This window comes from Gopherus flavomarginatus, chromosome 11, assembly GCF_025201925.1.
Source record: "Gopherus flavomarginatus isolate rGopFla2 chromosome 11, rGopFla2.mat.asm, whole genome shotgun sequence".
NCBI lineage: Eukaryota > Metazoa > Chordata > Testudines > Testudinidae > Gopherus > Gopherus flavomarginatus.
Window position 1 is genome coordinate 51693073 of NC_066627.1, and position 104975 is coordinate 51798047.

At 46.8% G+C, this 104975-nt stretch overlaps 2 protein-coding genes across 4 annotated transcripts; one reads left to right on the plus strand and one right to left on the minus strand.

Moving 5' to 3' along the window:
* Positions 1-29692: 29692 nt before the first annotated feature.
* RPRD1B (regulation of nuclear pre-mRNA domain containing 1B) lies at positions 29693-72343 on the minus strand. Of its 2 annotated transcripts, XM_050917735.1 has the most exons (8): positions 71927-72343; positions 68063-68192; positions 66059-66192; positions 52114-52226; positions 51200-51274; positions 48174-48300; positions 44918-45093; positions 29693-29890 (listed from the first exon to the last, which is right to left on the minus strand). In XM_050917735.1, the coding sequence occupies exons 1-8, from the start codon at positions 72075-72077 to the stop codon at positions 29741-29743; spliced, it is 1056 nt and encodes a 351-aa protein (XP_050773692.1). In that variant the 5' UTR covers positions 72078-72343; the 3' UTR covers positions 29693-29740. The 2 variants fall into 2 exon arrangements, with proteins under 2 accessions (XP_050773692.1, XP_050773693.1); XM_050917736.1 differs by lacking the exon at positions 51200-51274 and having other exon boundaries at positions 71927-72339.
* Positions 72344-72487: 144 nt separating this feature from the next.
* TTI1 (TELO2 interacting protein 1) lies at positions 72488-93321 on the plus strand. 2 transcript variants are annotated; one of them, XM_050917699.1, is made up of 8 exons: positions 72490-72585; positions 75417-77761; positions 79321-79524; positions 80398-80546; positions 81028-81168; positions 82740-82944; positions 83729-83816; positions 90918-93321. In XM_050917699.1, the coding sequence occupies exons 2-8, from the start codon at positions 75457-75459 to the stop codon at positions 91180-91182; spliced, it is 3357 nt and encodes a 1118-aa protein (XP_050773656.1). In that variant the 5' UTR covers positions 72490-72585; positions 75417-75456; the 3' UTR covers positions 91183-93321. The 2 variants fall into 2 exon arrangements, 1 of the variants encoding a protein (XP_050773656.1); XR_007768475.1 differs by lacking the exon at positions 82740-82944 and having other exon boundaries at positions 72488-72585; positions 90918-91014.
* The last annotated feature ends 11654 nt before the right edge of the window (positions 93322-104975 follow it).

Genomic DNA, 104975 nt, shown 5'->3' on the forward strand with positions numbered 1-104975 from the left:
CTGGGAGCAGGGGTGTTTTTCCACTAAATTAATATGAAATTGTGTTTTCTGTCCTTCCTAGGTGAATTGAGGCCCCCAGTAAAATGCTGGGTCAGTGGATTTTTTTTCTACGTCAATTCATCCAGGAATCCAAACGAGTCACTCTCTGATTCCCCTCTAAATAGCTCTCTCCGTTTCTGTAGCCACAAAGCCAATACATTCAATGGCAAAAGACTACACTGACAGATACTTACAGTGGCTTGGTAGTCGGTCATCCCCTTTCAGAATGCTGAATTGAGCAAATCTCAAACTTTGGAAAACTGGGAAGTGTAGAGATAAGGTTGCCCATGCAACCTTAACTCTGCCTTCCTTCAGCTATGCCCCACCACGTCCCAGTAACACACATACTGTTATTCTGCCCACCCCACAGGTGCTGAAATATACAAGCTCCTCACCTCCTTCTACACCACATTCAGCCCTCCCCAGGATTCCATCAAACATTATTAAAGGACAAGGGGTGGGGGGATGGGAAGGTTGCTCACACCAGTTTCCCTCTCTTCCTCGGGAGCTGGCAGCAGCCAATGAGGATTGCTGGTGTACACGCCAGGTGCAGCCAGGGGGTTAGATGTGCCAACACTAAACAGCGGAGGCAAGAGCTGGGCCTGCTTGGTAGAAGTGTCTGTCAGAGGAGGAGACGTGTGGGTTAGTTTGTGGCACGTGACAGGGCTGTGACTGTGATATGAGGAAATCCACGTTTTGCAATGTGTGAAGGCAAAGGGCAGAGCAGCAAATGTATCTTCTGGCTCCAGCATGCATCATGTCAGTGCCGAATTGTGTATGTTCAACACAGAGCAGGGCACAGGGGTTGTCAGTCGTGAGCTGAGTGAGGAGAGCAAGCCGAGCGTTTATTATCTGCATGCACTCCCGGTACAGCGAGCGTGGGCGGTGTCAGGCGGAGCGGAACTGGACGGTGATGGCAGTAGTTGGTCTGCGTGGTGGAGGTGTGTCTGCAGATCTGTGGAGCCCTTAGTGGGTGTGACAGAGCTGTGGGGAGATCTTTGCTTTGCAGCCTGTCATGTGTGAGGAAAGGGAAGAGGTGCCCGTGTCCCTTCAGGGGCAGCATTTCTGTGCAGAATTGCCCACGGCAGGGCAGCAGCAGGGCACAGGGCTTTTATGGCAAAGGCTCCTGGCAGCAGTGAGCTGGAAGGGAAGAGGATCCTAATGCTTTACTGACGGTGAAAGGAAAATGGAGGTTGAGCTGGCAGCCTGGGGTAACAGTACATCCGCGTCTGAGCTGCGAGGTGCTGCCCCCACACTAGCTGTGCTCTAGCTGGCTCGCTAGAAACATGCCACACACCCGCCCGGGCCCCGGGTGTGTAACTGGAGGCTATGCCAAGCCACTGCCCCTGCTCCCTCAGCTACACAGGGATGCAGCCTCCCCTCAGGAATAGCCGCGTGGGACCCCACGAGCCAAGCGTGAGCATCTCTGAGCAAGCAACACCCAAAGCCCGTCACAATCCCCTTCCCCACCGCAAGCCCACGCAGCCCTGCCCGGAGCAGCTACGCTGACGGGGCCTTGCAAAGGCTTCTGCAGCAGTCGGGCTAGATAGAAAACACCTGGTCCCCTACCTGGTGGTGTCTTCTGTGGGGACAGGACCAGCCCACTCGACGCTGGTGGTGGGAACTAGGCCCGTTCCTTCCTCTGGACTCTTCTCTCCTCCCAGCCCTGCCTGAGGAAGTTACTCAAAATGGCTTCCTCTGCTGAGCCCATGATGGGGGCGGCTCAGCCAGTCAGGGATCTTGTGCAAACGCCCTGGTGCCAGAACCCAGGTAGCCCAGCTCCAGCTCAGGAAAGCACCACACAAAGCTGGGGCCACCCACAAAGTGGCCAAAGGCAGCAGCTGCTGAGTGGCAGGATCGCCCACAGCGTCAGGTGCTCCCCTTGCCCCAGGGAGACTGGGGTTCAATGCCCTGTTCTGCCAGCCACCAGGCGTGTCCCTGGACAACTTGTCTGGTCTCTCCATGCAAGGGGGATACTGGGGCTGCCCTGCCTCAGGGCCTGTTGGGAGGCTAAATACACTAATTGTGAGGTGCTGGGATATTACACGAGTGCCTCCCTCAGAGATCTTCTGATGCAGTCTCAGGGGAAATGTATTTTCATGGCAGCGCTAAAGAAATAAGTTCTGACTGTTGTTAATGTTTCTGTATTTCACACCCCACTTCTACACCTTGATGCTACACTAAGAAACTGGCAACCTGTAATTCTCACCCGTGCTGCTGCTCCAGGGGTAGCAATGGAGGAAGCTGTAACGTAGGCAGGACTCAGGCATTTTTGACTCTAGGTCGGCTCTAGGTAGGGTGAGACAACACAGTGAGGAAACCACCAGAGTCCTGTCCGTGCTACAGCCTCTGCCACTGCTGCACAGAGGGAACTGCACCAGTCCCAGGTAACAGGCCAGACAGCCTCGTATAGATGCAGCCCTATATGCACTTTATAGCCCAGATGTTCATACCCAGAGATGGCCTGAGCACAGCACTGAGAACTAGGACCAGGATTCTAAGGCCAGGCATGAGATGAACCCAGCTGGTCTTTGAAAAGTAGCCCTTGTACATGTGAATTGCAGTAACTCCTAAGTGTTTGTGATGATTTGGGAATTCTGTGTCTGTATGCCCTACAAATTCTGTTTGATACTGGGGACTCTCTGCATGTATCTTTGTCAGGCTGCAAACTCCATCCTGATTGTAGGGCTGGTCAGTGCCTTCCTGCTGGCTGTTTACCTGCATCTTGGTAGCACAGGCTAACATTGGAAGGTCATTAAACTTTGATGATCATCCATTTAAATGGAGCACCCTTGGACAAAGAGATGGCTATTGTCCAGGGCAAACCAGCTTTTCAAAGCTGAACTCCAGAGGGGCAATAACTGATGAAAAGGTCACCTGGTGAGGGACTTTGATCACCTGACCAAGGGGGCTGGAGCTTGTAAAAGAGGGTCTCTCATCAGCCATTTGAGAGATTCCATGTCCTGGAAGAGAGTCCTTATCCTGGCCTCCTTGGAGGACTCTGCCTAAGCCCACAGAATGCTCCAAAGTGATGAGGACACGGATGCAGAGACACGCATGTAGGGTTTTATCATTTTGCCTGTACCTGTGTATTTCTCACACTGCCTTAATAAAGGGCAGTTCTGGTTAGAAACCCCTCCAATGCCCATGTCTCTTTCCCTTTCACTCGCCCGTGTCCCTGAAGAGAACTGTAAACCTAGCGTCCCCGCCCCTTGGGAGCGCTGGGAAAGGGTGTGCTTGACCTACGGGAGGCTGCGGGGTCAGCACTGGTTCCAGTGACCTAGGGCAGCTGTGCCACCGGGGGCTATTTCTGTGACATGGTAACAGACAAAACTCATGCCCAGGCAGTTTGCCATAGAGGCCAAGGGGAGAAACAGGGCTGCAGCCTTCTGGGACCCAGCCTGTTGGGACCTGAACCCAGCAGCCTGGGGGTGGCCAGAAGGGCTGCGTGAGAGCGTTCATTTAGGTTTGGAGAGGAAGTACTGTCTAGTGGTTCACGCACAGGCATGAGGGGTACATTCCCAAATGCTTGGAAGAAGAAAACAGTAGCTAAGCCTCAAGGAAACACAATGAATGAACTTTGCTTTATTAGGCTCCAACAACAACAACGGATTTCTGGCGTCCAGGGGAAACAGGGTGAAACTCTCCAGCAGGTGCAGGCCCTGGCACCCACGCAGGAGTGTTCTCCTCGTTCCGTGCTCCACAGCTGGGTCTAGTCTTCTCTCAAGCAATAGGACTTTGCCCCTTCCTCTTTCTAGACCACAGAAGAGTCTATGGGGAATTTCTTTGCTCTCATTTAGGGCAAACATGCATGTTATGTTACAAAAATTAAATTTGCTTGTAAGTGGGGTCAGGCTCGTGCGGATTGTTAGCCAGGTGCGTGACAGCTCCCTAGCTGAAGCTCCCCATTACAGTTCAAAGTCGCTCCCCATGGGGAAGGACAATGCACAATGGCAGGATGCAATTGAGAACAGGCAAAGCACAGACCCCAAACATGGAGTCAAGCTCCCAGGTGGGTGTGACGAACTGGGAATGTTCTTAATGTTTGCTCTGAATACTGTGTTGGTGCCTCAGTGTCCCCATGGCAGTTCTTAAGTATCTGGCAGAGCAAAGGGCCAGTGCACCTAATTGCCTGGCACTCTGTCTCCTAGCAACTGATGGCCTGGGCCCCTCCTCTGCAAAGGTGCCAGCTGAAGGTGTTGGAGACAAAGGGATCAGGTGACCTCCTGGCCCGGGAAAGGGGCTGAGCAGAGAGGAGGGGCTGGGAGGGGTTGTTAGTCTGGAGCTGGCTGGGGTCAAGGGTGGAGGGCAGACCTGGGGGTCTGGCTCACTGCCCCCCAGAGTGGACCCAGCCGAGGGTTCCGGTTCGCTGTATCTACAAGCTCTGTTTTAGACCCTGTTCCTGTCATCGAATAAACCTCTGTTTTACTGGCTGGCTGAGAGTCACGTCTGACTGCAAAGTGGGGGTGCAGAACCCGGTGGCTTCCCCAGGACCCCGCTGGGGTGGACTCGCTGTGGGAAGCGCACGGAGGGGCAGAGGATGCTAAATGCTCCAAGGAGAGACCCAGGAGGTGAAGCTGTGTGAGCTTCTTGCCCTGAACAAGTCTGCTCCAAGGGAGAGGAGGCTCCCCAAAGTCCTGCCTGGCTTGGTGGGGAGCAGTTCCAGAGCATCGCCCGGTGACTCCGTGACAACTGGTGGCAGCGGCGGGACGTACTGCACCCCGTGAATGGCGCTGCTTGCAGTAAGTGACTGGGGAGCAGTAAAACAAAAGAGGGATAATGAGGACCAGGCGTGCTGAAGGCTCAGAGAGGGACGGTTTCAGGGGGCAGTTAACCTCTGGGAGTGTGTGACCAGCGAGAAGGACTGTTGGAGTAACGGGGTCCCCCTGAGGATTGCAGCGAGCGGTCTCAGGGGCGGAGGAGCTTGCCGCTTGACCCTGGGAGAGAGAAGGATTTTGCAGTAGTAGGGTTCCCCTGGGGATTGCAGGAGCAGACCCAGGGGCAGAGGAGTCTGCAGCTCGACCCTGGCAAAGAGGTGGTGATCACGAGAAGGGCTGGCACACCAGGGGTTCTTCCTGGAAACCATGGGGGAGCCAAGAGCACACAGGCCTGTGAGTCCAGAGCCACTTGGGAATGGTGAAGTGATGGCCTATCACCATCTCCTTGAGAAGGACATTGTGATCCTGTGCACAAAGAGAGGGTTACGCATGGGGAAATTCACCAAGGCACAGTTAATCGTGCAGTTGAAGGAGAAGCACCGCTCTGAGGAGCAGATTCCTGGCCCAGATGGGGCTACAAGAGGATCTGAGAGCAGCTGGAGCATCAGCCAGGCATCCCCGAGAGTCTGGTCCCCAATCAGACGAGGGTCTTCACGATTGGGTTCCCCATCAGAAGATTGGAGACGGATGGGATGGGAGCAGAGCCCGAGAGAGCGAGAGGACCGTGAGAGAAAGCAAGAGCCCGAGGAACAGCTGCATGAGAAGCAGCAGCAGCGTGGACTGGTGATGGTGGAGCAGAGAGACATAGGGGGCTGCCCAGAGGTCAGTGGGGAAACACGCCTGCAGGGGCGAGATCCTGGGACAGAGAGAACTGTGGTGGTGCAGCCCCAGATGCTGAGGGACTGTGGGACCTGGGTGAAGTTCCCTGGGGTGAGGCCCCTCGCCCTGCCTATGGCCCAGATCCCTGTGCAGACCCAGGAGGGGTCAGGCTGGCTGGTGGTTGGGGTTCTCCAGGACATCGGCTGGGAGGCCGTGTTGGGGGGTGACTGTCTCCCCTTGGGACAGGATCCAGGCCCCGCTCCTGTAACGGCCGAGGGTTTGAATTCAAATCCAGGGAACCAATTGGCTAGGATGGAAATGGGCAGTGAAAATGCAAACGACCCGGCTGGCAGGGGGGAGGGGCTGCTGGGCTCAGGATACCTGCCTACCTGTAACCAGCCCCCTGGGGCTGAGTGGGAGGGAGAGATGCTCCCCGCCCCCCTGCACACCAGAGACGGGGCTCACGCTGGCTCTGATGCTGTGACCAGACCAGAGAGCTCGCTGCCTGTCCCCACTGGGACAGCAAGGGCAGTGCTGAGCACGGAGGGAGCTGAGACCCCAGCCGAGTGCAGGGACACCCAGGCAGGGCAGGTCAGCTGCCAAACAGGTTTGCCTGGTCCAGACGTGCTGCTGGGAAGTGATTACACAGCAGGGAGGGAGCTACCAGGGACAGGGCTCAGGGAGGCTGTGACCCCTGGCCCAGCCAGCGAGAGGGAGCAGGTCCCACTCCCTGCCCCAGCAGCTGGATCCCAGACCGAGCTGCAGAAGGATCCCTCCTTGGAGAAGCTGAGGGAACTTGCTGGCCACAGCGCTGCAAACCCCCTTGGGGAAGGCTGCAGGGACAGAGTCCTGCAGGAGAAGGGATTCCTGTACCGGGAATGGGCTCCCCAAGGGGAAGTAGAACTGAGGGGAATCGGGAGGCAGCAGGTGGTGCCCCAGGAATCCACAGGGTTCTTCCCGTTCGAGCTGCTGGATGGGAGGAGTGAGGGGACCCCTGTACCTGAAGAGGGAGGATTGGGTGGAAAAGGGGGAAGACCCCCAGGGGGATCTCTTCCCTGAGGTGGGAGACAATCTCCCCATCAGGTGTTCCCCATTCAGAGTCACTGGGAAAGCAGCCCAGAACCTGGAGAGAGAGGTCAAGGACCTACTGGCTTTAGATGGGATCCAGCCGTTTTATAGCCCATGGGCCTCACCCGTGGGGCTGATCCCCAAGGGAGACAGGATGATCTGGTTTTATGGGGGCTATCAAAAGCTTAAAGCCATCACAGTGTCTGGTGCCGACCCCATGCCTAGGCCTGGGGAGATTCTAGAGAAGCAGAGGGCGATGGAGAACTTGGCCCTGGCAGACACTGATAACATGTGCACCTTTAGCCAGACCTGGGAGGAACAGGTGTCCCAGGTGAATAGGGGGCTGGGCTGCCTCAAGAAGGTGGGACTGACGTTAAAAGCTGGAAAGTGCAAGGGGGGACGGCAGAGGTGTTGTGTCTGGGCCACAAAGTGGGAAGCGGCTGCCCAAGCCCCGAGCTGGCAAAGGCCAAGATGGGGGCTCTTAACCAAAAGAGCCTGAATCACAGACCGGAGGGCTGGGGAAAGACCCAATCCCAGCTTGAACCCCAGGGGTATTGGGGTGGCAAAGGGTGTGGGCTGCATAAACCTTCCCACCTGCGGCGTGCAAGTGCCATCAAGCACACCCGACCTAAGGGAGGGCGTGAGACTGGACTGTCCTGGTGTAACTCACACCGAAGAATGGGAGAGATGCTGGGGCATCCATGGGAACCTTGGTGGGTTCGAACTTCCCCAGGTCACTGGCTGGAGTGACCTCGCTCAGTTCGGTCTTGAAGGGGGGAGAGATGTGACGAACTGGGAATGCAGCAAAGAATCCTGTGGCACCTTATAGACTAACAGACGTTTTGGAGCATGAGCTTTCGTGGGTGAATACCCACTTCCTCAGATGCATGTAATGGAAATATCCAGGGGCAGGTATATATGTGTGTGCTGGCAAGCAAGCTAGAGATAACGAGGTCAGTTCAATCAGGGAGGACGAGGCCCTGTTCTAGCAGTTGAGGTGTGAAAACCAAGAGAGGAGAAACTGGTTCTGTAATTGGCAAGCCATTCACAGTCTTTGTTCAATCCTGAGCTGATGGTGTCAAATTTGCAGATGAACTGAAGCTCAGCAGTTTCTCTTTGAAGTCTGGTCCTGAAGTTCTTTTGGGAATGTTCTTAATGTTTGCTCTGAATACTGTGTTGGTGCCTCAGTGTCCCCATGGCAGTTCTTAAGTATCTGGCAGAGCAAAGGGCCAGTGCACCTAAATGCCTGACACTCTGTCTCCTAGCAACTGATGGCCTGGGCCCCTCCTCTGCAAAGGTGCCAGCTGAAGGTGTTGGAGACAAAGGGATCAGGTGACCTCCTGGCCTGGGAAAGGGGCTGAGCAGAGAGGAGGGGCTGGGAGGGGTTGTTAGTCTGGAGCTGGCTGGGGTCAAGGGTGGAGGGCAGACCTGGGGGTCTGGCTCACTGCCCCCCAGAATGGACCCAGCCGAGGGTTCCGGTTCGCTGTATCTACAAGCTCTGTTTTAGACCCTGTTCCTGTCATCGAATAAACCTCTGTTTTACTGGCTGGCTGAGAGTCACGTCTGACTGCAAAGTGGGGGTGCAGAACCCGGTGGCTTCCCCAGGACCCCGCTGGGGTGGACTCGCTGTGGGAAGCGCACGGAGGGGCAGAGGATGCTAAATGCTCCAAGGAGAGACCCAGGAGGTGAAGCTGTGTGAGCTTCTTGCCCTGAACAAGTCTGCTCCAAGGGAGAGGAGGCTCCCCAAAGTCCTGATTGGCTTGGTGGGGAGCAGTTCTAGAGCATCGCCCGGTGACTCCGTGACAGTGGGGAATTGCACATTGGTAGTTCACGCATGTGAGTCTGGAGCCCATGTACAGCCTCCTCCAAGGAAAGCACCAGGCCAAATCCTGCTCTTCGGCACAGGAGTCTCCACTGATTTAATTCAGGGCAGTTCCCAAGTGCCCCTCACCCAGGACCCAGCTGCTCTGGATGTGTCTGTATCAGCCACCAGCCTGGAATGAAATGCCAACTTACCCAATGCCTTTGCAGAGAGCGTGAAGGGGAGCAGCGCAGCCCAGGGAGAGGACATAAAACAGGGCCATGCAGACGCTGCAGTCATCTCTGGGTCAGTTATGAAGTTCCAGAGGGCCCTAGACTTAGTGTTGTTTCATCCATCCCTTCACACCCATCACCTCCAACCCAGACTCTCCTGCTCCTAAATCTTCCAGCCTGGCCTCTGGAACCCAAGGGCCCCTGAATTCCACCGTGTCAGTTCCTGGCAGTCAAGGATGTTTGTGCCATGAGCAAACATTCCTCCGACTGCTGAGAAAAATCTGAGAGAGTAGGGGAGGGAATATCTTTTATTAGACCAACTTCTCTTGGTGAGAGAGACCAGCTTGCAGAGGTCCAGGTCAGAAGTCAGAGAGAACCACAGACTCTGGCTCTATGCTCAGGCTTTCTGCAGATCCAGCAATGAGGGGAGAGGACTGGCTGAGACACCCTGGTGGCAGTTTCAGTTGTGCCATCCAACGCTGCTCTGAGCAGAGCCAGATGCATGGTGGTGAAATGCCAGCACTGGGTGGGGTTGTAGCTTTCTTCCCGTTGCAACCCTAGGGCGGAACTGCTGCTAGAGTAAAGCTGGTTTGATCTCAATGTCCTCAGTGTAGACAGGGCTTCTGTCCCATGAGGCAATGCCTTCGCCTTCCCTGGCAGCTGATCCTGCCCCCTCGCTACAGAGCTCTGCTCTAGCACTTGCTTTGGGGCAGGTCTCTGGCCTGTGGCATGCAGGAAGTCAGACTAGAGGATCACAGTGGGCCCTTCTGTCCTCACAATCCATGAATTTGTCAAGAGGAGTATATAAGGACAGCCAGACTGGGTCAGACCAAAGGTCCATCTAGCCCAGTGGGTCTCACACTTTTGTACTAGTGACCCCTTTCACAGAGTGAGCCTCTGAGTTTCGACACCCCTTATAAATTAAAAACCCTTAATATATTTAACACCATGATAAATGCTGGAGGAAAAGCGGGGTTTGGGGCAGGGCTGACAGCTCACATACCCCCCTGTAATAACCTCATGACCCCAAGGGGGGTCACGACCTCTGGTTTGAGAGCCCCTGATCTAGCCAGGTGCACCAGAGGGAATGAACAGAACAGGGAATCACCAAGTGATCCAGTCCATCGCCCATTCCCAGCTTCTGGTGAACAGAGGCAGGGGATAGTTCAGAGCACGGGGTCCTATAAAACTCAGGAGGATGTTTAGTCTGAGCTGCATGTTGATCACTGCTGCTCTAGGGGTCTCTGGCCCTGGTCTAGGGTAAAACCAACATACTCTTCTAGTTCACCCTCCCTGGCAGTGTCTCAGTCCAGCTCTGTTTCGACATCAGCGGTTCTAAGAATGACGATAGGTACATATGCCAATGATCCCAATAGACACATCGAGTATACTGAAAAAAAATAATTAAATTTTCTCCAAAGTTATATACCTGTGCTGAGAGCTGGCAGAAAGTTTTCATCAAAACGCTGTTCTGCTGGAAAATGCTGTTCCGATTAAAATGAAACTGGTCATGAAGATGTAGAGCCTAACAATTTCTGGTTTGGAAAAAAACTTTGAAATTTAGTTTCAAAATAAAATGTGTCAATTTATTTTATTTTAATTTATATTTTTGGGGTTTTTTTACATTATTTCATAACATGTTAGCAGTACTACATTATGACATGGCCTGTCAAGTCATGTCATGTCATATTATGACAACTAAATAATAATTGAAATATCTACTTATTTTATTTTTAACATCATTAAAGGCAGCTGCTGCTCAGTACAGATTGAAACAGTTTTCCTGCTGAAAATGTCTCCTGTGTGTGTTGTAGTGAAACAGTTTGACACTGACACTTTCAACAACAATATAAGAGAAGTGCTCTGAGTACTAACTAGAGGAGCAGCTGTTTCTAATCTACTTCTGTGATCCTGGAATCATTTTGCTAGGATATTAAATACAGCTGCTCTTCTAATTAGCATACTGAAAGATTATCATTTTCATGTTAAATGTGTCAGTGTCAAACTATTTCTTTACAACACAAAGAGGAGTAACCTGCATCTAAAAACAGTACTGATTGAAACATCTCAAGTGACAGCTGCCCTTAATGTTTGTCAAAAATAACATTAAAATAAAACAGTCACTGAAATAGTCCAGTGAGTCGTCATGACACAGCTATGCAGTGCTACTACTGACATGTTATGCAGTAACGTAAAATACAGACATGAAAACCAGACATTTCACAACCAAAACTTCATTTTGAAACAAAACTTCAAAACATTTTCTACAACAAATTTTTCTATATGAATTTTTTTCCAGAATTTTAAGACAATTGTTTTCACTTGGATTTGGAATGAAAACAAATTTTGAAAGTGTCAAAATGTCCCTGTGAAATGAGAATTCTGAGTTTTGAGCCACTCTCCCCATAACCCAGAAGGAAGCGTTTCTACACTTTAATAGCAGAGGAGTTTCTGAACAGCACAACCAACGGCAGCACATATACCCCCAAATCATTTCCCTACTGTATTTTAGAGAAGACGACACTGCAAAGAGCAGAGCAGGAGTTCTCCATGCCAGCACAGACAGAATGGTGTAAAAACTTGCTGACTTTGTTGGCTTGGCTCAAGATGTTAAGGTTTCCTAGAATCCTCAGGGAACAGGGCAAATCCTAATCGCCACCAGCCTAGAAAATAAACATCAATACAAAGCGCCGTGGGAAGATTAGCCTTTCATGCAGAGCTTTGGTCTTATTCTGGTTCCAAGAAAACATCTTTTTAAAGAAACCGAATCCAGCTAAAGGGACTGAAGGAGGAGTGAGAGATGGAATTAAAGACCCAAATGTACACGAGGAAGAGCCAGAGTGTGGTGCAATCCCCATTAGTGTGCTCCAGCAAATCAGTCACATGAAGGCCTTTGAAACAGCTCTGAGAGCTCCCCAGCCAGCCAATTACACAGAAGGTCTGTAACAGTCACGACTCTGTCCTGCACTTCACAAGCATCTGCACAGTAATTGCCAGTGACCTAGGACCCATCAAACCTTCAGCCAAGGAACCAAGAGCATTTCCAATGACTCATGCCACTGGCTCCAAGGCCTTAGCCCCCTACAGGAATCATTACTTACCCTCAGGAGCCATCCAGCCGCCTGGGAATGGAGCAGTTACCAAGGCAGGGGTTTCACTTTAGGGACACAGCTTGAGATTAGGAATCTCTGACTATTTCTGACAATCCAGAGGGCTGGTCAACAGTGACACTTAGCACCAGCTACTGAGACCCAAAAGAAGGCCAAAGAGGAAATGGCCTAGTTCACAAATCAAAGAGAAACAGTAAAGAAACCTGAGGGTCTGTTCTCCCTTCCTGGCTGCTCTGTTTGTTTGATGGATTTGAGGCTGAGCCTTTCATTAAACCAGGGAGCTCTGCCAGGCACTGAGGGGTAGCTGTGACCATCCACTGTTTGCAGGGCAAGCCAGGTGTATGCACAGGGCACCAAAACCAGGAGAGCAAGTGTAGGCATACGGAATCTTCCATCCTCCACTGGCATGACTGAACCTAGGCAAGTGACACTAGTGTAATTCCCAATGCCGCTCTGGCTACAAGGGCAGGTGATGTCCAGCCAGCAGCGCAGGGCCCTGATTGCATATTCCTTGCAGAAAAGCACTGGCTGATATGTCCAAGAGCCAGGACAGGGTGAGCACATCTCACCTCTCAGTACGAGACCCGAGTCCAGTTTCTCACTCCCCCTTGCAGGAGGCACCTGAACATATTTGCCTCCTTCAGTACCACAAGCCTTTGGCTACAAGCTGAGGCAGAAGGTGGCTCCAAAGCTCAGCTGCTGTTGTTTGCGTCAGGCTACAGCTGTGTCGCTTCCAGCCCTCAAACCCCAGGACCGGACTTGGAGGGGAGAGGAGAAGAAATACCACAGAGGGACAGAGTCATTCCCGGAGTGAAAAATCAGAGTAACATCACCTTCAATCACAGGGGGAAACCATGCGGGACTTGAAGCGTGAAGCTTTTTGCAAAGCCAGGAGGTTGGGCAGACTAAGATGAAGTAGAGAAGGTGAATGGGAGGGGGAGTTCTGAGCATGCATTTCTCACCTAAACCCTGCGACAAACTATCTGTCAGGCCTTTGAGGTCATTGACCAACAGGGTTGGTCGTGAAGGCCTCATTTATCACAGCTCTGCACGCTGCAGTTGAGCTCATTCAAGGACACAGGGAGAGAGCAGCAATGGGCCAGCACCTGGAGCCTGCTGCCCAGTTCGAGTACTGGAATTAGGAGCCAGGAGCAGCAGGGGAAAAGCCAATAAATATTGAAAACATTTGTATTTTATTAAAATACCAGCCCCCTACTGCCTGGCTGGGAGTCTAGGCTCTGCTGGGCGTTTGGAATCCAGTTCTGACTGTGTTTAACGTGAGGAAGGCGCCTCTCTGATGTGAGAACGGCACCTTCTTGCTCAGAAGATTCACTTTCCAGGCACATTCCAAGTCTCATGTTTGACACTGAAGTCAGCAGATAAGAGTTTACTACTCTTGTGAGAATTGCTTATGAAGGTCCAATTCTAGGGCCAGTTACATACGTTCAAATCCACTGAAGGCAACTGGATTGCACGGGTATTGTTAAAGACATAAATCACAACAGTGCGGTTGTCCAGAAACCATAATGAAACTTTTGTAAGTAGCAATGATGCACAAGGAAAGAGCCCAGCTTGACTCTCAGATCCCAGGCTGAGTTTGCCAGCAGTTCAGAATATATACTTGTATTACAAGGAAAAAAGGTATTTGATTTTTTAAAAAATGACTGACACAAAAGCAGCATAGACCTTCACAATGCCATTTGTGCAGTCATGTTTCAAAGGAGAATCATGCTTTAAAAAGCAGAGCAGAAACATGAGCAATTTTTGAGGATTAACCCTTATCCCTCTCTTTGATGGCCAAGGCTCATTTTAGGCACACGCTCTCAATCTGGGTGTGCATCTAAGATAAGCCTTGGCCATCAAATAGAGGGATAAGGTTAATTCTCAAAAATTACATCTCCTCTTCCCAGGCACATTCTGTTCTTCCAGTCCAAGGAGTTGCCTGCCTCCATCCTCCCCTCTCCTTCACTCCTGGAAATCACTGAGTTTCAGCACAGCTGAACTGATGAGTGCGTTATAGCAGCTGGAGGGCAAAGTAGGCTTTCACCATCTTCTGAAATATCACGCATGGGCCAGTGACAGATAGCTGAAGGACAGCTGGTCACATTTGCAATGACAAATGTTATGACCCTAGTTACAGACGACTTCCCAGGCAGCTGCACAGCACATTTGTATCACATACCACAAGGACAATGTTGGACATGGCTAACGTGCCTTTCCCTGCAGCACGTAGGCATGTCCCTCACTAGTGCTACTTCTCAGAACATTGTGTCTCATGGAGAAGCTCAGCTGTTTAGGAGACATCGCTTCAGCGGCACAAAACAACAGGGGGCTGAGCTGTCTGATAGTGTCAGCACTGCAAGGAGAGAGTTACTCTATCTGTGAACAGTCGTGAGGCCTTGGGGCGGGGGGGAGGAGTTCTGTGTCTTAAAACATCAGGACAGACAAACGAGAGAACTGGTTCAGCACACACAAGATCATTAGAAGGCCCAGCTGGCATGGAGTGACGTCCTCTGGCTACTCAGCCATTGCACCCCCTTAAGGGACCGGATCACAGGAGTGAGATAGGGCAGGGAGGAAACTGACTAAACCAGCTGGGTCAGGAGTGGTTTCCAGCTGGGATGGAGTTATGAAGCGAGACACAAATTCCAGTTTTGCCCATTTTTGCGCATTTCCATTGTGCGTTCATGTGGAGGGAGGATAATGAACTCTCCCGAGAACAATTCAGATTTGCTTTGTGCAATGAATACACAACAACCAAGACCAATTAGATCTTCCAAAATACTCTCAACATGACACAGCAGCTTTCACTGCTCCCCAAGTGACCATTTGATCCTCTCCTGAAAACTGCCAGGCTCACGTCTTCTACAATTGGTCACGTAAGCACAGACTGGCTGCGGGGCAGGAAAGTTTGGAGTTTGACAGATTTAATAGCAGCTGTAGGACGTGGTGGAAATGGGAAAATTGGATTTATTTTTTCAAAACAAATTCCCACCCTTCAGAGCTCTGAAGAGTCCCTCTTTGCGTTACCCAGCAGCTCAGCCGGAGAGCCAAGAGCAGAACTGGACACCAGAAACTGACAGGAACTCATCTTAATTCAGTCTTTTAAGAGGAGTAAAGAACTCCTGGCAAGAGCCCGGGGGGAATTCTCCAGCTGCAGGCTGGTTGTATAGTGCAGAACAGCAGCATGGGGTATTAGCACATGGGTGCTCTTATTTAAATTTCCCCCTCCCTGGGCACTACTTGCTAGTATGAGCTATTTAAATGCTGATAGAGGAGGAAACGGTGAGTGTAATGACAAAAGGAAAACTAGGAGCCTAAGTTTAACAGATAAATTGAGTGCTGCTTGGGATTTTAGTTCTATTCGCATATAGGGATCTGACTACAGAAAAAAAACTCCATAAAGCGTTCAGATCTCCCCACACTCCCCTAGCCCTAAATCTGTTATTTTCATAGAAGCCTACAAGTCAGTGATGGAAAAGACCTATTGCTATGAGGCTCTTATGCCACCCCTCTGGGACCAACGGCAGTGTGAGACTAGGCTGCAGGGGGCAGGCGTTCAGCATGCAGTTTGGATTTGCTGAAGTGACATGTCAAATCTTCCATATCCGCAAGGACATGTTCTCTAATAGACCTAGGAACACCCTGGCATCACGTATCAGTGTTGCCAAGTCTGTCTGCTCCATCCAGGGCCTGGCCTAAAGAACCTTACAGAGCACAGTATGGCTGTTGGTTTGAAAAGGCAGGAGGCACTTGGGCTCCTGGAAAAGGGGAAAGTACTATCACTCATTTGCATGGAAATGGTTTAGTCAGTCTCTTCCCTGACCTATCTCACTCCTGTGATCTGGTTCCTTACGGAGGCACAATGGCTGGGTAGCCAGAGGATGTCAGTTCCTCTTTCTCACTAGTAATGTTGAGGGATAAATCCCAGGGTGTGACATGCTCTGTCCTTCCTAGCAAAGGCAATGTGTTCTGGGGCACATTCCTGAGTTTCTTGCAGTATCAAAGGGGTCCTAGTTCTCTGTATAATTCAGCAGAAGTGCCCTTGAACAGAACTGGGTTTTAATGCTTCCCTCAGACGTGTGTTTATCATCCACACTGCCACTGGCAGCTCTGAAATCTGGTCCTGCCCCAGCTCAGTGCATGTACCCTGACACTCCGAGAACTTTGGCTGCTCCACAGTCATCTGGTTTACGTCTCTGAAGGCCGGAAAACAGCTATTCCTTGCCCAAGTCAATCTGTCTGCCTGTTTGTTCCTGATTACTAAGGGATAAATTAAAAGGCTCCCTGGGCAGCCAGCGAAAGCCAAACAGTAATGAGCTTGTGGGGGAGGGGAGAGGCTCATCCAACACACTTTAAGACACATTGCCTCAGACCAGTTGTACTTGTTTTGGGCTAAGCCTGGGGGTACTGGGGGGCACACAGGCATGATGGAGTTACTGCACCGTGAGCGGAGAGCGGCGCTTGGCCGGTGCACAGGCGGAGCTCACGTACATCTGAGGGCCAAGGAGTTGTCTGTTCCACTCTACTGTAAGGGGGGGAAGGTACCCAGTTCCAGCCGGCCATGTACCCACATCACCCGAACCACTAGCACTGCTAGGAGCAGAGGCAGCTGGCTCTGGAGAGAGACCAAAGACCACGGAATGAGTCAGGCCTGCACAAGGCAAACTCTGCCTGCGGGTTTAAAGACACGTTTTAAATGAATCCTCAGCTACTTCGACAAAGATGCTTTGCCTAGTGCAGAAACCTAGGCCATGTCAGACAGGCAACACTGCCTGTGCTAGCCCTACAGAGAGGCACATGAGTGACACGCACCAGTATCTGTACCCCAACTTCTCAGCACCCCATTGTCATGCTACAGAGAAAAACAGAGGTTTCCGTTGGAGGTAGGAGATGGTCAAGTCTTGGGGAGAACTGATGGTAATACCTGAAACTTGATAGTTTCTGCTGAGTTCAGCTTTAAGGGGTTCAGGGATTTTTTGGGTTAAGTTACATTAAAATGGAGGATACCCCCCCCACCCCCAACAGGTTCTCTGCCCCCCTGCAAGTGATCTAACACACCACTGGAGATTTGACTAAGATTGTTAACCCAGGATGTACCCTGTTCCCACTGTAAAAGCAGCAAAGAATCCTGTGGCACCTTATAGACTAACAGACGTTTTGGAGCATGAGCTTTCGTGGGTGAATACCCACTTCCTCAGATGCATGTAATGGAAATATCCAGGGGCAGGTATATATATGTGAGCTAGCAAGCAAGCTAGAGATAACGAGGTCAGTTCAATCAGGGAGGATGAGGCCCTGTTCTAGCAGTTGAGGTGTGAAAACCAAGAGAGGAGAAACTGGTTCTGTAATTGGCAAGCCATTCACAGTCTTTGTTCAATCCTGAGCTGATGGTGTCAAATTTGCAGATGAACTGAAGCTCAGCAGTTTCTCTTTGAAGTCTGGTCCTGAAGTTTTTTTGCTGCAGGATGGCCACCTTAAGGTCTGCTATAGTGTGGCCAGGGAGGTAGAAGTGCTCTCCTACAGGTTTTTGTATATTGCCATTCCTAATGTCTGATTGTGTTCCCACTGGAGAGGACAAAACCTGTCACCTGCCTGGGAGCACAACTCAGGCCCTCGTCGGGGGAGATGCAGCACTTATTAAAGGGTGGGGATCCTGCTGGATAGTTCTGCCTTCATCCCCATCCTTGCCCTGAGGTGAGCCTTGGGCAGCAGGGAGCGTTCAGCTGGAGCCGTGCTGTTCTGGGCCCCACAGGAGCTTAAACCCTGGTCACTGTTCAGCAGGACACTTTAAGGCAAGAGCTTGGTCCCCTGTGCTTTGCTGTGCAGATTTCTCAGTCTCAGCCAAATGATATCCATCTTTAATCTCTCAGTCTCGTTCATTCGCATCAGAGCAAAGGGCTTAGACGTCCTAGAAAAAGGGGAGGGAAATGCAGACCCTATTTCAGCCAGCGTTCAATACAGCTCCCAACTCTCCCCAGCTAATCCTCTGCAGCCGATGAAGTGGGCTGCAGCCCACGAGAGCTTATGCTCAAATAAATGTGTTAGTCTCTAAGGTGCCACAAGGGCTTATGTTCTTTTTGTGGACACAGACTAACACGGCTGTTACTCTGAATACCATAGTTGTAAACTCTCTTTAAAACAGGTAGAGGGGCATTAATATATCAGCAGTACCGGCCCAGTAATACAGATCTGCTTCCTGTAAGGCAGGGGCAGGCAAGCGATGGCACGGGTGCCAAAGACGGCACACAAGCTGATTTTCAGTGTCACTCACAGTGCCCAGGTCCTGGACACAGGTCCCGGGGGGGGGGGGGGGGCCTCTGCATTTTAATTTAATTTTAAATGAAGCTTCTTAAACATTTTAAAAACCCTATTTACTTTACATACAACAATAGTTTAGTTATCTATTATAGACTTATAGAAAGAGACCTAAAAAGGTTAAAATGTATTACTGGCACGCGACACCTTAAATTAGAGTGAATAAATGAAGACTCGGCACAGCACTTCCGAAAGGTTGCCGACTTCTGCTGTAACGCCTCACCCTGCAACAAAAATTAGCCACCTAAACAGCCCTTTTTCAGTCTCCTCTCGGTGTATGTAACATTACTGCTCAAGGCTGTTGCCAGGACCACCAAAGGCTGGCAAGAGGAGCAGTTTTCTTCCTTGCAGGAAAGCTAAACGGTGCCACATTCCAATTTGTGCTGATATCTCATTTGCCCGCTCAGGGGTCTAGCTGGCTTCTCGCTTTCCAGCACTGCACAGGACAGAGCAAATAGAGATGGTTCCCCCAGGCCTCAGGGCAATTCAACCCAGGGCTTTGGTTCTGTCCATCATGGAGGTAGGGACCAGCTCAGAAGTTCTGAGCCAGATACTAATTTCTGGGGGTTTAGTTTGGGCTCATCCCTGAACATAAGCAGACAGTTCACATTTACCCAAAGGAATATTTGTTCTATAGACAGGTTCAGGGTGCTCCAAACCTCAGCCTCTAAAAGACACATGCAAGTGGCCACCCTGATTCTCTCCTCCTCAGGCTGTGAGCTCCTCTCAGGGTATGTCTACATCTACAATTTTGCAGCGCTGGTTGTTACAGCTGTATTAGTACAGCTGTATAGGGCCAGCGCTGCAGAGTGGCCACACTTGCAGCAACCAGCGCTGCAAGTGGTGTTAGATGTGGCCACACTGCAGCGCTGTTGGGCGGCTTCAAGCGGGGTTCGGGGAACGCGAGAGCAAACTGCAGAGAAGGAGACCTACTTGCACGGGGGTTCGGGGAACGCGAGAGCAAACCGGGGAAGGAGACCTGCTTGCACGGGGGTTTGGGGAATGCGAGAGCAAACCGCAGGGAAGGAGACCTGCTTCCCCGCGGTTTGCTCTCGCGTTCCCCGAACCCCCCTGCAAACCGCAGGGAAGGAGACCTGCTTGCTCGGGGGTTCGGGGAACGCGAGAGCAAACCGGGGAAGGAGACCTGCTTGATTACCAGAGAGGCTTCCTCAGGTATGCTGCGATACCTGCTTATTCCACGGAGGTCAAGAAAAGCGCTGGTAAGTGTCTACACTTGATTACCAGCGCTGGATCACCAGTGCTGGATCCTCTACACCCGAGACAAAACGGGAGTACGGCCAGCGCTGCAAACAGGGAGGTGCAGCGCTGGTGATGCCCTGCAGATGTGTACACCTCCTAAGTTGCAGCGCTGTAACCCCCTCACCAGCGCTGCAACTTTGTGATGTAGACAAGCCCTCAGCTGAGCAGAGATCAATTTGCCTTTCAAACTGCTGTGCTTTGCTGAATGTGGATTGTTCTCACATGTGCTAATACCACCCTCAAAACAGCAGGATTAAACACACAATGAAGTGCAACATACACTTGGCTGGAGGGGAGGGCAGGGGGCAGCCATCACCCTGGGCCTGCTTGCTGGGACACCTGCTGCTGCACTGGGGATATGATGGAAGGCATAGTTCCAATCCTGGCATTTTAGCTGCTGTGTAGCAGACATTTAACTTTTAGCTTCTTCACTGCTTCTCAGGCTGGCCTGGGGTTCTCCAGGTTATTATGCAAACCATGGCTGGGATGGACAACCGCCTCAGGGAGTGTTTCTGCAGATCTGAAGGGCTGGCCTTGGGAATCCAAGGGGCAGTTTAGTATCAGGCTACCAACCAGCCCGTTAGAGGGAAGGTGTCGTCCCTCATGCCTAGGGTGACCAGATGTCCTGATTATATGGGGACAGTCCTGATTTTTGGGTCTTTTCCTTATATAGGGTCCTACTATTCCCCCACCCGGATTTTTCACACTTGCTGTGTGGTCACCCTACTCATGCCTGCTCCTTTGGAAGTGTTCTGGCACCGCTGCAGCAGCTAGCCTAGGAAAGCCATGCCTGGGGTCTGCTGTGGCTCTCCAAAGGCGTAGGACAGAGGGACTTGAAGCCATGGAATAAGGAACAGATTGTGGCTCTTTGAAAGGAGCAGGAAGAGGAGGGAGGTGCTAGTGCCCATGACATGAACCCAGTTCCCAGGCTGGGCAAAGAGGAGACGAGACAGAGACAGGCTTCCTCCACTGGAGCCTGGAAGCTGGGGAGCTCACCAAAAGATTCCTGCTGCTGGCCACCCTGATTCTCTTTCTGGAGGAATGAAGGAAGAAGAGTGGGACCATCAAGATCTCCTCCAGGACTGCCTGGTGAGGCCAGAGACTGCACTGTGCAAACACAAATACGGACATTACACAAGAGCCACGGAGAGAGAGGTCATGAAGAGGTCAACTGCTCAACACTCTCCTTTATCAGAAACATTCTTCAGAGCAGGAAACAATGCACAACCGCACTTCAGAGAGCATGCGTGTCACACAGCTCTGCTGAGTAGGGCTCAATGCCTGGTTTAAAAATAACTGGTTCAATGCCCAGTCCTGATAAAATAAACATTAGCCCAGCTATTTCTGAAGGTCAGTCACATCTGCCTTAAAAACACACTTGGCAGCAGTGCTGCTTTAACAGAAAATGCACTTCTTAGGAAACGGGTTGCTGAATTCCTGGCTCAAAGCTGGGTTTTAGTTCTTGTTAGGTCAGGTTTCCCACTCCCTGACACTACCACTATTGCCTCATGGCTCCTATCATTTCCAGCAGTTGATGTTAAACAATGCAAAGCACGTCACTCAACCCTGGGGCACAATGACCCTCTCGCTTTAGCACTCTCCCGAAGGCTGCTGGTTTCAGGAGTGAGATAGCAGGTAGAAGAGTATCACAGGACAGCAGAGGTGTTCACTCAGAAGCTGGAGGAGGGCAGCCAAAGTCTGGCTACATCTCTAGGTCACAGAATACTCTGGTACAGCTGCTGGGCTGTGATGATAGGGGAAGTCAGTAATTCGTGACATCCATGTACATGGAAAACACATCTTGGCAACTGAGGTGTCAGACACTGGTACCCAGGGAATGGCTATCTGCTCATTCTAGCCTTAAGGACCTCGATTTGCCTTGATCAAGAGAGCAGAGACTGGCAGTTATACAAACACAATGCTTTGCATCTCTGTAGGATTTTTCCCTTCCACCCTCTCCACGACCCTGGCAAACATCAGCCTTCCACCATGTGGCCAAGGCAGGAAAGTATTTTATACTGATCAAACAAAGGAGGAAACCAAGGCATGGACATGTAGCATAACCAACAGCAGAGCAAGGAACAGAACCGAGGAGTCCTGATAAGTCATTGCTTTCCTAATCCCCCATCCCACCTTCTTCCATGAAAACAGTATTCCACAGGAAGCATGGTCAGCTTGCAGTCTGGCCATGAGAGTCACTTTGGGAGAACAGGATTTCCATGCCCATCAGAAAGGATCTCTTCATACAGTGCCAGGAAGGAGAAAACGGTGAACAGGATTTTGGTGCTGGCTTTAATCTGATAGTGGGTGCAGCATGTAACAGACGAGCATTGTTTCTGGGCCTTGCACCGTATTTGCCATGGCTAGACTCATGTGCATACGACAATTAGGACACACACACACACACACTTTTTATATATATAAAAATCTCCACCAGACCCATGAAAGCAGGTGCCTTGCTTACTGCCATTTCTCATTTTCAAATCGTATCACACATCTGTCTGCTAGATCCCTACAAACAAAAAAGGTCTGTTTCCAAGTAATTTCCACATGGGCTCTTCTTTCTGCTGCCAGCATTGAGTTGAAACCAGTATAATGGAATTGACCATAAAACACTCAAGTTTCTAGATACTCATTAAATCCCTGGAGTAGGTGAGAATGCTGGGAAAAGACATTTACTTACAACTAGATTCTTAAAGGCTGATGGTGTAGTTGTACCCACAAAACATGTCCCCCCAAATCTGGCATTTACTTGTGCAGTGGGTATTTGTGTGCCTGAGTCAGCTATTTACCCCCGAGCAGACATCATTTTATGCATGCAAATACAGACCAGAAACAGCATATGCCCAAATCGTGTAGGTATGTTTTAATGCTAGTCGTCTTCTTGGTGTTTTAAGAATGTACAAACCCACACAGAGCTTGCTCCTCTCTTCCTTTCATCTTATCTGTTCGGTCTACACAAGAGAACTGGGAGATGCGATGGTGATGGTATCTGGGCACCAAACAAGACCAGCCCACGGTGCAGTATAGAGAAGAGAATGGAGATAATGGACAGGAAGTACTCAAGGGGTTACGAGAAAGACAAGCGAGCAGAACAAGGCGTAGCAGTCACCCAGCAGTTTCTACAAACTTGGATACAGAGACAAAGTGCCCACAGGCCTTGGAAAATCTTTGTACCCTGGAAGTTACTATTTTAGCACTTGTTTGTAGTTTGTTGTGGCCATGTTGGTCCCAGGATATTAAAGACAAAATGGGTGAGGCCATAGCTCTTAGTGCTTGTTGGAGCTCGACAGGGTCTCTTTCACCAACAGAAGTTGGCCCAATAGGAGATATTCCCTCCTCTACCTCATCTACGTTAGCACTGGTGAACTGATATTTTCACTGCTTTGAAGTTAGACTTTGTAAGCCCCAACCAAACCGTTCATTCCTTACAATGCTTGTTATTTTATTGAAGTAGCACCTAGGAGCCATGTTCATGGACCCTTGTGGTAGGTGCTGTACTAACAAAACAAAAAGATGGTCCCTGCCCTCAACTGCTTACAGTCAAAGTAGAACATAAGAGTACAGATGGATACAGACAGATAGGGAAGCACAAGGAAACAGTACGATGGTCTCAGCTCACCAGCCGTCTCATTGTCAAAATTGTGTCAGCATCATAGCTCAGGACATTTTGAGGTGGGGATCTCAAAGATGATGATTTGACTTTGGCTCTCTGCTTTCTCCAAAATGAAAGAGAAATGCACTTAATTGCAGGTGGCACAGCTGGCCAGTGTTGTTTGCAGCTCCTTAATGCCAGGGACCTTCATAAAAATCCTGAGTAGCCACAACAATGCAAACAGATGGAAGCCAACCGGGAGTTTCTTAACAACTGCTGCTACTAGTGTAGATAATCACAAGGAAACAGAAGACCCATATGAAGCCATTGATTCTTCTGAGGTAGACACCCCTCCAGCACCACTGGCAACAGTGATGCATCAAATGGCTGCTTATGCAGGTTCCATTGAAGCAAGTCCCTCTGCAGCTGAACTTAGCTACTAGACACAGGAGTGAGATGCAAGGAGAATACAGTATAAGGTTCCACATCAATGCACATTGTACCCCAAAAATCCATGGACAAAAAACCCAAATGCCTCAAACCATCTTTAACTTTATTCCAGAGGTCTGGATAATCATCATCTGCCACCACCATTAATAGCAGGTGTCCCATAGTCCTATTGAAACAGCTGCTTCACAGAAGCATCTGATAGAGTTGTGTGGCTCAGCTGTTAAGACAAAGGGAACACAAACAATGAGACCCAGGTCATATTCCCAGCTCTGCCCTGCACTTGTTGGGAAAGCTTGGCCTGTCTCTCGGCTTCCCATCTGCAAAATGAAAGTATTTAATTCCATAATTACACATGGTATTTTACAGATAATAAGTACTATCCCCTCTATGAAATCCCTGGAGAATTTCCTATGAAAATCACTGTTCACATTTTGCACTTACATAATAACTACACCTGAAAGAACTCAAACCTGTTGTAAGGAGAGGCTTATGGTATTCTAATAGTACTTATTAAATTAGCTTCTTAAATGCTGTGGTGTTAAACCCAGCACTGAAAATGTGGCTAAATATAAGTCCCTCATGATTTCATTAAAAGGCAGAGAGTTTTATAGTAAAGGTTAGTAGAAGCAATTGACATGTATGGCAGGGAAAACTGCAAGGAAGGCTGGACAAAACACCACACACTGGGTCTGGTGCCACTTCCCTTTATGCAATCGCTTTAGGTCATCCACAAGGGAGCCAGCTCTGATTTTAAACATTATAACAGGACTTTCTCTCTTCTAAAGAAAAAATAAATTGAATGATGAATCTCTGATTAAATGAATTCTGCAGTCTTGGAGATCACAGCACCCCTCCTAAAAAGTCAGTTTATCAAATTATAAATCCTCCAACCATTGCACTATTTTGAAGGAGATACTTACGGAGCTTGTGGGGCACAGTTTGTCTTATTTAATATTTAGTTCGTCATACAAGAAGGGAAAATGTGTTCTCTGAAAACTGACTTGGTAAAGTTAGATCCACCACTATTTCTGGAGGTACCTAAATATGCAGTTCTACTCCACAAATGTGCCTAAAGATATCACTGTGGAGCTCCATGCTTAGTGCATCTCTATGATTTCCACATCAAATTTGCTCTATTTAAGAAATAAAAAGGTTTTTCTAAGCATCTCATTTCTGAAAGTCTAGTTGTATTTTTTTGGGTTTCCCATCAAAAGGAGAAAGATCAGGCAGACAAAATTCTGCCTATTGAGGTAGACAAATACTGAAAACAAGTTGTTAATGTTATTTGAAAAATATCACAACACACATTGGATCAATTAGATGAATAGTATTCAGGCAACTCCAGCTGTCAGTTACACTAGCGCTAGGAATATCTGGTGGGGTTTAAATGGTACACAAATTGGCCTGGAATTTAGTAAACAGTTCTGTTACTACCCAGACCAGACCTCCCCAGCCACGCTGCTGTAGGGCTGGCAGAGAAAGCACTAGTAACTTATACTTGTCACTAAAATAAGCAAATGTGACTGAATACACAGATTGAAGATGACAGTTTTACAAAGTCATTTTTCAGAGAATTGTACTTTCATTAAACCTCCCTGTTTATCCTTCCATGGCAGTGGCAATAGGCTACACAAAAACAACAAGGAGTCCTCAAAAGAAGTGGGTTTTAGCCCACGAAAGCTTATGCCCAAATAAATCCGTTAGTCTTTAAGGTGGCACCAGACTCCTTGTTGTTTTTGTGGATACAAACTTACACAGGTACCCCTGATAATAGCCTACACAGTTCCTCGTGGAGCTGCAGCAATACTGGCACACAAATTGGGGAAATACATTTCAGCTCCCATACAGAAGAGAGGTCATATATTTGTCAAAACTGATCAAACATATTTAGGCTTTTAAGGTGGATTAAAAACACAAGAAAGATTTTAGGACTACACAAAAGTCTTAACTATCTCCTTTCAAAAATCACTCGAGATGTCTGGGATACTGGGGCTATGTTTTTAAAAAGGTTACAACATGTATTTTTTCCCCCAGCTTGAAAGGAGATTGGGTCCTAAGATCTGAAGTCTTATTCTTGACTTCAAAACCAGATGGAGGCTCCTACTCTACAATGCTGCACTGCCAAGGTTTGCTATTGGCAGGAATAGCGATGACAGTAGTTGGTGATCATTTTAACATGCTAAATAGCAAGGCTTTCATTCAACTGTACAAAATAGAATTGGTTTGATCCTCAAAATAATAGCAAGATTTTAGAGCTTGTGTGGCAGCAGCCTAGTGCACTTATAAATGTATCTGGCTCTTGCAGAAAAATCAGATTTAATGGAGCATCTTAAGCAGATGATTGCAAGATGCAAGCTGAACTGTACATACCATGCTACAATGAAGGAGTAGAGAATAGACATATGGAGGACCTGCTCATAGGACACAAGGACACCATATATTGACTGCTGGACAGTAGACTGGGTAAAGTACTTAGGTTATGCATTTCTCCTAGCATTAGAATACTTTTTAAACATATTAATGCTCTCACGTAGCACAAGGGACAAAACACAAAGCCTCCAGAGTCTACTTCCTCTAACTCCTCTGTGGAAGCTAAAAGTTGTTTTAATTTTATTGACACCATGATCACATGGTATCTGAGTACTTCACAAAAGTACATAAATCCTTGAGCTGTCAACACCCAAGTTTCTTTTTCCCCTCCACCGTTTCAGAGAAGGCGTGAAATAGTGGTATTAGCCTTTTAACTAGCATTATCTGATGGTTATGTTTTTGGTGAAGGGTACACAGTGTGCTGAAGTAGAGAACAGTATGAAAGAAGTTGTGAACAAGGCCAAGTCCTTTTTGGAGAACTGTAAGATGAAAATCACTAGAGGCGTGTCTGGCAGATGGCACCTACCTGCAATCTGTGCCTTTGAAAAATCTTCCTTCTAGTTCCTAGGATCACCAGAAGATGAAGAATTTTCAAGTGAGCAGGAAAATGAAACAGGTCTCCTCTTATTCACAGGAAGGATGTCCACCTTGAATGCCTTTCATGGTAAAGGAAGTAGCATTGAACTTTAAATATGCCACAGACTACAGGACTTCAAGTTGGTATAAAATCTGAGAGGCAGGAGAATATTTATGGCTACTCTCCAACCTCTAAGCCTTATCTGCAATGTAGATGCACCCCTTGCTAATTAAATTTGTCTGAAGGCATGCTTAAACTCAGGAGTCACTTAGGCTGAAGAACTTTGCCATAAGCATCTCTCACACACTCTGGTCAACATTATGCAAGAACTAATATCACAACTTCTCTGTTTTCTCTTTCATACCACTCTCTCTAAAGCGCCTCAACTACCCAGTATCACAAACTCTTATAACCACAGTTCTTGATATAGCATTCTAATTACAGTGTAGTTAGTTAGACATTTCCCGGTGCAACTGGGATTACTTGTTGATTGAATACGTCTCCCAAACCTTCTGCCCCCTCTAAGCAGGAGTTAGTCCATTGGAGTAGAGGGTCTTTGGCATGGTGATGATTTAAGACAATCATACAAAAGTGTAGCCTGTAAGCAGTGAAAGGGCGACTGTCAATTTGCCAAGTTCAAATGATACCTCACAGCTGCAGAACTCCTCAAAGTGGGAATTCTCTAGTAGCCACTGCACATGGATCTCACTGCTTTAAACAAAGCAAAGCCTGGGGTGTGCCAGTGCAAAATGCAAGCTCTGAATAAAATAAACCCAGTACCATTCAAGAACACCCTCTTTATTCAAAAATAGATATCTGAGACATTTCAGAATATACTGCTGCCAAAATGGCAGCCTATACTTCTAAATGAATTCCTAGATCAATTCATACACAGATTTAAGCTTTTTTTTGTTTTGTTTTGTTTTTTTAAAGAAACACTTTGGGGAAACTGTTTGATGAAGTTGCACCCAGTTCACCAGGCATCCTTTGCCCTTCCCCCTCCCCCCGTCGATAAAAACCACAAGACCATTTAAATTAAGCAAAATAAAGTAAAACACACACATTTTTTGAAAAAATCAAAGCATTTCAATTTAAAAAACAAACATACAACTTTCTCACAGAAAATCCGCCCAAAATAGCAGTTTGAGATGCCAACACTCATTTGTCTACATAATTTCTATGACAGTTTTGCTTCATTTTTGTCCTGTAATGGTTATGCAGTCAAATTACAGGTCAAGAATAGTTACTGTTTAAATAAAATACAGCCTGGGGTTAACTAAACTGAGCTGGGGCACAATAGAAATGCATCTTGTGGTTTGTGTTTAAGAGTTTGGGATTTTCTTTTGTTTTTTTTTGGCAAAAGCAGAGAGTGTAGAACACTTTATGGTCCAAACATTTAGCTATAGGGCTCTCCAATCACATCAATTCATGGAAGAATGTAGTTCTGCCCCCAGGAATTCTCCTCTACAACAAGAGGAAAAACAGATTCCACAGATGGGCAGTAAGGAGGCAAGAATAAAAGGGCCAAAATGAAGTGCAGGAACTTTTCACAAACTAAATGACCAGAAATGCTAGTTTATTGGGTTTCACTGAATGCTGAATTAGCCATTATATTCCCTGTAAAATAAGTTAATGAGCACACAGAACAAGCTTCATATTCCTACAGGTTTCCTCTCACGTCGTTGAAAAGCCCAGCTTAACACCACAATGAGGCACGAACAAAGCACATCACTCTGCCTTCCTGATTTCAGCCTCTGTAATACAGAACCTATATTATCCAATCAAGTGTTTCCAGCAGCTTGTGAAGTCTTAGGCCTGGTCTACATGGGCACTTTACAGCACTGCAACGCTCTCACTCAGGGGTGTGAAAAAACAATCCCAAGCACTGCAAGTTTCAGCGCTTTAAAGTGGAAGTGTAGACAGTGCCCCAGTGCTGGGAGTTACTCCACTTGTGGAGTGGGGTTTTTATAGCGCTTGGACAGACAGTGCACCAGCACTGGTGCCACGACTACACAGCCAGCTTAAAGCATTGCCGCACTGCTAGTGAAGACGTGCCCTTAGCAAGAAGTGTTTACATTAAAACTAAAATTGCCAGATTGGAATGGTTTGCAATGAGCAGGCAGGCCTGCTTGCTAAAACTAACACACAAAAATTTAAACCTAACTACATCCATGGTAGTTATACCATTAGCTAGCATGATCATAGAACTAGAATTAGTATTTAAATTCGTTTTTCGATTTTTACTGGGAAAAATCAACTCAATGTGTGATACGAAATTACATACATCCTCCCAATATATACATGCACATGTATATTGATGTATGGCATACATATACATACAGGTCTGTATATGTTGATACATTGTATAAATAAAATATTTATACCACATTTAACTTCAGTCCATCAAATAAAATTCACTTATTTAACCTAAGGAGACAAAATTCATAGAACAAAATTTTCAATATAGCCATTCTCAAGGTCACAAAGCAAGTTACAGTACCTATCTGAGATATCACTAGCTTTATTCCACCACTCCAACCTCTTGGCTAGTTAAATGCCTGTAGCATTTACATTTATATAATACAGAGGGAAAATGTGGTATAAATATAATACAAGGAAGCTGGAATAAAATTCACTTCTACTCATGTCTAGTAACCAGTTCTGCATTGCTCAGCAGAGCGTAAGTTACGAAGTTATCCCTAATTCACAACAACAAGCTGTTCATTTCTATTGCCCATAGCGCGAGTCTCAAGGTATATACATATGCACCATACCAGATAGGAACCACCTTGAGGTCATACCTACAACAGTAACAGCAACTATAGATTTAACAAAAGGTTAACTGTACCGTTGCTCTGTGGACATGTAACCCTGATCCCAGTATGGTACAGTACACACATGCATACGCCCCCATAAAGAATGCTAGCCACTCTACTGCTTATAGATTTGAACTAACACAGACAAAACAGATTCAGAAATAATCAGACACTTTCAGAGAGAAAAAACACAACATTTCTTTGAAAAAAACTTTCAAGGTATATGTACATGATTCTTATGACTTCTGTGGGAGAAACAAGTGCTAAGAGCAAACAGAAACTAATCTGAGTAGAGAAAAGGTGAGGAAAAAAAGTTTCTTTTCAAAATATATATGGACTCTATACCCACTCCCTTCAGAACATGGACATACATACTCTCCATCTTCCCCTCAACGTGAGACACTGTACACAGAGAGCACACATGTGCAGCTGGTAGGTTGAAAGTAGGGTCTGTATGTTCGTTCCTATGGTAGATCATTGGAAGACTGGATTTCCAGTCAATACGAGAGTTTTCTTACACTTCTGCTGGTACCAAGGGGAAGTAGTAAATGTGGGCACCATTAGTTCTAGTCAGTTGAAAACAGATCACCAGCAGATGGCAAAGGTGCCAGGCCTCCTGTTACATTGGGCAGCAGCGACAGATCTGGAAGGCTCTGGATGTGAGATTTCAACTCCTTGCGGACCTGGGTTACCCGAGCAAGCTTCTGTTTATACTCCTGAGGGGAAGACACAAGAGAATAAGATTAGAAACAGATTTTTACACGTGATCAGTGCGTACTGTGAGAGTTTTCTAGGATCGGTTTCCTGGAGAAGACTGATTGCTAACTCTGAGAACAATAATTAGAGAGTGTTGTTGTAACCATGGTCAGTCCTAGAATATTAGGAAGACAAGGTTGGTGAGGTAATCACTAGATGTATGGGTTATTAATAAAAATCTAACTGATTAACCCCCTTTTTGTCCTATGACTGCAGAGGTGTTAACAGGCCACTCTACCTTGAACGGTCCCTTAGAATACGTGCTAGCTACTTATGCTAAACAATCTATTCCACCTTGTATTTAGCTGTGATGCTCAGAGTACTTTTCCCAGACCCAAAGAGCTGTGTGTGGCTCAAAAGCTGGTCTCTCTCACCAACAGAAATTGGTCCAATAACGGATATTACCTCACCCACCTGGTCTCAACAACAATTACAGACAGACAGAATCAAAGCTCCCCATCACCTGGGTCCACGTTCACAGCACGTGACTGACAGGAATGCCACAAGCTTTAGCATTCCAGAGCCTGTAATTCTCCTCCTCCTGTTGAGGTGGGGTAGAGTCCCCTAGTGCCTCTGTCAATTATGTCACAGCGTTAGAGCTAAAGGCCAGAAGAGACCATTATATCTTCTAGTCTGACCTCCTGCGTTATCAGAGGCCATCCCCACCACACAGCACTCTAAACTCAACCACCGAAATGAGACCCACAGGAGACTAGGCTATTACGTGTCACAGGCAGAGAACGGGAGAAACGGAGGCGCATCAGTGCTCGAGGTCCCTGCAATGGCAGGGAAATTATTTCTCACTAGCAACTAGTAGGGCTCATCAGTTGCTATAGATGTCACTACAGGGGACACTTTCTTCAGACGTCATATAAAAAGGTCAAACTGAGAATCTGGATTTCCCTTCAGATTGTTATCCTTTCCCCACGTTCAGTCAAACACAGATAGACCCGGTTTTCTGGCTTACACGAGGCTCAAGGCCTTATGAACATTTTCTACATTTGCCTTCTATACTGACACAAGAGTTCCTGCTCCATCTAGCCTCGTATGTGTGTTTGCCATCTTTCTGCGAGATAGATGCAGCACAGGCATTTGGCCACACGTGGAGTCCCATCACGGAGTCACAGACCCCCTAGGCCTGTGGCTGTTATTACTGGTAAGAGGGGTAATAAGCTCCCAAATAGAAATTATGGCTCTGAAATTTTACCATCTCCTGCATGATGATTTTTATGTTGAAGTCTGGTCCAGTTACCTTTTTAACATGCTGTAGTATGATGGTAGGTTTACAGAAAGCATGTCCCTCCTCAGGTACAACTGAAGGGATTGAAATTATTGACAACTAGTTAATTTGCTGAAGGTCAATAGTGTGTCCTTCTAGAGAAAAAGGAGATCAACCCCTACAAAGCATATATGTATGAGAGAGGCAAGCCCGTCACTTCCCAGTGCACAGTACTACAATAGTCTTTACTCCACGGACATTTGAAGAATGACATTATGAACAATCTATGTAGATACTCCCTTATGGAACTATAAAAAGTAGCCAAGGATAAAGAGAAATCATTACTATTAGCCAGTCAATTTGTGTTATTAGCACTTATCCATAACATATTAGACAACCGATTATTAACCGTAACAGCTGTAGCATTATATTGGCGCATTACCAGTGACTCAGAATTATGCACCACAATCACTAAATGTGAATAAAAATCAGAGGGTCAGAGACTGAAACCACCAACTTAGTCTCTGCTAACTTCAGAAATGTGCAACAGCAACAGAAGAAAGGCAGTATGTAGAAGGAAGAGATACTGCAGAAAGAATTTCTTCCAAGAGCTAGGCAGCCAGGACTGTTCATTCAAAAGTCCAGTAAGTGAATATTTGAGAGTTCCGGGAAGTCATCCCTGAATTCCACAGCCTGAAGATGACCTGAAATAAGGCTGATTCTTCATTGCAGGAAGCCGGGAGGGGAGAAAGGGGATTGATCAGAAGCCCAAAAGCCCAGGAAACCAACTATCATCATGCATCACATTATCCTGTCTAGTAATGACTTTTAGAGAGACTGTCAAAAGCAGACTAACATTCACACCCAAATACAAGTCAACTATCCAATTCAAAAGCTCAGTTAAGATTTAACACATTAACTCTGTAACACGATTCCCATCAGAGCACTTTGCCTACATACAATAGGCTAATAGCATTAAGATGTAATAGTCCAGTATAATAAACCAACCATTACATTGAGCTCCATCCCCATATAATGTCGTAATTTTAAACTGTATTCAAGTGTCTCTCTACCCAATTGCTTATCCTGTATTTTTCAAGTCATCTCTGAAATGTGATATAATTCTATGAGAAACAATGTGACAGTTAAAAAAACCTCAGAGTGCTGAACAGGTTTCCATATAGTCAATTGCAATACTAATTTACTTCTGATTTCTTGTTTAATTAGTAGCAAGAGAAGAACAGTTTACTATGGAATCCTCTCTCTGAAGAGCAAAGAAAAACTGGGCATTTAATAGTGAATCAGCCTTCTGAAGAGTTTACAACTTTAATTTGAATCCAATTCCCTATTTAGTCCTTACAATGATGGAAATTCTCCCCATCTTCCCCAAATCTCAAAGCAAAGCAAAATATTCCCCACATGATCATGAATGATGAGTTTACATTCCTATCGGTTTATTGCTTTGTACTGGAATAGTGAGAACAGAACTGATTGCAATAATGCAAAATATCTCTATACTTGAAGAGGGTGTATGAATGTCTACTGTAAATTTCCAGTAGACACACAAATATGGATTTCCTTTAGCATCCTATTTCATATCTATGCGGATTCACCAGGCTAAGGCAGTAACAGATCATTGCATCATAAACATGTACACACAGGATAATAGATTGGAAGGATGGAATTCAAATGAGGCTCTAGTGGCTTCATAAACTGTTAGTGTGCTGCTTAAGAAGCTACGGAACGGCAGAGGCTCAGGAGGAAATGCACTCTTCAATTTACGGGGGGGCGGAGGGGTTGGTGGGAGGCAAAGGACAGAAAGTAGAGAAACTGGGGAGGAGGGAGGGCAAAAAAAGTGGACAATGTGGGGAAGAGCCTTCATATGGGGAAAATGAGGCAAGAGAGCTGGGGGACGGACGGACACTGAATGCATAACAGTAGAAGAGTAAAATGCGAACATGGTATGAAGTTAAAGGCATGAAAAAAAAAAAACGAACAAGAGATGGGACCAAAAGTTGAAAGAGAGGCAATAAAAGCTCTCCAAGGATAGACTTATCAATATATTCATGGTTCTAGATGATATTGCATTTCTCTGGTAGAATATGGGAACCAACACAGGAGAAAGGGAGAATGTAGGGCAACCAAAGCAGTTCTCCTCCCTTCTCTCCCTTATGTCTCAGCAATTACAATCCCAAAAGAAATGCCAAGGCTTACTGCAGGTTTACTCCTGGGGGAATCCTGTGCCAAAATATTAAAAATTCTGCACATGATATTTTAAAATTATGCAAATTATGTCAAAAACAACACTATATAATCATGCCAGTTTCAATTATTTTGGTAATTTATTTCAAAATACCTGTCAGCAAGTATGTCTGTAATAATACAGACAAACAAAAATTCCCCCAGGAGTAGAGTATATGACAACCCAGTTCCTGTTTCTATGCCCAAGGCCCTGCTGGTGGGTCAGACACTCACACCTGCTAGCCCCCAGAGATGCTAGCTCTGCTTGAGCTAGTACGCTACAAACAGCAGAGTGAACGTTGCAGCAAGGGCACCGGCTCTGGCTAGCCACCCAAGTTCAGACAGAGAGAGTTGCACAGGCTTGCACTGCAACACCCACACTGCTATTTTTAGCACACTGCCTTGAGAAGAGGTAGCATGAGTCCGTTTACCCAGGATGGGAGGCACACTCCCAGCTGCAGTGTAAACATACCCTTAATGTCTACCCTTAAGCACAATACCGCTCTACCCCGATAGAACGCTGTCCTCGGGAGCCAAAAAATATCTTACCACATTATAGGTGAAACTATGTTATTTTGAACTTGCTTTGATCCACCGGAGTGCACAGCCCTGCCCCCCTGGAGCGCTGCTTTGCCGTGTTATATCCAAATTCGTGTTATATTGGGTCACATTATATCGGGGTAGAGGTGAATTAAAGTTAAGATCTCCTGTCCTTTTAAGGTTCTCTGTGGCCAGCTTCAGAAGCCTACACTCCCTGCTTCAGTTGGTGACTGGAGTGCTCAGTCCTACTTCAAACAGGACATCACTTAGCAGAACGTCACCCCATGTCACATTAGGCGTGAACTGCGGGGCACACTGTGTATTGACAGACCTCTGAACCCGGTCCTTGGCAATACGAGGTCATTGACAAGCCTTAAAAATAAAATCTGAGAAGGGCAACTAAAATGATTAGCGGTTTGGAACGGGTCCCATATGAGGAGAGACTAAAGAGACCAGGACTTTTTAGCTTGGAAAAGAGGAGACTAAGGAGGGATATGACAGAGGTATATAAAATTATAAGTGATGTGGAGAAAGCAGATAAGGAAAAGTTATTTACTTATTCCCATAAGAACTAGGGGTCACCAAATGAAATTAATGGGCAGTAGGTTTAAAACAAATAAAAGGAAGTTCTTCTTCACACAGCACACAGTCAACTTGTGGAACTCCTTGCCTAAGGAGGTTGTGAAGGCTAGGACTATAACAACGTTCAAAAGAGAACTGGATAAATTCATTGAGGTTAAGTCCATTAATGGCTACAAGCCAGGATGGGTAAGGAATGGTGTCCCTAGCCTGTTTGTCAGGGGGTGGAAATGGATGGCAGAAGAGAGATCACTTGATCATTACCTGTTAGGTTCACTTCCTCTGGGGCACCTGGCATTGGACACTCTTGGTAGACAGGATACTGGGCTGGATGGACCTTTGGTCTGACCCAGTCTGGCCGTTCTTATGTTTGTACGAAATGTGCCTAAAAGAAACTGCTGCTTTCTGTGGTCCTGGTCTGCACTCTGTGCATACAGCTGACTGCCATGGTGCATAGGAGGGGTTCATTAAGACTGACAGCATTTGGCTGTTATTTGCCTTTTATGGTCAGAGCAATGAGAACTGACTCAATATTTGCTGTAGCTAGGCTGTGAGGATGATGTTGGAAAACACTGGCACTGTGCATTGTGAGTGCCCTTCCTAATCTATGTTCACTTTCAGAATAAAAGTTAGAATTCTAACTCCTCTGTGGCAAAACAACTCCAGAATCAAAAACTTAACACCATTAAGCAGTGTGATCTGACAGGAAAACACTCTTACCACTAAACTGACAAGACAGGAAACCCAGAGTGAAAGCGATTCCTGAGCTTAACTCATTCTGTTGTGCTATAGCATAGGAAATTGCAAACTTTTTCATAGCTGGACCTCATTTTAGTATAGAGATTACACTGGCAACTTCTGACCCAATTTATAGTTATATAAGACCCCTGTATGCAATTACAACAGTTGCTTAGCTGTTATCACTAAAGAAAGATCTTGAAGTCATTGTGGATAGTTCCCTGAAAACATCCATTCAATGTGCAGCAGCAGTCAAAAAAGCGAACAGAATGTTGGGAATCATTAAGAAAGGGATAGATCATAAGAGAGAAAATATCATTGCCTCTATATAAATCCATGGTATACCCACATTTTGAACACTGCATGCAGATGTGGTTGCCCCATCTCGAAAAAGAGATATTGGACTTGGAAAAGGTTCAGAAAAGGGCAAAATTATTAGTGGTATGGAACAGCTGTCATATGAGGAGACATTAATAAGACCGGGAATTTTCAGCTTGGAAAAGAAAGAGGACTAAGGGGGGGGATGTAGAGGTCTATAAACTCATGACTAAAGTTTTTACTCCTTCTCATAACACAAGAACTAGGGGTCACCAAATGAAATAGGCAGCAGATTTAAAAACACACAAAAAGGAAGTATATCTTCACACAACACACAGTCAACCTCTGGAAATCTTTGCCAGAGGACGTTGTGAAGGCCAAGACGATAACGGGGTTCAAAAGAGAATTAGATACATTCATGGAGGATAGGTCCATCAATGGCTATTAGCCGGGATGGACAGGGATGGTGCCCCATGCCTCTGTTTGCCAGAAGCTGGGAATGGATCACATGATGATTTCCTGTTCTGTTTATTCCCTCTGGGGCACCTGGCATTGGCCACTGTCAGAAGACAGGATACTGGGCTAGATAGATCTTTGGTCTGATCCAGAATGGCCGTTCTTATGCTTACACTACAAAGTGTGTTTATTTTAGCTTTAACATAATTTAGTAGGTGAATTGGAGGAGCTAAATCTCCCTCGATACTCATTTCAAGCACCTCTGTTGTAGCAGGTCATACGTACAAACATCCTTTGCTTGACATTGTTGATTAAAGGATATATCTTCCATCATTATGCATAATATAAGGTGGAAAGTTTCAGCATTAAGAAGAGATCTGCAGGTTTAAATGGCACTAACCCTTCAGTTTGTGTTGAATGCCTGAAATAAGAGGGATAATTAAAAAAAAAGTTCTAACATTCCCCCTCTCACCACCAATTTGTTTAGCTCCTCTGAAGTCACACCAGACAGTCCAGAATTCAGTGTTCTACAACATCATTGCTCCCACTAACCCACACCAGGATTAATTCTGTCTCTTAAAATAAACCTCTGAAAGACCCTTTTTAAGTTGTCCTGTTGTGCATAACTTAACTCGGCTTTCATGTTCAGGAAATCAGAATAGTGGGTAATTCTTATCTACACTATGTGTGCTACAGTGCAAAAATGAACTGAAGACAGTTGCAGTCTGAGCTGTGAATATCATCTATTTTGTTAGTTAAATCAGATCCTTGGGAATTAACATTAAAAATGACATTTTTATTACTGTATAAAGGAAGGCAGAAGGCTTCACTCAGAATTTTTAGAACATGCACCATTGGCTTAAGAGTAATTATTTGAAAACCGCTAAAGTTGTATAAATAGCCTAATATTCAGAGTTTAAATAGCTTGGCATAAGCTTGCTATGTTTCCATTTTAACAGGTTGATTAAAATTATATAAATATGCATCAGGGATACCGAAAATGTGCAGTATTTACAAAGCAGTCCAATCAATCAATCATTCCTTGGCTATTCTAGCTTGCCACTCAAGTCTGTGTTTAACAAGCTTTTAGAAAGTGGACTCAATAAAATATAAGAGTCACAATGTGACAGTCGTAGAGACACGGTTCCTATAGAAAAAAGCCAATGTGAAGTTTTGTCGAAAAACAGTTACTGCAACTGATCAATAGCTATTTAAATAGCATATGTTTGTTAGATAAACCCTCCCTTAATGCTTCTACAGCTTTTCAAAAAGACAAAATACTTTGAAGTATATGACCATAAGATTTTCCACTAGCAGCCTGTTATTCATTATTAATAGGTACAGCTACTAGATGGGTAACTAGCTGGACTCAACATTTTTAGCATAGACTCTTATTACTATTTGTATTACAAAGAACACCTCCAAGAGCTTAATCCTGGCTATTCTGTGCTCAACATCAACCTCTTTCAGGATAACTTCACTGCCACTTAACCAGCTGAGGATCATCCCTTTGGATACAGCATTCTTTCCCCTTTGAAATCCAGTCATTTAACTATTCCCTGCTTTTAAAACAGCTGAAGATTTTCCAATTTTGGAGTGTTTGGTATTATCACTGCCTTCCCTTTCCTCTGCCCACAATCTCACCTACCCCCACATCCTTTCAGTTGTCCTGTCTGTAGTTTTTAAAGTTGTATTTACTCCCATTCTGCACAGCATCCCTATTGTTTTATAAACAAGTCATTTCCCCTACACATTTGATCAAGAGTGAGCATATCAGCATGCCAAATAAAACTATGAACAGTTAAACAAAGGAGGGGGAAGAGTTCCCCACATCAGTTATAACACCCAGCTTGCTATACAGCAGACTGCGAGAGAGCCTGGCTGCATACAAAAGAGACAAGTTAACCTAATAAGGAAACATCTCAACTCCGATGATTAAAAAAAAAAGTTACTTGGTCCCAATAAAGGAGGCCCACACACATGTACAAATCAAGCAGGAAAAGAAGAAACTAAATATTTAGTGTGCATAATTTATATTTAATTTTCATCCAAACTCAGCTGAGAAGTAGGTGAGAAGTTAGATACACTTAGGGCCTGATCCAGAGACCAGAGTAACTTGAAAGACTCCCATTAACTTCAGGGGGCTTTGAACCAAGCACTAAAAGTTTTCTCCCTTGAAAAGCAGCTCCTCTGGATTTGCTACAAACAAAGAAGTTTAGATGTGACCTTCCCCACCTCGGGGCCCTACTTCTGACCTCAAGGCTCCAAAAATCACATGGAGCAGAGGGGGCATGCAGACCCAGTATAAAGTAGTAAGGAACAGTGCACTCTCAGATAACTTGGTGTCAGACCTCACCCACAATGTAACATTTGAATAGATAGGTTATTTTGAGGATTTCTTTAAAAAGGCCATGCAATTTCCTCCCTGCGGAAAGGTACATAATATAGCAGAGAGGGAACCAGCTTCCATCTATCAGATTCTGTGCTCTTCAGTGCAAAATAGGAGAATTCATCTTAATTTTTATATATATATAAATAAAATACTAAAAACAAAACACCCCTGCCCCCAAAATACATGAAGCAAAGCTGTGTCTCAAGTGAGTTCTCTCACTTCCCACTGTTTTCTGAACAGAACAAGCATCTCTGAATAGATATTCTCTTCAGTCTAACCTGGAGAGAGCAGACAGAACCAAGGAATCAATTTCCCTCTCTCATTTCACAGCAAGATAGCAACAAACTTGACTTTGCAGACAAGTTTCTCTCAAAGAAACAACACATCATTCAGAACCCGAAGGGTAATCATAGCTCCTTTCAGAGCTAAAGCTTACATTTGGTAGATCAGGTTTGCTGGCAGATTGTATTTCCTTATTTAAAGAGTGGGAGAGGGAAAACACAAAAAACCAGCTTCTTTCCCTCCAGCACCAGTCACTTCAATTTACTAAGCATGTTGCTGCTGCTTTGGCAGCATTTCATGCTCCACAAACTACTCCTCTTGCTCACCTTTTGCTAGGGCGCCAGGTTATGAAGCTGTCCAGTATAGCACACGGCACCATTTACAGCCCTGACCGTATTGTTCCTACACCCGGGGGCATTCTCTGCTCCATGCAGAGACAGATACCAATGCCATATGGCATCTAAGCCCACACAGTACTATTGGCCCAGAAAGTTATTCAATTTGACTTACAGCAGAAATGGGGCACGGTGTTATGTGCACAGTTCCCCTCCGCATGCTAATCACACCTTCTCCAGAGCATAAAGTTCACAACACAAGCACACTTCCAGTCATACATTCACCTTTGTTCAAATATTTTATTGATTTTCATCGCTAGGTGGAAGTGTAGCAATGAATGCATCTCTTTGAAAAATACAGCAACATTACATGGAAATAATTTCATGATCTCTAGATAATTTGGGTTTTTTTAATATCACTATTTCACATAACATTTATATTGCAGGAGTGCCTAGAAGTGCCAATCAGGCCAGGGTCCCATTGTGCTGAACACTGTATAAGCAGCACATAGTCATGGCTCACGTGTGCTCTATGGCACAACAGACAAATTCTGCTTCAAACATTACTTTGTTGTATTCCCCACCACCCCCAATAGCTCTCAGTTGGAAATACTCCTTGATACACAGTCAATGATTGATTTCTTCACTGCATTCTCCAGACAGTCCAGTTCTATGGCAGCAATTACTAGATTATCTCGGGGGTCCAGCTCAGAGACTTCTTACTTCACTCAATGCGTGCCAGAGATGGAGAAAACTTGTCTGCTTCAGTGGTCCCCTAGGACTCAACCAGTGCTCTATTCACTAGGCAGCCTAGCTATCTGTGCCTATATGCTTCTTGGATGCAAACAGGACTCCATTTCTTCTCTACAAAATGGTGAGGAGAGCATGAACTGTAACCCAAATAATTCCCCATTGTGGAGAAAGCGGCAACTATAGGCAAGTTCATGCAGGGCATGAGTAGCTTGGGAAAATGACAAATTTCATGGCCACACAATCACGGAGTCCATGGAACATTAAGTGAGATGACGGGGGCAGTTCACACCTCTGAACTATTCTTTGAGGCTCTTGGCAGACTCAGACAGTCATTGGTTTACATTCAGGTCACATCGTCAAAAGTTTTTGCAACTATAAAGTCACAAAACTTTTAATTGAAAGCGGAGATAATGGATCTCAATGTTCAGCAACAGGTGAATTCTACAGAAAATTTCTTGATTGCAGAATCATGGAATATACAGGGGCCTGGATATAATAAGCAACATACCCTATCCCAAAGAGCATACCAAAAAAAAAAAAAAAAGCAAAATCATATGGAGAGGACAAATGAGGAGGAAAGAAAAGAGGGAACAGTGCATAGTATCAACTTTATAAACCAAAGCTACAGCCATGAACACAATTTCACCCTCCTCCAGGTTAGGCTGACTCTTCTGCAAGCAGAGTCATTTTGCTGTTTTGTTCCACCTAACCCTGACCTACTGCAGATATTACATACACTTTAGGGATCCATCCTTCCATAGAATCAGAGATATTCTGATAGTACTTTCACTTATGTGGCTCAATCTATTCAGCTACCTTCACTTCACAAACATCTGGCAACTTGAACATGGAGGCCGTCTCCTTCATTGAATATCTTCCCTATAGTCCCCAGTTTCCAGTTTTATACAGTATAACTGGTTTGCTGTTCTTTTTTCTTAGATAGCTATTGTCATTTATTTCAACAGGCATAGTGTGCACTTGGCTTCACAGTAGCTAGCCTGTTACCCTAATGTTCAGACACAAAATTTAACTTTGCAGGTTCTGGCACAGTTTTTATTCTCAATATGCTTTTATTTGATTAGCATTTCAGTGGGATCTTAGGTGATCAAAAAAATGTCAGTACCTAAGATAAGGAACTTAGATTTGAGTCATCTATTCATCAGCAACAGGGAGCCACCGTAGAATTTCACCCTGTAATTCCTGCATCAAGACCACAAGTTCCGGCTGAGCTAGAGCATCTCTTTTAAGAAAGGAATCCAAAACTCCAGGTGATGGCGAACCCAACCCATCCCTTGATAAAGTGTTCCAATGTAACCCTCAAATATTTGAGCTTAATTTCCAGTCCTCATTTGTACAGTTTCAGCTTCTAGCCAATGGATCTCGTTAAACCTCTCCTAAATTAAAGAGTCTTCTACTATCAGAAATCTTCTCCCCATGTACATATAGACTGATCAAGTCACCTTTTATTCTTTGGTAAACTACACAGATTTAAGAAGTGGGTGAGGTAATAGCTTTTACTGGAGCAACTTCTGTTGGCAGGTTTTTCAGAGCATGAATCTTCTGTAGCTCTATGAACCATTTCCAATTTTTCAACAGTCTTTTGGAAGCATTGACAACGGAACTGGACACAGTGTTCTATTAATGGTCTCAACAATGCTGAAGACAGAAATAATACCATCTCCCTACTCCTATTTACACCCCCAAGGACCTCACTAACACTCTTCACTGAAGCATTGCACTGGGAGCTACTCTAACTGGATATCCAACCATGGCCAATTCCTTTTCAGAATCACTGTTTAAGACACAGTTCCACAGCATGTGGGGCCTACATTCTTTTCCCCTAGATGTCTGACCCTGATGTCTTTTCTCTCAGACTGAACACCCAGTACTATCTTCCCCCTCAAACCATCAGTTCGTGGGTTTCTTAGTAGTATAGCAGCCTTTGAATTCACTCACACAAATCTTTGCCACTGCTCACTCATGAATTGTAGTCCCCTTGTCCAACCTCATCTTTTCTAATATATACCTCTACCTCCATATAATGCTGTCCTCGGGAGGCAAAAAATCTTACCATGTTATAGGTGAAACCGCATTATATTGAACTTGCTTTGATCTGCCAAAGTGCGCAGCCCTGCCTGCCTGGAGCACTGCTTTACCGCGTTATATTCGAATTCATGTTATATTGGGGTAGAGGTGTATCATGTCTTGAAAGGATTTTATGTGACTGAGGACAGTAAGAGCTTTTGGCACCCTGGACTTATTTCAAAATCTCTTGAGTAATAGCCTACTTTGAGTAAATACTCCCATTCAGTGTAAATGACGACATTTGTTTGTAGAATTTGCCATAGCTGATGAAAGGCAGTAGTATTGGACTACTTAAATTAAATAAGAACTCCAGTGTTTAGACAGCAAAAGTTCCCTTCCTAGACACAGGGCTTAGCTATTTTTATTACTATTTCAAAAAAAGTTACTTGTGCGTGCAACCCCAGTACCCTGACCATCCACAATGATTTACAATTTTTGATCAGACGGATATTGACACTTATCATGACTCGACAGAATAAAATCCTGGTTCATATTACCAACAAGGAGCCTACTTTCTCTCCTCTCAGTCACTTTCAACAGAAAAGCTAATGAAGTAAACAGTCCACCCTGAAACAGAATTTTGCTTTTAAACACATCTCAGCTGAAAGCAAGGTTTGATTTTGTAAACACATACAGCTTGCAATTCAAGATGTTTGGAAAAAGGTCATGATGGAGCACAACATGTCATCAAGAAGTATTAGGAACAGGGTTTTTTAATTTAAATCTGAGTATTTACATGTTGCTAGTTCTTTACTTTCTTATTTTATAGACCTAAATTGATAGAGTGGATGTTTTGTACTTGTTTCTTTAGCATCCTGTTAGAATTTCAAATTTTTCTATTAAGAGATTACACACTTGAAACACCCATCTACACTGAATGAGATAAACCCAGAGTCTCATTAACATTGAGTTTCTGGTGTTCTCACAGTAACAAACACAAAACTGATAAGCAAATAGCCTGGGCTACACATTTGCAACCAACAAAATTCTCCGATATATTAAACTTCCACAAGTCAGGAAAGCTGAAATGCTTGTCGACTATACTCCAAAGGGTTTGCAGTACAACCTCAACATGACTTGTGCTTCTATGTCACTTTGCTTAATTTAAGACTCCTAGGTTTAAGTTTTGGCCTGACGGTATACTGCGAGTATGCTGGACGTCTAATTTTTCATTGTTAATAAGGCAACTGTGTTCTGAACTGAAAGATTTCATGCCATTAAGAGACATTTTTAATAGAATACAGGTTTAGTCCTTAATGTGTCAAACTCTTTTGCACTTGCTCAAGTCAAGCATATGATGTCAACGGGATTATTTGTGCGATTTAAATTACGTATCTGCTTAACTGTTTGAAGATCAGTGCCTGAATTTTCATTATTTTGGCCTATAGCAGTTTGCTAACTTTCACGAGACCTTACCAGAAGTGTCATTTCAAAACAAAAACAAACCCACAGCATTTATAACGTAGTTTATTATAAACTTTGATCTAAAGTTGATATAGCACAAGTTTCCAAATTAGTTTTACGATACCTCAAGCTGATTCAAATCGAAGATTTTTAAAATGCATGCTGAAGCATTCTGCTTTTTATTGTAGGTGCCATTAAAGCAGTTAAGAGATGTATGAGGGGCTCACAATCCCCTTCCTGCAGAAGTGAACTGGCATTTTATCATGGACTTCAGTGAAAGATGAATCTAACCCAAGGTTTCTATTGGCATTTTCAGTAAATAAAGTAACCGATGCCAGAACGCAGTTTTTATGGCTTCTTTTGTACTCATGAGAGCTAAAGTGCTTTATAATGAACCAACTATGGGAAAACCACAATAAACTCAACTCTCAAATCACCTTCTGGAGATCAAATAAATTTGCTAGATGGGATAGTTAAAGCCTAGCAACCTTTAGATTTTTGAACGCAACAGTCTTAAATCTTCTGGCTGATTTTAACTCTGGATCAATAATGTACAGTATGTACTCAAGTTACTATGTACAGACATAGGATGAAAACCTATGGCCAAAACGGAGTACAAGTTAAATAGTACTGCCTAACGTTCCAGGAGAGAAGACAAGTTGTGATGGAAAGAGGGCACACGAAGGGTTGAACTGCTCTACAATCCAGTCTCTTTCTAGAAGACTATGTCCTCTGTAACTCTCGGCCCACCCAACAGCAGCTGCTGCTAAAAAGCATCTGACAGTGTAGAGGAAGCCCATAATGTGTCGCCCAGGGGCAGTTCAACAGATGGCAGAGTGACATACAACCAGTATCATTAAACTGCCATACTAGTCCCACAACAGTGCTTAAAACACTTCCTCAGTAAAAGAGGAATATTGCAGATAAATGACTGTCTGCTGTTCCCCATGTACTCACTCTAGGGCTTCTGGTCATTACTGAGTTCCAGTCAGAACAGTTTTATTGTACAGCAGTTTCTTGCCCTCCAAGTTCAAGCTGGCTATGGCATGAAGTCTGAGTTGTCATCTTTCTACATCACCTGTTTCTTCTTATACGCACTACACGTAAAGGCAGTTAAGAGCACCACCATTTTTTGGTTAAGCAGGGATGGCAATACTAAAAAACGCATTTGACAAGTGATCTCAGCAAACAGGACCTTCAAGCCAGACAAGCAGCAACCAACTATACACAAAATATACAAAAAGCATCAGATACTTGCAGGAAGGAGTAATGTTGGATTTCTTTTTGGGAAAGTGTTTTCATTCAAAAGCAAACCCTGAAATGAACCAGGACTGAACATCAAAAATGTTGGATGATAAAACAATCTTTCTTGAAAAATAGATTTAAGTTCTAGAGCTTCTTTCTCCATCTACTGTTGTGCTGGACATCTGAGTTCAGCAGTTCACAGTTTTTAATTTATTTATTTACAGGAAAAAAAATTCCTCAGGCCTGTTTTCTTCCAACAGCAAAGTGCTCCAGGGAGCACTAAATTGCTACATTACCTCACATCATTCTCATTTAAAAAGAAAAAATGTTTCAGTTTGAAGGCAAGTATGTGTGTTTGGTAGGAGGATAAGGTTTCAGCATTGTTCTGAGCAGTACTCACTTCTAACTTTTTCTCTTTCTCTGTCAATACATCCTTCTGGTTCTGGGTATACTCAATCAGCATGCGTGCCAGCTGGCGTCGGTCTTCCAACTCTGCTGCCAGCCGCCCATTATACTCTGCTAGTAACAAACATGCTTCATCCACCGTTTTCGAAAGACGTTCTGCTGCCTCTTTGTCTACATGCAAAGGTGGTAAAAAATGTACATGGACTCAGTTAAAAACCTTTTATGCTTTGAGAAAAGGCTCTGATTCAACAACCACATGCACAATAACATTTTATTCACAAGAGTTATCCAGGGTTTATAAGAAAATGAGTTGTAATCAAGAGATTTAAGGGGCACTCAAAAATTGCTAGGACTCTAAATCTGAAAACGGAAGAAGATTTTAAAACAGAACCAGCTGGTCACATTTTTAGTCTTGCAGTTCTAACAGTGAGGTCTGATCTACACTTAAAAACTAGCTCAACCTAGCTACGTCACTCAGGGCTGCGAAATAATTCATACCCTGAATGCCATAGTTAGGTTGATCTAACCCCTAGTGTAGATGCTGCTATGTTGAGAAGATTTTTTTTTTCTGTCAACTACACTACCGCCTCCTGCAGAGGAGGATTAACTACACTAATGGGAAAAACCCCTTCCGTTGCTGAAGGAAGAGTCTACACTACAGAGCCATAGTGGTACAGCTGCAGCGCCAGAGCTGTGCCACTGTTGCCATTGTGCTAACACTCCCTCAGAAGTTGTTTTTGTGGATCTTGTAAGAGCTGTTAATTATACCAGAATATTAGCTTACGTTAACAGAATGTCTTCTGTCACATCATGGGACCCTAGCATTTATGCAAGATATGCACTGTATGATGGATCTTATGCCTATGAATATTTATCAACCCTCAGAACAGAAGCTTGCACACAAATACACACTTGTCCTCACAGCTGGACATGAGCAGCACACACTACGAAGAGTTGAATACGTGGTAGTCCTTATAGAATTCTAAAACTAAAAGTTAGGAATGCTTGCAAAAACAGAATTGATTTTGCCTCATTTGCATGTGCTCCCAGGTTCTTAAGCAAACATTTTTCAAACATGGATGCATAAATTTACATGCACCCAAATATAATTGGTCAGCACATCTAAGCACCCACTTCCTATTGCAGTCAAAGGGAACTGCAGGTACTCAGCTCTGACGGATGGGGGAAGAGAGAGAAATCAGGCCACTTAATATACATAAATGTGTTTAATGCTTAACTTTCAGCACCTGAATCTGAAAATTCTGGCTCTAGTTTCTTTTCAAAACTACAAAATGAAGACGTCAAAAGTTGGTTGAGGGAAGGACAGTGAATACAGGCTCTCCAAGTATAAAAATCCTTGTAAATACATTTTGGTTTTATAGACTTAAGGTCAGAAGGGACCATTATGGTCATAAAGTCTGACTTCCTGCACAATGCAGGCCACAGAATCTCACCCTCCCACTCCTGTAACAAACCCCTAACCTATGCGAGTTATTGAAGTCCTCAAATTGTGCTTTAAATACGTCAACATGCAGAGAATCCTCTAGTGACCCATGCCCCACGCTGCAGAGGAAGGCGAAAAACCTCCAGGGCCTCTGCTAATCTGCCCCGGAGGAAAATTCCTTTTTGATGCCAAATGTGGCGATCAGTTAAACCCTGAGCATGTGGGCAAGACTCATCAGCCAGACACCAAGTAAAAAATTCTCTGTAGTAACTCAGATCCCACCCCATCTAACATCCTATCACAGACCGTTGGGCATATTTACCTGCTAATAATCAAAGATGAATTAATTGCCAAAAATTAGGCTATTCCATCATATCATCCCCTCCATAAACTTATCAAGCTTAGTCTTGAAGCCAGATATGTCTTTTGCCCCCACTACTCCCCTTAGAAGGCTGTTCCAGAACTTCACTCCTCTAACGGTTAGAAACCTTCGTCTAATTTCAAGTCTAAACTTCCTAGTGTCTAGTTTATATCCATTTGTTCTTGTGTCCACATTGGTACTAAGCTTAAATAAATTCCTCTCCCTCCCTGATATTTATCCCTTTGATATATTTATAAAGAGCAATCATATCCTCCCTCAGCCTTCGTTTGGTTAGGCTACACAAGCCAAGCTCTTTCAGTCTCCTTTCATAAGACAGGTTTTTCCATTCCTCGGATCATCGCAGTAGCCCTTCTCTGTACCTGTTCCAGTTTGAATTCATCCTTCTTAAACATGGGAGACCAGAACTGCACACAGTATTCCAGATGAGGTCTCACCAGTGCCTTGTACAATGGTACTAACACTTCCTTATCTCTACTGGAAATACCTTGCCTGATGCATCCTAAAACCGCATTAGCTTTTTTCACAGCCATATCACATTGGCGGCTCATAGTCATCCTGTGAACAACCAATACTCTGAGTTCCTTCTCCTCCTATGTTACTTCCAACTGATGTGTCCCCAATATTAATCCCTAAATGCATGACCTTGCACTTTTCACTATTAAATTTCATCCTATTACTCCAGTTTACAAGGTCATCCAGATCTTCCTATACGATATCCTGGTCCTTCTCTGCATTAGCAATACCTCCCAGCTTTGTGTCATCTGCAAATTTTTATTAGCACATTCCCATTTTTTGTGTTAAGGTCAGTAATAAAAAGATTAAATAAGATTGGTCCCAAAACCGATCCCTGAGGAACTCCACTAGTAATCTCCCTCCAGCCTGACAGTTCACCTTTCAGTATGACCCATTGTAGTCTCCCCTTTAACCAGTTCCTTATCCACCTTTCAGTTTTCATATTGATCCCCATCTTTTCCAATTTAGCTAATAATTCCCCATGTGGAACCATATCAAATGCCTTACTGAAATCGAGATAATTAGATCCACTGCATTTCCTTTGTCTAAAAAATCTGTTACCTTCTCAAAGAAGGGGATCAGGTTGGTTTGGCACGATCTACCTTTAGTAAAACCATGTTGTATTCTGTCCCAGTCACCATTGACCTCGAACTTCTTAACTACTTTCTTCTTCAAATTTTTTTCCATGACCTTGCATACTGCAAATCATTTGGTTTTGGCCCAAGAAATGAAGGAGAGATGTAAATCTTACCTCCAACCACATGCCAGAAGATTTTTACCTGCTAACTGTTAGGGAGCTATACAGCTGGCATGCATAAAGGGCATGAGGTGCGTGCATCCATCCTACTCATTATAGTTACTTGAATGAAAAGGAGTATAGAGGGATTTGACTGTCATCTTCCAGCTTCTTACCTGTAATTTTCTCCAGCAGTGACACATCTTGAACTTCCTGTGGCAGCGAGGCAATTTTCTGCCGCACTGTGGCATCTCCTGATGCTGCATTTTCCAGGTCCTGCAGGGCTTTGATCAAGTCCTCAGTCTGCAGGATGGAAAGACAAAAACCGACAGTTTTCAAATGGAGTAGCAGGTAACTGCAGCATGGCCAAGTTCTAAACAGGCCTGCTGCTAAGCCATTTTCTCTAGCTATTGTCATTGCACCACAGGCTGAGATCACTTACCTTTTCAAGTGCTTTTCAGTGTCCTACTTTCTCCTTACACTCAGTACTGCAGCAAGTACCTGTACATAGCACCCACTAAATTCTAAACTAGCCAAAAACCTGGACTTTTGCATAAGTACAATACACTTATCTTAGCAGGGACATTGCAGTGGCCATTCATCCCAATTAAGAAAAGGGGACATTTAAAAATACGGCTGAAAAGATGAAGGAAAAACACTATACAGATTAGAGAAATAAAAGTATGCTTCACATTTCACTTTTGCATTTGGTTTATCTCAATATTTTGCCTTTGGAGGATTGTTTGTATTTTGCCTTGACCAAGAGGCAAGTTTACATGCAAATTTATTTAACTGCATACATGCACCTTGGGATAATGTGTAGGGGGCACATTTTGTAAATCCAAAAGAACAAACAAACGAGACTTTCTGAATAACATCTAGTAAAGCTGGGAGGTGTGGCAGATACGCTGGAGGGTAGAGATAGGATACAAAGGCACCTAGACACATTAGAGGACTGGGCCAAAAGAAACCTGATGAGGTTCAACAAGGACAAGTGCAAAGTCCTGCACTTGGGAAGGAAGAATCCCATGCACTGCTACAGACTAGGGACCGAGTGGCTAGGCAGCAGTTCTGCAGAAAAAGACCTAGGGGTTACAGTGGACGAGAAGCTGGATATAAGTCAACAGCATGCCCTGCTGCCAAGAAGGCTAATAGCATTTTGGGATGTATAAGTAGGAGGATTGCCAGCAGATCAAGGAACATGATCATTCCCCTCTATTCGGCATTGGTGAGGCCTCATCTGGAGCAGTGTGTCCAGTTTTGGGCCCCCCACGACAAGAACGATATGGAAAAATTGGAGAGTCCAGCGGAGGGCAACAAAAATGATTAGGGTGCTGGGGCACATGACTTACCAGGAGAAGCTGAGGGAACTGGGATTATTTAGTCTGCAGAAGAGAAGAATGAGGGGGGATTTGATAGCTGCTTTCAACTACCTGAAAGGGGGTTCCAAAGAGGATGGATCTAGACTGTTCTCAGTGGTAGCAGATGACAGAACAAGGAGCAATGGTCTCAAGTTGCAGTGGGGGAGGTTTAGGCTGAATATTAAGAAACACTTTCACTAGGAGGGTGGTGAAGCACTGGAATGGGATCCCTAGGGAGGTGGTGGAATCTCCTTCCTTAGAGGCTTTTCAACGGCTGGCTTGACAAAGCCCTGGCTGGGATGATTTAGTTGGGGATTGGTCCTGCTTTGAGCAGGAGGTTGGACTAGAGGACCTTCCGTGGTTCCTTCCAACCCTGATATTTTATGATTCTAAGCACCGCATACTACTTGGCCCCAGCTAAAAATCATCCTTTTTAAAGCAGACTTTAAAGCCATTGCCATTTCTTCACTAGCTCAACTGATTCTTTGGGAATATAACTGCAATATAATTGCTTGATATTGTACTCCATTAATCCCATTCTGCCAGTTTTATTTAGTTCTTTGCAATAAAAGTGCGAGACTGGGCAACAAAATGGCAGATTAAATTCAATGTTGATAAATGCAAAGTAATGCACATTGGCAAACATTATCCCAACTATACATATAAGATGATGGGGTCTAAATTAGCTGTTACCACTCAAAAGAAAGATCTTGGAGTCACTGTGGATAGTGCTCTGAAAACATCCACTCAGTGTGCAGCGGCAGTCAAAAAAAGCGAACAGAATGTTGGGAATCATTAAGAAAGGGATAGATAATAGGACAGAAAATATATTGCCTCTATATAAATCCATGGTACACCCACATCTTGAATGCTGCGTCCAGATGCAATCGCCCCATCTCAAAAAAGAGATATTGGACTTGGAAAAGTTTCAGGAAAGGGCAACAAAAATGATTAGGGATATGGAACAGCTTCTGTATGAAGAGAGATTAATAAGCCTGGGACTTTTCAGCTTAGAAAAAGAGAGGACATGGGGGATCTGCTAGAGATCTATAAAATCATGACTGGTGTGGAGAAAATAAATAAGGAAGTGTTATTTACTCCTCCTAACACAAGAGCTAGGGGTCACCAAATGAAATTAATAGACAGCAGGTTTAAAAAAAACAAACAAACAAAAAGAAGTATTTATTTACACAACACACAGTTAACCTGTGGAACTCTTTGCCAGAGGATGTTGTGAAGGCCAAGATGATAACAGGGTTCAAAAGAGAATTAAGTAAATTCGTGGGGGATAGGTCCATCAATGGCTATTAGCAAGGATGGCAGGGATTGTGTCCCTAGCCTCTGTTTGCCAGAAGCTAGGAATGGGCAACAGGGGATGGATCACTTGCTGATTACCTGTTCTCTTCATTCCCTCTGGGGCACTGCCATTGGCCGCGGTCGGCAGACAGGCTCCCGGGCTAGATCAACCTTTGGTCTGACCCAGAATGGCCATTCTGATGTTAACAATCAGCAAATGGAATGGCCATTGAGAAAGATCCACCAATGCAACTGAACACACCCACATTGCTTTTACTAACCTAGTCAAAAGGAGAATCTGGGTGACGGGAGAATAGGCGCTCAAAGAAAGGGAGAAGGGGAGAGACACACATTAAGCAGGAAAACTACAAACATTCAGCTTTATTTTGTTTTTAAAAGCATTCAAGGATTTCATGATTTTGCTGGCATTAGCTAGGCTAATTTTGTAGTGCTGATTTTTATCCTCCAGTTTCAATCATTAATTTTTTAGGTACACATTCAAAACTGTCATTACAAAAATACACAAATTTCTTAAGAACACACACCTTTTCAATGTTTATGCTGGCTTGAAGAACCAAAGGATGTTCACTGTCTGCTTGACATACATACTTCCTTGTAAGCTACATAATGATTTCCAATAAGTGACAAATTAAATGTGTGTTAAAACAAGCCAAAAGCTGTAATCTAGCTGCAGTAAAAGCTCTCATTTCCTCGGCTCATGTAATCTTATAGTATTTACACCATACATCTGGCAGACTGTTTAACTCTTTACCTTCCTTCAAATAGCCATAGATTTAACATAAGGCCAATTGTAGCCTTAAGGAGGAGAGTTTTGATTATACTGTCTATTTCATTTCTGTTATCTCCAGGTCATTAACACTACACTCCTGCCAGCCCCAAACTAAGGTTGAAATCTTCTCAACAGATTTTAGTTTCCAACTCTAAACAAATCCATTTAATGCTGATCTTTTGTGGCTACAGGGTATACAAAACTTGCTGTTGGTTTCTTTGTCAGGCTGTATTCTACTTGAAACCCAAATGAAATTTCCTGAGTCAATGTTCGTGTACTGGATTTGAGAGTTCATAAGTCGATATATATCAGTCTTTTTATATACCTTTTGTTTTTGTTTTGTTTCAAAAGAAAAAACAGAAGACACTGGCAGTAATGCAGGGGCCTTGGTTCAGCCTAGATTAAATCAGACCACCAAGGTTTTTATTGTTAAGGATAACATTTGGAACAGCATTCACACCAGAATGCATCTATGATCCCTTCCTCTTGCCTATCACAAAACAGACAACCCAGTGGTTTAATAAAACTGTTCTTACATGTTGGCTTCCAAGAGTAAATTGTATTTTTCCATTAATTACATTTTACTTGTTAATGGCTCCACCTTGTGGCTGTATCTTTATAAGAGGTCGCCTTTTACAATTTCTCAGATCCTCAGCCCTCCAAACATACCAGTAATGGCCCAGTGCTGGGGTCCTGGGGCGAGTAGCTCCCAGGGTAATCCTCATCTTCTTCCTCTTGTATCTGCTGAAATGTCCGCTTCAAGGACTTTTTCTCCTCTGTAACTGTAGACACACACAGTCTCAATACAAGCCATTCAAGCCTGATGTCATATGTGCATTCTTCAACAGAATCTTAACTATCTACATTTTCAAAAAGTTGTACCAGATGCTCTCATGATCTCTACAGAGGGTCAATCTACAATTTAATTTCCTTTACAGAAGGCTAATTTATGTATCACTTTCAGAATGATCAGCAGCATAACAGCAAAAGAACCATCATTTACAGTAACCAGAGTTCTTGAGATCGTAGTGAGATCTGTGAACAAAAGCAGACAACACACAAGCAGGGAATATTCTGGACAGCAGTGTCCCTTGGGGCTGTGCATTCACCTGTACGCTCTTATGCCCCCTATCAAGGACAAAGCATCCCAACCACCCCTTAATTTTGTCACTAATACAAAATATCCAGGCAAGCGAAGCAGGTCACAGGGTCTGTGTGGACAAAGGCATCTCCGAGAATTCCAGTTACTGAAGGTTAAGTAACCTCTTTCTTTCTTGGAGCATTTGTCTACGCAGATCCCGCTGTAGATCAGTGACTAGCAGTTAGCACTTCTACTGCCCACCTTGAGGGGTATCTAAATAATGACAGCAGGACAGCCCTTCCAAACTGCAAATCTGAGCTAGAAGCTGTCACAATGGAGCAGTAATAGATAAACATAGGTAGGAACTCCACATAGTTGCCCTACAAGTCTCCAATAGGCGGGTCACCTAAAACAAGCTACTGATGCTGACTGAGCCTAGCAGAGTGTGCCCTAACTCGAGAAGGAAGGAGTAATTTATTTAATGGAGTAGGAAATCTTACTGCAGTCTGTAACCCATTTAGAGATCTTTAAGAGAAACAGCCTGCCCTTGAGACTTATCACAAAAGCACAAAGAGCCTGGATGCTTTATGAAATGGCTTTGTACTGGAAAGATAAAGAGAACAGCCCTAAGAATGTCTAGTTTATGGAGTTTAGCCTCAGCAGAAGAATCATGTGGTTTAGGGAAAATGTGTAAATTGGTTTATATGAAAATCCAAAACCACTTTCCAAAAATGTTGGATATGGCCTGAGTCTAACTGTCTTTATGAAAAGGAACTAATGGAGGACTTGATACCAAAGTCTGAAATTTCACTCGCCCGCTGAGCCAAATTGATGCCATTTTAACTGAGAGAGGCTATAGCAAATATTACAACCTGGGTTCAAAGGGCAGGTACATCAAAGACAGGAGCACCACATTCAAGTCCCAGACAGGTAACTATGCCTCACTGATGGAAATGTATGAATTGGCCCCTCTTAAAACAGAAAAAACAAAACAAACAAACAAAACAAACACACCAATCCAGACACCGGGGCGGGGGGGGGGGGGGGGGGGGGAGAAGGGGATGGAATAACCCTTAACAGATCAAGGGCTATATTAGCCAGATGAACTCTATTAGAACTAGGCAATCATGTGTTTCAACACAATTAGTCCAAGACAGATGGAATAGAAGATTCCAAGGCTGAAGAGGTCTCTGAATGGGACTGCAGTGAGACATGTTTCCACTTAAGACTCATAGACTCAGACTCCAGGACTGGAAGGGACCTCGAGAGGTCATCGAGTCCAGTCCCCTGCCCTCATGGCAGGACCAAATATTGTCTAGACCATCCCTAATAGACATTTATCTAACCTACTCTTAAATATCTCCAGAGATGGAGATTCCACAACTTCCCTAGGCAATCTATTCCAGTGTTTAACTACCCTGACAGTTAGGAACTTTTTCCTAATGTCCAACCTAAATCTCCCTTGCTGCAGTTTAAGCCCATTGCTTCTTGTTCTATCATTGGAGGCTAAGGTGAACAAGTTTTCTCCCTCCTCCTGATGACACCCTTTTAGATACCTGAAAACTGCTATCATGTCCCCTCTCAGTCTTCTCTTTTCCAAACTAAACAAACCCAACTCCTTCAGCCTTCCTTCATAGGTCATGTTCTCAAGACCTTTAACCATTCTTGTTGCTCTTCTCTGGACCCTCTCCAATTTCTCCACATCTTTCTTGAAATGTGGTGCCCAGAACTGGACACAATACTCCAGCTGAGGCCTGACCAGCGCAGAGTAAAGCGGAAGAATGACTTCTCGTGTCTTGTTTACAACACACCTGTTAATGCATCCCAGAATCACGTTTGCTTTTTTTGCAACAGTATCACACTGTTGACTCATATTAAGCTTGTGGTCCACTATGACCCCTAGATCTCTTTCTGCCATACTCCTTCCTAGACAGTCTCTTCCCATTCTGTATGTGTGAAACTGATTCCTCCTTCCTAAGTGGAGCACTTTGCATTTATCTTTATTGAACTTCATCCTGTTTACCTCAGACCATTTCTCCAATTTGTCCAGATCATTTTGAATTTTGACCCTGTCCTCCAAAGCAGTTGCAATCCCTCCCAGTTTGGTATCGTCCGCAAACTTAATAAGCGTACTTTCTATGCCAACATCTAAATCGTTGATGAAGATATTGAACAGAACCGGTCCCAAAACAGACCCCTGCGGAACCCCACTTGTTATACCTTTCCAGCAGGATTGGGAGCCATTAACAACTACTCTCTGAGTCCGGTTATCCAGCCAATTATGCACCCACCTTACAGTAGCCCCATCTAAATTGTACTTTCCTAGTTTATCTATAAGAATATCATGCGAGACCGTATCAAATGCCTTACTAAAGTCTAGGTATATCACATCCACCGCTTCTCCCTTATCCACAAGGCTCGTTATCCTATCAAAGAACGCTATCAGATTAGTTTGACACTATTTGTTCTTTACAAATCCATGCTGGCTATTCCCTATCACCTTACCACCTTCCAAGTGTTTGCAGATGATTTCTTTAATTACCTGCTCCATTATCTTCCCTGGCACAGAAGTTAAACTAACTGGTCTGTAGTTTCCTGGGTTGTTTTTATTTCCCTTTTTATAGATGGGCACTATATTTGCCCCCTTCCAGTCTTCTGGAATCTCCCCCGTCTCCCATGATTTCCCAAAGATAATAGCTAGAGGCTCAGATACCTCTTCTATTAACTCCTTGAGTATTCTAGGATGCATTTCATCAGGACCTGGTGACTTGCAGGCATCTAACTTTTCTAAGTGATTTTTTACTTGCTCTTTTTTTATTTTATCTTCTAAAGCTACCCTCTTCCCATAAGCATTCACTATATTAGACATTCCTTCAGACTTCTCAGTGAAGACCGAAACAAAGAAGTCATTAAGCATCTCTGCCATTTCCAAGTCTCCCGTTACTGTTTCCCCCTCCTTACTGAGCAGTGGGCCTTAACTTGCCATGTCCTTTTAATAGAAGCCTTTCTGCTATGGATCAAAACCTCCCATACAGCTGCTAAGCAGCTTCTGTCCACAGAAATTTGGCCAGGTAGTCTGTCAAATGCATGGGTGCAGCATCAGGCCTTGGTTCTGATAAACAACATGGAGGAGTTTTGGGAAGTTGAAGAGGTGGCCTGATTGACAGATGTATCAGGTCAGAATACTAGAACTGACATGTCCTTCTGAGGACTGACAATTAGCAGAATGGGAAGAAGACATAAGCAAGTTATTTTCCCACTGAACCAGAAATACATCTAATGAGACATAAGACCAGCGTCTATGGCAGAAGAACATCGGACATTTCGTGTTCACCTTGGTTGCAAACAGGTCTATTGAGCAACTCCCCCACCTTAGAAATATTTTGTCTAGAACAGAGTCTTAACTCCCATTTATGAGTGAAGGAACTCTTCTGCTTAGCTGATCTTCCACAGGGCTACTGGGTTAATCTAACGCAGAATGCACCAATCCCACACAGATGTGTTGCTTCTTGACATAAGGGGGATAATCTCCCTCTCTCCCTTGTCTGTTTAGATAGTTCATAGCCAGGATACAATCCATCTGGATTTGAGCAGCAGTACCTTGAAGGAGAAGCAGGAACACCTTGCAAACCAGCTGACAGCCATGAGCTCTTTTATGTATAATTGAGACTCTGTACAGGACCACGTGCCCTGCATCTGGAGAGAGAGTGTCCAAATGTGCACTCCAGCCTTGACTGGATGCATTTTTCAGAGTCTTTGAAGGAGACAGTGAATGAAACAGAGTACCCAGATGGACGTTCTGAGGGTCTGTCCACCAAAGTAGGTATGACAGTATTACAGAGGAACTTTGGCTGGTGGATAAACATCCTTAACCAACCCCAAAGGAGACCAGAGACAGCCATGATAGTCACATAAGTATAAACTACCATATAACCCAGATCGTCAGTGTGATTCCTGGATGAGACCGAATGCATGATCTAGGCAATTCTTTATGGACAAATATTTGAAGGTAAGCTCCTGCAAAGTGGAAGTGGAGCACAGCTCCTATAAATTCTATGGATGAGCAGGGGTGAGAGGAGATGTGTCTCAACCGACCCTGAGGCCCAGTCTGGAAGACAACTGTAGAACTGTGAGAACACCCTTGCTGTTCTGCTGCAATGAGCGGACTCAAATCAGCCAATTGTCAAGATAGAAATATATATGGAGGACTTCTCCCCCCAACTGCACTGCTCCCACAGCCAAGCATTTGGTAAATACCCTTAGAGCTGCTGAAGGGCTGAACAGTAGGACTCTGGACTGGTAGTGGAGTCCACTGACCATGAAACATATTTTTGGTGAGCAGGATAGATTTACGCACAGAAGTGGATATCCTGCTAGTAGAGGTGCAAACCAATACATGGGCTATCAGGAAAAATAAATAAATAAAAAATAAAAAAATTAAGAAAGGGTGATCATCTGAAACTTGATGTGAGATGAATCCGCTGAGACACCTGTGATCTAAAACGGGACACCATCCATCCTTCTCTTTTCTTTGAGGTGAGGAAGTAGTGGGAATAGAACTCCCTGCTGCAGAACTCTGGAAGCACCTTCTCTACAGCCCCCAGCTAAAGAAGAGAGTATCTCCAAACTCAGCAGGATGTTGTGAGAAAAGTCCTTGAAAAGGGATGGGGGAGGGGATAAGGAGTTGGCAGAGACTAAAATTGGACTGAATATGCTTTCTAGAGAACTCCTAATATCTATTAGCGGGTAGCAATTTCAGCCAATGCATCCCCCCTTCCCCTCCCACAAAAAAAAAAAAAAAAAAAAAAGGTGATATACAAAGGGAAGAGAGGGGGTAAAGAGCCTCAAATTTGTCCAGGATCTTTGACCAAAGTATTAAACCTACAACCTCTTCCCAATGAAGAGTACACAATCTATTATTTCTATTTCTGTAATTTCTAGGATCCCCAGTTATGGACCAGAATCCCATAGTGCCAGCTGCTGAACAATAGTGGAAAAAAAGACCTACAGAGCTTACAATCTATGCATAAGATAGATCGATAGGGGGTACAGGGAAACAACTTGAGAAATGCTGGTCAACATAACAGGCAGTAGTATCCGCACACCAGCAGCCCCGTTCTACTTTTTTGTAGGCATCATGGAAAAGAGATAAGGAGGGATTTTTAAAGAGGAAAATGAGTTAGTTTTGTAGAGGGACTAGGTGAGTGAGGTAATATTTTTTATTGGACTAACTTCCATTGGAAAGAGAGACATGCTTTTGAGCTACAGTTAGTTTACCAGAGGTGAGGGGGAAAGGGGCCTTTCAAGCTTACAGGACAGCATGGGAGAAAACGTGAAGATACTTGTTTGAAAATTTGAGAAGCGGGCAATGGATGCTGACAGCATGAGTTGATCAGAGGCGGAAGTCAACCTCTCTATACTGAATGAGAGATGATAGGTACAGTGGAGATAGGCCATGAAAATGGACACAAGTAGCTTGTGTTTAATACCATAAAGAAGAGAGCCAGTAGAGAGCCGACATGGCTAAAGCGACTGGCTAGGAAAATGATCTTTATGGCAGCATCTGAATGGAGATGAATGTAGTAAGAATGCCTATGCCAAGGCCAGAGAGATGCTGAGTGCCAGAATGAGAGTTTAAGCTGTGTGGACGGACAGGAGAGGCATTATCTTAGAAGTGTTCTGTAGAATGAATCTGCAAGACTTAGACATAGCCTGGATGCGAGGACCTAGAAAGATCTGAGCCAAAGCTGATGCCTAGGTTACGGGCCTGCGTGATGGTGTCGAAGGAGAAGGGAAGGGGTTCCAAGGATGGAGCCCTGTAGAACTCCCACAGAAATCTGAGGAAGATTCTGAGAAATAGGCTCTGAAAGAGCCTTACAGAGGTAGGAGAAGCGCCAAGAGAAAGAGTCTCAAGAGCAAAGGGAGGAGGATATTTCAAAGAAGAGCATCATCAGCTGTGTTAAAAGTGTCAAGGAGGATGAAGGAGTAACACTAATTCTGAGATTTGGCTAAGAGGAGACCACTAAATACTGTGGCGAGAGCAGCATCAGGCGAGTGCAAGGACCAGATGCCAGATTGGAGAGGATCTAAAATGGAACTGGAGAAGAACTCCAGACACCTACTGTAAACAGTAAGCTCAATGATCTTAGAGATGAAAGGGAAAACAGGTGATGGGCCACTAGTTGAAAAGGCAAGTGGAGTGAAGAGTGGGATTTATGATAGGAGAGTAACGCTTGTTTATATTGTGAAGGGAAGGTGTCAAAGGAGAGTGAGAGGTTAAAGAGAAGAGTAAGGAAGGAGATGAAAGTGGGCATGAGGCAGATCATGGGATGGAGTCACTGGGGCAAGTGGAGGGGTTAGAGAAAGATAGCAAATCAAAAATTTCTGCATCTCTGACCAGGGAGGAGGAGGGAGTTGTAGGAAGGAAGGAAAGGCGATGTTGTATTTTCAATTTTCTCTTAGAAAAAAATAAATAAATAAAATCAGCAGCAGAAGGTGGAAGAGACTCCTTTCAAGTGACATGTTTCCTTAGAAAGATGAGAAGCTTTGCTGCTAAGGATGAGGCAGATACAAGGTATACAAGGGCTTATATCTGCTTTGCTTCCTCTTTTACTAGGGTGTGCATAGTACCAGACACTGAAGCATCACACTAGAGTCCTTTGAAGAGTGAAGTACCTTGTCATTTTGAAAGGAAGGTCTTCAATTGTGGTCTGAACCTCCTTCAGTATGTCTAAGAACATGATGTTCAGTGATTATTGATTGTTGAGAGGTCAGAGGGCACTGCAATGTCAGAAGCATCCAGAAACCTGGCAAAGCTATCTTCCCTACCAGTTGGCCCTCCACAGTCACAGCCTTCAACTTATCTCTGGTGCCTTGAGAAAGAGAAATTTTCTCCCACTAAAGAAAATTGAACTGCACCAACAAAGCCTGATAGTTGGCTGTACAGATCTGCAAGACAGCATAGGAATAAACCTTATTTCCCTAAGATGATGCATCTGTTGGGGCTCACCTGTATACATAGATTTAGGGGTACAAGACAGCTTAGATTTGTCATGAGTTGTTGCCACAACTGAAAAAAATTAAGGATGAGGTTAAAATAAAATAGTCAAATGTTTTAGAAGGAACCTTTGTGCCCGAGACCTGCCCTTTTAGACGTATCAAAGATAGATGCCAGGATACGCCACAGATCCTTGGTTAATAGACATGACCAAGCAAACCTGGAATACTGGGTGCAAAATATCAAATAAATCACAAGAGCTCTCCAGGATGACTTTAGGAAAGTCTCTAGATGTCCACCATTCTTTTAAAGAGGTCTCCGAGTGCCTTGAAATAGTCTATTGTGGACATGGTAGATGGAGTCACAGCTTCATCAGGTGATAATGACAATATGGCTGGGGAAACTGATAGCTCTTCATACTCAATAAGGTATTCTTTGTCATTATGGGGTTCTTGTTCATAACTTTGAAAGAACTCTTGATGAGATAATGGAGCCTTCTTAGGATGAATCATTAGGAGCAAACGACCTTACTCTAAATCTCAGTGCAGTTGAATAAAAAGGGGATAAACCTGAGGGTTTCATACAGATCAACGGGGCCAAAACTTCACCCTGTATTGTGCCATAGAAATGTGTAGTACAGAACCTGAAACCTCTCTAAAGGGGAGATCCATGACAAAAGAGATTCCTTTCAAGGTTTCTCTCAAGAACTATTTTAGGCAAAGGAGGAGATCTGCTACTACAGGGGTTCTCAAACTGGGGGTCGGGACCCCTCAGGGTTTCATGAGGTTATTACATGGGGGGGAGGAGGGGTCGCAAACTGTCAGCCTCCATCTCAAACCCTGTTTTGCCTCCATCATTTATAATGGTGTTAAATATATTTTAAAATGTTTAATTTATATGTGGGGGTGGGATCCACACTCAGAGTCTTGCTATGTGAAAGGGGTCACCAGTACAAAAGTTTGAGAACCACTGTGCTAGAAGAAGGGTTTCTGCTGCTATATGAAAAGTACAATGCAGAGAAGTATAATTCTGCTAAAGATGACACGCTCCCCTCAGGAGTGGGAACAGGAACAGATTCAGACATCACACTATGAGAAGTAAGCAATGATACCAGAGATTTTCACTATCAATACTCTGGTTTCCAGGATCAGCAGGGACTTGGGTACCACAGCTAAAGGAGAGACATCTAGCAAAGGGTACTCCAGTTTTAGGAGACTTAAAGGCAGCCTAGGCAATACTGATGTCAACAATATTGTGACTGACCATACCAAAGCAAGAGTCTCAGGGAATGAGGTTTTCTTATCAGGATGTGGCACTGATGAATCTGTGGCATACACAGTATCTATGCCAACAGCAGCAAGAAAGCACTGCCAATCACTGAAGACGGAGGATATGGTATAGCAGTTGAAAAATGGCATCCCTCAGTCTTTGAAAACACGAAGTACAGATGCAACTTCAAAGGAGCATGCTTGGGTAAGCCAGAGGCATGATGAATTTGAGCCTTCCTCTTGGCTGGGACCAGGGACAGCTATTGGTGCCGGTGCCAATGCCCTTTCAGAGATTTTTTTGCCCCTTCCTACCTTGGGAAATAGTAGACACTGACTGAGCTGAAGAGGACTGATGAAAAGGCTCGAAGTGTTTCAAGGAAGCATGACATCTTTTAGAGCCAGAAGACCTCTTAGCACCCCAAGTAGCGTCTCTTGTAGGCAGAGCATTATCTGAACCCAGTTTTGAGGCAGGAGCAGACTGCTTTTGAGGAGGATCCTTGGAGTCAGAGACTCTTCTCGTTCTCTTTACTATCAGAAACAGCTTCAAGAAGGCATCATGGGCCTTCTGAGTGCACTTCAAAAAAATTACAGAAAGTGTTTAAGATAGGAGACGCCTAGAAACAAAAGAGGCATTTCATAGGCATAGCTGTCTCACAGGCAGGCAGGCAGATTTTAAAAGCCAGGAGACCTGTTCTCAGCCACCACACCTACTCCTTGGTACCAAGGTGTGACTCAGAAGAAACAAGTAAAAGTATTTTTTTTAAAAAGCCAATGTACTTTAATTAAACTTAACAAGACTCACCAAACTATAAAATCCTAATCCTATCCAAAAGTAAGAGGACACACAGGCTCTGACTAGCTACCATCGGTGGCAGGAAATGTTTGGGGCTGCTTTCACGATACCATCCATCCTTCAGCTTTCATGATAAAGAGATTGCACTACAGTACTTGTATTAAGTGAACTGTAAAATACTATTTATTTTGTTTTTACAGTGCAAATATTTGTACTAAAATAAGTAGAAAGTGAGCACTGTACACTTTGTATTCTGTGTTGTAACTGAAATCAATATATTTGAAAATGTAGAATATATCTAAAAATATTTAAATAAATGGTATTCTATTCATTTTTTTAAATAGCACAACAGCCCTAGTCATCAAGTATTTTTACCAATGGAAAGGGAAGGATTTACAAGTGGCCAGAGGAGAAGCTTCCCTCAACCCTAACCCAATGGAATTATGGTTCTCACCCGAGATGTGGGAGACTGAGGTTCAACTCCTTTGTCTCTCTCTAGTGTGCAGAAAGGATGTGTCTCCCACATGGCAGAAGAGAGCCTCATACCAGAATATCCCAGTGTCTCGAGCATTCTCAATCCCTCCTCTTGAAGTGGTTCCACTTTTATAAATAGCCATTGGAGCAGTGGTTGAATTTGGGTTGCCTGCATTCTAAGCAAGGCTCTAACTACCAAGCTGTAGAATCATGCACACTTTCCTTAGCCCAATGACTATCCACTGCCATCACGACTAGGAGTTGTAACAGTAACAATGACGGACCTGAAACTGCATTTTCCCACAAAAAGACTTCTCCACAATTTTTTTGCTCAGTCTGTAATTGTGACAGAACTAGCTCAAGCACTTCTCCCCTAGTTCACTTGCAAACGAGTCACATGGAAATAATCTATGAAACTGGTATGTTTAACAGTTAGACAAAAGATTTTGCAACTAAACTCCACCCAGACCTAATTTTTCTGACTTTTTAAGTAGTTAAAATATAAGTTAGCTGAAACTAGGTAGGATATATAAATTTATTTCTTGCTAAAGGAATGGGCTATTCAAATTCGACTAACAAACAGGAGATTAATTAGAAACTAGCTACAAGAATATCTTCTTGGATACATTTAAGTTTGAAAGACATGCAAACAAAATATAGATGTCCACATATGTTTGCATGTATGTGTGAGAGAAATACTCCACATATTTCCTTGAGGAAATTGAAAGGCCTCCAGAGTGTAAATAGCTTATAACTCATAAGAAGTGAAAGCTAAACAACAAATCTGATTGCAAGATTTCTCTTCCTCCCCTCGTAGATTCCAAGGCCAGAAAGTACCATTGTGATCACCCAGTCGGACCTCCTGTGTAACATCGGCCAGAGAACTTCCCCAGAATAGTTCCGAAAGCAGATCTTAAATATAAAAAAAGAATCTAATCTGGATTTCAAAAATTGCCATTGATGAAGAATCAACTACAGCACTTAGTAAACTGTTCCAATGGTTAATTACCCTTGCTGTTAAAAATTGACACCTTCTTTCCAATCTGAATTTGGCTAGTTTCAACTACTTTCAGCATTAGATTGCGTTATACCTTTTCCTACTAGACTGAAAAGCCCATTAAATAGTTGTTCCCTACGTAGATACTTTACAGACCATGATCAAGTCAACCCTTAACCTTCCCTTTATTAAACTAAATAGATTGATCCCTGCAGTTAACAGCATAAGGCAGGTTTTCTAATCCTTTAATCATTCTCATGGCTTTTCTCTGAGCCCTTTCCAAGATAAATTGCGGACACCACCAGGGCCAAATACAGAGGTGGTATAACCTCTCTACTCCTACTCGAAGTTCCTATTTATGCCTCCAAGGATTGCATTAGCCCTTGTGGCCATAGCATCACACTGGGAGCTCATGTTCAGCTGATTATCCACCATGGCCACCAAATCTCTCTCAGAGTCACTGCTTCCCAAGATAAGAGCCCCCTCTTCTGTAAGTATGGCTTACATTCTTTGTTCCTAGATGTACATATTTAACTGTATATGAAAGTGAGTATTTTCTTGCACCCAACTTATCAAGTGATCTAGATAACTCCAAGCGGGACTTGTCCTCTTCCCATTCCCCAATGTGTGTTATCTTCAAACTTTCAGTGATGATTCCATGTTTTTTTCCTTAACTCATGCAATCCATTTTGAATCATAAGAATATGCTCCCATAGGATACATAGCCAGTATACGTTTCAAATTGATTAGAAATTAATTGCAATGATTTCAGTTACATGAGAGGAAGAGCAGAGGGGCTACATCAAGCAAGCAGCAGTGAATAATCAATATTAATATTTCTGCAATATAAAGGGTTCAGCTTTGATACTTTCCTACTTAGTCTTCTACCACATTTGGGCAAGCATCTCAGGTTCCTAAGCATACTGAAAGCTCTGGAATTTATTCCGAGCCATCCTGTTCAACAAATCACATCTAGTCAAGCATACTTATCAAAACACTGTGGCTTTGTACAATAGTGTACATAGACTTTAAGGTCAGAAGGGAACAATATGATTGTCTACTCTGACCTCCTGCACAATGCAGGCCACAGAATCTCACTCACCCAGCCACTCCCGCAACAGACCTCTAACCTATGTTTGAGCCACTGAAGTCCTCAAATCATGGTTTAAAGACTTCAAGGTGCAGAAATACCTCCAGCAAGTGACCTGGGCCCCACGCTGCAGAGGAAGGTGAAAACCCCCCAGGGCCTCTGCCAATCTGCCCTGGAGAAAAATTCCTTCCTGACCCCAAATACGGTGATCAGTGAAACCCTGAGCATGTGAGCAAGACTCATCAGCCAGACACCCTGGAAAGAATTCTCTGTAGTAACTCAAATCCCACGCCATCTAACATCCCATCACAGACCACTGGGCATATTTACCACTAAAAGTCAAAGATCGATTAATTGCCAAAATTAGGCTATCCCATCATACCATCCCTTCCATAAACTTATCAAGCTCAGTCTTGAAGCCAGATATGTCTTTTGCCCCCACTGCTCCCCTTGGAAGGCTGTTCCAGAACTTCACTCCTCTGAGGATTAGAAACCTTTGTCTAATTTCACATCTAAACCTCCTGATGGCTAGTTTATACATTGACATAACCACGCAGAATTTTCTGCTTTGAGTTACCACACAGTCTTAGAACTAAAAAGAAAAGTATATTCATGATCACAGTATCAAATATCCTCAGGAGTTCCAAGAATTTTGTTCTAAGGGAGCCACTTTTTGCCAAGCTGAAGATATTTATACTACAGATTTCCAACCTACTGTTTCCATGGTAGTTTGTAAATTCAGAAGCTCCTGAAGACAGTTTTTCCTGAAGGCTAATATCACCCCTGCTTTTGTTACATACTGCAATCTTACTGGCGTTTGAAAAGCCACACGGAAAACAAGCAAGAAGCTCAGTGTTTTTATTTATGATCCACTCAATCTTTGATCTGACTACCAGCTATAATGGTGGTTTTTGTGATATAGATGCCCACCAGGAATTGGACTGAAGTCAATTTATGTCAGAAAGCCACTGAAAATCCGTCACACAAAAGCCAGTTTCAGTTGTTACCAACCTGAGTTAAAAAGAAGTCAAACCAACTGCAATGTCATTTTCTAGCCTTCCACTTCCATTTGCCAAAAACTCACTGTTAAATCATGGTAATCGATAAGGATCATACAGACTGAGGAAGGGCATCCAAGGACCAAAGTGTGCAGAACAGACTGTTGTAATGACCCACCTAACCATCCACACTCGTGTCTGGAGGCAGGCCAATTTTAACTGCCAGAGTGCTCTGGAAACCAACAAGTTACATTGTCTCCTTGGTTGGACCATCACTGCAGTTGCCTATTTCTACAGGTGAGCAGAAGGGTCCTAATCTCACCCTGGAGGTGGTGACCATGGTCCCCATTGGGATTGTCCCTTTTATCCCCAAAATCTACACTCATGTCTATAAAGATAGATTCAGAGTGTATCCACTTGCATGTGTAGAGTCAAACGACCTGGCGCAGGCCCATGGTAACAGGGCCATGAGGTCTCAGGCTAACAAACCAGATCTGTCATCTCTACAAATGCAAAATCTCTTTGAGACAATTAGTCTAGAGGTATGCCTAAATGGCAAGCAGAAACTCAGAGCAGCAAATCTCAGAGCATGGATCTATAGACTCTGGCTCGAAAAGCCTATGGAGAGGGGTGGGCTTCAGAGGCCAAGCTCAGACATCTACACAGCTGTTTTAGCACCATAGTGTCAGCCAAGTCTTTAGACTCAAGTGTTTTAAAAAGCAGCGTAAACTTTCCCTTGGTGACTCCTGTGTCAATTCAACAGCAATTCTCCTAACCTTAGATGCACATGATGCCAGGAACTGGCCTGTTTACCACCAGAGTTCTAATGTCAGTTAGTGACAGATTAATTTGACAGATTAACTTTTCAATATGGTATTTGTTACTGCTTTTTTTTTTTTTTAAGCTATGCTTTTACCTTTTGGTGGAGGGCTACTGGTGTCCTCCATAGAAAGTTTCAGCTGTTGTATAAACTCGCTGCCATACACGCTCCTTTCTTGCCAGATATTAAGCAATCGCTCCAAGGGCTTTTTGCAGCCTTCATCTGCCTCTCTGTTTAAATATTAAAAAAAAAAAAAAATAGTTAAAACTTTGGTTAAACAATACAAGTATGTTTTTTTTAAATGCCATCATACAAATTAGGAGCTGTACCCATCAGAGGAAGATGCAAGCTTGGGGACAGGCTTTCTTGTACAGTCTGGACTACACTGTGCAAATACTTAGTAACATTTTCCCCTTAAGCTGGAACCCAATGTGTAGAAGTACCCGCAGTCTTTCCTGCCGCGCCCACATTGCAGAAGAACTTTTGCAGGGAGGGAAAAAATAGCATCCTTCTGCTGTTGTAGAAAGAACTATGAAAATCCTACAAAGTTACCAGGTTTATAGTTTAAAATGTTCACATCTAATGACTGTTTCAGTCAATGACATTCTAATTAAAAAGGAAATTGTTTGGGTCATTAGGCATTCAAGTGAGAATTTACTTATTAAACATCAACCAAATTAGCAAGACTTCTAAGGAATAAGAAACAATGCCAAGAGTTATGTAGTTATCCAGAACACACTGTCATTAGATGCTCTTTAATTCCCCTGTGCACTATAACTGTTTGGTTCAGGGACTAAGCTCGTCTCTGAATACTATAACAATCCCTAACTAGCTATAGACCATCCTGTGACAGGAAGAATATGCAGCTGTTCCCCTTCACACCTACTGTCTCCTCCTCTGGATTATATAAATCATCCTTTCCGCCCAGTGAAGAGACCTATCATTTGATAACAGTTGCTATGAGCCAGTAAAGCTCACACAATTTGGAACTACCAGATATATAGATTCTGAGACATGATTTAACTCTATAATCAGATCTCACTTAGAAGCATATTAAAATGATGTCTACACAAAAGAGCTGTACTCTAAAGCCCACTGATGACATGGTACAGAAGAAGGAAGTTTAAATTAAGTTTTCTATAGGGAATATTCTAGCCAGTAACATGTTTCAGACCTATATTTAACTTTTTAGGTAGGTAACTGAGATCAAGAAATCATATTTAAACTAAAATATAAGATAATTTTTAAACTGCACAGCTTTTGGAAAAAAAATATAGCAGCTAATTTGCAGCACAGCAGCAGAAAACAAAAGCAGAATCACAGACCATCAGGGTTGGAAGGGACCTCAGGAGACCATCTAGTCCAACCCTGTGCTCAAAGCAGGACCAATCCCCAGACAGAATTTTGCCCCAGATCTCTAAATGGCCCCCTCAAGGACTGAACTCACAACCCAGGGTTTAGCAGGCCAATGCTCAAGGCACTGAGCTATTCCTCGCCCTGAAAGTGGCATGTGTGTGTTCCTATTAATAAAGCACTTTGAAATAACACAGTTTCAAAGCTCATTATAGGAAAAACTGATCTAGTGGACTGACCAGATTACTAGTAGTCAGGAAACCCGAGTTCTGTTTCAAACTCTCCCACTAAGGGAAAGAGTTTCTCGTTATGTGACACTCTCTCCTAGAGACAAATTACACGACTTTCGACAAATCATTTAACGGCTCGGTTTCACCATCTTTAGACCAGAGATAATTTCCAACTTTGTACAGAGCTTTGAGATTTATGGATAAGTGTAAAGTATTTAACCAGCATAGGAGTTACACACAAAAAACCTCACAAACCAATTGTCATTGCACAGAACCAAAATCAGAACCAGCCTCCCACAACTTTACTTCTGTTTCTCAGGAGCAAGGAATAATTGTCTTTACTAGAAGCTGAACTCTAACTCCTTTCCTTTAAGAAATTGTCAATTTAACCTCCCTGAGCAAATATATTCCTATAACTGAAAAGCACTTGAATTTAAACTTGTGGAATATTTAACACAAAAGCTATGGAGAAAGAAATTGGAGAGGGAATGTGGAATGGATGAATGTTCAAACTTACCTGGCAACATGAGAAAAAGCATCCACAAGAACAGATTCAAACTCCCTTGTGAATTCAGGACCCTTCCTTTTACTGTTCTGGATGACATCATTCGCCAAATATAGAAATGTAAGCTTCCTACTTGATTTTGCTGGGAAAGAAGAGAAGACAACTTAACTTGCATTCTTTATTTCTCATTTCATGTTTTATTCTGAGGCTACTTGTTATATATTCAAAAAGCGGTCACAGTTTCTCAGCTTAAAATATGGTTGAGTTTCCTGCATTTCAATTTTACCAAAGTGGCAAAAGCAGCTAGCTGCTTTTGAATCAACCCGTCTTTGCTGTAGCTAGAATTTGGTTAGTAATTAATTTATAAAACAAAAAGGGAAATAATCTTAATATTACTGTGCATCTTTCATCTGATGAACTCATAGTGCTGCATAACATTAAACCTTACCACAAGTGCAGGTTAAAATGAAAAGAACTGTAGCAACTTTATGCCAAATTAGTGTGACAATAGACTTATTTTTCATTAATCAAATATATTGAAACAGTATTATTTTAGCCTTATACTTCAGCTGTTTAATTACTGAACATCCCTGGATGGAAGAGCTTGAACCCAGGACCTTTTATTTATCAAAATCATTTTTTCTAATCCATGCTACATGGAAATAGCTATTAGCAACGTGTTTCTTCTCAATCCCACAAAAGTTAGCTATTTCCATTCATCACAATTAGTCAATGCCAACAGACCCTACATTCTGAAGAGCAGAATCTACAGGAGACAAACTCTAGTATAATATAGCTTTGCATATATTCAACATGACAATTGAGAATTTACATACACAAGAGTCAGGAAATTCAGCTATGGTTCCCACAGCAAGCCTAACTCAGCCCTTTCAAATACATAGTCTTTTCTATTACCATATATGGTGACACCTAATACCTTATATAAGTGCAGGACTAACAAAATCTTGCCAAGTAAAGGGCATGCAGCTAAACTATCAATTTCTGCAGATTCTAAGCTTTCATGTTTAAAAACTTCAAATGTGACTCCATACAGCCCCATCTATCTCAATTGGCAAAAAAACCTACCATATCTACAACAAGGAGCAAAAATGAAATTAACAAAACTCTGGTCAGTTTCACACCTATTCATAAGAACAGTCATCCTGGGTCAGCCCAAAGGTCCATCCAGCCCTGTATCCTGTCTTCCAACAGTGGCCAATGCCAGGTGCCCCAGAGGAAGTGAACCTAACAGATAATGATCAAGTGATCTCTCTCCTGCCATCTAGCTCCACTCTCTGACAAACAGAGGCTAGGGACACCATTGCTTACCCATTCTGGCTAACAGACGTTAATGGACTTAAATTCATGGAGGTTATCTAGTTCTCTTTTAAACCCTGTTATAGTCCTAGCCTTCACAATCTCCTCAGGCAAGGAGTTCCAAAGGCTGACTGTGTGCTGTGTGAAGAAGCAGAACTTCCTTTTATTTGTTTTAAACCTGCTGCCCATTAATTTCATTTGGTGGCCCTCAGTTCTTAGATTATGGGAACAAGTAAATAACTTTTCCTTATTCACTTTCTGCACACCACTCATGATTTTAATAAACCTCTATCATATCCCCCCCTTAGTCTCCTCTTTTCCAAGATGAAAAGTCCTAACCTCTTTAATCTCACCTTATATGGGACCCATTCCAAACTCTTAATCATTTTAGTTGCCCTTTTCTGAACTTTTTCTAATGCCAGTATATCTTTTTTGAGATGAGGAGACCCCCATCTCTACATAGTATTCAAGATGTGGGCGTACCTTACATAAGGGCAATAATATATTCTCAGTCTTATTCTCTATCCCTTATTTAATGATTCCTAATATCACGTTTGCTTTTTTGACTGCCGCTGCACGGACGTCATCATCAGAGAACTATCCACAATGACTCCAAGATCTTTTTCCTGATTCGCTGTAGCTAAATTAGCCCCCAACTTATTGTATGTATAGTTGAGGTTATTTTTTCCAGTGTGCATTACTTTACATTTATCCACATAAAATTTCATTTGCCATTTTGCTGCCCAATCATTTAGTTTTGTGAGATCTTTTTGAAGTTCTTCACAGTCTGCTTTGGTCTTAACAGGGTTGTAAACTGCAAGAGTGAAACTGGGTCTTGTTAACTTCACTCTGATTCTCGTTGAGGAAACTATAAGCATATGGGATTTGTCTACGCAGCACTTTGGAGCAGGCAAAAGCAAACCTCCCAGATTGGACTGAAACTGGCTAGCAGGGTTTTGCTAGCGCTCCAAAAATTGCTATATAGAAAGCACTTTGTTCTACTCCCTAGTAGTCAGACTCAGATGCAACTTCAAAGTGCTGTCTATACAGCAATTTTTGGAGCATTTGCACAAGCCCCACCAGCCCAAGTCTGTGGATCCAGACAGGGAAGCTAATTGCAAAATGCAGTGTAAACATTAGAAAGGTAGACACTGGATGAATTCCCAGGAAAAGAAAGCCCCAAAAAATGTCTGTGGAAGGCCACCACACACTTCTACCATATAGCCATCCCCAAAGAACAGGCATATTGGAAAAATACCATGAGTTCAAGACAAAACAGCTGATAGACTACTTTGACAATGTTATGAATACATTTTCTTTAAAAATCATAGAAATAAGTATTATGATCTGGGTATCTGATCCTGCAAAATGCTGAGGACTTCAACAGATTAAGAGAGCCATCTACATCAATTTTTTTCCAGCAAATAAGCCAGTTATTTCTTAACAACATTTCTGGGCTCTACGCATCAAGGAACCTGCATTAATAGTATGAATCTGTGTGTATATAGATACAGACACACACACACTAGTATAGTATATCCCAGGAACATATTTTATAATTATTAAACAAATCAATTCCCTCCCCCAGTCATTTATCAGTAATTCCTTTTCCATTTGGCATGCCATTCAAATTTAATTGAAATGCCTTTTGCAACTACCAATGAGATATTTAAGAGAGTGAATAAAAGGATCTAAGAGCACAAATAAACTAACAGTCACAAGCTCTCTAAAACCTAGAAAAAATTATTCCTACCCAACGCAATACACTGAAGGCAGTGGGGTTCCACAGGTATCATTTTAAGACAACAGGACTACACAGATGTAACTGAGCCTGATGCTCAAAATGGAAACACAGTAAATCCTGCCTTAGAGACAACCTCTGAAGAGAGCCCACCTGTCACAAGCAACTACTTGCCGAGGTCATGAGAGAGCACCTCTTACAAGTGACCACTTTTGCTAACTCCCATGAGTGGTCGCGCTTGGCAGGTTTTACTGTAGCACAGCTGACTCTCAAGGCTTGTCCACACAAAGTTTTTGCACAAAGCTAACTAAGTCAGTGCAGCCTTCTAGTATGGATGCAGTTACACTGGTTTTAAAGTGTTCACATCAACAACATATATACAAACTTTTAAAATCTAGGTATATTTCATCCCACCTCTGCACGTGCGGGGGGTGGAGAATAAGATTTCTTGAGGTCCCTTACAGCCGCACACGCCTCTGAGTCTACATTAAAGTGACATCTAAAGTAGGGGCTTGCCCCAACTTAGTACAGGAGGTTCTCTAAAGCCCCTTTCCAGGGGACGCGCACGGGAAAGGAAAGAGGGAGCCAGGAGGAATGAGACACGAGCGCCCAGCCAAGGGGCAGCCCGCAAGGAGGGGAAACTGCAGCCCCGCCACCTGCGAGCGCGATGGGGCGGGAGGAGCCGAGCGGCTCCGGAGCAGGCCAGAGCCCGGGGGGCAGGACGCTAGGTCCCGACCCAGGCTGGCCTGGGCCAGTGTCTGGGGCTCCGGCGCGCTGCCCCGTGGGGATCCCGCAGCCGCCCGCCCCGGACCCGGTACCTTTGCGCAGCTCCCGGTGCCACACGGAGACGATGGGCCCCGCGTGCTTGCGGTGGTGGATGAGCCACAGCGACAGGGTCTGGACGCTCTGCTGGGAGTTGCTCAGCTCCGAGAGCTTCTTCTCCAGGGCCGACTCCGAGAAGGAGGACATGGCGCCGCCCGGCCCGGCCCGGCCCCGGGGCCTGCTCAGCCCGGGGGAGGGGGAGGGGGCGCGGCGGGGCCTCACCAACAACAAACCGCCACCGCTGCCACAAGATGGCCACCCGACCTCTCACCCCGCCTCGGCGGGTCAAAGGGCCACATGCTACGGGTCGCCAGCCGGGAAGAGGGACCACCCGCGTGTCCAGTTATAGCTCACACATCACACCGGGCCGGAGGCAGGCGCGGGCGCGGGAACGCGGCGCATGCGCATTGACTCCAGCTGAGACTTTTCTAACCTTTACCCGGCGCCAGCCGAGGACGCATGCGCTGTATGCCTAACTGAGCCCTATTTCAAAACTCCGAGACGGCCAGCTCCGCATGCGCAGTGCGCTCAACTGAGACTTTTCTTGTTTCTCCTTCCTGCCTAGATAAGCGGGGGAGTTTTTTCACTCTACTCCTGAGTTGGATAGTCGGGGGTTGGTCACGTTACTTCCGGCATGTGAGTATGACTGGAGCAGGTAGGAGATGGGGGTCTTGGAGGGTCCTCTGCGGCTCTGCCTCTAGGCTGGGGCTCCTGCCCCCCAGCTCCGTGCCGGGAGCAGGGATTCACGGGGGGGAGGGGTAGAGGCTCTTGGCCCTCCCCAGCTCCGTGCAGGGGGAAGGGATTCACGGGGGGGTAGGGGGTCCTGGGCCTCCCCAGCTCTGTGCAGGGGGAAGGGATTCACGGGGGGGGTCGAGGCTCAGCCCCCCCGCCCCCAGTTCTGTGCAGGGGGCAGGGATTCATGTCGGGATAGGGGCTCCTGGGGCCCCCCCAGTTCCGTGCAGGGGGCAGGGGCTCCTGGGCCTCCCCAGTTCCCTACAGGGGGCAGGGATTCACTTGGGGGGGGCAGGGGCTCCCCCAAGGCAGGACAGTCCCGAGGCTCTTGAATTGCTGGGCTCAGCAGAGGCTTCAGGGCTGCTGTAAACGCCACAGGGGTTGGGGGAGAGCAGAGGGGGTGGGGGGAGTCTTCCTTGTTTATTACCCTGCTTGGCAGCCTGGAGCCGCCTGGTTGGGTGCCCCCCACCCACCCCTACAAGCTTACAGAGAGATTCAGCCTGAGGCTGTAGTTACCAGGTCGGGCACTTGTGTAGAGACAGCCTGAGGCATGGCCTTCACTTCCTGGGCCATGCACCTGTGAATGTAATGAGTTCCTCAGGAGCATCTATCAGAGGGGTAGCCGTGTTAGTCTGGCTCTGTAAAAGCAGCAAAGAGTCCTGTGGCACCTTATAGACTAACAGACGTTTTGGAGCATGAGCTTTCGTGGGTGAATACCCACTTCGTCAGATGCATGCAGACATGCATCTGACGAAGTGGGTATTCACCCACGAAAGCTCATGCTCCAAAACGTCTGTTAGTCTATAAGGTGCCACAGGACTCAGGAGCATCTGTCAGTGCCACTGAGTGATCCCACCCACTCGGGCTTTTTGGAGGGGTTGGGGTCAGAGATTTACCTGTCAACTTCTCATTAGGGAAACAAGGTGGGTGCAGTAATATATTGCACCAACTTCTGTTGGTGAAAAAGACAAGCTGTTAAGCTTACACAGAGCTCTTCTTCTGGTCTGGGGAAGGTACACAGGGTGTCACAGTGAAATACAAGGTGGAGTAGATTGTTTCGCATAAGTAGTCAGCACATATTTTAAGGGCTCCTTCAAGGTGAAGTGGCTGGTTGACACAGGGAGATTGAGGGATGCTGGAGAGGGGTTAGTGGGTTATAAAATGATGTAATAAGCCATAAATCCCATATTTCTATTCAGCCCATTATTTTAAGAGTCTAGCAAAGTTACAAATGTAAGCTCCCAGGCTCATCTTTAGAAGGTGTTGCACAGGTTTTCTTTGGGAATGAGGAGTAAGAGATCATATACAGACTGATCACTTTACAAAGAGCATTCACCCCTGGGTGACGTGGTGGTGTTATCTTTTACCGTTTTCCGGTGTGACTTCATTTGAATGCATAGTGATTGTCTGTTTCCCCCCATATGCAGTAGTTGTTGTTGGGGCATTTAATGCACTGGATGAGGTACACCACATGTTGTGACAGGCATGTGTGGGTCGTAAAGGGGGGTCGTGAGGGGTATTGATCAGTGGAGATATGTCTACAGGTTTTGTATCAGTTGTTCTGGCAAGGTCTGGTTCTGCTTTGAGATGCTGGGTCTTGATCTATAGGGAGCTTGCTTCTGATGATGAGCTTAGAGAAGTTGGGGGTTGTTTGAATGCTAGAAGAGACGTGGTCCCCAAGACGTATGGGTTGTAACTGTCTGATGATGCCCAGTATGGGTTCCAGCATGGAACAGCCTATATACTAATGCTCAGACACCAGAGCACACTAATTAATCAGCAGAGTCCTACCACTACCCTATCATGTGCATATCCAGTATATCAACCCACCTTTGTTCTGCACTTTAGCTCAGCAGGCTCAAGCTGGGGCCTACAAGCATATGCACTGCCATATCCCTACTATGCTAGAATAGGGCTTTTGTTCTAAGAGTTTGCCCTCATGGCCCCTGACCAAAGACCAGATTTTTAAAGATACTTAAGCACCTCCAGCTGCAGATAAATACCTAATAGGATTTTAAGAAGTGCTTAGGTCTCTTTGATGCTTTTGAAAATCCCACTAGGCTTCTGTCTGCATCTGGAAATATCTAGGTACCTTTAAAAATCTGTCCTGACAATTACAATCCTATTTGGTTACACTCATCCTTAAAGTGTTTTTGAAAACCAAAATTAAACACTGCTGTAAATCTGGTTGAGATGGAGCCGAACACTGGAGAAACAGGACTCAACCCATCCTGCCAGAAACTAAAGAGAAATGTTGAACAAAACAAACATTCTCACTGTACATCACCTAAGAAACTGCCCTCATCCACTGGGTCTACAGCTGCTGAGTTATATCTGCTGTGTTAAATAAATCATTACTGAAGATTGGTTTTTTTCTTCGAGTCAGACCTAACAGAGTAGACCATTTTCACACAAATACATTAAGTTATAGATTTCTATAGGTAAGGGTGGATGGGAGGGAAGTATATAATTCTAATAATAATAATAATAATAATAACTCCAAGCTCTTATATAATGCTTTTCATCCATGGGTCTCAAAGCACTTCTAGGTGGAAGCTTAGAGAGCTCCTGTATAATAATCGGAATGCTTTTTATACCACTTAGAGAGAAATGATTGGAATTACCTTTTGCTTTGCAATAGACACTGTCACACTTTTCTGAGCACAGTAGGGCCGGCTAATCAGTCAGGAACAGATTGCAATTGTTTTAATGCTGCTTTCATTGAAGCAAGTATTGCTTCTTTCCTTCCTGCAGGATGATAACTACAGACACATAAGAAGAGGATTGCTGGACAATGGCAGTTTTTGATACCCCACAAGAAGCATTCGGGATCTTGCGCCCAGTTTGTGTACAGCTAACAAAGGTGCAGACTACTGAGAATGTGGAACGCTTGCAGGCTCAACTGCAGACAGTCAGTGACTCTGCCCTGCAGGAACTGCAGGAGTACATCCTTTTCCCATTGAGGTTCACCCTGAAGACCCCAGGACCCAAACGGGAGAGACTTGTCCAGAGTGTGGTGCAGTGCATCACGTCCATCCTTTCAACAACATGTGTGAAGAAGCAGGACCTTCTTCAGGAGCTTTTTTCTGAGCTCTGCCTGTGTCTATCTTCTCCATCTGGTTTGCAGTCACCAGCCCCGCTATCAGAGGAATTAAAACTGACTGTAATCCAAGCACTCCAGGTCCTGATGCATTCAGCTTATGGGGACATTATCCTTACTTTGTATCAGCCTTCTACCCTTCCTCACTTAGGATTTGCTGTATCTTTGCTTTTGGCCTTGGCAGAACAAGAAAAAGCAAAGCAAATTAAGCTGGCTGCCTTAAAGTGTTTACAGGTCCTAATTCTGCAGTGTGACTGCCAGGGGCATCATAGACTCCTAGACACGGCTGAAACAAGACATTGTGGGAATTTGTTTGCTTCTTTTCTACCTGGGATCTCTACAGCCCTGTCCCGGGTTATTACTGGAGACATCAAACAAGGTCATATGGTCACTGTTTCTGCCATCAGGCTCTTTTATCAAACTGTCTGCTTGGTGATGGCAGATGAACAAATAGCCACAATCACACAAGATGAAGAGAAGCCTTCAGTGGAACAAAGCAGAGTATCTGAGCTGGTGGTCCATAGAGGATCTGACTGGGTAAAAAGCACTGCAGACAAATTGTCTCTCCTTATCCACAAGATAGTTGAATTTGCTTCTCTTCACCCTCACTGGAAGGTCAGGATGGAGTTGGTGGAGCTAGTCCATCACCTTACGTTGAAGTGCAGTCAGTCACTGGTAGAATCAGTTGGTCACCTGTTAAAGGCCTTGGTTGGGCTTGTTAATGATGAAAGCAATGAGGTCCAAATCAAGTGTCATGAGATTCTCAGGAGCATTGCGGAGCTGAGAACTGTAGCTGAGAACAGGGCTCTTGCTGACATTCTGTCAGAGAATCTGCATTCCCTGGCCACAGCCCTTCCACGGCTGATGAATTCCCAGGATGATCAAGGCAAGTTCTCTACCTTGAGCTTATTACTCGGCTCCCTGAAGTTGCTGGGCCCCAAGGTAAACATTGTGCTCAGCTCTGCAGCTCACCTGCAGCGTCTCTCCAAAGCGCTGATGCAGGTTCTGGAGCTGGATGTGGCTGATGTGAAGATTGTTAAAGAGAGACATTGGGGCCCTGAAAACTCTCTAGCTGAGCCCTCAGGTTCCTTGCAGCATGGAAAAAGTCAGAAGAAATACTTCCGGTTCTTCTTTGATGAGCGGATTTTCTTGCTCATTCAGCAGGTTTGCCGGGTACTTGGCTACTACGGAAACCTCTACTTGCTAGTGGATCATTTCATGGGGCTATACAATGAATCTGTGGTGTATCGGAAGCAGGCTGCCATGGTCCTCAATGAGCTGATCACAGGAGCTGCTGGACTGGAGGTTGATGTTCTTCACGAAAGGGAAACTGCAGTGAGCACGGAAGACCTTAAAGGGACCATAACATCCATCCTCGAAGAATATACTGACCAGGCAAACTGGTATCTAACCACCAGCATTGACACTGAGGGAACCAGCGATGAGTTAACTGTGACACATTCAAGAGTACGTGCTGTCCCAAGAGGTGCACACAGCAGTTGTTTGATTTCATCCTCCTCCCCTTCTTCAGACCCAAGCCCAACCATCCGCTCCATGAACAGCAATATCTGGCAGATCTGCATCCAGCTGGAGGGGGTTGGCTGCTTTGCGTATGTGCTGGGGAAAGAGTTCCGCTTGCTTCTAGCATCAGTCCTCTACCCTGTGCTTGAAAAGGCCGGGGACAGCAGTCTGCTGATTAGTCAGACGGCGACTGGAACCATGGTGGATGTCTGCCATGCCTGTGGCTATGACTCCGTGCAAAATCTGATTAATGCTAACTCGGACTATCTGGTGAATGGGATTTCCCTAAACCTGCGTCGGGTGGCACATCAGCCTCATGCCTCGCGGGTCCTGGAGGCCATGCTCAGGCATTCGGATGCCAGCTTGCTCCCACTAGTGGAGGATGTGATCCGAGATGTCCTGTCTGCCCTTGATCAGTTTTATGACGACCGAGCTTCCTCCTTCCTTGGGGTCCTGTCCACATTAGTGGCAGCTTTAGGTATCTAAATAACCTGCCTTTTGAATAATTTTGTCTTACTGTCACTTAAAGAATTTCCCTCTTTAACCCCTTGAGCACTGATGGAATGTTCCCATAGTTCCAGAAAGCACAACCATTACCATACATTGAGCATTGGGCTGGTGAGCCAGTGGTGCTGGAACTGTGCTCGGCCCAAAGACATTCCAGACAGATTCAGCACAGAGCTGCAGGATCATGTCCCACATGCCAGCGGGTTTAGTATCGCTGAGAGTAGCTTACCCAGGGAGGGATAGCTGTGGGAAATAAAGTTACTCAGGAGCCAGGCATGAGAAGTCCAGTCACCAGTGGCAAGTAAGAAGCCTTTCCTGGCAAGTTTGAGGGAGGGGAAGAACAGGAGGACTAAACCATCAGATTCTGCCGTTTGTTTTTGTTTAAATAAAACAAACTTTTCCTGCTCTTGCTGCAAAGAAAATGGGAGCTGTGGAGGCCCACAGCGAAATAGTGTCTGGGGCCTTCCATTCCAGCAGTCAGGGGAGGGTCTAGAATCTCAGACATGGATAACAAGAATATTCAGAGTTACAACACAACACAATGCCAGAAAACCAATATTGAGGAGAGAGACACCTCCCATGTCACGTTTAGGCCAGTCTCTAATTATAGGGATCATTGAGACCTTCCTGGGATGGGGGGGGGGGCAATTTCCCCCCCAGCGTTCTTGCCCCTTCCACTGAAGCAGAGAGACAGGACTCTAAGCTAGACAGACCTTGGAACTGCCAAACTGGTTCAGACCATGTATACCATCTTTTTGCTTTCTTGCCTGGTCAAAGAAGTGTATTTTCAAATGACTCCTCCGAGTTTCAGTATTTAATCCCCCATTTGGAGAGGCCTGTGTGGTGCTGGAGAATAGTCTGAAGGTCAGTTTTGGAACAGATTTGAGGGTATGTTTCAGTTACACACTTCCTGCCAAACTTCTCTCGATGTACTACACCTCTCCTCGTCTTTCAGTTCACATCTGCATTATGGATTTCAACCAAACGGGAGCCCTCCTCACACCCCAGCTGAGGCTCAGGGGGCCACACCATTCTCAGCACCCATTGCAGCATGAGCATGGAACAGACTGTCCCAAGATCACTGTGATGGATGTTGAAAAAGGCTTGGCCCTCTCTGTATAAGCCACAAAACTGTTTTCAGCCCCACTTGAGGGATTGGAAGGACCCAACTGTTGCCACCAAGAGGACATTTTCCTAGTGTAGATGGACTCTTTGGGGTTGCAGCAGCAGAATCTGACACCCTTTTTGGAAGAGGAGGGAGAGAGGGTCAGATTTACTTCTTGCATTAACATTCTGTTGAAGCTAATGGGGATTGCCCTCTATTATGCCAGGCTGGATTTGAGCCAGTTCCTCTCCGTAGTCCGGCTGTCTGATTGCAAGGACCTAGTTCCAAGATTCACCTCTTTCAGGTTGCTTTTGCGTCTCTGCCTCACGCTTTGTACACAGTGTCCGTCTGTTCACAATGTCCAGGCTGCTGTGGTACATAGCTGACATGAGTTCTCAGTGACATTTCATGCCTCTCTTCTGCAGTGCAGTGGTTCATTGTGGGGAAGGGGAAGGAGCACCCACAAGAGCAGAATCTAGAGCAGCAGAGCAGCACTTCATCCCAGAAGCAGGGGGAAGGGTCTGTAATTACCCCCATGGTGCAAGAAGTGGAACAGTTCTTCCTGGACTACATCAAACAGAGTCAGATTGCAGAGGGCAACCTTCCAGCCATGGAGGAGGAGGAAGAGGGTCAGTACTGGTTGTGTAACTTCGGGGTGGGGTTGTGAGCTTGGTAAAGCCACTGATCTCTGGGGGGGATGTGAGGGCTCAAAGCCAGGCTGGGACTCAGAATCATGAGTTCTGTGGGCTCAGTTCCATTTTTAATAGAATTAAATCCACAGAGGACGCTGGTGGGACCACACAGTGCATTGTCTGGTGATCTGTGCTCAGTGAGGCCTAGGGAAAACCTGCCACGTAGTTGTTGATCTAGTAGCAGATAACCAGGGGCCAGATTCCAGTGGTCACAGCCACAAGCCAGTAGTACCATAGTCCGCAAGTCTGGCCCTAGCTAATCATAAGTAGGGCAAGTGCTTTGGTAGCAGGACACATGGTGCATGGTATTCAGCATCCAAAATAGCAAAATCCTGGAAAATTGCTGCTTTTTCCTCCCCCCTTACTGGAATTCTGTACTGTCTCTTCCCTGGCTCAGGACCCCAGCACTTCTTTCGCCCCCAGCACTGACTCCAGCCAAGGCCTTTTAGAAACTTTCCAGTAGGGAACATTTGACTTCTCATTACTCTGCCATGCTGGAATTCTGACCTTAAAAATGAAAGACCTGGGTGTTTAAATCAAAACCAACTGGAAATAAAGGGGTCTGTGGGGGAGGACAGACTGCAAATGTCAGTCTGATAAAGGAAACTAAATCTTCCTTTCTCCTATAACAAACACACTGCTGCTGGATTTCACAAACAGGCATTTAGCCTCAGAGAGCACAGACTTTGCCGTCACAAATGCCCCGGGTCTCCTTTGGGACACTGGATAAGAGCCTTGCAGTGGGGGTGAGGCACGTGCCTATGGCTCCTAGTTCATTCCCACAGCTGCCAACTGTGCCCTGTCTTCCAGAGGTGCAGGCCCCCCCACCTGAGCCGGAGATGAATGACAGCGGTGCGGAGGGAGAGACTCCATTGCCAACCCATGCCCAGATAGCAAAGGATGTGATGGAGAGATGTATCCATTTACTGTCCGACAAGAGTCTGCGGGTGCGGCTGAAGGTTAGCACAGCACATGCACTACACCATACCGACAGGGAGCACCACAGGGCCCAGCCTTGCAGAGGCTCAGGGTGCCCATCATGGGGACTGTTACCTTGTGCTGGGGGGCAGGGAGGGTCACAGGACGTGCCAGACATGCCACTAGAACGAGGCCAGTCCCACCTTGACGTCTCTCTGCTGCCAGGACAGAGGCTCCAAGTGCTGGCAAGCCTTAGCCTAGATAAAAAGAGAGGGAAAGAGGAGGCTGCCTTGCACCAAGGAGACTGACTCAGCCTCGCCAACAGCTTTGTGTCAGGCATCAGAACTTGATAGCTTGTCCCGTGACAGGTAGAGCCCACCCATTCCTGCCCCCGTGGCTTTCCTCCCCAGGTCAGGGAGAGGGAGAGGTAGATCCCATTGCTTTAGACTTCCATCCTCTGCTCTCCGGAGAGGCAGAGGGGACTGTAACAGCCTGTCAGAGCTGTGCCTTCTCCTTGTGCAGGTCCTGGACGTGCTGGAGTTCTGCGTGATTGTGCTGCATCTTCATGAAAGCCATCTGCTTCCCATGGCTCATCGCGCCTGGCCGGCTCTCGTCACCCGGCTGATTAACGACGACCCGCTGGCGGTGCTCAGAGCCTTCAAGGTACGACGATGAATCCTGGCCAGCGGCCTTCAAGCTGGAGCACAAAGAGAAAACCACAGAGCTGGCACCCTGCCACATGCAGGGCTTGGGGGATGTAGAAACGCTCACTGTACAGAATGAATTTTAAACACAGTGCAGAGCAAAGGTGCTTCCCTGCCCAGTATAGGAGCATATCTGCAGGTACACTCTCTTAGTGCCCTTTGCCCACGAATGAGATACTGACTCCCTCCCCATGGGGAAGCGCTTATTAATGATTATTTATTTGGTGCAGTGTGTTTGGCTGTGCAGGAATGGAAAGGAAGACCCATCCTTTTACAGCCTAAGGGGCTGACTGTCAGAGGCACAGTATACTCTCATGCGAGCTATGGGTTTTGGCACCCCTGGGGGATCACCCTCGGAGACAAGAGGGTAATTCAACAGGCCCTATTCCTGGAGGGGAGGGGTTTCCTTGTGGCTGAGGCATTTGGGAGGTGGTTTTGCAGTTGCACTTAACCTTTTTATTAACCTGAGCATTTTTGTTAAAAACTGTTCCCACCCTCATCAGTCCTGCAGAGCACTCTGCCACGTTCCAGCAGCACCCTGCTCCCAAGAAGTCAGGCAATAAAACATCCATTTATGAGGATATCCACAAGGTCACCAGCTCCCCAGGCTGACTTACCTTTCTTTTCCACCCAGGCCGAGGAGGAGCATAAAGCGTTTGCAGTGACAAATGTTAAAATGCCTCCAAAAAAACCAACAGAGCCAGGACCCTAGAATTTCAGAGCTGCCCCATGATAAAGCTCCCGAGTGTGCTTGGGGTAAAGGAAGAGACAAATCACTGTACAGAACAGATTTGCTTTTCAGATATTCAAGGGAGGATTATAAGCAGCAGGGAAGGCTTTAAAAAAAAACATGAAAAATCCTTTGAAAGTGTCTGTTTAAATTACAGAAGAAGATAGAAAAATGCTGCAGTGTGGCATAACTGGACCATGCCCAATGCAGGACCCCAGTTCTACAAGCTGCGCCCAGGCTGAGGACCCCAGTACGGATATGTTTTCCACCCCATTCTCTAGGGATGAGTTAGCATAAGTTACATCATCTTCTTGTTCGTAACCCACAAACTAGTCCGTTCACTGCCTATGTGCAGTTGCCTTAGCTCCCCTTCGCTTGCTGGCAATGCAGGCTGTTTTCATGATCATGGTAGTTTGGCATCTTTTATCTGATCTCCGAGGTCCTTGCAGTTTTGAATGAAGCCTCACGACCCACTTTGTGTGCTAAGGCAGTGATCACCCAACTGCAGATGAGGAAACTGAGGGATGGAGAAGGTTACATGACTTGCCCAAAGTAACAGGGACTCCAGGGGTGGGACCCGGCTCTCCTAGCCCCACATTTGAAGCACAAATCCCTCCTTTCTCCCTGCTCAGTTCTATGCTGGGAATACAGCCAGCAGGTTGCTGTAATAACAACAGGCTGCGGTCCAGGGATGAACTCCCCTTTCCCCTGCTCGCTGAGTTGTGCATTTCCACTCTGCCCCTGCGCACCACTGAGCTCCCCTCCTGATAACCATGGGCTCAGTGGGGTTTCTTTGCTAGGTGCTATGTACCCTGGCTGAGAAATGTGGCGATTTCCTGAAGCGACGATTCTCCAAAGACGTCCTGCCCAAGCTGGCCGGTTCCCTTGTCGCCCAGGCTCCAGTCAGCGCCAGAGCTGGACCCGTGTACAGCCATACTCTTGCCTTCAAGCTACAGCTGGCTGTGCTGCAGGGGCTGGGTTTGCTGTGTGAGAAGCTGGACTTGGGTGAGTACCAGGGGAGGACGAGGTCAGCTGTCTGAGAACTGTCAGCCTTGCCCTCCCGTCTCTGATCTTTGTCCTTCTGCTCAGTAGGCCTCATCCATCACTCTTCACAGCAGCTATGAAAGCCCATGCTCTATCCCTGTCACATGGGATTTATTTTCTGCCCCTTCTCCAGCCTTACTCCAGCTCCACCTAGTCCAGTTGTGTCTCAGCATTCACCTCTCCCCATCAGAGCCCAACATGGAGGGGCTTGTGCCCTCGACTCCCTGTGAGACAAAAGGGTGAGAAGGGCTCCTAGGACCAGGCTCAGGATCTGACTGCTGGCCCTTCTCCCCCTCCTTGTCAGCCTGTCTGTCTCTGCCCTGGCGGGGTGTCACAAGGGGATTAGAACCCCAGAGCCCTGGCAGCCAGACCTAGAGCCAAGCCATGCTGCTCTCTGAACTAACCAAAATGAAGAGCTGGAATCCAGACATCCTTCCCAAACTCAACAAGCCGGTCTCCTTTTGGGACGACTCCATGGAGAACCCTTCTATTCTGGCAGATTTTGGGAGCGTGCTGCAGTTCACTGGGCGTCCCCTGGCCTTGTGGAGGAGGAGAGGCGAGTTTGCAGGGCTGAGAGCTTCTTTGCTGTCTTGATATCCTTGATGTTTTCCTTGCTATACAGCAGGCCTCTCAAGGGGATGGGGAGGAAGAGTTCTGGCTTAGACTGCGAGAGGTGCAGAAGCCCCAAATCCCATTAGCCCGTGTCAGTTATCTCCTGCCATTCCTTTCTCTCCCATTTCTGCAGGCGAGAGTGACCTGAATAAAGTAGCAGATGCCTGTCTGATTTACCTCAGTGCCAAACAACCTGTGAAACTGCAAGAGGCCGCCCGGAGGTACTGACCCCCCCCGACCCCTCCCCCACACTTCTGAATGAGGGAAGGGACTTAGCGGAAATACGAGTCACCACCCAAAGGTGGAAGCTGAAGAGCCAGCCCATCTGCGGTGAGGAGTTTCTTTTCTAAGTTTCTCCCCACTCGCAGTGAGGAGATTGTGCCTCATTTGTTTTACCCCAGCTCTGCACAGGGCTGTTCGCATGCTGGGGGTCTGGATTTATACATTGGAATGTACTTGTGGAGTTGCTGCTTGTTTACCTGACTTCTCTTACTGGAGGGCTGCACTTTTCCTTGCTTTTGTCAGCCACGCTGATTGCACATGCCAGGGGCTCCTTCCATCCCTCCATCCCCCCCACAAGCTCCCTCCCCATCTTCAGGGGCTCCTGCCCCCCAGTGCCTCTGCAAGCTGTCTAGTGGCTCAGGTGCACATATACCAACACCTACAAAATTTCCACAGACATTATACTTCAGGGTAGACCAGATCCTGTCCTCCAGTGAGTCGCAAGCTTGTTTCTGCAGTGAAAAATCACTGCTGCTCTATTGTGCCACCTGGAGAGTAGACAAAAGATCTCTGTCAATGAGATCTGCCCAGCTACAGAATACACAGGGTGAATAAGAACAGGGATTCATTTTTATGCCAGAGGAAAGGGGCAGAGGCTTCCCTCCCCCAGGGTTAGCCTGGGTCTCACACAACAGGCAGAAAGCAGCCAGCATTGTGAGATTGTAGGGTGGAATATTACTAAAAGGGAGAAAACTTGCAGGCACCTTTCCCCTGAGCGCAGGGCTCCTGGAGAGCAGGCAGAGCGTGAAAAGGTTTCGTGCAGTTGGCCAGCATCTCTGCCAGAGAGGGAAGCTGTGCAGATTTAAGCTCTCGCAGGAACTGCAGCCTTCCCCTCTTAATCTGCACTGGGGTGCTGGGGAGAGGGGTTATTTTTTACCTTGGTGACTGTTGTCCTTTTCAGCAGGCTCCAGTCCCTGTCTCCAATGTATTCGTCATCTGTGGGCCAGATCCCCTGAGTTAGCGGGAGCCCCTTTCCTCTCTGTAAGCTGGGCTGGGGCGGAAAGCTTAGCTCCAGGTTTGAGCAGTACATTCGGCGCTTTAAGACCTTTAATCATTCTGCTGTGGAATAAAACAGGGATATGTTGAATTAGGGACCTAAGTTGTGATCAGGTCATTAGAGCCTGCTGTACGGCCTGCACAGAGGAGGATGGAATTAAGGGCACGTATAGCCTTTCACTCCAACAGTGCCTGACTTGGCCTTTGTGTTCCCCTCATACTGAAGATAAAGGTACCCAGGAGCGGGCACTATCCGGTCTGGCCCACCCCCACAAGGGGCTCCAGTCATTCCGTACGCCTTTGTTGAACAAGGTAAGGCCCGCAGCGGACGGCCAGCTCCCTGAGCGCACACCTAGCGCTGGTGGCCAGCTGGAGGTTAGCGTCATGCCCGGGCATGGGAAGATTTGATCTGTGCACATCTCAGCCCTTGAAGGTTTCATGAGTCTCGTGTAATGCACAAACCTTGGCAGGCTTTTTATAAGGAAATGTAGTTCAGTCGGGTGTAGCACTGCCTCACCTGCTTTGGGACGTGGCGTTCACAGCTAACTATACCACTAGCTGTAGAAACCTGTTTTCAAAGGGGCATAACCTGGGTAACTCAAAACCAGTTTCCCCGGTAAAAAGGCTCAGCCAGACTTCAGCTTCCTGTCCCCAGCCGTTTCAGCACTAGAGCCCTTTTAAAATTACAAACAGAGATACCTATTTGTAATTAACGAGGAAAGTATTGGCCTTTATTCCCTAGTGCTTGAAAATAGCCCCAGCAGCCATCCTGCTCAGCCTTTCACAGCAGATCTCTTCATGTTTAGGCAGGGAGCAAGTCTGAAAATTACCAGCTGATTGGATCAAAAATTCAAAATGTTACTGTGCAGCTGAAAAGCAGAGTTATAACTAGACCGCCCAGGCAGCCGTAACCCTAGCATGCTGACTAGAACCAGCTGGGGCAGTGGCACGTTACAGCTCCAAGTATAACTACTGATTGGGTTACTGGATTCTTACTCATGATTTATGACCTGCCAAGACCAAGGGTCAGATTTATAGTATCACAGGGTTACAAGGGACTGCAGGAGTCCTGGTGCAATCAGGTGCAACACTGCTGATGTCCTGCATGCCAGCTGGGAGTGCTTCCACCCACTCAAGAGAGGAGCGCAGGGGTTGATGGAGTGGGAGAGGGAAGAGTTAAATGGAGTCATGGCCAAGCTGCTGCTGCTGCAGCTGCACAAAGCAAGTGCAGGACTATCCATCAGGAACATCACCCTGCCATAGGGAGGCTGTTTGATCCTATGGTGGGAGCTGGTAGTGAACTAGTGGGATAAAGTGAGTTTGGTGACTGCGTTTTTGCACTGTTCCCTGCAGGCAGAAATAGCATCTGGAAAAAAGTGAGTCACAGCACGGCTGAGGAGGGGATATGGGGCAGCCAACAGTATGACACAGTGGCTGTCAGCTGGCGACTGCCCAGGAAGGAGTTATTGTCCCTGTAATACCCATGGGGACAGAGAAGGGGAAGAGTGGGGGGAGCTGCATGGCTCTGGATCCACCTTGGCCTGCTACCACTGTGGGTAAAGCGGCAGGAGACCCTGGAAGGCCTCCTTTCCCTCTTCCTTCTCCGGTAGGGCCCTTGCAGCTGGGCTGGGCAGGGCAGGGCTCTTTATAACTGGACATTCAGCAGAGGCAAGCAAGGAGCCACAGAGGAGTCCTCCACTTTGCCAGTCTTGATCACATTGGCCCTGGTGCTTGACAGGGCTAAGCTCAGCACATGGGGAAAGGCAAAGCAGCAGAATAGCCTAGCTCTGCTCTGCACCAACAGGATAAATTGTTCAGTGCCACTGGAACAAGCATAAGCTATTTTTGGACGTTTTCGCTCCCCAAGTTGATTACTGAGCAGTAAAGCCCCTCCCTCACCTGGGTTTGATGGCTGTAGTTTATTGGACACGTATTGACAGCTGTCAGTCGCAGGCTGGGCTGAAGTGCACTAAAGCAGCCACCTGCGCCAAGCACAGTTCAATAAAATCACATTTAAGTTTACAAAAAATCCAACCCCCTGGATTAACCCCAGGACTCTTTGCCATGGAAACAGAGGCCGTTTCTAAGCAACCTAAGAGTAAATTTTAAAATGTAAAAGTCAAGTTGTTATTTAAGCTGCACAGCACTCCAGGTTATCCAGAGATAATCACTGGCCTTGGGCCATTATGGGCACACAGGGAGCTGAGTGCCTCCAGTCCTCTGGGAACCAGATAACGGTCTTGAGAGTTGCTCTCTCTGGAGCTGCTGTTTGGGAAGTGGGGAGGCGAGAGGGACGTCTTTGTTGTGAACATAAGAGGTAAGACGTGTGTACGCACGAGGGGCGGAAAAGCTGACACTGGCTGGGTAATATTCCAGACAGCGGCTTCTGTGCTAGTCCCTGTTACCTGCTGTATTACTGCTCCGTCCTGTCAGCACAGGCTGTGTGTAACGGGGCTGTTTGGATACAGCTTCTGCCCATCGATAAGCTAAGGGCAAGGCCCAATGGACCCGGCAGCGCACCCCAGAGATTGGTGGACTCTAGTCACTGATGGGCCTGGCTAGGACCACATGTAGAGAGGAGAGACAGCTGAATCCCATCATAGAGCAGAGACTGCTCAAGCATCTGCCCTAGCAAACCTGCTGCATCCTTACAATCTAACTTCTGGCTGTGTGATTCGTCCAGAAGGCTAGTGCCAGATTCTGCCCTTACCCTAGTGTAAAGCAGGAGCAATTTAGTTTAAGCCAGTGCGGTTGCACCAATTAAAGCTGGAGTGACTGAGATCAGCACCAGGTGGCCAGCGTCCCCAGTGCGTTTTCCCAGGGCACCATGCACTGGTGCCGACGCAGTTGGTCCCAGACTATCCGCGGTTTGGAAGTCAAGGTCACATTGCATTCTGGAAGTACCATGCTGAGGTGAGGGAGCGGTGTTAGGTGTTCAGTGTAGGTAATAGTGATGTTATATCTTTTGGAGTCCCAGATGGGTTCTAAGTTAATGATGCAGATCGATTCTTTGGCCGTTTGTAGGGCAATGGGGGGTTACGCAGCAACAGGAGGATTACTTTGAAGTCTTCCTAGCATCTCCAGCTTATTCCTACACTTGTTCTAGGTTCCCAGGAAACCTCTGCCCCTTCAGAGCACAGGAGGTGTCAGAAAATGGAGCTTTTCCCAAGCACTTCTAATTGCATAGGAAGTGCGCTGACTTCAGGCATAAAAGCCCAAGCAGGGGACGTTTCTGATAGATGTGGGGCTCGTGTTTGTGTGAATCGCTTAGCAGAGGATCTTTGGTTTGCATTTCAGATGAGAGGAACAGTGTGTACTAGTAGCTTCACAATGAAACAGAAACCTACTTACCTCTCTCTGTGCTGTCTCACAATTTCATTCTCCGTTCCAATTATCACAGATACTCCTCTCCTCCCACACAACCCAGCTTTTTTCTGCACCTTCCCATGGTGAGGTAGAAATGATGAATTTGGGCATGCCAGTCTTTTCCTTGGCTATATCATAAATACACGATGCTCCCCCTGCAAAACAACTATGTTAAATCCAGCTCAGGCTAGGAAGGTTTTACGCTGTGTTTATTTTTTATTTAATACTTATCTAGTGCAGGGGTGGGAAAGCTTTTTGGCCCGAGGGCCACGTTGGGGTTGCAAAACCATATGGAGGGTCGGATAGGGAAGGCTGTGCCTCCCCAAACAGCCTGGTCCCTGCCCCCTATCCTACCCCTCCCACTTCCCACCCCCTGACTGCCCCCCTCAGAACCCCTGACGCATCCAATCCCCCCTGCTCCTTGTCCCCTGACTGCCCCCTTGTGGGACCCTCCTTGCCCCTAACCGCCCCCCCTGGCACCCCACCCCCTATCCAACCTCCCTGCTCCCAGTCCCGTCTGCCCTGACCCCTATCCACACCCCCACCCCTGAAAGGTCCCCCAGGATTCCCACACCTATCCACACACACCCCTTTTTCCCATCCCCTAACCCCTGTCCACACCCCCACCCCTGACAGGCCCCCTGGGACTCTCACACTTATCCAACCCCTCCCCCTAGAACCTTCACCTCATCCAACACCCCCGCTCTCTGCCCCCTGGGATCCACCACCCCTTATCCAATCCCCCAGCCCCCTGACCATGCCACTCAGAGCAGAGTGTCTGGCAGCTGCGCCACCCTGGCCAGAGCCAGACACACTGCTGTGCCACCCAGAGCGCTGCAGGGGGAGGGGCCGGGGGCTAGCCTCCCCAGTTGGGAGATCAAGGGCTGGGCAGGGCTGGCCCACCAGCCAGATATGGCCAACAGGCTGTAGTTGCCCACCTCTGATCTAGTGTGTGCACAGGGTGCTTCACAGAAAGCAAAGATGAGAATTCCTGAAGAGCTTATGATCAAAGGCCCTGATCCTGCAGTCAGATCCTCACGGGAGGAGGGGTCATGTCTGCAGCTCTCATTACAGAATCAGGGCCTAAGGGCTGAGGGCCAGATTTTTAAGGTATTGGAGGGGCCTAAAGAAGCATGTAGTCACCTAGTGTGATTTTCAAAAGTGTCTAACTCCCTTTGGTTTCAATGGGAATTGGGCACAGACACACAAATCCCCATTAGGTGTCTCCCTGCATCTTTAGGCACTAAAACCTTGGCCTTAATCCTGCCAGATGCTGGGCACTCTCAACTGCTTTGGATTCTCCTAGGAATAGATCATGCTCAGCCCCTTGCAGGAGTGGAGCCTTAGACAATGCTGCCAACGTGGCATGTCAATTCCTGTTTCCTTTAGCCTAGCCTGTGGCCCAGGTGTGGAGATTAGTGCCAATTAAACCCAATCTGCCTCCCATGCATCAAAATGCTGACACAAACCAAGTCAAACTCAAGGTGTTTGACAGCAGGAGAATTAACAGAAGAAATAAATAAATAACAGAAGAAATAAATAAATAAATACAAGGACTCATGCAAATTAACCCTTAGCCTCTTCACGCCCCAGCAGCTCCTGCTCTCCACCAAGATCACGCTCAGCGTCTCCTTCCCATGTCAGAGGCTCTGACATTGAACCGACAAGAAATTCTCCTGCAAGGTTCCCACACCAAACTTAACTCCCCTGCCTCCTCTTTCATATTAAAATTCAAGCAGCAGCAAGAGCCATACAAAAAATTGCCACTTTTCTATAAAATGAAGTTTGTTACCATTTTCTGCCCCATGAAATGTGAGAGGTAGCTGGAAGAATTCAGAGGCAGCCAGCAAGGTCTCTGCCTTGGGGGGAGAATGTTTGTAGCAAATAGCATTCAGCTCCTGGAACCCCTGCCCTGCCCAGCAGTCAGACCTGACCTCTAGGGCAGACTCTGCAGCTCTCCCTTCCCAAGCAACCATCTTGATACCTTGCTCCTAAGCACCTGTGCAAGGGGAGGGGGCAGCTGAGCTGGGGTTAACCCCTTGCTCTCCAGGGACGAGATAATACGTTTGCACCTTATCTCACATTTATTTGTTGGTAGAGACCAGGTCCGGGACGTACCAAACACATAAGCCATGTCCAGGATTCTAGACTAAACTCAGCAGCGTTTGTGCCCCATCTGGGTGGACTTATTTCTAAAGTCTCTCTCCAGCAGCAGCAAGAAATTAGCAATTTCCTCTTGGAAACTCAAAGTGCTGTTTGGCTTAATCCACGGTGCCCTCTGTGTTACCATGTGCTACTTGTATCAGTTCAGCAACCTCCCTCCACTGGTGCCTCTTACACCGGGCTGGGATTGGCCTTCCCACTGGGCCAGGTGCTCAACTGGTGTAAATGGCTATCGCTCCACTGTCTTAAATTGAACTGCAACAATTCATGCCAGCTGAGTTAGCACCTCCCCTTGTAATGCTGGGAGCTCCCTGGCCCCGAGACCCATTAGTTCCCCACCGCTTGTTCATTAATATTGTTTTGCTGAAAATAGTGACTAGGTTTCCCACCACTTGCCAATAAACATGAAACTGTTGAACGCTGTTTCTGTTGGGCTTAGCAGCCATCTTATGGCCCTGCTTATTGCTGACCCCTCCTCTGACGCTGCTTTCCTTTCTTCCCATGTCCCCCCGAAGCGTTTTCCTCCATTTGATGTGTGTGGACCCTGACGCCACCTGGCTCTTTCTGAACGAGATCTGCTGCCCTCTCCCATATGAGCCCCCCCACCCCAGCCTCCAGCCGGTGAAGCTAGGTGGGATGGAGAGGCAACGGACCGAATTCACCGACAACGTGCTGGGCCTGCTGGGTGAGCTGCAGCGACGGGAGACAGCAGCATTTCAAGCCGGGCCCCAAGAGGCACCTGAGTCGCAAGCCCCCTCGCTGACCGAGGCACTGGGATAGTGGCTGGGGGAAGCGAGAAACAGCTGGTGTAAATGCAGTGCTGTCTAGGAACGTCCCATCGCCTCAGGCTGAATTGCTGCGGAGGAAGATGAGAGCTGCTCCTGGACTAAGACCCGACTCCCTGAGGGCAGAGTTTACAAAGGCATTTGAGAGCGAGTTAGGTGTAGCACACGGCCGGGCCTGCACTCCTCTGCACACACGTGGGGCCGAAGGGGCATGTGCATCTCAGGCTCTTTTGTGGCTAAAGAAGGAGATTGTCAAGATGGTCCCGTCCCTATTATCAAAATGCTGGGCTGCTGCCTGGGGTCCCTGGCAGAACGCCCCCGCCAGTGCTGCCCCAGGCCAAGAATGCAGCTGCATACCCCCCCTGCTTCCAAGTGCGTCCCTCCCCTACCTCCCCCCACTGTACACTCACATCCCCTTCTTCACTGATTATAAATGATGGCCTGAAAACGTTAATTGAAATTTCCGCCTCTCGCTGACCATAACTTCTCCAATATGGCAGAAACTCTCTTTGAGGTTGGAACTCTGTCTCTAGCAGTGCTTCGTATTAAAGAAACAATGTAAACAAAAATCATGTTTCAAAGGAAATCCCTCACCTGCACTTCCGATAAGAGCGGAGATGATCAAACCAGCAGGGATTTAGCAGCGTTGGGGTAGTTCATATTCTGCAATTCACTCACTATGGGCAATAAAACAAGACTGGCAGGTTTTACTTCCCAGATCTCTGCCTAGATTTTTCAGGGCAGAAGGGACCATTCTGATCATTTTGTCCTGTGGTTTTCAACCTGTGGTCTGCAGAACCCTGGGGGCCACAGACTAGGTCTAAGATTTCCAGAGGGCTCCACATCTCCAGTCGAAATTGTTTATGAGTCCACAAATGTAAAAAGGTTGAAAACCACTGATCTAATCTGACCTGCATCGCAGGCCAGAGAACATCACCCAGTAATTTCTGCATCAAGCCCATAACTTGTGGTTGAGCTAGAGCAGATGTGTTAGAAAAATAGCCAGTATCGACTTAAAGACGGCAAGTGTTTAAGCCCACAGCCCTCGGTGAGTTGCTCTGATAGTTAATCACCCTGCCCTTTAAAAGTGAGGGAGGAGGAAATAGTTCTAGTCTGAATTTGTCTAGCGTCAGCTTCCAGCCTTGAACGTTGTTAGGCCTTTTTCTGCTAAATAGCCATCACCTAGTAGCAGATTCTTCTCCAAGTAGGCTACGTGTAGACTGATCAAGTCACTATTTAGCCTTCCCTTGGATAAACTAAAGTGAGCATCTTAAGGCGCTCACCATAAGGCCCGTTTTCAGACCTCAAATCATTCTTGTAATTCTTTTGTGCATCCTGTTAAATATTTCAGCACCCTAAGCCTCTGGGTCCTGGGTAGGCTCTTTGTAGTTCAAGTATAGCATAGTGGTGCTCACTATTTTATGGCACCTGGAAGTGCTGTTTGTGCACCGAGGGTTGTATTATTTCTGCACCGCATCACCAAGGACTGTTTTGTTTGCTTGCACGGTATTGCCTGTAGGCAGCAGCTAGACTGCAGAAATTATTCTGATTCAGAAAGACAGGCCTTTCAAAGTTAAAAATTGAACATTACTGATGATACAAACTGAATCACAACTGACACTAAGCATTCAGAAACAGCATGTGGATTCCCTGCAAGCACTGAACTACATCCCACATTCTGTTACCATGAGAGGAGGAGATGGAGGAGAGAAGTAAGATTCAGAGAAGCAAAAGCAGATGATGTTTAAGCAGGGAAAGGAACATGGCTAAGGCCTTGTTATGTTTCCCCTTGGGCCTACACTACTGCAGTGGTGCAGTGTTTAGATTCACAGCATTGCAGGCAGACATTAAAATCAGAGGAAAGACCTGTTGCATTAATGAAAACTGAACCAAACCTTTTGGGTTCATGTTGGGTTTTGTTCACTATTTTTTCTTAAACCTAAATTTGGCAGCTAGAGTAGTGAGTGGCAATTAACCCAGTGATATGGCTGAATATCACTCGCAGCCAGGTTTGAACCTCATTTTTTTGCTGATGATCTTGCTTGGGGTCTGGCTTCAAACATCAAACTACACCCAGCATTAGCTGGTTTTTCTGCACCATTAATTTGTTAGGAAATAAAATATGTATACCTTTTATTTCTTTTCTTTTTTTATCCACGTCCCAGCCCTTGGTTTAGTTCAATGTCTCAAGGACAGTCTACTGCCTTTTTTTATATCCAGCTGTTTAGAATTCCTACCAGCTGTTTCTGTTCTAAATAGGTCACATTCTGAAGCTATGCAACTTGACCATGCTGTAGGTTACATTCAGGTAGTGACATCTCAGAGCTTACTCTAAATCCCATATGGAGTTGTTGGGCACTGTTGGCCCTACCCCTTTGCATGTGTTCGACTGGGGACCGTGAGGACTGATTCTCCACTGCTTTGCAGCTTGTGCAGTAACTTAGCGCCTGGGCAAAGTGGCTGGAAACACACGTGAATTCAACACTCACTCACTCACTCTAGAGGTAGCAGCAGCATTGGTGGTGGCAACACTATGTAAACAGCACCACAAGGTGCAAGGACTCATTTCTGCCGCCAAGTCTCATGACCGAGTTAGTGCACACATCTAAAAGAAGTGACTGACTGACTGTACATACAGTACAGATAAAGTGCAGTCAAATCTTACCTCCTGAGAAGTACGGAGCCCTGCAAATAATTAGTATGGCTCCTGCTGAGACCTGTCAACTCCAGACAATACATGGCATGCTTTCCAGTTCTGTACCTTTCTAAAGCCCTCTGGGCCATGTGATTGGATTGGAAGCAGTGTCAGCACCGCCATTCCTGAGGAATGCAGAAAAGAGGCTGCATTGCGATCATGCAGAGAGGTGTTGGAGTCCAGCGGCAGGCTGATTACTTTGTAAATGACACTCTTTCCTTCCTCATTTGGTGACTGGGTTCTGAAAGGTCCTATGGGGAGCGTTCAGTGACTCCCAGGTCCTACCAGGGGGACTTTACACGAACAAAGGCCGGGCGTTGCATTTGTAGCCATCGTTTCCCTTTCCAGTGGCCAGTTCTCTTGATTAGCAACCTATCTCCTGCCACAAAGTAACCTCAGCATGTCTTTGAATCTTGCCAGTGCCACTCAGCTGTCAGATGCCAGGCTGTCGTGGGCAGAGCGTAGGGTGAAGATGGGTGTGTCTGAGCGCATCCTGTGGGCAGAGTGGGTACACAGCCCTCACCAGGATGCAGTGCCCAAGCTGCTCACTTGGAAACCAGAAACAACAAATCAGCTATTGGGAGAGGAGGGAATGAGGCCTGGCCAGGCACAGCATGGGCAGCACTGGGCAGCTGCAGCCTGGCTTTTTGTTCTGTGTTTGTACAGCTCCTAGCACAGTGGGGTCCTGACCCATGACAGGCCCCTAGGTGCTGTGATAATTCAAAGAATTCCCTTGCATGCTGCTAGGGGCTTCGTTCCGGCAGCATGTGTTTGTGGAATGGCCCACAAGCCTCGTTCACACCCAGCTGTGCTGGTTTTGCACAGAAGAAACACGAACCTCACAATCAGGTGGGATCTTCTGCCTACAGAGCCGAGCTCACAGCACCATCCTGATTAGCTGGCTCTCTGCTCTGTCTGGGGGGTGGAATTCACCCCTGGGCAGAGGAAGGGACAAGGCCCAGAAGCCGGAAGTGGAGTGAGTTTCAGCTTGCAGGAAGGGTAGAGGAGCCGAGCTCACGCACACTGTGGTGCCCACTCCCCTGTGGCCGCAGCAGATGGTGCCTGAATCGTGTCAGCTCAAAGCCAGGGCCGAGGGAGATGGCTGGAGGGTGAGCGGTTACTGCCACTGGCTGGCCCGGAGAAACTGCAGTGCTTTGCCAAGCTGCAGAGCCTTTGGAAAGCCAGGGCATGTGCTAAACACACCAGGCCCAAGTGTCCTGTCGCAGGGGGAGAGTCAGGCACTGGTCTGCAAGGCTGGCCTCACCATGACGCAAACTGAGGCAGCCGCCTCGGGTGCCAGACTGTGGGGGGCGTCACTGGGACCCGGAATGTAGAAAATTGTGTCTACAAGGGGGTATGGGGATATCATTTGAGCTCCCCACCTCAGGTGCCAAAATGGTGTGGGCCGGCCCTGCTGGTGTGAGTGAGGATGGGGCCCTATGTGTTCCCATGGCCAGCGCTGTGCCAAATGCCAGGGTCTGGGCAGAGCCGGGCAGAGTCCAGCCTGGGCTCCTGTACATGGTGCTGCAAGCAAACAAGTCTTCTGAGGTAAAGCGCCTGCGGGCCTTCGCCGCTCGCCAGTTATCAGAAACAGCAGGAGCCAGGCACCAGGGTCAGTGGTCTGGGCAGAGCCAGCCTGCCCCAGCAGTAAATCTTCCCTTCCCGGGCGGGGCTGGGAGGGAGCAGGAAGGTGCGGCATTGTCCCACGGGGGCTGACGTGAGACAAAAGGAACTGGAGGAGTTCTCATCATTACCATCTGCCTTCCCTAGGGGCCAACGCTCGTGGCAGAGGAACAGCAAAAACCCAAACCCGCTGTAAGTTTAGTGTGGGCTTCCTGGTGACCTAATGAAACAGACTTCTGGTTTGTAGGTGAACTGACCATTTACCACTGGAAACCCGCCAAGGCACAGAGACCACATGACTCGCGTTTGACACGGAAAAGCTGCTGCTGGTTCGGAGCGGCGCCTTTCCTCTGCATCCCCCGCCATCGGGAGAGCATCGCCCCAGGAACCAAATTCAGCAGTGACGTAGCAACATGCGTGGAGCAAAGTCAGAGCCATGTCCCACACGTGCTGCTCATGGGCAGAGTGGCTAGAGGCCAAAGCAGCTCACAGACACACAGAATGCAGCCGGACCCAACTGTTACATCACTCTAATGGAGACACACCACAGCAGGCCTTTGTTGGGCACAGGTGTTCATGGCCAGGCCTGGCCTGGCTGGGAAAGAGCAGGAATTTGGTTTTGCCAACTCATCAACCCACCTTTTTGCTCTGCTCCTGTCCCTGAACCGCTCCCTAGCCACTCGCTTTGTGAAGAATTCGCCAGACACATCTGACAGCAAATGGGCTGCAGTCGCCTCTACACCCAGCAGCAATGGCCCTGCCAGTGCGGGGCCACGAGCAGTCAAGAGGCTTTAAACACAGCTGCAACCACAGCAATCAAATTAGACTCTTGCCCCACGTTGGCAATACTGATTACAACTAAACCCCCTCAGAGGAGCGGCTGCTGCAAACTCCAGGCTCCAGGGTGGGGCGGAGCAGCTGGGTTGGGGCCAGGGCAGAGGCTCATTAGTAAAGTAGCGGGTGGGGTGTAACGTACTCTTGCTATATGAGCATAAGTATCAATACCAGAGGGCAGGACCCCCGGCTCTAGGCCCTGACAGCCTCTTGCCAGCAGAATACAAGTGCTGTCTCCTTCACAGTCTGTGGAACTGAGCCACTGAGCATCATTCCCTGGCCCCTCGCCCAGCCACAGCACTTATCCGGAGATGCATGCATGCCATCTGTCCCCAGATTGCCCTGTCAAAGCCCCGTGCACCTTTCACTGCATTAAAGCCCTAGAGTGGCAAGCAGTTAAACTTCAAAAGGTTACAAATAATTCCAGGCATTAGAACCGGCTCTGTCCCACCTCCCCTAGGCAAGGCCCTGAACTTACGTGGCCACTTTAAGGTCTCCCCAAGGCTTCCAGTACAATTTTCTTTGACCTTTAGTTAAAGACCAGCTTCACCAGGCAAGTGGTTCTTGTTGGTCCTCAGGTGGCCACTTACGAAAGGTTTAACTTTATATTGCCGTTAACGATAATTCCTCGTGCCCCCACAGAGGAAGAGAAGCAGCATGAGCAGTGTCAGGCTCAGAGGGGTTCTCTGGATCACGGCCCTTATGCTGCTCTGACACTTTCAGTAGAAACCAAAAAGGCTTTTGAATAATCCCTAATATCCGCCCACTGTGGGTAGACGCAGCTAGTTGCAGAGATGGGGACAGTCCAGCGCCTGAGCTCCCACAGGACTGCAAAAGCTGCTGTGGTTTAAAGTTACTAGAGCCATGGGGGCAGAAAACGGGAACACCACGGAACTGCGCTGGAGTCAATGGGGAAATGGTCTTTAAAAAGCCGACAGCAAACAGCGACTGCCAAACCTGAACAGGGCTGTTAACGTCCACCTCGCCTTGATTTGATCACCCATATATACATTCATACACACATTTGCACACACAGGTGATTCCACAGGCAAACAGGCAGTTGCATACAGGCCCAAGCAGTTAGGTGCTTCCAAAAGCGTCACACACACATGCCAGTGCTGTGCGCCCAGATTCACTGCATGCTCAGAATTGGTGCTTGGCTCCAGGCAGTTTGGGCCACAGTCGCCGAGTGCCTTGGCTAATGGAGCAGCGCCCTTAGCAGATGGCAGCAGGGCTGTTTTTACACATCCTCTCCAATGCCTCTGTGGATCTATGTTCTGCAGACGTGTCTCCTGACAGAGGATTGATTTTTCATAGACAGCTTCTCCATCCAGGTCGTTGGTGTATGTGACGCAATGGGATTTCTCTGGGCTTTATGGATCTATTGGAAATTCTTAGTGGCTGCAGTCTCTGCCCAGCATCTTGTGTTTCTGTTGAAGTGGCTGCCGGGGCAGGGAGGCCGGCCTTTCTCGGGAGCAAGCTGTGCAGCTGTCACGAAGTCACCGGGCGATGCTCTGGAACTGCTCCCCACCAAGCCAGGCAGGACTTTGGGGAGCCTCCTCTCCCTTGGAGCAGACTTGTTCAGGGCAAGAAGCTCACACGTCTTCACCTCCTGGGTCTCTCCTTGGAGCATTCAGCATCCTCTGCCCCTCCATGCGCTTCCCACAGCGAGTCCACCCCAGCGGGGTCCTGGAGAAGCCACCGGGTCCTGCACCCCCACTTTGCAGTCAGACGTGACTCTTAGCCAGCCAGTAAAACAGAGGTTTATTCAATGACAGGAACAGGGTCTAAAACAGAGCTTGTAGGTACAGCGAACCGGACCCCTCGGCTGGGTCCATTCTGGGGGGCAGTGAGCCAGGCCCCCAGGCCTGCCCTCCACCCTTGACCCCAGCCAGCTCCAGACTAACCACCCCTCCCAGCCCCTCCTCTCTCCTCAGCCCCTTTCCTGGGCCAGGAGGTCACCTGATCCCTTTGTCTCCAACACCTTCAGTTGGCACCTTTGCAGGGGGGGGGGCCCAGGCCATCAGTTGCTAGGAGACAGAGTGCCAGGCATTTAGGTGCGCTGGCCCTTTGCTCTGCCAGAGACTTAAGAACTGCCATGGGGACACTGAGGCACCAACACAGTACTCAGAGAAAACATTAAGAACTTTCCCAGTTCGTCACATCTCTCCCCCCTTCGAGACCGAACTGAGCGAGGTCACTCCAGCCAGTGACCTGGGGAAGTTCGAACCCACCAAGGTTCCCATGGATGCCCCAGCATCTCTCCCATCTCTTGGTGTGAGTTACACCAGGACAGTCCAGTCTCACGCCCTCCCTTAGGTCGGGTGTGCTTGATGGCACTTGCAGACCGCATATGGGAAGGTTTATGCAGCCCACACCCTTTGCCACCCCAGTAACCCTGGGGTTCAAACTGGGACGGGGTCTTCTCCCAGCACTCTGGGCTGCAATTCGGGCTCCCTTGGTTAAGAGCCCCCATCTTGGCCTTTGCCAGCTCTGGGCTTGGGCAGCCGCTTCCCACTTTGTGGCCCAGACACAACACCTCTGCCGTCCCCCCTTGCACTTACCAGCTTTTAATGTCAGTCCCACCTCCTTGAGGCAGCCCAGACCTCTCTTCACCTGGGACACCTGTTCCTCCCAGGTCTGGCTAAAGATGCACATGTTATCAGTGTCTGCCAGGGCCAAGTTCTCCATCTCCCTCTGCTTGTCTAGAATCTCCCCAGGCCTAGGCATGGGGTCGGCATCGGACACTGTGATGGCTTTAAGCTTCTGATAGCCCCCATAAAACCAGATCTTCCTGTCTCCCTTGGGGATCAGCCCCATGGGTGAGGCCCATGGGCTGTAAAACAGCTGGATCCTATCTAAAGCCAGCATGTTCCTGACCTCTCTCTCCAGGTTCTGGGCTGCTTTCCCAGTGACTCTGAATGGGGAACACCTGATGGGGAGATTGGCTCCCACCTCAGGGAAGAGATCCCCCAGGGGGTCTTCCCCCTTCTCCTCCCAATCCTTCCTTTCCGGGTCCAGGGATCCCCTCACTCTCCTCCCATCCAGCAGCTCAAATGGGAAGAACCCTGTGGATTCCTGGGGCACCACCAGCTGCCTCCCGATTTCCCCCAGTTCTACTTCGGGAGCCCATTCCCGGTACAGGAATCCCTTCCCCTGCAGGACTCTGTCCCTGCAGCCTTCCCCAAGGGGGTTTGCAGCGCTGTGGCCAGCAAGTTCCCTCAGCTTCTCCAAGGAGGGATCCCTCTGCAGCTCGGTCTGGGATTCAGCTGCTGGGGCAGGGAGTGGGACCTGCTCCCTCTCGCTGGCTGGGCCTGGGGTCACAGCCCCCCTGAGCCCTGTCCCTGGTAGCTCCCTCCCTGCTGTGTAATCACTTCCCAGCAGCACATCTGGACCAGGCAAACAAACGTGGTTGGCAGCTGACCTGCCTTGCCTGGGTGTCCCCCCACTCAGCTGGGGTCTCAGCTCCCCCTGTGCTCAGCGCTGCCCTTGCTGTCCCAGTGGGGGCAGGCAGCGAGCTCTCTGCTCTGGTCACAGCATCAGAGCCAGCCTGAGCCCCGTCTCCGGTTTGCAGGGGGGCGGGGACCATCTCTCCCTCCCACTCAGCCCCAGGGGGCTGGTTATAGGTAGGCAGGTATCCTGAGCCCAGCAGCCCCTCCCCCCTGCCAGCCAGGTTATTTGCATTTTCACTGCCCATTTCCATCCTAGCCAATTGGTTCCCTGGATTTGAATTCAAACCCTCGGCCGTTACAGGAGCGGGGCCTGGATCCTGTCCCATGGGGAGACAGTCACCCCCCAACAGGGCCTCCCAGCCGATATCCTGGAGAACCCCAACCACCAGCCAGCCCGACCCCTCCTGGGTCTGCATAGGGATCTGGGCCCTAGGCAGGGCGAGGGGCTTCACCCCAGGGAACTTCACCCAGGTCCCACAGTCCCTCAGCATCTGGGGCTGCACCACCACAGTTCTCTCTGTCCCAGGGTCTTGCCCCCGCAGGCATGTTTCCCCACTGACCCCTGGGCAGCCCCCTATGTCTCTCTGCTCCACCATCACCAGTCCACACTGCTGCTGCTTCTCCTGCAGCTTTTCCTCGGGCTCTTGCTCTCTCTCACAGTCCTCTTGCTCTCTCGGGCTCTGCTCCCATCCCATCCGTCTCCAATCTCCTGATGGGGAATCCAATCGTGAAGACCCTCGTCTGATTGGGGACCAGACTCCCAGGGATGCCTGGCTGATGCTCCAGCTGCTCTCAGATCCTCTTGTAGCCTCATCTGGGCCAGGAATCTGCTCCTCAGAGCGGTGCTTCTCCTCCAACTGCACGATTAACTGTGCCTTGGTGAATTTCCCCATGCGTAACCCTCTCTTTGTGCACAGGATCACAATGTCCTTCTTAAGGGGATGGTGATAGGCCATCACTTCACCGTTCCCAAGTGGCTCTGGACTCACAGGCCTGTGTGCTCTTGGCTCCCCCATGGTTTCCAGGAAGAACCCCTGGTGTGCCGGCCCTTCTCGTGATCACCACCTCTTTGCCAGGGTCGAGCTGCAGACTCCTCCGCCCCTGGGACTGCTCCTGCAATTCCCCGGGGAACCCTGCTACTGCAAAAATCCTTCTCTCTCCCAGGGTCGAGCGGCAAGCTTCTCCGCCTGAGACTGCTCGCTGCAGTCCTCAGGGGGACCCCGTTACTCCAACAGTCCTTCTTGCTGGTCACACACTCCCAGAGGTTAACTGCCCCCTGAAACCATCCCTCTCTGAGCCTTCAGCATGCCTGGTCCTCATTATCCCTCCTTTGTTTTACTGCTCCCCAGTCACTTACTGCAAGCAGCGCCATTCACGGGGTGCAGTACGTCCCACCACTGCCACCAGTTGTCACGGAGTCACCGGGCGATGCTCTGGAACTGCTCCCCACCAAGCCAGGCAGGACTTTGGGGAGCCTCCTCTCCCTTGGAGCAGACTTGTTCAGGGCAAGAAGCTCACACGTCTTCACCTCCTGGGTCTCTCCTTGGAGCATTCAGCATCCTCTGCCCCTCCATGCGCTTCCCACAGCGAGTCCACCCCAGCGGGGTCCTGGAGAAGCCACCGGGTTCTGCACCCCCACTTCGCAGTCAGACGTGACTCTCAGCCAGCCAGTAACACAGAGGTTTATTCGATGACAGGAACAGGATCTAAAACAGAGCTTGTAGATACAGCGAACCGGACCCCTCGGCTGGGTCCATTCTGGGGGGCAGTGAGCCAGACCCCCACGTCTGCCCTCCACCCTTGACCCCAGCCAGCTCCAGACTAACAACCCCTCCCAGCCCCTCCTCTCTCCTCAGCCCCTTTCCCGGGCCAGGAGCTCACCTGATCCCTTTGTCTCCAACACCTTCAGCTGGCACCTTTGCAGGGGAGGGGCCCAGGCCATCAGTTGCTAGGAGACAGAGTGCCAGGCATTTAGGTGCACTGGCCCTTTGCTCTGCCAGATACTTAAGAACTGCCATGGGGACACTGAGGCACCAACACAGTACTCAGAGAAAACATTAAGAACTTTCCCAGTTCGTCACAGTAGCTCCTCTCAGGTTTGTTAGCACCCATGCTTTATTACAGGCAGAGTAAATTGGTTTTGTTTGCAGCGGGATAATGGTCAGAAAAGTGACTCTGTGGAAATGACATTTTCATGGTGCCTATTTATTCCCCACCAGTGACTTGCATATTAAGTTTGTTCACTTTACAAATCAAACGAAGGGGGGTGGGGGAAGGTTATCTAACTGCTGGCACTTAAGCTCAGCCCTTTTTCTAGTACCTGAAATGAGCTCTTTCTGCTGCCTACACCCGGCAGTGATGGTAACTCTGCAGCCAGACCTCAGCTGGGAGCTTTGATGATAATGCACAAGGCAGACGGAAGTGGGGAGGCTAGTGGAGCTGGCTCACAGGATGGGGACTCAGAAGACTGGGATTTCATTCCTGATCGTGTGCAAGTTACCTAACCCCTCTGCTGCAGCCTTCCCTGCTGTGAAATGGATTTATCGCCTCCTAGGGCCCAGGGCTGTTGTGACCTTAGCACAGGGCCCGCTGGGGCAGGCGCTATGTACGTGCAGTCTGGTAGGTCTCAGCAGTGCCGGCCCTTGCGGGGCGGGGGAGCTGCAGGGGCTGGGTGTGCGTGGCATGTGGACTGGCCTGCAGCTGAGCCCCGTCTCCACTCTAGCACCAGGAACCCCACAACGCCAGTCAGTGCCAAGGCCTACGGACAGTGCCCCAAGCGAGCGATACAGCAGCCAGGTCCTGCACCCGCTTGTCCTGCAGAGAATCCTGCAGAATCTAAACCAGGCAAGGGGGGAAAATCCTTCCTGTGCTGCTCCTACGCCAGAGCCCAGCAGCAGGTGCAGGGAGGCCCTGGTTTAAGGCTGGCACGCAGCTGGCAGCTGAGCTGGGGCATCTCTCTGCTTTGGGACCTCTGCGATGCGTGTGGCAGGCATGCCAGGGCTACCAGTTGGTGGTAGAGTTGGCCAGCCATTGCCCAACAGGAGTTTGGTCCTGTGTTCTAGGGGTTGTACCGTGCTCTCCTGCTTCAGCGAACTGGGGGCAGCAGGCCAGGAGCTGGAACTGTCTCTCATGCTCCTGCAGGTTCAATTAAACCCACAGAAATGAATCTCTCCTAACACAACCAGTTGTTGGTTTTACTAACTCACCTCCAGGTTCTCAGACTATTACTCCAGACACCACCATTTCTTTACTTGCATTTGTTCTGCAGGGATTCGCAGCCGTGGGTTGCTCTTCAGGCTGCTCTGATTCGCTTTGCCAGCCTTTGTCGATTAGTTTCACTATTTTTTTTGTGGGGGGGCGGCGGTGGGGGGGGGATGCTTTTCCCCTCTCTCTCACAGGAGAGATGCCTGCCTCTGACCAGAGTTATTGGAGCAACACACACACACCAGGGGTTGCTCAGGGAGAGACAGATTAGCGATTCTTATTGCTAGTGGGAGAGCTGGATTTCCTGCTAAAACTACCAGTCCCAGGAGCTGGTAAATATTTCTTTCCTGGCAAAGTATCCAGTGTATTTGTAGGGTTCTGCAGAGTTTCCTCCTGTGTTAGTGTGGACAATGCCAATCTTGATAGGGTGGTGGGAGGAAGGGGAAGGGAAGGGGTAGCTTTTATTACTGTCCTTGACTGCGAGCTGTGTGCCCTGCCTCTCTGGCTGGTTGTAACTGCCTGGCATTGACCCTGGGGGATTTTTTAACGTATTTTATACTTTGCTAAGCCATGATCCTAGAGTGCTGGAGAGGTGCAGTTATGTGACCCTGTTAGCAGAGCCATCAGGAAACCGGAGGCCCTGCAGTTTGCCTTTCAGGTTGTTGTGAGGGCATCATCGGGCTTTGAAGTTCGCCAACACCCGCTGCTGCAATGGCTTGTTCTCAGGCAGCTGCTTCAGCCCCAGCAGGGCTCAGAGCTTCTCTTCAGTCATTACGAAAAGCTGAGTCTGGAGAACACCCTGAAATCCACAGATCCAGACGGCTCCTACAGAGCCTGCCCTGGTGCCAAAGGGAAAGCCGGCCCCTCTAGGCAGTTGCGTTTCATGTGACCGGATTTCTGTAGCCATCTGGCACAGACCAGGGCCAACACCTGATCTGAGCTCCCCCACCCACAGCCACGGGGACGTGAAGAGTTGCTCCACTTTGCAGTGTGCATGCAGGGAGCTCCCAAAGCCCAGGGTCTGGCTGCAGGACACAGCATGGGGAGGCTGAGGCTTCCCATCAGCAGGGCACAAAGAGAGGCAGGGACCCAATGGAAACCTCTCCAGGTGCAGCAGAAAATTAAGCAGAGAGAATTAACCTGAGCCTCTTACTTTGTCCTGTAAGTAGCTGCACGGCTCTGTACACCAGCTGGTACCAGGAACTGGTCAGGTTTTCAGGGTAGCAGCCAGGTCTGCCCACAAAGGGTCCAAATTCTGCCCTCTGCTGTGTTCCTGTTACCCAGCACTGCTCAGCACTGGCACAGCAACGCCCTTAGCAGAAAGCCAGAGTCTCTCTGCACTGGGGACTGAAGAGGCCATGGGGTGCGGCTAGACACACAGGAGAGAAACCTGGTGTCCTGGCCTCACCTCCCTCCCTTTGCTCTAAAGCAAGTGCTCCCAGCACATGGAAGGCGGTGGCAGGCCAGAGCCGTGGTATGAGAATGCAGAGCTCCACGGCTGGGTCGCGCTGGGCTCAGGTGCTCAAAAATCATGGTTAATTACCCACCAAGTCAGGCTGGCGGGGCAGTTCGCGCTGGCTAGGAGCGTGTTTTGGCAGAGCAGGATCTGGAGGAGTTTGCTGATAACAATAGGGCCAAGCCCTGACATGAGGGCAGGGCAGGAGTTCGGACACAAGGTGCTAGCTGCCCATTTCACCATGTGCACATGATGGGGGAGCGCCCAGCACTGCTGTCTCAGTCTAAGCTCCGCATTGCACCCCCAGCAGGCAATCAGGGGCAGGGCTGGGCTCCGCACAGCTCAGGAGACATTTCCCAGCAGGCCAGGCTGAGCAAACCCCCCGAGGGCTCTGGTGACATCAGAACAAACCCCAGACTCACCCTGTGCAGAGCTGACAGCCAAACACCCCAAGCCAGCCCCGAGAGGGCAGCTCCTGTCTCCCCACATGCGTTGCAGGATCCTGGCCTCCTGGGGAGGCTCTG

Excerpts from the sequence above, each read along its gene's own strand:
- RPRD1B (XM_050917735.1), bottom strand. The coding sequence starts at position 72,077 with ATGTCCTCCTTCTCGGAGTCGGCCCTGGAGAAGAAGCTCTCGGAGCTG. Across the intron at positions 66,193-68,062 it reads GCTTTTTCTCATGTTGCCAG|AGAGGCAGATGAAGGCTGCA; the intron begins GTAAGTTTGAAC and ends ATATTTAAACAG. Across the intron at positions 48,301-51,199 it reads CCAGCATAAACATTGAAAAG|ACTGAGGACTTGATCAAAGC; the intron begins GTGTGTGTTCTT and ends TCCATCCTGCAG.
- TTI1 (XM_050917699.1), top strand. The coding sequence starts at position 75,457 with ATGGCAGTTTTTGATACCCCACAAGAAGCATTCGGGATCTTGCGCCCA. Across the intron at positions 81,169-82,739 it reads CGGTGCTCAGAGCCTTCAAG|GTGCTATGTACCCTGGCTGA; the intron begins GTACGACGATGA and ends TTTCTTTGCTAG. Across the intron at positions 83,817-90,917 it reads CTGCAAGAGGCCGCCCGGAG|CGTTTTCCTCCATTTGATGT; the intron begins GTACTGACCCCC and ends GTCCCCCCGAAG.